The sequence below is a fragment of the Barbus barbus genome, assembly GCF_936440315.1.
Source record: "Barbus barbus genome assembly, chromosome: 25".
Classification (NCBI taxonomy): domain Eukaryota; kingdom Metazoa; phylum Chordata; class Actinopteri; order Cypriniformes; family Cyprinidae; genus Barbus; species Barbus barbus.
In genome coordinates, this window is record NC_136753.1 from 9,337,927 (window position 1) to 9,460,659 (window position 122,733).

Consider the following 122,733-nt stretch of genomic DNA (forward strand, 5'->3'; position numbering starts at 1 on the left):
GTGTGCAAGAGCATGAGCAATGAGTTACTGACCACAGGTCACTTAACGGCCACCACCGGTGTGGCTAATAACAAGGGTTTATGTATTCTAGAGCCCTTTAACAGCTAAATATCAACATTTTCAGGAGTTAATCTTTACTGTTGACCGTGAGATAGCTTGAGCCATTCTCTTGAGTATGACAATACAGTTTCACAGGACTGCTTAATTTTTGACATGCTTATAAAGAAACGATAAAGGAGCAATAAAGAAACATGGAAAAATAAAGTGGAGAAATGCTTGATGGTATTCAAGTAAACAGAAATGAGAAGAAATATGGATCAATATATTGTATATATTGTGTAGTGTTGGGGTTAAAGAGTATATTGTTTAAAAATATGCTGTTTATAAGTTGTTCAAGGAGGGGAAAGAATTTATCTTTCTCTTATATGTGTATCTAAATATTATGGCACAGTCTCTTGCACTTGATTGCTTGAAAAAAGTGATTGTATTTTTGTATTTTCAAATTAAATACATTTCTCACACCAGTATTTTTGTATTTTAATTAAATACATTTGATAAGCTTGTATTTGTAATATGTAACTAAATACTTTTTGATGTAATTGTGCCCATCTCTGCACCCTAGTCACTCAACATTCATGATACTGCAGGCAATGAAGGAATTGTCAGGCAAGGAAATAGCTGGACCTTTTTACTTGACCCATAGACTCTGCTTTGTCTTTGTCTTTCACACCTTCTTTCTCATTTACTTAGGTGAGCGTGATGTTTCTAAAAATATTAACCACTAATTTGTTCAACTGAAAAATGAAATGTTGGAATGAATCCTGTGTTACTGCCAATACAACATGCATAGACGATATAAAGCAAGGTGAAACAGTCGAGCTATTCATAAATTAGAAGAGCCATATCCTTCAAAACAAAATGAAATATTAATGTTCATTTACATTTTTAGTCATCATTCAAAAGATCCTTTGAGAACTTATACAAGGTAATTTCCATTTCCATATCACTTGATCATAGTCATGCTGTCTACCTCTTTGTTGATGTCTTTTGTATCTGAAGTTATCATCTACCACTTAGACAACAGTAAGAAGACTTCATTGTTGACAGCTAGATTAGCAAAGTGACAAACAGAAAAATTAATCTCTAGACTGGACTTTGCAGTCATGCACACAATCATACAAACACAAGCTTCAGCACTTCACCAAATGCACTATGATTAGATTAGCCTGGCATTTTCTCACATTATGCAGAAGAGCCAAAACAGAATAAAGCTCTGGGTTGGCACTGGTTCTGGTGACTGTGCAAGCTCAAGCCTCTGCAGTATCCTGGCAACAGTAATTGGGGCTTTCTGCTATGGAAATTGCTGAAAATCCTGAGGGAGGATGGCCCACCAAGCTAGAACTGCGGCATCATCAAGGTTGATTCCTGGAATAAGGTCACCACAAAGAGAAATCACCTATGATCCAAATAAAATTTAGTTAGCATTTTATATAGAATTATATACCTCAGAGCTCCTAACATCACTATTGCTAAAATACCAAGAAAAAGGTTCCTCAAATCCGGCTCTGGAGGGGTTGGAGCTAAACTCTGCAGGATAGTAGCCCTCCAATGCCATATTTGAGAAACCTTGATCTGAACAATATAAGAAGTCATCAAATGACTAGTGGCCACCTGTGGTCATCTGCAAAGAAAGGTTTTATGAAGTTATATAGTTATTATGTAGTAGTTAGACACATTTCAATTTTGAATGTTGACTACAAGTTTTTAAAACAAAATTTACAAGCTTTTATTTTATTTTATTTATTTATTTGTTCATTTTTAATTCAAGATTTTATGCAAGATTTAGCCCAAATCATTTCTACAAACCAAAAAGAATTCATGATTGGAAGATGTTCATTTTACAACACTAGAAAGCTTCTCAATATTCTTATTACACCTATCACAGATATACCAGATGTTATCTCTTGACACAGAGAAGGCGTTTGACAGAGTGGAGGTACTATTACCAGCAAATGGAAAAAATTTTACTTTCGTGATGATCTTTATTGATCAAATATCTATATGTTGCCAATGCAGTTGTGCCTTTAGTAATTTTCGCTTCGGGGTGACATTGACTTTAAAAGTGTTACTCACTAAGGTGTTCAGTTCCTGTCATCACGAACACCCTGAACCAATTTGCTAAAATCTCTGTTTATATACATATATATATATATATATATATATATGCTTCATTTTTAAAAAGAGAGCTTCTCCCTGTGAATTCTCTGACTGACAACTGCATGTTCCTCTCCTTTGTTCAAAAATTAATGGTAACTATGGGAACCTGGATTTCTCTTGAAAACGACAGTCCTGTATGTATTTGGCTTTGTTTCTTTCTTTGATGTTACATTATCTGGATTGCATTCTGAAAGGTACTCAAGGTAAAATATATGTAGAGGTTTTTAAAATAACATAAAACATAAAATGGTGTGTCAAATTTAAACTTGTGTTGTGAATAAAATGGGGGTAGATAGTCTCAGCCTCAGACGTCACGCTCACGGACGTTGGCTAAACATCTGATGCATATGGCACGCTTATCTGAAAACACTTCAGGAGTTTCGAAGTCGTCGTCGGATTGGTTGAATTATACAGGATTTCCAGGAGACGTGTGTGTCACGTTCTTTAACGTTCTGCCTTAAAACAAAAATGCCGTGGCGCCAAACCCCCTCACGAAAGAAGAAAGTCGTCGTGTTTACAACTGACGACAAGCGCTTGTCAGGATCAACTAAACGCTGAATTTTCAAAAGTATGTGAAAATTTTAAAGTTCGCGTCATAGAATCTTTAAAATATGTCCGAGAGTTTTACACACCAATCTGTTATTGTGGTGACATTTCCACGCCCCTGAACATGATGCGGAACAAAACGTGAAATGTGATTGGTTACTTTACCTATCAGTCATATAGCCTCTTGGGCGGGCCTTGGCCATCCAAAGTGGCCAAAGTTCCCAGACCTTCAGCCATAAGTCTGAAGGTCTGTCTACGCGAGACAAGGGGGTAGACATATATTTAGAAGATTCTTTTCTTTATTGTAGAAATATGTGTATGTACTAGTAACTGTAAAAAAAAAATTTGAGATGTACCTGCACTTTAAAACTTAATAATTCAACACATTTGTATCATAACAGGATTTTTGACCTTAACAAATCCAAACAATGTATGGACTGAAAGCATCTCATGGATTACAATTACATTTACATTAATTCATTTAGCTGACGCTTTTATCCAAAGCGATTTACAATTGCTATATATGTCAGAGGTCGCACGCCTCTGGAGCAACTAGGGGTTAAGTGTCTTGCTCAGGGACACATTGGTGTCTCACAGTGGATTCGAACCCGGGTCTCTCACACCAAAGGCATGTGTCTTATCCACTGCGCCATCACCACCCACTATTGCTGCAAATTGTTTGATAAAGCAAAAAAGTCCACAAGTTATATCTAAAATTGTATTATTTGACTTATTTTGGTAGCTCTTAATTTGAAAAGCCAACTTGAAATTGAAAGGACAAACACAGTACTTGTTAAAAAAATTTTACCAGACACTCTGCACCTTTTCTTAGAAATAATCTTTTTTTATTGTCAGGTTAAATGGATAGTCCACCCAAAAATGAAAATTCTGTCATTAATTATTCACCTCCATGTCGTTTCAAACCTCTAAGACCTTCATTCATCTCCGGAACACAAATTAAGATATTTTTGACGAAATCTGAGAGCTTTCTGACCTTCCATAGATAGAGCTGTAACTGAAATGTTCCCACGCCCAGAAAGGTAATGACATCATTAAAATAGTCCATGTGACATCAGTAGTTCAACCGTAATTTTACGAAGTTATGAGAATACTTTTTGTATAGGCAAAGAAAACAAAAATAACAATTTTATTCAACAATTCTTCCCTTCCGCATCACCGTCTGCTACCATTAATGACAATACCACGATGCATGCATGATTCCACTGACGTAGAGCACGCATGCGCTGCACCTTGTTTACGAGCAGACGCATACTTCATAGAACTTTCATTAATGGTGGCGGATGGTGAAGCAGAGGAGAGGAATTGTTGAATAAAGTAGTTACTTTTGTTTTCTTTGCGCACAAAATGTATTCTTGTAGCTTTGTAAAATTACGGTTGAAGCACTGACATCACATGGACTATTTTAAAAATGTCCTTTGCCATGTCCACTTTCAATACTGAGAACCAGTGCTGGTCTGTGACGCAGGATCTGTGGGATGTCAGCTTCATTATAGAGAACATCTGCTTGCACAAATAGGAGCTTCCGAACACAGACATGTTGCGAGCAACGTGAAGGCATAACTGTGGCATTCAGGGAGTAGAGGTGCATCTTAGCTGCCTCAACTGACTGTGTTTCTGTGTTTCAAAATCAACAAATCTCCTGCTGAATTTTACTTTCACTTTATTCATTTTGTTGGCATGCACTTCAGTCGAGAATGGTATGTTGACTGTACAGTGTGTGGTTTGGCACATCCTCATTCACCTACTCCCAAAAAATACACTGAATTGCCAAAAATACAGTGGTCTGTCGGGTTTTCTCCTGTGTGCCCCGCCTTTTCTCAAACCAAACCAATCAAACCACTTACCTCTCCACACATAGCAGGTACACCATCTGTTGTCAGCACAGGCTTATTCCATTGCAGTTCTGTGTTGTTGGTGCACTTCTACCTTTGTGAGCAGTCCTGTCCAGGGGCCTCATGTATAAAACTCTCCGTAGATTTCATGCTAAAAGAATACATACTCACAAAAGCTAGATTTTGCATACGCATGCTTTTATAAATCTGAAAACTTTTGTGCGTACACAAAATCTAGCTTTTGTGAGTACGTATTCTTTTAGGATGAACTCTATGGAGAGTTTTATAAATGAGGCCCCTGGAAAATGCGCAAAAATCCCTTTATAAATCCCAGTCAGGGTAAGATTGTGCGTATGTGCATCTCCACCCCGTCTCCTCCTAGAAATCACAATATGTGGAGCTTACAACGCCTAGTTTTACGATGCATAACCTCATTTGCATATCATTTCCATGCATATTCCCATCCATGTGATACCATGTTTAACACCGTCAAAGGTACAAGACGTTAAGGAAATATGAGATACGGACTAAATGCCATTTGTGCCACATTAATTTTTATTTCCAAAATCATCCAGAATGTTTTAGAATATATCAAAATATCCATAAAAACAAAACTGTTTAGTTCTCAGATAAATAACCTATTTTAGAATATACTTGACCTCATTCTTTCCACTGACCAAATAATATGTCAATTGTTTTAAACAACTCAAATCAAATGAAAGTTATGTAGTTTTGCTGAAAAGGTGAACATCTTTTAGCTATTTTTAGTGGAAACAGGTAAGCCATTTATTGCAGTGTAAATACAATTGTCTGACTCGCGCGTCACTGACAAAGTATTTTAAAACGGAAACAGGCAAATCTTACCGTCCCCCCAAGTTTTACCCTTAAAATACAGTGGTATTTTTCATAATGTTGTGGAGATGCCTTCACGCGACATCAACACCTCTATGCAGCTGCGGTTGTACAGTAGTTATTATTCAAACCGGACAATGGACCGTTCGACAGTGGTGGACAAAGTACACAGATCAAGTAATTGAGTAAAAGTACAGATACGTATAATAAAATATTACTCCAGTAAAAGTAAGTACTGCTTTTTCAATTTTACTCGAGTGAAAGTACAAAAGTACTCTATTTTTTATGTACTTGAGTAAAAAAGTACTGATAGATAGATTTATTTTGCAATTTTATATAGACTACTTTATTTAATTTTATATTAGCAGATATTTTTATAATCTTACTGCCCAAAATACCTGTGATTTCAAGTCAAGATATATATGTTGTTGTTTATATGGACTACGTTGATGAGAGTAATGTAGTAATATTCACTGTGAAGCTTACACTGCGATATACCTGAAAGAAAACCGATTTGACCATGAAATTTTCACCTGTAAGAAAAAAAGTGTTTTAAAACTTGTTGTTTTGCAGATCGTCAGTTATATATGACATGAGAATTAGGCCTGAAGTTAGGAAGAACATTTTAAGGAAATATATTTTCATAATGATTTCTTTATTCTCAAGCCAAGTCTGTGGTGTAAAAACACCCCTGGCCAAATGCCCCCAGAGGGCATCACTTCATAATTACTGTAGTTACCATGTTCTGAACATCACATCCTTTCTTTTTCCCTCAGATGTAATCTACCTAGGTGGCTGAATAAAAATATTTGGACTTTATATCTAAAAACTCAACTTAGCACCAGCAAGCTTGTTAGCTAGACAGTTGGCATCAGCTAACAATATTTATTTATTTTCAGTATGGTTATGAATAAACATTCATATCTGTCTACTCGGCTAGTTGATCTAAACAATATAAAAATGTATACTGTTGATAAACAATATAGACGTCACATAGGGCTAAATGCATAGCATTTTAATAAAACTGCTATCGTTACAGCAGCGGGGAATATGAACGTGCATGAGTTATTTTATTTAATCTGTGTTATTTTAATGTTTTTGTTTTTTTTTATCTAAATCACAGAGACACTGACATTGATCTGTCTGCATTCAAGCATTTCAGTGGGCTTAAATAGATCCCGGTTCTTTACTTGTGAGATCTGAAGACACTGAAGACTCGCTCTAAATGGATCATTTGAATCAGTGAGTTTTCGACTTGAGAACAGCTGCAATCGGATCATTCCAATTCGTGAATGAATCGTTTGTTGCGATTTGCGAACCGATTTAACAGGTTCATTGAAAAGAATCAGTTTGTTCGTGAATCAGACACCGCTTCTGTGTCTCAACGCACGTGATGTATGTAGTAACGATATGTTTTATGAAATGTAGTGAAGTAAAAAGTACAATCTTATGCTTTGGAATGTAGTGAAGTAAAAGTAAAATGTACTCAAAATAAAACTACTCCAGTAAAGTACAGATACTTGAAAAATTTCCTTAAGTACAGTAACAAAGAAGTTTTACTTCGTTACTGACCACCACTGCCCTTTGACCACCGAATCCAGCAGTGTCCGCCATAATATCGAAGTAAGTGTGCATCATTGATCATTGTTCTCGCTAAAAAAATTCTCATAACATCAGATACACAGTTTAGTTTAAATATATGAATTATTATAGCACTCATCGCTGTCATTAAAACATTGCATGCCACAGGAAAAGTGATTAAGCATATCAACTACAAATATGTCTAAATTCATATACTTTTGGTTTAACTTCTGTGTAATGACTTTATGTAAACTTTTCTCCATTGATGAGAGTGGAATAGGCTATTTAATGTAAATGTGTATATCGAAATAAAAACAGTTTAAAATCATTGTTTACTTCATTACTCCAGGAAAAAGAGTGTGTACGCACAATCAAGAGCATCTGTACGGTGTGCACAAATTTACGCTAAGTTTATTTTTTATAAATCCAGATATGTGCTTGGAAAACAGCAATGTTTATACATGAGGCCCCAGATGTTGTCCTGTAAATTGCTCTTAAATCCAAAAGATCCTCAGTGACAGAAAACTACCTCTCAAGTGAATAATGAGCTGGGCAGTATCCATCCTGTCTGCACTCTCATTTGCATCCAGTGAATATGCAACAAAGTCATAAGCTTTTTATTTTATCTGGATCTGTTGTTTGGAAACCAGCTTATCAACCTGACTATCCAAAGTGTTTTAGGAAATCCAGTCCAGACGGTGGTTCATATACAAAATGGCGCCGCTGTGTTCGGACGCTGTTCAGGCCGCTCCGCTGAAATTTAGCTTTAACTTACTTTTTTACTTACTTTTACTTTCTCTTTTTACACATTCCACGTCGGCACTGATCACCTACAACATAGAAACACTTTTGGACATTGGAAACCGCTACACTAACCTGTTCCAGGACACTTTATCCAGGAATCCTTCATGGCCTCTGGAGATTCTTCGTAACGCGGAGACGAACAATATCCCCCCGAGGCGACAGATCAAGAAACACCGCGGGAAACATGCTGGGATTCGAGATAGACTCCGGAAGAGGGCTCACTGTCCTCCTCTCCAGAGCATTCTGCTCGCAAATGTCCAATCCTTGGAAAATAAGATGGATGATCTTAGAGCCAGGATTAGTTTCCAATGGGACATAAGGGACTGCAACATCCTTTGTTTGTCAGAAACGGGGCTTTCGTCCTTGATCCTGGACACTGCTGTAATGCCGAGTGATAACTTCTTTGTTTTTCGGACGGACAGTACAGCAGAGGCTGGTAAATCCAGGGGTGGAGGAGTGTGTTTCATGATTAACAAGAAATGGTGTTATTCCCAGGAATATCTCCATTCTGTCGCGTTCCTGCTCGCCTCATCTGGAACATCTTTCCATTATTTGCCACCCATTTTATCTGCCCCGGGAGTTTTCATCGATCATAGTTACTGCTGTGGGTCACACTTTATATTAGGTGGCCTTAACTACTATGTATTTACATCAAAAATAAGTACAATGAACTTATTGTGGTCATATTGTATTGCAAAACATTTTAGCTGCTATTAAGGTGGGATACGGGTAAGGTTAGGGACAGGTTTGGTGGTATGGGTAGGTTTAAAGGTGGGTTAAGGTGTAAGGGATGGGTCAACAGTGTAATTATAAATGTAATTACAGAAATTAATTACAGATGTAACTACATATAGGTATTTTTTAAATATAAGTACAATGTAAATACATGTATGTACACAATAAGTACATTGTATCAAATTATTAATTTAAATGTAAGTACGTAGTAGTTTGTCAGAGAACGGCCAGGCTCTCCTCCCAACCAATTGCCACGATCCACTTCACCCGAGTTCTAATCACCCGCACCTGCACCTCATCAGCTACAATCACCACACTCTTAAAAGCACTCTCCTCAATCACAACAGTGTCCGATCTTGTTGTAAACCACAAGGACCGACGCTCTCAAGACTCACGGCTGAGTATACTACCTGACGATACTTACCTGTTGAAACTTACCTCTTGTTCTGTCCCTCTCCATCTTCCTCATCCTCAGATCCTGACGCCAGACGACGGGCACTGTTGTGGTCACCTATCACTGGACACGTATCACGGTACACCGAGCACTCCCTTGCACGCTGGAGGTTCCCGCTACCCACATACCTGTCAAGAAAACATAGACTGAGTTAATCCCTGCTCACGGGTCTCCTGTATCCCATTGACTGTTACTCACCTATCAAGAAGACGAACCCCTCAGTTCTTGGATCCAAAGATTCTCTAATAAACACTTTGGTTGTTCTACTAACCTGCTGTGTCTGACCAGTTCATTACAGAAGATCGGACCAGGACAGCAACATCATGAGTACGGCTGATTCCTTCCAGGAACTCGTCGACACACTCAAGAGGATCCACACTCATTCAGCCTCTCCTCCCGCACCAGCTCCTGCACCCTCTCCAGCCACTTCCGCATCCCGCTCTTCTTCGCCGATCATGTTCGCCAGTCCCATGGCCCGACCAGCGCCGTTCTCAGGTGATCCCGAGGAGTGCAATGGCTTTCTGTTACAGTGCTCTCTAACGATTGATCTACATCCTCAGATGTTCACCTCCGATCAAGCTAAGATTGCATTTGTGATCACCTCACTCCAGGGGCCAGCCCTCAGTTGGGCCAAGTCGATCCTGAGCCAAGCCGGTCCCGCAATACATTCCTATGCCCAATTTCTCGCCCACTTCAAGGAAGTATTTAGCAGTTCACCGGGGGATTCATCGGTAGGCGAACAATTATATAAGTTACGTCAAGGCTCATCGACTATCCATCAACACGCTCTGAAGTTCCGCACCCTGGCAGCCGCGAGCGGTTGGAATGAGCCTGCACTAATTACCGCTTTCCGACAAGGTTTAAACCCCCGGTTGAAGTTACACCTTGCTGCCTATGATGATACTTATGGGCTCGAGAAGTTTATTCAGCTCGCCATCCGCTGCTCTAACCGTATGAAGGCATGTATTTCTGATACTCCCTCAACATCTGCCATTGCTACTCCTCCAACTTCCCAGCCAGAGGCCAGAAACTCACCTGAACCCATGCAGACAGACATGTTTCGCTTGTCCCCTTCTGAACGACAAAGAAGAATCGCAAACAGACTATGTCTGTACTGTGGTGACCCAGACCACCGAATCTCCTCATGCCCACAACGTCCTACTAGACTTGCGGTGAGTGGCATCCAACCTACCTTTCCTAAGATGAACCCTTTAACTTCCAGTGCACATCTGATAATAGACTCCACTCTACTACCAGTTACCATCCTCCTCGACTCCGGCTCTGCAGGGAACTTCATCTCCGGAGATCTCTGTCGAAGGCTCAACCTCCCGACCGCCTCGACAAAGACCACTTACCAGATCCAGTCCATAACCGGTATGCCACTCACTCCCAATCTAGTTGAGAATTGTGTTGGACCGTTGCAGCTTCGCGTAGGGCAACTCCATCAAGAATTCATCCACCTGTTGGTACTGGAAGAGGCAACTGTTGATGTCATCTTGGGTCTGCCCTGGCTGGTGAGACACAATCCAATATTATCTTGGAAGTCTGGCGAGGTGCTAAAGTGGGGTTCTTCCTGTTTCCCTCAATGTTTCCCGTACCTACCTCGACCTACTCGTCGGGAACCCGTTTCACTTCCCCTACAAGCCACCACTATCGAGAGTCCCGTGGATCAACGATCCGTGGATATCCCTTCTGAGTATTCGTCATACAGTGACGTTTTCTGCCCCAAGAGAGCTGCCAGACTTCCACCTCATCGGCCATGGGACTGTGCAATTGATCTGGTTCCGGGTGAGTCTGTACCACGAGGAAAAATCTACCCCCTCTCACTACCTGAACAGAAGGCCATGGAGGAGTACATCGAGGAAGCCCTCCAGCAAGGCTATATCGTACCATCCACGTCCCCTGCTGCTTCCAGCTTTTTCTTTGTGGCAAAGAAGGATGGAGGTCTACGTCCGTGTATCGATTACCGTAAGCTCAACCAGATAACTGTCAAATTTCTTCCTCTTGTCCCAGCAGCCTTGGAACAACTCCGCGGTGCCACCATCTTCACCAAATTGGACCTCCGCAGCGCGTATAACCTCATTCGCATCAGGGAGGGGGATGAATGGAAAACCGCTTTTGTGACCCCTACTGGCCACTACGAATATCGGGTCATGCCCTATGGCCTTGTCAACGCCCCTTCAGTTTTCCAAGGGTTTATGCATGAGGTGCTCCGGGAGTTCCTTCACCGGTTTGTGTTGGTCTACATTGATGACATATTAATCTACTTCCGGAGCCTGGCCGAACATCGCCAACACGTTGCGGAGGTCCTCCAGCAACTACGAAAGTTCCAGTTGTATCTGAAAGCCGAAAAATGCCAATTTCATCAAACAACCGTTCATTTCCTGGGATACATCATCAGTCATGGTGGCATTCGCATGGACAAGGGGAAAGTGGAAGCCATCACCTCTTGGCCCCAACCAACTACAATCAAGGAACTACAGAGATTTTTAGGATTTTCTAACTTTTATCGTCGCTTTATCAGTAACTACAGCACCATAACCAGTCCCCTCACTGACCTCCTGAAGGGAGGAAAAAAGTCTCTCCATTGGGACCATAATGCGACCAAAGCCTTCAACCGCCTTAAGGAAGCCTTTACGACCGCACCACTCCTAGTCCATCCCGAGCCAAATTTACCCTTCACAGTAGAGGTGGATGCCTCTACTACTGGAGTGGGTGCGGTCCTCTCACAGCAGCAGGGGACCCCTCCGAAACTCCATCCATGTGCCTTCTTTTCTAAAAAACTCAGCCCGGCGGAAAGGAATTACGACATCAGGAACCGTGAGTTGCTAGCTATCAAAGTAGCTTTAGAAGAATGGAGACACTGGTTGGAGGGAGCCAACCACCCCTTCCTAGTCTTAACGGATCACAAAAACCTAGAGTACTTACGAGATGCCAAGAGGCTCAATCCTCGTCAAGCGCGTTGGGCGCTGTTCTTCACTAGATTTGATTTCAAAATTTCCTACCGTCCAGGTCCTCGTAACATCAAGGCTGATGCCCTGTCCCGGGTTCACTCACAAGAAGAGGTCTCAGATGAGCCCGAGGGGATCCTCCCTACCAACATTATTTCCAGCCCCATTGTATGGACCTCTCCTCCAGTTGTCTCCGATCCTCCTCCTGCCAATCCGCCGGGCTGTCCCCCTAATCGCCAGTATGTACCCCGGACTCAACGCACTCCTCTCATCCACTCCTCTCATACATCCCTTGGTACAGGCCATCCAGGGGCCAACGCAACTCTCTCGCTGCTAAGCGATCGCTTCTGGTGGCCAAACATGGCAAGGGATGTGAGAAGGTTCGTTCAGGGCTGCCCCGACTGCGCTATATCCAAGAGCTCACACCATCTACCTGCTGGCAAACTGTTACCACTACCCATTCCAAATCGTCCATGGTCACACCTAGGAGTGGACTTCATTACTGACTTACCACTCTCTGATAAGAATACCTGCATTTTAGTCATCATTGATCGCTTCTCCAAATTCTGTAGACTCCTTCCTCTCCCAGGACTACCCACTGCCATACAAACTGCCGAGTTACTCTTCAACCACGTCTTCCGATACTTTGGAATCCCGGAAGACATCGTCTCCGACAGAGGACCACAGTTCATATCACGGGTATGGAAAGCATTCTTCTACCTCCTAGGTGTGACCGTCAGTTTAACCTCGGGATACCATCCTCAATCCAACGGGCAGACTGAACGCAAAATCCAGGAAATAGGGAGATTCCTGAGAACCTTCTGTCACGGTCTCCAGAACTCCTGGAGCCAGTTCCTAGGCTGGGCCGAGTACGCCCAAAACTCCCTTCGACAAGGATCCACTGGTCTCACTCCCTTCCAGTGCGTACTCGGTTACCAGCCTCCCCTTTTCCCATGGTCTGGGGAACCTTCTGACGTACCCTCTGTAGATCACTGGTTCCGGGAGAGCGAGGGAGTCTGGGACTCTGCTCACCACCATCTTCAGCAGGCAGTGTGCAGGCAAAAGATCTCCGCAGATGCTCGTCGCTCGACTCCACCTGATTACCATCCAGGACAAAAGGTTTGGCTCTCCACACGGGACGTCAGGCTGCGCCTGCCTTGCCGCAAGCTTAGTCCCAGATTCGTTGGCCCCTTTACCATTCTGGAACAGGTCAATCCAGTAACCTTCAAACTGCAACTACCCGCACAATACAAGATCCACCCCACATTCCATGTCTCACTCCTCAAACCTTATTTTCCTTCTGTCTCCCCAGAGCCTGGTCCGGTCGAGGAACCCCCTCTCCCTCTCATCATTGACGACGGTGCCATCTATAAGGTCCAGGAGATTTTGGATTCCCGGCGTCGTGGTGGACAACTAGAATATCTAGTCGACTGGGAGGGGTACGGCCCCGAGGAACGCGCATGGGTTCCCAGGGATGATATACTTGACCCGGCTCTGTTAAGTGAATTTCACTCCAACCATCCTGATCGCCCTGCTCCTCGAGGACGAGGTAGACCACCACGACGCCGGGGTCGGCCCTCAGGAGCGGCCCGTGTAGAGGGGGGTTCTGTCAGAGAACGGCCAGGCTCTCCTCCCAACCAATTGCCACGATCCACTTCACCCGAGTTCTAATCACCCGCACCTGCACCTCATCAGCTACAATCACCACACTCTTAAAAGCACTCTCCTCAATCACAACAGTGTCCGATCTTGTTGTAAACCACAAGGACCGACGCTCTCAAGACTCACGGCTGAGTATACTACCTGACGATACTTACCTGTGGAAACTTACCTCTTGTTCTGTCCCTCTCCATCTTCCTCATGCTCAGATCCTGACGCCAGACGACGGACACTGTTGTGGTCACCTATCACTGGACACGTATCACGGTACACCGAGCACTCCCTTGCACGCTGGAGGTTCCCGCTACCCACATACCTGTCAAGAAAACATAGACTGAGTTAATCCCTGCTCACGGGTCTCCTGTATCCCATTGACTGTTACTCACCTATCAAGAAGACGAACCCCTCAGTTCTTGGATCCAAAGATTCTCTAATAAACACTTTGGTTGTTCTACTAACCTGCTGTGTCTGACCAGTTCATTACATAGTTAAGGCCACCTAATATAAAGTGGGACCCTGCTGTGTACATTCCACCACAGGCGGACACCGGCTTGGCTTTGTCTAAGCTTCACGATGTGCTCAGCGGCTACATCAACAAACATCCTGATGCTGCCTTTATCATCGCGGGGGACTTTAACAAAGCCAACCTCAAGCAGGTCATACCGAACTTTCATCAACACGTATCCTGTCCAACTAGAGGACCAAACACACTGGATCACTGCTACACTCAGTTCAAGAATGCCTACAAAGCCCGCTCACTACCGGCTTTTGGCAAATTGGACCATGCCGCCATTTTTCTAACACCGGGATACAAACAAAGGCTCGTTCAGGATCCTCCTGTGCAGACAGTAGTGACGCGCTGGTCCTCCCACTCAGAGGCTATGCTGCAGGCGGCTCTTGATGACGTCGACTGGGACATGTTCGGGGCGAGTTCATCTGACGTCAGCGAGTTCACGGATGTAGCATTAAGCTTTGTAAACACGCTAACCGAGCAAGCTACAGAAACAATAACGATAAGGACATTCTCCAACCAGAAACCGTGGGTGGACAGTACAATCCGTGCTGCGGTTAACACACGCACTGCCGCTTACAATGAGGCTCTTCTGACCAGGAATATGAGCGAGTACAAAGCATCGTGCTATGCTCTCCGACGCACAGTAAGAGCCACTAAACACAGATACAGAGAGATAATTGAGTCTCATTTCCAGCTGAATGACTCTCGACGGATGTGGCAGGGACTGAAGACCATCTGTGCCTTTGGAAACAAATCCTCCGTGGAGGTGAGAGCAGATCCGTTGCTGGCCGACGAGTTAAACATCTTCTATGGCCGCTTCGATTGCAACGGTGGCGGCGCGTCTCTGCCGTCCAGCGCGTCAGGAAGCAGCAGTGAGAGCAGCGATGATCCTGTAATCACCGTGTCGAAGGATGAGGTTCGGAGGGCGCTAAAGAAAGTGAACGTCGGGAAAGCAGCCGGACCTGATGGGATAACCGGCCGTATTCTGAGATCCTGCGCCGATCAGCTCGCTGGTTTGTTTACGTCTATCTTTAATGAGTCCCTTGCTACCTCCGTGGTTCCCACCGCATTTAAAAAATCTGTCATTATCCCTGTGCCAAAGAACAATAAACCCTCTTGCTTGAATGACTATCGCCCAGTTGCCCTCACATCTATAGTCATGAAGGTTTTTGAGAGACTTGTAAAGAGCCACATCTGCTCCTCCATACCTGATACTTTGGACTCTCTTCAGTTTGCCTATCGCCAAAATAGATCCACTGACGATGCCATCTCTCACGTCCTCCACTCTTCCCTCACACACTTGGACAGCAACAATGGGAATTACGTAAGGCTGCTATTCATTGACTATAGCTCAGCTTTCAACACTATAGTCCATATCAAGCTGGCTTCTAAACTCACAGACCTCGGCCTAAACTCCTCACTCTGTGATTGGATTCAAGACTTCCTCACCGGCAGACCTCAAGTGGTGAAAGTTGGCCAGTTCACCTCAAACTCCATCACCCTGAATGTAGGAGCCCCACAGGGCTGTGTCCTGAGTCCCCTACTCTACTCTCTCTACACGCATGACTGCGTGTCCTCTCACAGCTCCACATCTGTTATCAAATTCGCTGATGATACAGTGGTTCTGGGCCTCATCTCCAACAACGATGAGACCGCATACTTGGATGAGGTAGAGAGACTCACATCATGGTGCCAGGACAACTGTCTCTCTCTGAATGTGAGCAAAACTAAAGAGCTGATCATGGACTTTAGGAAGAGACAGCAGCAGCCCTACACTCCTCTTATGATCAGTGGGACCCCTGTGGAGAGGACGAGCAGCTTCAAGTACCTCGGTGTAAACATCTCCGATAACCTGACTTGGACTACACACATCCAAACACAGGTTAAGAAAGCCAGGCAAAGACTGTACCATCTGCGACAGCTGAGGAAATTCAGGGTCTCACCAGCAATCCTGAAAACTTTCTATTCAGTGCATCTCAGTGTGGTATGGAAACAGCTCCAATCAGGACTGCAAAGCACTAAAGAGAGTTGTGTGCTTAGCTGAGCGCATCTCAGGGTCTGCTCTCCCCTCTCTGCAGGACATCTACCTCAAACGCTGCAAAAGTAGAGCTGTTAAAATCATCAAGGACTCTAATCACCCTGGTAACCATCTATTCACTTTGCTTCTGTGATAATAAAATGATAATACATTTAATTTTTTTCTACTTTTCTTTTTCTTAATATTTGTATACTTTATAATTGCACTGTCCTTGGAGCGGACCTGACCTACATTTCACTGCTGGTTATACTCTGTATAATTGTGTATGTGACAAATAAAAATCTTGAATCTTGAATCTTGAATCTTGGATCAGCACCCAGAGATGACCTCTGCAGCCCTGAATGTCAGCGGAGATCAGAACAACTAGATGAGCCCCAGAGAGAGATCCCCAGTGTAGACCTTGTCTCCTAGATGACAATCGGGGACAAGACCTTGGGAACCAGATGAGTCCTCAGCACAATCTACTGGTTCATCTGGCCAGAGGAGAACTGCCCCCCTGACTGAGCCTGGTTTCTCCCAAGGTTTTTTTTTTCTCCATTCTGTCACCGATGGAGTTTTGGTTCCTTGCCGCTGTGGCCTCTGGCTTGCTTAGTTGAGGTTACTTCATTTCCAGCGATATTGTCGACTTGATTGCACAAATACTATTAAAACTGAACTGAGCTTGATGATGACATCACTGAATTCAATGATGAACTCCCTTTAACTGAAAATTGAGTGTTTACTATTGTCCTATTTGATACTGTAAAGCTGCTTTGACACAATCTGTATTGTTAAAAGTGCTATATAAAGGTGACTTGACTTGACTTGAAATGCTGATGTTAGCAAAGACTTCCTTTTTGTCCTGGCACACAACACCACATACCTTTTTAATACAGTTTTTAATAATAAACTCTCCCTCTGGGAAAGGATTCAAGAAAGGATTCTTCATCTGTTCATGTGAGTAAAGGTTTTTTTTTTTTTTTTTTAATGGGATTTCATCCCTGTGTCCAGCTGTTTCAATTCATGTTGCAGCCATCCCTGGACTCACCTATATATGTATATATATATATATATATATATATATATATAATCAAAGTAAGCTGTGAAAATTAATCTGCATTGTTAATTCTTTTTATCTTTTATTTAAAAGAATTCACAAAAATCTAACCTTTCATTGGATAATAAGAATTTAAAATGGGGGAAAATATAATTATGAAATAAATGCTTTTCTCTAATACACATTTGCCACAATTAACGGTACCCTTTTATTCAATACTTTTTGAAAGCTCTATTTGCCAGTTTAACAGCCCTAAATTGTCTCCTATAATACCTGATTAGGTTAGAGAACACCTGACAAGAGATCAGAGACCATTCCTTCATCCAGAATCACTCCAGACCCTTTAGATTCCCAGCTCCATGTTGGTGCTTCTTCTCTTCAGTTTACCCCACTCATTTTCTATAGGGTTCTGGTCAGAGGACTGGAATGGCCATAGCAGAAGCTTGGTTTTGTGCTCATTGAACCATTTTTGTGTTGTTTTTGAGGTTTGTGTTTCGATTATTGTATGGTTGGAAGATCCAAACATGGCCCATTATAAGATTTCTAACAGAGTCAGTCACTTATTGATTTTTTATCTGTTGGTATTTGATAGAATCCATGATGCCATGTGTCTAAACAAGATGTCCAGGACCTCCAGCAGAAATATAGGCCCACGACATCAAAAATACAGCAGTATATTTCATTGTACACATGGGGTACTTTTTATCCCTGTGTTCACCAAACCCATCTTGAGTGTTTGCTGCTAAAAAGCTAATTTTTTAGTTTCATTTGACCATAGAAGCAGTCCCATTTGAAGTTCCAGTCATGTCTGATAACTGAATATGCTGGAGTTAGTTTTTGGATGAGCAAGGATAATTTTTCTTGAAACCCTCCCAAACAACATGTGGTGATGTAGGTGCTATTTGACAATTTTTTTTTTTTTTTTTAAGGTTTTCTGACCCCGAGACTCAACTATTTTCTGCAATTCTCCAGCTGTGGTCCTTGGAGAGTCTTTAGCCACTCAAACTCTCCTTCTCATTGTGCATTAGGACGATATAGACACACGTCCTCTTCTAGGCAGTTTCGTAACATTTTATGTTGATTGGAAATTCTTAATTACTGCCCTGATGGTGGAAATGGGAATTTTCACTGCTCTAAATCTTTTCTTAAAGCCACTTCACTAATTTGTGAAGCTTAATTATCTTTTGCTGCACATCAGAAATAAATTTTTTGGTTTTTCTCATTGTGATGGATGATTAAGGGAATTTGGGCTTTGTTTTCCCTCCTATTTATATTTCTGTGAAAGAGGAAGCCATGGCTGGATAAGTTCATGTTCATAATCACCCCGGAGTGCTCAAAATTGTGAATATGAATGGGAATATACTTCAGAGATATTTTCTAGAGGTGAATTAGAAATTCAGAGAATTTCTAGGGGTGCCAATAATTGTGTCCAACATGTATTTGAGAAAAACATTTATTTCATAATGATAATCCCCCCATTTTAAATTCTAATTATCCAATGAAAGGTTAGATTTTTGTGATTTTTTAAATAAAAGATCAAAAGGATAACAATGCAGATTAATTTTCACAGCCTTCTTTGATCATATTTACCAAGGGTGCTGATATTTTTGGCCATGACTGTACATACACGGAACAAAATTATAAATGCAACACTTTGGTTTTTGCCCCCATTTTTCATGAGCTGAGCTCAAAGATCTAAGACTTTTTAAATATACATAAAAGTCCTATTTCTCTCAAATATTGTTCACAAATCTGTCTAAATCTGTGTTAGTGAGCACTTCTCCTTTGCCGAGATAATGATATGATATGCCGAGATGTGGCATATCAATAAAAGGCAGTTTTATCACACAGCACAATGCCACAGATGTCGCAAGTTTTGAGGGACCGTGCAATTGGCATGCTGACTGCAGGAATGTCCACAGAGCTGTTGTCTGTGAATTGAATGTTCATTTCTCTACCATAAGCCATCTCCAAAGGCATTTCAGAGAATTTGGCAGAACATCCAACCGGCCTCACAACCGCAGACCACGTGTAACCACACCAGCCCAGGACCTCCACATCCAGCATCTTCACCTTCAAGGTTGTCTGAGACCAGCCACCCGGACAGCTGCTGCAACAATCGGTTTGCATAGCATTTCTGCACAAACTGTCAGAAACTGTCTCAGGGAAGCCCATCTGCATGTGACGAAGAGTTTTATTGATCAAAATAAAACTACTTAAAAACTATTTAAAGAGGATACAAAAAGATATTCGGGAGATCTCTCTGCAGAGTTTTCTCGGCCTTATTGTCTAATGATAATAAAGTCTCACTTCTGGCATCAAAACCCCAGGACTTCAAGAGTGATTCTTCATAGAAAAGTCAGAAGCCACCACACATGCTCGTCGTCCTCATCGGGGTCTCGACCTGACTGCAGTTTGTCGTCGTAAACGACTTGAGTGGGCAAATGCTCACATTTGATGGCATCTGGAACTTTGGAGAGGTGTTCTCTTCACGGATGAATCCCGGTTTTCACTGTACAGGGCAGATGACAGACAGAGTGTACAGCGTTGTGTGGGTGAGCGGTTTGCTGATGTCAACGTTGTGAATCGAGTGGCCCATGGTGGCGGTGGGGTTATGGTATGGGCAGGTGTATGTTATGGACAACAGGTGCATTTTATTGATGGCATTTTGAATGCACAGAGATACCGTGACGAGATTTGCCATTCATCCACGACCATCACCTCATGTTGCAGCATGATAATGCACGGCCTCATGTTGCAAGGATCTGTACACAGTTCCTGGAAGCTGAAAACATCCCAGTTCTTGCATGGCCAGCATACTCACTGAACCTGTCACCCATTGAGCATGTTTGGGAAGCTCTGGATCGGCATATACAACAGCATGGTCCAGTTCCTGCCAATATCCAGCAACTTCACACAGCCATTGAAGAGGAGTGGACCAACACAGGGCTCGCAAAATTTCAAAAACCCTGGTAGCCATTCGGGCATGTACCTCTTCAGATTTTGGTAGCCCGAAAATTAATTTAACTAGCCCAAATAAAATAAAGACCATAAATGTCAATCAAAAACATTTTCAATACACAAATATCAACGAATATCAAGGAAAGAGTTTTATTTTACTATTTACAAGGTATCTGCAGAATTCTTAAAAATATATTTAAGGCAATTCGAAAAATTATTTCTTATACCACTTAACTTATTTAAAACTGTCTAAGGCCTTAAAAACTCTTCAATTTAGTTGTATCAAATTTAAGGACCCGTGGGAGCAATGGTCCCTCTAATTTTTTTTCTTGCTGAGCAAAGCTTTTCTATTGGGCAGACATTTCGGGCACCTGAGCAAAAGCATTCTTTATACCAAACCTGTACAGCACGCACACAAAAAAGTGTGTAACTTTTCATTTTAATGTGCTATTTATATTTGATTTGACCCTTGATGTAACTAAATGATGTATATTTTAGGTTACCTGAGATTTTTTTTTTTACTGTACAATACACTGCAGTTCAAAAGTTTGGATCAATAAAGTTTAAAAAAAAAGTTTCTTATGCTCATCAAGGCTGTATCTATTTGATAAAAAATACTGAATATTATTTCACAAAATAATATTGTGAAATATTATTGCAATTTAAAATAAATGTTTTCTATTTTAATATACTTTAAAATTGTATTAATTCCTGTGAAGCAAAGCAGTATTTTCAGTGTCACATGATCCTTTAGAAATCATTCGAATACGCTGATTGTTAATCAATGTTGGAAACAGTTGTACTGTTTATTTTAATACTGTATTTTTGGGACCTGTGATATTTAAAAAAAAAAAAAAAAAAAAAAAACAGTTTTTAGTCAAAATAGACATTTTGTGTTACAATATAAACTATTCAAAAGTTTGGGCTCAGATTTTTTTTCTTTCTTTTTTAAAGATACTTTATAAAATTGATAGTAAAGACTTCTATTGTTAGAAAATATTTCTGTTTTGAATAAATGCTGTTCTTTTAAACTTTTTATTAATCAAAGAAAAAAGTAACACAGGTTGCAAAAAATATTAAGCTGATATATCAACACTGATAATAAATCAGCATATTAGAATGATTTCTGAAGGATCATGGGACACTGAAGACTGGAGTAATGATGCTGAAAATTCAGATTTGATCACAGGAATAAATGCTATTTTAAAGTATAGGTATTATAAAATAGGAAACCAATATTAGAAATTGCAATATATTTCACTATATCACTGTTTTGTTCTGTATTTTTTAAATGAATACAGGCTTGATGAGCAAGAGACTCAAAGTCAAAAACCTGATAAATAATTGACCTTGTTTTTGAGTCTATAATATAGGCCTAACATAATATATTATCATAACAAACTATTTAAACTGATAGAATAGAATAGAATAAAATAGAATAAAATAGAATAGAATAGAATAGAATAGAATAGAATAGAATAGAATAGAATAGAATAGAATAGAATACAATACAATAGAATAGAATAGAAAACATTTTTTAAATATAAAAAAAACGTGAACATGAATTCTTCTATAGCTGTCTAAACATCATTATGAAGTACAGTTTGTACAATACACTTGTGTGACTGTACATGTTTCAGAGTTTTGTTACCGTTCTTTGCCCATCCTGCGCTATTTCCAGCACTTAATCAAGCCACTCTTCTTTAATACATGAGGACCTTTTATTTCACATGTCATTGCGTTTGCGTTGGCTCTCGTGTTGAGCGCACCGCAACCATTGAAGTATTCAGTTTCTACAGCGACTCATTTGGTGCACACATTTGGTGTTCTGTTTCTATGAAACCTGTAAAGCGCATTCACTGGTTCTAACTCTGTCGTGACAGCAGCTCTACAGCGGTTTGCCCAAGCATTGCTATTCTTTCCCTTTTACTGGAGGCATTCAATCAAATGGCTTCCCAACTCCTTTTTGTGTGCGCGAGACACACTATTTCTTCTGTGCAGTCGTGGTGGAAGAAGAGCGCGGTCGCACGCACACTCAGCTTAGAGGGAACATTGCGTGGGAGCCCTGTATTTAAGATCGGGCAGGGGAGTGATACATTTTGGAAGACCGACTGGAAAACACAATAGCCCCGGGACGTCGGGCTAGAGATTTTGCGAGCCCTGCAACATTCCACAGGCCACAATCAACAACCTGATCAACTCTATGCGAAGGAGATGTGTTGCACTGCGTGAGGCAAATGGTGGTCACACCAGATACTGACTGGTTTTCGGATCCCCCCCGGACCCCCCCAATACAGTAAAACTGCACATTTTAGAGTGGCCTTTTATTGTGGCCAGCCTAAGACACACCTGTGCAATAATCATGCTGTCTAATCAGCATCTTGATATGCCACACCTGTAAGGTGGATGGATTATCTCGGCAAAGCAGAAGTGCTCACTAACACAGATTTGTGAACAATATTTGAGAGAAATAGGCCTTTTGTGTACATAGAAAAAGTCTTAGATCTTTGAGTTCAGCTCATGAAAAATGGGGGCAAAAACAAAAGTGTTGCGTTTATAATTTTGTTCAGTGTATATATATATATATATATATATATATATATATATATATATATATATATATATATATATCCCTGGACTCACCTATATACTGTTTCACATTAAGCATCTCATGGGTTCCTATTAATGTTACCATTTGATGAAATTGGCAGACACTTTTAGCCAGGCTATATATTTCAGCAGTACACATTCCCTAGGAATTAAACCCATTACCTGCTAGCCATGCTCTCAGTGACCTACGGGAATGCCTTTTGCATTGGCATGACTAATGAGCACACACTAACCCATGTCCATGGTTTCCTATTAATGTTACCATTTGATGAAATTGGCAGACACTTTTAGCCAGGCTATATATTTCAGCAGAACACATTCCCTAGGAATTAAACCCATTACCTGCTAGCCATGCTCTCAGTGACCTACGGGAATGCCTTTTGCATTGACATGACTAATGAGCACACACTAACCCATGTCCTGGGTTAACATGAAATCATTCATCTAAATCACCTATGTATACACTAGTGTATGAAAGCAATTATAACTTATGTTTTAGCTGAAGTTATGTTAATAATCTAGTCAAATTTCTAGCACAGACCTTTTAATCTTCTTATATATCAGAATGTCATTAGTTGTAAACATTCACTGCACTGCCAAAATAAGAGAAATAAAGTTTCTTTGTGAACTAATGTTACCCTAATTTCTTTGTTATAGCTATCAGTGCTGCAAAATAGCCCTCTTAGCCAGACACAGCTGTCCTGCAAGTTTGCTCCTAAACAGATCTCTTTGTTTTAAAGAGAAGCTAGCTAAGGTCAAATGTGACCTCTTGAAACACACGTGGCAAGATCTGAATTAAAGGTTATAAGGTTCCTTGTTCAAGCATCAGGGTGTTGATGGGGTTGTCCAGTGACCTCAGCGGTGACACACTTCTGTCCAAATACTTGTCTCATGTATATGAGAGGAGAGACTTAAGGATATTAGGAGCAAAGGTCAACAGCTTCAACAGTTAAGAGCTACAAAGGTCATTAGTTCTGTACTTCCCAATACTGTTCTTGTCAGTATGTGACTTTTAGACATTGCAAAGAACCTGATTACTTTCTCAAAACCTTCATTATCTTTACTTCAGTGCTAAACTTCGAGTGTATCTGAATGGATGATTATTTGCACAATGTAAGGATTCATTAAAAAGTCTGTTAGTTTGATAATATGCATAAGCATTGTTCTCTTTCTCAGTTTTGCTCTTGCTTTGCAGACAGTCCAGTTTCAAAGCCCAAAATATACCATGATGTTACAGAAGATGCAAAAATGAATCTAGTGATTGTTCAAATCCCCTCGTCACTCATGGGGATCGACCCCTCATGAATAACCCCGTGAATTGTTTTTTTTTTTTGCTTTTCATACCAAATTCATTATCCTCACAGTGCCAATATGTGTTTTTATCAAGCTGGACTCAGTGAACCACAAAAATTCCAACGATGGTCCCCATAGGAAACTGAGTGAATTTGAAGGATCTGTCACTAAAATAATTAGATCCTTTTGCACGGTGAGGTGGAGGAAGATCTTGATATCCTTGAGCCTGTTCAAGCCCTGGATGTCAGAGTCCGCTCCAGCTTTAGAATTTTTTTATATTGACCCCTAAACCTGTAACTATGCCTACCATGGACCCCAAGCTTACACAAACGGCTGCCATGGACCACTGAACATGTTTTATCATTGTTCTGTAGGTTGGAGGAGATGGGCAGGGGGATATTGTAGGCTCGGTGCCACAATGAGGGCTTTAACAACATACCAATATTTAGCCAAAAGAATAGTAAACATGAACATACAAATTAATGCCATTATATAGACTTATACAGCAACACACAGAACATCTGGGCAACAATATGTTGCATCAGTAGCTGATGCTTTGGGGAAAACTCTTTCTCCTGAAACACTGAAGCCGTACTGAATGGCATCAATGTCCTGCATTGGCCAATAATGTTCAAGCCCACAAAGACTGTGCTATGTATATCAGCACAGCACTTCATTGCCTCAGAAGCTTTCAGCTGAAAAGAGCAGTGCTATACAGTCTCTGAGCTGAAAGTACAATGGCAAACTATACAATTTCTCATTACCTCCTCTCAGGGAACCAAGAATGCACCGGCGTCCTCGGGTAATCTGATAATTAGATAATCTTAATCTGACTTAATCTTAAAATTTAAACTGAAATTTGCAATGACAATTTAATGTTTACAGCATTAATCAAAGCAGAAGAAAGGCGCATAGGCTATTATGCGAATCAAGTGTTAACAATAATAATTTTCTACATATGAAGGCAAAAGGAATCGATGTGAATTACAACCAGAATTCCAGAAATATTGAGACATTTTTTTAAATTTGAATAAAATGAAAACTAAAAGAATTTCAAATCACATGAGCCAATATTTTATTCACAATAGAACATAAACAGCAAATGTTTAAACTGAGAAATTTTTAAATTTTATGCACAAAATTAGCTCATTTTAAATTTGATGCCTGCTACAGGTCTCAAAATAGTTGGAACAGGGGGCATGTTTACTATGATGTAACATCTGCTCTTCTTTTCAAACAGTTTGAAGACATCTGTGCATCGAGGTTATGAGTTTCTGGAGTTTTGGTGTTGGAATTTTGTCCCATTCTTGCCTGATACAGGTTTCCAGCTGCTGAAGAGTTTGTGGTCGTCTTTGACGTATTTTTTGTTTAATGGTGCGCCAAATGTTCTCTATAGATGAAAGATCTGCACTGCAGACAGGCCAGTTCAGCACCCGGACTCTTCTACTACGAAGTCATGCTGTTGTAATAGCTGCAGTTTGTGGTTTTGCATTGTCCTGCTGAAATACACAAGGCCTTCCCTGAAATAGACATCGTCTGGAGGGGAGATGCTGGCTTTTGAAGTGAATGCTGATAACACGCTGGAAGGTCTCCCTCCCCTTTAGCCCGGAGGACACAGCGTCTGTGATTTCCAACAAGAATGTCAAATTTGGACTCGTCTGACCATAGAACACTTTTCCCCTTTGAAATAGTCCATTTTAAATGAGCCTTGGCCCACAGGACACGACGGCCCTTCTGGACCATGTTCACATATGGCTTCCTTTTTGCATGATAGAGCTTTAGTTGGCATCTGCAGATTGTGTTTAGCGACAGTGGTTTCTGGAAGTATTCCTGGGCCCATTTAGTAATGTCAATGACAGAATCATGCCGATGAATGATGCAGTGTCGTCTGAGGGCCCAAAGACCACGGGCATCCAACAAAGGTCTTGTCCTTTACGTACAGAGATTTCGTCCAGTTTCTCTGAATCTTTTGATGATGTTATGCACTGTAGATCAGGGGTGGGGAACGTCCGGCCTCCGGGCCGTATGCGGCACGCGAGACAGTTTGATCCGGCCCATCAGTCAATTCAAAATCCCCCCTCCTCCCTCAGGAAGAGAGAGAGAGAAAAAAAAGCTACACAGCAATTAATTTTCCTGTGATAGAAAAATGACAGATATATATATAAAAAAATAGAAATATAATATTATAGATAATTTATAATTATATGAAATAGGGTTGCCTGTCTGGGTCACAGTCAGCGTGAACGTGAAACATGCACGTAACGTTCACGGTTGTCGTCGCTGATAAGCATCATGGCGACAGGCAAGAAAAGAAAAGTAGATGCAGAATGTCGTGCTTTTCAAGAAAAATGGACAAACGATTATTTTTTTGTTGAAGTCAAAGGCAAGCCAGTCTGCCTAGTTTGCGGAGATGCGCTTGCAGTGATGAAAAAGGCCAATCTCGAGCGTCATTACAGCTCGAAGCATGCTAAACTGATTGAGTTGCAAGGACAAATGCGCTTGGATAAAGTTAACACTCTTCGGCGGAGTTTGAGTGCCCAACAAGCAGTTTTCACAAGACCGCATTCTGACAGGGAGAACGTTATTCATGCAAGTTTTGTGGTGAGCGAGCTAATAGCAAAGAAACTGAGACCTCATTCAGAAGGAGAGTTCGTGAAAGAGTGTCTTGTTGCCGCTGCGGAGCTGCTTGCACCAGACAAAATAAAACTCTTCCAAAGTGTCAGTTTATCTCGAAGAACTGTCGCAGAACGGATTACTGATATGGCTCAAGACATTGAAACAACACTGAATGACACTGCAAAAAAATTCCAGTTTTTCTCTCTGGCCTGCGATGAAACAACGGACATAACTAATACCGCCCAACTAGCCATCTTTGTGCGTGGAATTACTGCTGAGTTTGAAACGACAGAGGAATTGCTGTCTTTGCAATCCATGCATGGCACTACCAAAGGTGAGGATTTGTTTGAGCAAGTTGTTTTGGCAATGAATAAATTTGAATTACCATTTGAAAAGTTAAGTGGCCTTGCCACAGATGGAGCGCCAGCCATGCTTGGCTCGCAAAAGGGATTAACTGCATTGGTCAAAAAAGAAATGAGTCGTCTCAATCTTGATCCAAGTGATTTAATTGTATGCCACTGTATCATACATCAAGAGAGTCTGTGTGCACATTCCCTGAAGCTCCAGAGTGTAATGACAACTGTTGTTTCCACCATAAATTTCATCAAAAGCAGAGGGCTAAACAGCCGCCAGTTCAAAGAGTTACTGAGTGATCTTGAGTCCGAGTATGGAGATCTGGTTTACCATTGTGAGGTGCGATGGCTGAGTCGTGCAGATATGCTTTCACGGTTTTACAATTTGAGGGAAGAAGTAAAACAATTCATGGAGATTAAGGGAAAACCTGTTGTGGAACTCAGTGAAGACAAGTGGCTGTGTGATTTGGCCTTTATGGTGGACATAACCAAGCACCTGTCAGAGCTGAATGTCAAGCTCCAAGGTCCGAACCAGCTTCTCAGCTCTCTGCTTTCAAACGTGAAATAATTTGAGGCGAAATTAAAGCTGTGGCAATTGCAACTGGAAACGGGTAACACTGTGCATTTTCCTACTCTACAAGAACAAAAGCCTGCTATGACAGCTGAGTATGCTGGTGAGTGTGCAAAACTGCATCAGGCATTTGGCGAGAGGTTTCAGGACATGAAAAGTAAACAAAATGAACTGAACATATTTGCTACGCCATTTAATGTGGAACCATCTGAAGTACCTGACAACCTACAACATGAAATAATTGAGCAGCAAAGCAATGACGAGCTCAAAGCAAAGTACAACAACCTCCCTCTGCTTGAGTTCTATAAACTGTATGTACGTTCTGAGGATTTTCCCATTCTGAGGAGACATGCACTGAAGTTTGCATCTCTGTTTGGGACAACCTACTGCTGTGAGCAGTTCTTTTCAAAACTGACTCTTGCAAAGACTCGATTCCGCTCAAGACTGACTGACCCAAACTTGGAAAACCAGCTGCGAGTAGCATCGTCATCACTGCCATCTAACATCAGACACCTCGCCAAAGAGAAGCAGTTCCAACCATCGCATTAGAGAGGTTAGTGATATATGTTCAAAAATTTAGAATGGCCCTTAAAGGATGTTACAAAAATGTAAATGGCCCTTGATAGAAAAAAGGTTCCCCACCCCTGCTGTAGATGATGAAATTTGCAAAGCTTTTGCAATTTTACGTTGAGGAACGTTGTTTTTAAAGTATTTCACAATTTTTTTATGCACTCTTTCACAGATTGGAGAGCCTCTGGCCATCTTTACTTCTGAGAGACTTTGCCTCTCTAAGACATCCCTTTTATAGCTAATCATGTTACAGACCTGATGTCACTTAATTTAAGGGGAGACACTGCAGGCAGTTTTTTCATGCACCTGTCAAATTTGAGATTTTGGGCTTTTTGGTTTTTCATAAAGTATTTTTTCAGACTAGTGGAAAGAAAACATCCAAAAGACACTGTTAAGTGTTTCTTTTATAGCACTTTATCTATTTGTGTCAATAGATTTAAATTACAATACATATTTTTAAAGGTCATTTTCTCAAAATGAGTTTTCTCTCCTACATTGAGCCATATAGCTCCACTTCAGTAGCACTTACACACACACAATCTTTATTCCTGTCTATATCCTGAAGGTTTTTACAGAGGGATTTGTTCATATATAATTTGCTTGATTATATACAACATTTTATTCCCCCCAAAATTTTGAAAATGTATTGTTTTCTGTCTGTTCTAAGTATTTTCTGGAGTGACAAAATGAGATTCCCAAAATTCCCTCTGTAAAATCTTTTGACTCTAATATGTCAATAAAATGAAATAAGAATTTTGAAACCAACTTCATCCAGTGTTTAGATTTTTGTTCTAGAAATGTATGCAAATTAGTGCATATTTCATTAAATAATGCCTCATTTGCATATTTAAACCTAAAAAGCTTGTAATACAATTTTTTTTTTGCAATTATCAATGTAATCAATCAACTAGGTAAGTAAGGTGATAACTATTAGTTATTTTTTTTACCCTATTCACCTGCAGTGTCTCGCCTTAATTAGTTGCTAGATGTTCTCCCAGCTGAATCTTTTAAAAAATGTATTGATCTTTTTCATCTCTTTGTTGCCCCCATGCCAACTTTTTTTTAGAGCTGAAGCAGGCATCAAATTTGAAATGAGCTCATTTAGTTGATAAAAGTATAAAATATCTCTGTTTAAACATTTGTTCATAGTTCTCTATGTTCTATTGTGAATAAAATATTGGCTCATGTGATTTGAAAGTCTTTTAGTTTTCATTTTAACATAAAAAACGTCCCAAAATTTCCGGAATTCGGGTTGTATTTAATCAAACAATATACATTAGTTTCTAGTTATTTCGAACTATTAAAAAAAGAACCGTACACGGACCCTAAAAAGACGTTCGTTAACATCGAACAGAAATATTAAACCTTTTATATAGACTTAAAATTTATGTTAATTTTATTGATTTTTTTTTTTTTTTTAATTTAGAATAAATCAGAGTAATTACAGTAGACCTAGGCTATTTAATTATCTCATATAGTTTTGTTGCTAGCATTTCGCTTAATCTGAACCTGCGCCGAAAACTACATTTATGCACAGCATCACTCCGGGATCCGCCCAAGAACCACCAGTACCTTTAAATGAAGTGCAGTGCGCCTCCCTTCACCGCGGTTAACATGAGCAGAGCTTCATACTGACAGCAGCTCTCGAGGGTGAACACTTGAATAAGCTGCAGAGCCTCTAATATAACCGGCACATATTGATTTCCTTTTTAATATAAGGGTGACGGTGTTGCTTACACAAATTTTTTGAGGTCTGTGCTCTTCCCCTGAATTCTGCTGATCCCATTTCATCTCAGGGCATTGCCTTTAATTTATAGGCTAGATCTCAGGTGTTATGCACCATTGGATTATTCTACCAAGTGGTGAGAGGATTGATAATTGATATTTTTAAATACCGATACACTTTCTTCCTTCAACCGGACGCTACATCTTCGTTCTCGGACATCTCAAACGAAAGAAAGCGTCGGTTCTACTCATTCAAGGCTGGTGAAATTGGTTCTCTACAGTACAATGCTGCTAAGTTTGTATACTCTGATGACATTTGTATGGGGACTACCCGGCTTTTCTGCCTCGTACGTGCCCTGTGAGCCGTGCGATCAGAAGGCGATGTCCATGTGTCCTCCGGTGCGGATGGGGTGTCAGGTGGTGAAGGAGCCCGGCTGCGGATGCTGCTTGACCTGCGCACTGACCGAGGGGCAGGCGTGTGGAGTCTACACGGGCACTTGTGGACAAGGACTGCGCTGCTTGCCTCGGAATGGGGAGGAAAAGCCGCTGCATGCTCTACTTTACGGCAAAGGAGTTTGCATGAACGAGAAACTATACAAACCACTGCCTAGAGGTAATTTTTATTGACATGCAATAGATCAATTGTATGCAAAAAAAAATATATCTATCTATCTATCTATCTATCTATCTATCTATCTATCTATGCTGTATTATCTAGGTCAGGACATCCATAGCAGAAAGTCTTGTAGGATTTATTTTATCTGGATGAGTTTTTACATTTATTGAATACAGAGTTAGTATTCAAATCAAATTCCTTTTCAAAAATCCCCCACCCACACACCCGCAGATCTATCTCTCTGTCATTCTCTTTATCGCACTCTTTTCCAGGCTTTAGCCTCCCCTGCCTTTCTTTTCAGCTCCATAAAAATCAGCGATTAACTCAGCTGTCAGCACTCTTAACTGTGATTATGCGATCTCATCACATTTACTGAAAACAGCTGCTGCAGCTATTTCACTCTGTATCTTCATCTTGCAAATCGTTAAAAATTTAGATCAGAATGGAAGGCTTGAGAATGGTTTTGACAGAGAACGAACAGGAAGAATGAGGCGGCATTCTGAATATAATAAATAACATTTTAAAAAAAGCTTAAAAAAAGTGTTTACATAAATGAGTTAAGACTGCTCAGATTGGATTCTATGCTAACTCTAAATTCTGTATAAATATGCAATGCTACTTAAAAGTACTATAGTTCTGACCAAAAAGAGTGATTATATTGCTTTGGTTCAATAATAAATCACTTAAACATTTTTATTTATTTCACGTGGCACGAATTGGTAAAACATAGTTGCAATTTTCTAAAAAGTTACAAATGAATAAGATACTGTTGCAATTTACCTAAATTGACTTAACAAATTAAAAAAAAAGAAAAAAAAAAGAAATATAAATACGTGGCCACAATAACTTTTTTCCCCCGCATGTCATTTGTGGGACTCTGTATTAAACATTTTGTGTAAATGCACTCATTTGGTGCCACCTTTGTACTATAACAATGATTTTTTAGTGATAGAAGGCATGTTAACAGTATGTAACTGAAGACATTTAGAAGACAAAGCAGAGCAAAAGAATGAGCACACCACCTCTCCCAGGGCTGCACAGATCTCAGATTAGCATGCATTCCCAGAACAATACCCCCAGATTAGGAGACTTGGAAGTGCACTTGTCACATCTCTAAAATAAAACATAATATCCCTCAAATAAAAGATCCAGTTAACTAATGCTTGGTAGATGATAAAACAAAAGATTAAGAAAGAAGCGGAAGCACAATGTTGATTTATTCAATGATTTCCAAGCTTTGCTGAGGTATTTCTCCGATTTGTCAGTGATGTCATCGCAAATGGCTTGAGATTTGCTCATCCATTGTGACCCTGGCTGCTTAGCTTTTCCACAGAAGACACAGAAGGGACGAGGAAGGGGTCAAGCTCTTGAATCTGATTACTCACTGTACAGCTGGGCAAATGCAGTGACGTGTGTGAGAGAGGAAGAGGGTATAAACTAGACAAATTGAAGATAGCATCTGGCATCTCTGCTTACAATTAAAAGAATAGAGCCGGTGATTGAGTTCAAACTGTTGACTGCTTATTGCCATGCTTGATTTGATTCCATGACAAGTGAAAATGCAACTTCCAAAACTTCCATGATAGGTTTTTGCAGACTGTGTATTCAGAAATACCTGCCTTTTGCGTTTTCCAATTTAGATAACTTTTCTATAGTTTCTATAAGTTCATGGTTATATTGTGAGGGAGGCACGTTAAAGGAACACTCCACTTTTTTTTTAAAATAGGCTCATTTTCCAACTCCTCAAGAGTTAAACAGTTGAGTTTTACCATTTTCTAATCCATTCAGCCGATCTCCAGGTCTGAAGGCAGCACTTTTAGCGTAGCTTAGCATAGATCATTGAATCTGATTAGACCGTTAGCATCTTGCTCAAAAATGATCAAAGAGTTTCAATATTTTTCCTATTTAAAACTAGACACTTCTGTAGTTACATCATGTACTAAGACTGATGGAAAATGAAAAGTTGTGATTTTCTAGGCCGATATGGCTAGGAACTATAACATCGAAACTCTTTGGTCATTTTTGAGCGAGATTAGATCATTGAATCTAATCAGATTCAATGCTCTATGCTAAACTACGCTAAAAGTTCTACTGCCAGACCCTGAGATCAGCTGAATGGATTCGAAAATGGTAAAACTCAACTGTTTTACTCTTGGGGAGTTGGAAAATGAGCCTATTTTCAAAAAAGTGGAGTGTTCCTTTAAATGAAATATGCTTGACAGAGTTATTTTCACTAATAAAGTTTTCATTATAAGACGACATCTCGAGAAAGCAACAGCTAAAAAAAAACACCAGAAATCTGTTGATATGTTGCCTCTTCTCAAGAGTATTGGCTCACTCTCAGTCTTGCTAAGTTTACAAGCAGTATTCCAATAAACTGAGCAGCAACATTTTCAGTGTATATGCTGTAAGACCAGTGCAGGAAGATAAAAGTCTTTCTTGTGGATAGATAATGACAAAGTGACTGTAATCAACTTGAAGCATACCTGTCCATTGTGGCCTTAAATCGATGGTCTTGATTGTTTTGTGATTGACATACAGGCATCTTGACAGTGCAAACAACCCTGGTGTATTTGTTACATGGATATCAGTTATACCATTGCATCTGATTATTGTCCCCTTCTCAGATCGTGAATCACATGAAGACACTCACGTTACAGAGGTAACAGAGGATCTTCTTCCCCAGGCCAAAGTTCCATTATTCCAACGAGACCACATTAACAGCAAGAAGGCTCAGGCCATGAGAAAGGATCAGAAGAGACAGGAGGCTAAACTCAGGATCAGGGGCAATTTTGAATACCCGCTCTTCGGAAAGGACAATCATCAGTCTGACATTGTACGTTTGTTCATCAACATTCATCTGATGTCAGTGAAAAACACCAATGTTTTCATGCTGTTTCTGTTATGTTAATGTTTAAATTAATGCCTAAAACCTATTCCAGACTGTTCTATTAATGGTATATCTGCTAACTGCAGGGTCCATGCCGAAGAAAGCTGGATGGAATTATCCAGAGGATGAAGGACAACTCAAGAATCGTGGCTCTTTCTCTGTACCTGCCTAACTGTGATAAGAAAGGCTTCTTCAAGCGCAAACAGGTTAGTTCTGCACTTCAGCATGTTTATAGATGTCATCTAATGCAAGTTGTCGGAAAGTTTTCTTTCCTATAAACACATGGCTCTTGGCTGAGGGCAGGGTCAAGTTACATTGCTTACTTTGTGATGTCCATTTTTGGTTTTATGTCATAGTGTAAACCCTCCAGGGGGCGCAAGCGAGGCATCTGCTGGTGTGTAAACAAGCATGGAGTTCAGATGGCGGGCACTGACTTTAATGGAGGCAACATCCAATGCAAAGATCTTGAAAGCAACAGCAACAGCAACAACAACGAATGAGACAACTTAAATTTGGTCGCGTAACAATGACATTGTACACTCACTTTCATACCATATTATGTGATTTGCCAATTATTTCTAATCCTAATCTTAAGAAGTCTGACCTTTATTTGTGGAAAATCCATATTACATAAAAAACAGCATCTTTTAAAGCTAAGCAGAGGAAATGCTCAATACATGCAACAGTTATTGAATCCTGCAATTTTTGATCTTCATGTGTCATTAAGGTTGGTGGGATATATCAAGTATCATTTGGGAAATGTACTAGAGTCATGGACTAGTTTCCACTATATCTTATCATAGACATCTTAGAAGGTTTTATGAGCTTAAAGGAGCAGTTCACCCAACATTGAAAATTCTGTCATTATTTACCCACCCTAATGTTGTTTTATACCTATATGACACTCCTTCTTCTTTGGAATGCAAAATAAGATTTTCAGAAGTTTTTCCCTATACAATTTAACTCAGCTGGGTCTAAAACATTGGACCTATTGTGTATAAAAAATACACAATCGAAAAAATAAAATGCATACAATTTTGGAATGGCAAAGTGAGTTGAATGATGGCAGAATTTGCATTTTGGTTGAACTACCCTATATAGTAATATCACTGTTTCATATGACTTTATGTTTTTGTCCATGGCACAGCACTTATTCACTGAATAGTACTTTTATAGTATTCACACACTGTGTTTATAAGTTGTTTTGTACAACCCTTTCCAAAGGTTTCAGCACATTAGTTTATTGTTTTGGCGCATTGTTTTGCCATTCCTGAATGATATAGGGAAATTTATATTCTAATAACCACTGTTTTAGTGCACTGTAAAAACAAACAAACGCCCTATGAAAGAAAGTGAAACACAACCTTTCAATAAGCTTACATATATACACATGCAGTTTATATAAATAACTACTGAATAAGAAAGACTCAACATTTGAATGCACAATGGTGACAAAACAACCAGCCACTTTTCTATTTTTTCAATCTTTAACAGATCAGGGTCCTTGGGTTCTTATGGAAATCTCAGTGCCTTTTTCTACTCAAATATTTGAATACTGATTTACATCAAAGGCATCAAAGGGGCCACAGAGGGAAAACACAAACACTCAAAATGCTGACCTTCAGTTTGCAGGAGTGTAGATTCAAAAAAAGCAAATGTTCTTAAAAAGTAGGCAAATTTAGATTATTTGCATTATGAAAATGCCATAGTAGTACAGTACCAAAGGTACTATTAGGTGATCCCACAGAATTTGGTGCAACCACATTTTCCACCTAATGGTATCAAAAATATGCTCGTCATGCTTATGAGATTATTTGCATTGCATGTGTGACGTATGTGTCAGATCAGAGGCTGACAGCAGTTGAGAATTGTTCACTGTTTGCAGAATTGTAGAAATTGATAGATTGAATTTATTTTAGCCATAATCCTAAAAGTTTCTTGGCTCATTCTGTGAGATTTTAAAAGGACAATATTACTCTTGTTACTCTTGAATGACATGGAAAGGATTCTGAATGATAACACTCCATGTGGTGGAGTTAGGCTCACTCTTATGAGACAAAAATACAAAGCAGAGCAGTGTGACAACTTATTCTTCTTAATTTAATCTTTTATTTAATATGAGCCCAAATCAGGTAATATAGATGATCAAATTCTTTGTATCACATCTAAATACCTGTGTGCAATATTTATTTGCCATGTAATGTATGTACTCTTATTTTTGATATATCTGAAAGATATTCAGATATAACAATAGAAACAGTTTTTATTTGGTCTGTGAACTGTGCTTCATCAGATACAGTTTGAGAAGAGCATACTCACGGGAGTAATTTCAAATATTTAATTGGTGCATCACTAATTACATTTGCAGGATGTTTATATATATATATATATATATATATATATATATTAGATTTTATATATAAATTCTAGTTAATGTGTTTGTTCTGTCTTCATGAATGATTTAAAGACACCTATGACTTTTGTCACTTAAAATAAAAATAAAAATAAATAAAAATTACTTGCAAATAATACCTTGAAATACTTCTTTATTTGTGTACATGTAAAACATTGGGTCCAAAATAGCAAGTGACAATGACACCTAACAGCAAAGTTGAACTGTGTATAAAATTTTCACAAAGTAAATCACAATGTTAAGTTAAAATAGTTAGTGAACGGCTATATTAAATCCATTTAACACATCTTTATTGACTTTTTATGCAGCATTACATAATTTTGTTTTCTCTTCCTTTGTGTGACCACCAGGTGTCAGTAGTTATATGCAATTGGAAAAGAACATCAACTGCATTAGTACAAACTGTAGACCTAGTACTACATGGTTTGAATACTCCTGATGCATTAACAGAAAATTAAGTGAACAACTTTTGTTAGCATATATCAGGGGTTTTAAGCCAAAAGATTTTAAGACTTTATAAGCAGCCCCATATCATTTATTTCTGTAAATCTTTTAAGGTAAGGCACTAGCTCACCGACTTACAATGCAGTGCTTCAGTGTTTGTCAAAAGGAACACCAATAGAATCCAATAGAAACATAGCATAGCACTACTATAGCATTCCTGCACAATATGAGAGGGGGCAACCTATAAAAGAAGTGTGTTGAAACAAATAGCACCAGTAACATCATGAGAGAAATACAACATATGATTAGCACAAGATACATACGAAGCATGTGAAAGTGTTAAAGGTAAGTTTTACAATCCTAGTTATTTTCCTACAGAAAAGTAGTAGTACGAGCCTGCTAATCTCAGTCCACTGGTCATATGTCTTAGCTTGGATTGAATGAATACTATCAGTTCAGTTATATCCGTACTTTAACTGTAACAATACTGTTTCAAACCATCTCAAATCTACAAGCGAAAAAAAAAAAAAAAAAAAAAAAAAACAAGGTATATTGGTAGCTTGTTTAGAGAGTGTAAAATACTGACTCCTTTAGGGGTAAGGGTGTGAGTTTGTAGGCTTGAAGGTCAAGATGGGAAGGGATAGGAAGGTTTAGGACATTGTTAGTTTTGAGGGTCCACAGAGGGATCAATGTCCTCAAGGTACTGGCTGCAGTTGGGATCACCCCTTGTCAGTGTAGCGGTGGGGATGGGTCTTCCTGTGTGTGGATTCACGCACCAGCACTCACCACGACGTCCATTCACTGACATCTTACACTGAAACACACACAATACTCAAATGAGCTTTTAGAACTAAGTTTAGCGTTTAAAGTTTAATTGACATATTTGTGGCCATATGATGGTTACCACAAACACATTTTAAAAAGGCTTTTCTTTTAAAAAGCACCTACAATGAAAGTGAAAAGGGAATACTGAGAATAAGATGTGTGGCATCCTTTTTGTTTACATCAAAGTAAACAATGTGCATACTAATGTGATTTTAGTGTGGAAAAATTGCTTAGTTATTCTGTGTAAAATAATATAAATTTTGAAATTTGACAACCGAATGCATTAACCCTAAAGCCTTAAAATGACTGTTAAAAAAGAAAACAAATTACAGCTCAAGAAATATAGTTTTAATAAAGGTTTTGACAGGATTCTTTAAAAAGAATTGGCACAATTCATTTCCATGATAAGTGGAATAAAATAACCTCGATGTTTCCCTTTTCCCTTATTTTTATGCACTAAATATTGGGCCACAAATTGATTTGAACTTGTATTGAATTTGAACTTGTATAGAATATTCCTTTAAGGCATTTATTTGTTTGTATTCCTGTTAAGTTAAAAGTAAAACATGCCATTAGTGGTGCCAAGATCATGGGTTTGATTCCCAGAATGCATGAGCTGATAAGATGTGTGCCTTGACAAACTGCACTGCAGTTCACTTTGTATAAATGTTTCTGGTAAATGCATACATTTTAATGATTTCTTTGGATAAGCAGGATAAGTTCTGCACATAAAATGCATCAACTTTGGTGCAACATCAGTTAAGGTGGGTCAGAAGCTTTAAGATCCCTCAGACTAAAGCAATAAATAAAGGATCAAGAGAGAGAGAAAGATTAAGAAAATAAGAGATGAGATGTGAGGAAAAGGAGATATGGAGAAATGAGAGGGACAAACTGTCACTGGAGTGAAGTAAGCAGAGCTAGGTTGACAAGATTAAATAAAACAAGCTCCTCCCGATTTGATTGTAGGGTCACTAAATTGCCATGAATGTAAATGTTACATTTCTTTTTTTCTTTCTTTTTGTTTCTAATCTCTGGCTTTGCAAGTTTATGGTAAATGATCCATTAGATAAATTCATTTTAAAGTAGTATAAATATTCCATGTAGTCTCAATTAATAACGTGTTAAAAGCTGCCTGCCTGCACTGTTTTATATAATATTAAAGAATTACCACAGTTCTTATTAAATAGGTTTAGATGGACTATTGGAAGTCACCCTGCGAAACATGTAAACGATCCAAAAAGTATTTAATGTCTACCCAGATATGGCAAATCTACAAAAATGTCTGTTGCTTTGAACTAGTTGCTGCTGAATAGGGAAATAAATACCTGTTTCAGGTTGTACTGCCCCCTCTTGTCACAGTTGGGTATGTGCAGGGAATAAAGGTCCTCCAGGGGGCCCCTGTTATCTGTGAAGGGTATTTTTGTAATCCTTTCCAGCACCTGGTCAAGCTCCTGCTGACACTGGCTCTAAAACATATAAATAAATGTGTTTGAATTTTTCAATGGAGGTCAGATTGGTATGTTCGTATTTAACATTCCTTTCTCAGGTTAAAATCAAATCTAGTCCCAAACGGCTTTTCTTAACCTAAAATTTAATCACATGTGACATGTAAAATGAGCTATTCTCATTCTCTAAATTTGTAATGCACACACAGCATTAAAATCTTACTAATACATTTGTGTCATTCGTGGGTGTATATTTTGGGTAATTGGACCTGAAAATAAATAATTTGGAACAACATGTTTTGTCCAGGTTTGGAACAGCTATGACAGATTCAGACTTTATATATATATATATATCTGTAGGACCAGGCATCCCCAAATCTGGCCCATTCCTGCAGAGTTTAGCTCTAACCCTAATCAAACCCACCCGAGCATGCTAATCAGAGTCTTCAAGATCATTCGAAAATCACAGGTAGGTGAGTTTGATCAGGGTTGGAGCTAAACTCTGCAGCAGATTGGCTCTCCAGGGAAAGATTTGAGGAACCCTGCTGTAGACAAAGATAACTTTATCTCTGCACTTCCAAATGAGCAATTCCACACAAAGATACTCAAACAAATCAGAGAATCATAATAGATTTTATTTATGATTTTCATCACCTACCTGTTTGGCATGCGGCGCTTTAGGGTCCTCAACTTTATTGTACTTCATCTTGGTCTTCAGCTGCTGACGGTGTTGAAGGACAGCACTTTCCTTCCGTGGACTGTCTTTGGCGGGCTTCTTTATGGGAGGAACTTCAGTCAGACCAATGTCCAAAGAGTCCTGTACCTCAACTGATGATAGGACACAGAGATTTTTATGTTCAAATTTGTCAAAAAGTGATCTTAATATTCTTATAACTGATTATTAGAGGTATAACAGGGTATTCATACACATTTCTTTTAGCCTTTATATCAAAAATCCATATTGGTCTACAAAATTATTTCAGCAGCCATGCCACTATTATTCAGTTTTTGCATGATGACACACTCTTGTAGAAGAGCAATTATTTTTCACATCAAGTCTTTTAGAATGTCCCGCTGTTTTTAGTGTTTGAAATAATGTGACAGGTACTGTATATGGATCACTAGGGCCCAAAAGTTGCAGTTTGTTCTCATATCTTTGTTTTTCTTCTTTTGAGAGGTGATCTAAATATTTATGGCTCAAAACGTAAAATTGATAGGTCTGTGTTGCAGTTCTATGAATGATTCATGGTCATTTTTTTCTGTTCGTTGTGACAACAAACTTTCAGCTCAGTGCTATCCACAGCTGGAGCTACTTTTGGCACCAAACTGAACAAAGTGCCACCCAAGTTCTAAGATAAGGGGGCAAAAAAAAAAACACAAAAATTATTATGGCTGCCACAATTAAAGTGGGACCTTTAAATCTGCTCACCCTGCATTGAGGATTTCATTTTTTGTGTTTTTTTGCAGTGTTGAGCATTTTAACCAATCATTGGCCATCGATCTCCAGTGATTATATATTATATATTGTGTATTTTTTACTTTTTTTTTTGCTGCTTTGTACATTGGTCATTGGCTATTTCCTGTTATTTTGTTTCATTACCTGTGTCCTGTCCTGTTACTGTCCTTCTGTTGCACTGTGGAGCTTCTGTCACTACAACAAATTCCTTGTATGTGTAAACATACTTGGCCAATAAAGCTCATTCTGATTCTGATTCTGATTCTGATGAAGAAATCTGCTGCTTGGTTCAGTGTGCATGCTCACTGCAGCCCAACCCGGCAATAATTTCCTTTTTTAATAAATTCATTTTTAAAAATGTACAATTTATATATACTTTATAAGTTATTTAGGCTATTTAAATTATAAAGTATTATGCAATTGTTATGCAGTGATCTATAAATACCTGTAATGTTCCACCTTTACAGTGTAAAGATGACCTTTGTTTGATGCTGACATTTGTTTTATTGCTAGCAGTCTATAGTATTCTAATTGATTGAAGTAAATGGTTACATTTTAGTATTCAACATAGAGACAATATGCTATAATTACAAAAAGGTAATTATAAAAATTCAGCATATGGCAAATGGCCTTGAAAATAAATTCCATGGGGCAACCATGTCCCTGAAAATAAATTGCCTGGCGGCAAATATTGTTGTCGCGTAATTAAAAAGTTTATTTTGGACCCTGGTGTGTTGTTGTTGTTGTTGTTTTAATTCAACTAAACATAACAGGCCTAGCTCAACACTATTACTTCAATAGCACTTATTTGGGTCTCTTTATCATAATGTGCTATATTTTGTTGAAATATTCTGTTAATTTTGTAAATGTGCATGAGGTTTCACATTTCTGAATCATGTATATATCTATATTGAGAATTATACTGACTCCATTCAGATTGCTCTCTGTTCATCGAGTAATTCCATAAAAACAGCCTTAGGTGACTTAGGCTTTAGTCTTTAGAATGTTTTGCAGAATAATTGTGTCTGGACTGTTAAATTATTTAAAATTATGTCAGATAATGAATGTTAGACAAACATATGGTGTGCAATAATTTTTAAATGGTCATTTATTCTTTACACGATAACCTTACTAGAAGTAAGACATTAAAAGTGTTTAAACAGTCAGAGTTTAAAGCTTCTTAGACATCTGGGAGGTGTTTCAGCATTCATGAAAAAGAAATCTGAACTAAGGCACACAATGCACGGTTAAAATTTAGCATACCACAGCAATAAACAGCTAGACTGAACAGCAGGTAATATCAAAACACTCTTAATTTTCCACTTGCCAACACTTCTTAAGAGCTTGCTGCTTAACCTCAATGGTGATCTCTTTGAAGCTAGTATCCCAGCAGGTTCTACAGAAGTGGAATGAAATCAGGTGTACAGCGTGCTAGAGACTGGCTTTCCTGCTTTCCCTGAAAAACTTCAGAGATCGCCTGTTTTGGCATAAACGAGGATAACCCCACCAAGCAAATTGGCACTAGAGTCCTGCACACTATGTCCATTCTTATCTAAACACTGAAGATTAGTGTGCAGAGCTGGTATGTCTGGATGATGTAGCAATATTATAATTTTTAAAATATAAAGTAATACTTCAGGATAAGGTTGGTTAACATTATTTAAAATTAACTGTCAATGAATAATACTTAGTTAACATTTACTAGTGCTAGTTTATGTTAGCTAGTGCAGTAACTGATGATACATTTTGTAAAGTTATAAATACAGTGCCCTCCAAAAGTATTGGAACAGTAAAGACAAAATTGCTCTGTTGGTTGTGGAGTCAAGACATTTACAAATATGATTAAAAGATTAATATGTATGGAGCTTATAATATGACAAAACTATTTGAATTTCAATTGTGTAAATTTGAATTATTGACCAGTATCATTTAACAAAACTGAATATTATGTGGCATTTAACATAGTTCTGAATTAGATTTTTTTAAACTTGAATATTGAACATTTGAAATTTAACACATTTGAATTTTTTAATGGTAGTTATTTAGCAGACATGTATTTTCAAACAGCGGATTTTTGGTTCTGAATTCTTAGACTGCAAATATCCAGTTTTTAAAAATACAGCTTCAAGTTTTCAAGATGAAAAAGAAATTCGGAACATCAAGTTCAATATTTGAAATTCAAAGCGAAGAAATTCAGATCACAGAAAGTAGGTCAGAGGTCATCCACAGGGAAGAGTAGATGATCTCCGAAAAGCTGAACGAAGCATTTACTGTGACCAGGAGGGGATATGTTTGGTTCAATTAGGCTAGTTTTGTCGTGGTCACGACATATTAACTCGTGGGAGCATGGTAATATGTCATGGCCACGAGATCATTTTGTCGAGGTAAGGATGTCATGGCCACACGATGTGAAGTTAGGGGAACATCATCCATTTCTCTTGGCCACGACTTCTTATGTTGAGGGAATCACATATTTTTCTTGTGGCCTTTTTTCTTCTTTTGGCCATTTTTCTTTTCTTTGATGCTTAAACAAACCTACATGACCATAGCAACCTGGGATTATCAGGGATTCAATATTTTATTTTGAATTAAGGAATTATTAATTAATTATTATAGAAATTATTATATTGACCATAGGCTAACTGTAGGCAAGAAAAGCAAGCAATTTGGATGCTAAAAGAAAAGAGGAAGTCAATTAGAGCTATAGCAAAAACAAAGGGCATGGAGAAATCAAGAGTTTGGAAACCACCAGCGACACCAGCAACCAACAACGACCTGATCGGCTGAGAAAACAACAGTAGTTGATGACAGACAAATCATAAAAGCTGTGAAAATGAACCCTAAAAGACGTGTCTGTAAAATCAGCAACAACTTCCAGAAAGCTGGGGTGATGCTCTGACAATCTACTGTCCTCGGGAGACTTTAACACAGAATTACAGATGCTACACAGCAAGATGCAAACCTCTGACCAGCACCAAAAATAGAAAGGCAAGATTAGAGTTTGCAAAAAAGCACAAAGGTGAGGAAGCAGAGTTTTGGAACTGTGTTTATGGACCGATGAGACAAAGATTAACCTTTATCTAAGTGATGGGAAAGCAAAAATGTGGAGAAAAAAGGGAACTGCAAAGATCCCAAGCATACAGCCTCATCTGTAAAGCATGGTGGAGGTGGTGTCATGGCATGGGCATGCATGGCTGCCTCTGGAACAGGCCCTCTCAACTTTACTGATGACTTAATGTATGATGACAGTAGCAGAATGAATTTGGAAAGGTACAAAACCATCTTGCCTACCAATATTCAAGAAAATGCCACCAGATTCATTGGGAAGTGCATCATATTGCATTAGGACAATGACTCAAAGTTCAGTCAAGGAATTTATAAGGGCAAAGAAATGGAAAGTCTTAGATTGCCCAAGTCAATCTCCAGATTTAAATCCGATTGAACATGAATTTCACCAGCTGGAGAGGAGAGTAAAGGCAGAAACTCCACAAAACAAGCAACAATTGGAATTGGCTGCATTAAAGGCTGGGAAAAGTATTTCAAAGAATGAGACCAAGAGTCTGGTGATGTCTATGGGTCACAGACTCGCTCCTGTGATTGTGTGCAAGGGATATGCAACTAAATAATAGATTTTAATCTTTTATATCTGCCTTATGTTCAACTGCCCCAATACTTATGCTCACATTAATGAGTGGGATGAACTCTAAAAGTGCTGTTCTTTCTATTTGGTAAAACATGTATGTGTTGAAACATCTAATAATAAAATGTGACATTCTGTAGTTTTGTCTCATATTCATCTTTTAATCATATTTGCAAATGTCTTGACTCCACAGTCAACAGAGCAATTTTGTCTTCACTTTTCCAATACTTATGGAGGGCACTGTCTGTATATATATAGAATAGATTAGATTAGATTCAACTTTATTGTCATTGCACATGTAAGGTACAGGGCAACGAAATGCAGTTAGCATCTAACCAGAAGTGCAATAAGCAGAGGTACAGGATATACAGTGCCTACAATATGTTACATATGTACAGAATCAGATAAGGCAGTAGTACTATGGACAGTATGATATACAGATGGGTGATATGAACATACTATACAGATGGATTGTGCAGTAAATGTATGTACACTATGAGCAAAAACTATGAATATAATTACAAATGGATATGAATAAGCTATACATTAAGATATATAAACACTAGTGCAATGAACATTGAAAGTGCATAGAAATAAAAATTTCCAGTGCATAGTACTCAGTGTGTAGATTGTTTTTTTGTTTGTTTTTTTAATCGATTTAATGATGGGGAGGGGTGAAGAGTTTGTAGTGGTGTGTGAGGGGAGTATCGTTGGGCAGAGTTTAGTAGGGAAACAGCTGTAGGGAAAAAGCTGTTCCTGAGTCTGCTTGTCCTTGTTCGGAGGCTCCTGAAGCGCCTCCCAGAGGGCAGTAAGTTAAACAAGGTCATATAGTAAAGTAAGCTATACCTAGAAATCATGGACCATAATGTTTGTCTCACTCAGCTTAAATGTTCAAATCTTACTTTGAGGACATACCAAGAACAACTTTAATCAAGCCCAGAATCTATGTTCAAAAGTCTTATCTTCATGTTTTCTGTGTATTTGTATTCAAAAGCTTTCACCCTTTATAAGCTGCAGTGGACTTTTTGGATGCCTCCACAAGTTCCCCAAATACAATCATTCAATGGAAAGTGGAAGGAACTGTTTTAATCTGCAGATGTTTTCCAAGTCCTTCAGGAAATAAATAGTGTGTGGGGGAGGGGTGGGGGTGCATCCATGAAGGATGGCAATTCTTAAAATAAACCACATGGAGGGCCAATCATCACTGTCCAGTAGCAAAGAGAAGAACACAAAATTAAAGTGATTAATTTTTACAACCAGAGTGCTGGTTGTTAAGTTATTTCCATTACTTTTACATCTACCATGAGAATATAAGTGCATGGATGCTCAAAATGCATGCTGGTTTAAATGGGTAAAGAACTTACAGTGCTGGAAGGGATGCCAAGATGTTGGCGTAGCGTCACGCCAACAAACTTAATCACTACCATCTTATCTGGCATCATCCAATGCAAACTCTACACTGGAACTCTGGCATGGTAGTCAGCACTGATGTTACATGGGAACTACACGCTCCTTGTCTTAATAAAAAATTCTCCTTTCCATCTGTTTGGGATCAAACATCTCTGTTCTACTGTCCACTGAAAGAAAGAAAAAAGACAGAGATCTGTTCCACTGGTTCAACATTAATTTAATATCCTATATTCTTTGCAATAATCTTTTTTTTCTCTCTCTCTCCCAGTGGAAGAAGAGCAGATAAATATATTTCAATTGTTTCTAAGTCCTCATCAGTAAACAGATTGGGCAGGTTTATGCACAACAGTTCAAAGATTACTCAATTGACAATTTAAATCTTTATCAGTATTGCTATTGTAAGCTGATGACAAGCCCTGAACCTGTCAGAACCTGTGCCATGCTACAGGAGAACTCGGACATATTTGAAAAATATGTCCTAAAATGATAGTAGAATCATATTCTAAAATGATATATAGTAAAAGATTTGATAATATAATGAGTCTTATCCTGCCACTGAAAAAACAAATATTAATTGAATTTACTAAATTTTTTTAAGATAAGTGGTTGCAATCAATTTATTTTAGCTACATTTAAATAAACTAATTTAGTTGACTAACTTTCAATATATATATATATATTTTAATTAAATGTAGCTAAAATAAATTGTTTGTGACCACTTACCTAAAATCAGTGTGCGTTAACCAACATTATTATAGTTTTTTCTTTTTTTCAAATTAGTTGTCTTTGTATTTATATTATTAGTTTTATTTTTAGTTTTCAGGTAGCTTTGATTTAAGTTTTTGTTTTTAGTTTTAGTAATTATAGTTTAGTAATTAAAGGTCTCTCTGCACACTGAGTCCGTAATTTTCGCATGCGTTGTTTTTTCGCATTCGCAATCTTAAAAATTCGTCACGCACAGAGACCTTCTTCCACACTGAGTCCGATGCCTTTTAATTAATCCGTTGCGAAAAAATTCGCAAAACTATACAAAATGTCTTCAAGCAGTGAGAGGATGATTTTGTTGTCCTCTCTCTTTTTAAAAAAAGAAAAAGGAAATATTGGGTCCATCCAATCCTTAGATTGCGCAGAGAGGAATTATCCAGGATTATCCCGAGAGATTCAAAGTTTATTTCAGGATGTCAGTGCCTCAGTTTGATACTTTGCTAGCGATACTGAATCCACATATTAAAAAGAAGACCACCAATTTCCGTGAACCAATTTATCCTGAAAAGAGACTGTCTGAGGTATGGATACACCAACAGACACACACACACACACACCGAACTGCGGCATCGGAAAGGTGCGCGCCAGGCATAAAAAAAAATAGGCTACAGCAGTTCTTTATATTCTGTATCTTTGTATTCCGCAATTTGTTTGTCATAAAGTGCTCTGTGCTGCAAGACGAAGTGTATTAATTTGTCTGACACTATTTTGGATTTTGGCTTTCGCTTGTACGGTGGCTCTGAATTGTCAAAACACTTTCTCAAAGCATCTCAAAATGCTTTATACGGATGCGAAAAACGCAAAAAATCAAACCCGATCCAAATTTTTTTTTGACGGACGTATTTATTTTTCAACATGCGAAAATTTCGGACTCAGTGTGCAATGGCCTTAACAGAACACTTCCTAAACCTTTATATTTATGCTAACTGTTTAGTACACTTATAGCAAGTAGAAACACTTGAATATTTGTATACTTTACTTAGATTTAGTATACTTTTTGCATAATAACAATAAGAAAATAAATGGTATAAGATTTCCTTTCATATGCTGTGTTGTCATTTTTCCTTTTCAGCGCAATCATGGAATTAATTGAGCGATGAACTTGGGGTCATGAGAAAAATTTAAAGTTTTAAACTTTGGCAAATCTCAACAAATAAAATTTCCGAGCAAATTTCCAAGTTTCTTATATGTTTTTCATCCAAACCTCAGATCTTTGGAAACACAATGTCAGAGTCTGCTGTTTCTCAGTTTGAGAGCTAGTAGCACAGGCTTCATTTTCGATGGTATTCTTCTTTTCCACGTATTTAGTCAGGAATAATTTGTGCCATTTAAGGTAATTGCTTTCAACAATTAGGTTTGTGGGATTTTTTCCTTTAATTTTAACACCACAAATCATACAAATGGTTATGATAATGCATTTGCTTTTTCCATTTTCATAATTAAGCTCAAAATAGTCCCACACATCATCCATGTCTCTGTCTTTATTATCAGTATCAGCTAACTTCACATGCACCAACGCCACATCACCATCTGAAGCTTTTCAATATAGTTCCAATGACTAACATTAGTTAACTACATTAGTTAATGTGAAATAACTATAAAAAATACGGTAACACTTTACTTTATGGTGTACTTGTTACACGTTACATGTACTCACTATTATAATAACAATTAATTATGCATATTAAATGCAAGTAACCCTGAGCCAAAACCTAATCCTAACTCTAATCATATAGTAAGTACATGTAGTTAATTAATATTACTCAGTTCTTAAATGTATAATTACACTATAACAAGGACACCTTAAAATAAAGCGTAACCAACAATAACTAGACCTAAACTAACAATGAACAGCTGCATTCATATGACCTAACATTGACAAATAAGAATCAATAGTGTAACAAATGTAACAGTTCTTAGTTAATACACTATTGTCACAATCACATTAAGTTTAGTTGGTCTTAGTTTAATTTTCATGGACTTTTAGTTTGCTCTTCATTGATTCCTGTTTTCCTTTGTTCCATTTGTCCTCAGTTGCTATGACAATTAATTCAGTCCTCACAACTGTTAGTTATCGCTGTGTATTTCATTTCCTCTTGTGTTTCAGTTCATGGTTCGATATTGTACTACCCAGTCCGATTCTTCTGGTCGTAAAAACTGTGTGGCTGCATTGATTAGAGATCAGGGTTATCTGAGGATCACTGTCAGGAATGTTTGTCGGACTAGCCCACGGCAGGCCTAGTATCTCGTTCGGGGCTCCTGAAGAGGATAAGATGTCAATTACAGCATCAGAGAAAGGGCGTGGTGGGTTACGACCAATCCTGGATCTGCCAGTCCTGAATCGGTCACTTCAAAAGCTTGCGTTCAAGAGTGCATTATTTTGTGCATTCAGCACAAGGAATGGTTTGCATTTATAGACCTGATTGTACTTTCCTGTTTCAATTCTGCCTCGACACCAGCCGTTTCTTCAGTTTGCTTTTTCGGGTTCTTCCCCTTCGGGCTGTCCCTGTCTCCCCGCATCTTCACGAAATTTGTAGAGTGTGCCCTGCCTCCACTATGGGAGTGTCTGACAGGCCATCCAAGTCCTCAACTATCTTGATGACTGGCATACATCCTCGTTTTACATCGTGGTCCGGGGGTTGGGGGGATTTTGTGGTCGGAGGGGGTAGTACTCTGTAGTAAGCATGGTCGGGGAGTTGGCATTTTGGCACCCCTTGGTTGAAATTAAGACAATGCTCCTGGTCACGCTCACATCCATCAAGAGGGTTGGGGACCTGCAGGCATTTTCGGTTACCAAATCGTGCCTTGAGTTTGGGCCACCTGACTCTCACGTTACCCTGAGACCCCAGCCTGATTATGTGCCCAAGTTTTCACTACTCCCTTTTGAGACCAGGTGGTGAACGCAAGTGCTGCCTCTGCAGGAAGCAGATCCAGCCCTTGTGTTGCTGTGTCCCATTTACGTGGAAAGCACCCAGGGCTTTAGATGCTCTTACCAGCTCTTCGTTTGCTTTGGTGGTTAGCAGAAGGGAAAGGCTATCTCCCAAAAGAGGTTGGCCCACTGGCTAGTGGATGTCATCACCTTGGCGTACCAGACACAAGGAGAGCCGTGCCCCCTGGTGGTGAGAGCTCACTCTACTTGAAGGGTTGCCTCCTCCTGGGCATGGATGCATGGCACCTCTTCAGAGGTGCGGGTTGGGCGACACCTAATACCTTTACAAGATTCTATAATCTCCAGGTGGAGCCGGTTTCCTGCCATGTGTTGGGTATGAATACGTAATTTTCTTGAGGACTGGTTCATTGTCTCACTTGCAGCTCAATTCTTCTGGCTAGGATATGTGAGCCGTATTTTCTTCTAGTAGTTGTGACTAACGACATGCAACACAAGTACTGAACCCGGCAACAGACTCCTCTGCTGAGTCTGAATGTCACATGGTGCTGTGGTCAGATTATTCCGCTATCTGATCTGATGGGTAAGTACTTAATGATTTGACAAACAGTAATTAATTTTTGAATTAGACAGTTGTCTGTTAACAACTGTTGCTGTCATTTAGTTTTAGTTTTTTGTTGACTTTGCGATATTTATTTTATTCCAGTTATTTTATTCACATTATTTTATGAAGAATTAAGATTATAGTATTTTAGTTTTCATTTCAGTTGTATTTTTAGGAAAAAAGCCCTGATGTTAACATCACCTCTAAATTAACAAATAACATTGTATTGAGTTCCAGCATACTTTTTCACAAAGAGTGCCTCCAAAATAAATCGCATCTATATTTCACTTAACACTTGCAGAGTAACCATACACATAAGATATCAAGAGCAATGATTAGAGATAATGAGGTTTGCTTTACAGCATGCAGGCAAGACAGTACAAGCTTGACTAAAAGGTGTTAAGTAACGAACAAGGTTCACTGAATAACCATAATTCAGGCCTTGGGGAAACATTGCTGCCCTACATCCTTACCCCTAGACCAACATGTATGAACTATAACTATACGATGAAAACTCCTGAAAAAAAACACCACCTCTGCAAATTCCAAAGTGGACATTAGACCATTGCATGCTCCCACGCCGAGCATGCTCGCCTCAACATTTCTCACATTGTTTGTGTTATCTCCAAGCTGCTGCAGGGAGCTAGAGAGTTTATTCTGGACATAGACACAGTAAGATTCTTGGCATTTGAGTTGCTGAGTCGCCCTAGGGGGGGATGGCAGCCATACCCGCTCTTGCAGAAAACTGGGGGATTAGTTTGCGCTATTTTAGTCCAACGGGTACCGCTTCCCCACAGCCCTGTAGGTATAGCTTATAAGCAGTCCGTTTATTTTTGAGTCCCTCTGCCAGATGCTGAGGGCTTTGTGAGGCCTATTTTTTCGGGTCATTGCAAATGGGAAGGGGGTCACCAGCCATTTCCCTCTTAGTGAAGATGAGACCAATATATGAGGACCTACTTGTTCTGTGCTGTTAGCACACTCAGTACTTTCCATTATGGCCAAAACTTTACACTGGGGGTTTTCCATTACCCATTTTTAAATTTATGCAGTCCCACTATACCACCATTCATGTCATTTTGCAGAACGAGTGCCACATTTTTAGAGGTTGTATCAAGTATTTCAGCTTTGAAAAATTTATTTTAGCCTTGCACTTGAATCCTAATGCAAACTGTGGTAGACAATGTCTAATGGTTTGTGGCTGCTTGCTTTGTCTGCATCAAAATAAGTCTAGTAAGTCCCGTCCGTTATTCCTCCAGCTCAGGCTTCCATTCAACTGTCACCCCACTTGGAGAAAGGCTAGAGAGATGCTTCTCCATGCTGAAGAAGAGCTGCATATTGTTGAGCACCCAGGTACGTTTGTTTGCAAAGACTGCCTCTCTACCAACGGCCAGCCTCTTAGGGCATTTTCAGACCTTTAGATCATTTGCTTCTTTCCGAAACAGGGACTGAAATTGTTACAGTGTTGCTTTTTCTTAATAGTTAGGTTAACTTTAACAAGGCAGCATATAAAGCATAATAAAATATGTTGTCTGCAAGCATGTGAATAAACCAGTCCTCTCATTGATCAGAGTACACCTGTTTATGTTCCTTATAGCGTAATCCGCCATGATATACTGACAAATTACAATGGGAATCAAGGTTTAGCATTCTTGCAATGCACCTGTTTCAGAAAAGAGCAGATGAAAGTGTTTTTGTTGTTGTTGTTTTTAAAGAGCATTAATGTTCATTAATGTGGTTATTTACAGAAGTAGACACTGACACTTTTATATAACACATTTCCCATAATTATGATTCGTTGGTTCATTGGTCAATTGGGTCTGATTTCTTGCTCACCGCAATCAAACCACACCAGAGTTCATTTTAAATTAAGCTTAGACAACCTCGTTCAGGCAATTTCCAATTGATTATTTCAGTGAGAATCCAAGCATGATTGCCATGTTTATGCCTTAACTAACCACCCTTATGGGTGCCAATTGAAAAGCTAGCATTGCAGTTCTTTGGGCCATCTTATTGTTAAGGTTCTCAGTCTGGTGGTTGTGCGGCTGCAATCCCTTCAATTGATTCACTTGGTATTTCAGGTCTCTTGCATCAAATTTGTTTGTCTCAGTCCCCTTACTCCCACTGTCTAGGAGACTGGATGGGCTGCTAGCATTCAATAGAGCCATCCTGAATTGGTCACTAGTCGATGAGTTCCTTTGCCCAGAATTTGTAGTGTTAGGACTCTGGCCTAGTCTGTGGGTTTTCTCCCATTCTCCTATTTGTCTGAGTGCTTCATGTGTTTGCTTTTGATTTCCTTTCTTAGTTGCTGGTCCTTACACCTGTTCATCTGTTTCTCATTTCCTCCCCTATTAATTCTCCCTTTGACTGCTGTCTTGTACAATTTTTGCCTTGCCAGTCAAGCCATATTATTCTTATCTGTACTGTTATCTGTCTGTTTGCCTGTCACCATTCTTTGCTTCACCCTGCACTGTCAAAACCTGAAAATATTAAACAATAAAACCTGACATTTTTTTGTTATATTGTAAATGAACATGTGAATTGTTTTTATTTATTTATTTTTAATTAACTCTCTTTAATAAATAACTTTACTGAAAATAATAGAAAAATGTGAACCAATGAAAAACGGCCAGTACTAATATAAGATTTGCAGTTGTATCTATTTATTCATCAGTAAATAATTTTTGATCGTAAATGAAAACTGCCTTGCTTCAACTGATAATTTTATGTAATCTTATTCAAAGCATGCGAGTATTACTAATACAGCTATTTTATTCATTTATATGTATTACTTTGTGTAGACACTATCTCATGGTAAATTAATCTCTGATATTTTTCCATCGTTCCTCCATTTTGTGGACTCTCCATTTATTTATTTGGGTGGGTTTATAAGTGTATTCAGTTTGACAGACCAGCAAACTCCAGACCAGCAAACTGCAGATAACTTGAGAGCAAGGGCAATTTTTTATTTTTTTTTCCCAATAAAATAAATAGCAATATCAATGGCCATCTTCAACTTATTTTGCAGTGTGGAAGTAATTTATTTTCTTTGAATGTGTGAGACTTCTGATTAATTAGCCACTAAATAACTAGAAGAATATTAAAGTGCAGTAAACAGTGTTTATGTCACTGTTGAGTTGACACAACAGTATGTTTATGACTTGTGCCCACTCTGAAGTTAAAAATAAGATGGATATTGTGTCTGGAGCAATGTTCCCGCTAAGCTTTCCGGCCACGCACTTCTTCCACCTTGGCTGCGCAGAAGAAATAATGTGCCGCACACACGTAAAAATTAGTTGGGAAAGCGATTTGATTGAATTCTAGTAAAAGCGAAAGAATCGCAATGCTAAACTGCTATAGAACTGGTGCCGCTATAGAGTTAGAACTGGTGAATGCGGTTTACAGGTTTAACAGAAACAGAATGATGTGCACCAAATGAGCCGCTGTAGAAACCAAATAGTTGTGGACGAAATCGCTCAACACGAGAACCAATGCAAACAACAATGACATGTGAAATAAACGTCATCATGTATTAAAGAAGAGTGGCTTGATTAAGTGCTGGAAATAGCAGAGGATGGGTTTGTTTTGATATTATATATTATGTTAGGACTATATTACAAACCTAATAAATGATTTACCTTGTTTTATAATGGCGTCTTCTTGTTCATCAAGGCTGTATTTATTTCAAAAATACAGAAAAAAAAAATATATTATTACAATTTCTAATATTGGTTTGCTATTTTAATACTTACCTTATACCTTAAAATATAATTTATTCCTGTGAAGCAAAGCTGAATTTTCAGCATCGTTACAACAGTCTTCAGTATAACATGATCCTGTGATGATGATGATGATTTGTATTCAGTATTTTTTTTTTTTATCAACTAGCCTTGATGAGCATAAGAAACTTCTTAAAAAAACTTGACTGATCCCAAACTTTTGAATGGCAGTGTATACTGTAACAATGTTTTCTCAGGTAACCTAAAATGCGCATCATTTAGTTACAGTATCAAGTCATATATAAATAGCACATTAAAGTTAAAAATTACACACTTTCTTGTGTGTGTGCTGTACAGGGTAAAGAATGTTTTGCTCAGGTGCCCGAAATGTCCACCCAATAGAGAAAAGTTTTGCTCAGCAAGAAAAAAAAAATTAGAGGGAACATTGGTCTGGAGTCTCCATATAAATCTTCCATGAGTTGAGTACTTATATAATTCTGTTGGATTTTGTGGTATCCGACCATCCATGTATCCATCCATCCATTTTCTAATGTGCAGGGTCTTGGGGATGCTGGAGCCTATCACAGGGTTTCGGTTGTATATGATCAAATCAAGGGTGATCTTGTTTATTCTAGTATTTATTGTATTCTTGCCTTGTAAATGTATGGTTTGTTTAAAAAGAAAATCATTATCAACAACAACAACCTTTGCATGCCCTTCTCCTCTAATGGTATAATTTTCAAGTATGTATATGTGTTCTATACTGCCTTTGCTCCTTCAAATATGATAATGAGACGAACACCCCAGTATCAATTATTTCGAAATGTTGTTTTTAACGTTGTCATATTTTCCCTGTCATCTAATAAAGAACCATTAAACTGATAAACCTCTCTCAGTTCCTCTCTCACCTAAATACTGCAATTAGAACAATTAAACAATTAGAAATAGTTCAATTTGAATATTTATTATATGCAATGGAATATTCATTACATCCCCCCCCCCCCCAGACATACGTCTTTTTATATTTAATATTTTCTAAACTGTAGCTATTCAGTAATTATTTATTTTTATTTATGTATATTTTTGTTTGTTTGTTTTTGTAAAAATCAAGAAATGTTTAGTAAAAGGAGAAAAGATGGAGTAGTTGGCCTACAGAGATCCTTAAACAAGTAGGATAAGGACTCCTGAAGTCCTAAAAGGCAAATAGTGCAATGACAGACCAACTGTATGCTCCCAATCATCCCTCAGACTTTTAAGATTTCAAATGCCACCTAATAAAAAAATAGCTGAACAGGTCAAAATGTACTTCAATAGCATTTCAATTGTGTCGCAACAATGTTAAGTGAGGCTGTCTGGTGTTGAAGAGCTACGCTCGTCATTCGCAGGAAGTGTATGTTTTCCTGTCTTTCACCAGAATACGTGCCCTCTGCCACAACAGGATTTGGAGAACACTTGTATAGAGCTTCAAAGGACCAAGATCAAATATTCGCTGTGAATGTTCAAGATTTTAAACAAAAACAATGGAATCCTACGGACCTATTCACACTGGGCACGAATATTTGCCCACAGACAGAGCAAAGTTGTTTGTTTTTATGGAGACCTTTTGGTCATATTTACCAAGACAGTGCTGCTGTACAATCCAGCATGTTAATGACACTAAAGACACCAGCGCAGGACGTGAAGATGCAGTATTTGCACAGTTCATGAACCCCGCAGTTCATGAACACTTTGTACTACAGATATAAATCAGGCCTGTTTTGAAAGTCTACTAATAATGTATGTGCATAAATATAAAGACTCTAGGCAGATATTATAGTATATAATGTATAGTATATTGCTACAACAGGGCTCTTTTTCCAATCTTATTCAAAAAGGGGGGTACAGTTGGGCCTTTGGTCTATTTGCTCTCATTTTCCTCTATAATTTAATCTAAAATGTAATATTTTTTATATTGTGATTGAGTTAGTGAGAAACTGTCACATATTTTGACACAAAAAAACAATACTGTTTATGATGTTTTTGTTTTGTTCAAGATGATTAAATCCATATAGTACCTGTCAAACAGGTGAAAGGATAGTATTTGGGATAAGAAAAAAAATCATGCATACAATACTTCATAGCCTACTTATAATGCTAAAATTACTTAATATATTTAAACATTATAACATTATAAAACTACTATCTAGACACCACCAATAGGCCTTGGTCATGGTAGACGGCATACTGAATTCTACATGGATGAAAAAGAGGCTGTGAAGGATATTACAAACTTGAATAACGGCACTGAACTGTAGGTCCAATACTACTTTTTAACTGAAATGTTTTTAGGAAAGATGTTCAATTAGATAAATATTAAACGAGTTAGACATGCAATCCAATTCAACCAAATTATTTAGCAAATGATTCCAAACTTTGCAATCCAATCCATTCACGCTAATACCGAATAATAAATATATTTAGGAACTTGGCCAGTGTAGTCTAAAAACTTATTTTCTGTTTAGAAGCACTTGGAAATGCTCCATCTGGCTTCATCATCAATATTCATGATCAAAAGTGCTACATTTTTAAAAACCATGGAGCCAAAAACAGACTACTCAACTGAACTGTTATTAGTGTGTACTTTTATTAGATGACCAAGCACCAAAAGTGCTAAGTGCTGGAACCCCTTTAAAAAAAATAAAAAATAAACAAATAATAACAATTATTATTATTATTATTATTGTTGTTATTATTATTATTATCTTCCCTAAAAGTGTTTGAGAGACCATAAATCACAGAGCCCTGATCCCAAATCCCACTAACTATTCAGGTATACATACATCTGTTCAACACTAGGTGGGGCTACAATAATTAAATTTACTGTTTTTTTCGTACTTAGTATGTCTATAGGATCTACAGTATAGGCTCCACACTCATATAACCAAATCGATTCACAGACCTAAGTCTAAACGACAGGACGTTTTGCCCAAGAGCGAGGGGTAAGAACCAGAAAGGTGTAAGTGACATTTCACCAACTTTACAGGAGAGCCGAAACAAAAATTTGATTATAGTTTGAGCTGACTTTGTGAACTGATTTCAATTGTTTTTAATAAAATTGTGTACACTCATGGATAACAGTACTTTTGCCAGTAGAAAGAGTTCATTAATAGCTTTCATTTGATAAAAAGGGCCTATATCTCCATCTCACCCCTCGTTATGTAGTCTAATTAAATTCCACCAATGAGGGTGGTACATCTACTTTTACATGTTTATTTTTATATTTATTTTATAAATATAATAAATATTTTTCGCCTGGATTTCGTTCGATTTTTATTTATTTAGCCTAAAAATTGAACTCAAAACTTAATCCCATAAACAGCCTATGTCATAGCCTATGTATTTCCTTATGTAACTGCATAATAACTGAATATGCAGTAGCCTAAGTGATCAATTATTAAGACAACGTACTTTTTAAAATTACATTTGGCGTAGCCTACCATAACGTTTTTACTGGACCCATGGCTCCCCAATTAAAATTTCCTTAAGGCGCCACTGTTTGTTCTTGTTCAGACCCATCCTCTCTCTCTCTCTCTCTCTCTCTCTCTTTCTCTCTCTCTCACACACACACACACGCACACACACACACACACACAATGATAAATTTACTGCAGGAAAGGGTCAAAGCGCAAAATCCGTCTTGCTATCACTGTTGCATTCCATTTACTCCCCATTCTCCAGAAAATGCTTTCTTTTTATTTTATTTTTCCTTTTTGACCTAATGTTCACTTTCAGTTATAAACATAGACTTCATACTGCCACAACAGGTGCCTAATTAACAGGCTGTCAAAATATTTAGGCTAAAATATATAGAGTAGGCTACAACACGAAAGACTCATATTGAGCTCCAACCAATTAATCAAGTCTTTTATCGATGACTGCTGATAAGCTAAAACTGTAGGCTACTGCACTATCGGCAAAACACGGAATAGAAAACTTTTGTGAAAAGATACTACTTTTTTTCATTAATTTTGTCAAGGCATACAAATTGTGTTTTATTAAATAGGCTATTTGTAGCAATACGGTGTGTTATTAAATTAAATCTAAGGAAACGCCTTCTGTGTCTAGGCTACATAATAATATGTGAATAAAAATAATCAAATACGAAACACTTTTATAAGCCTATTAGTTCCAATAAATCATCTGATGTTTTATCATTGTTATAACAGGAAGAAACAAATGATTTGAAATCGCTTATTTATAGCTCAGTTATAGCTAGTAGCCTCGGATACTGCAACAAATCATGAATTAAACCATGAATTAATGAATTAAAATCATGAATTAAAACTTTAAATCACTTACCGCTGACTTCCCGAGGCTCTGCGCTTCCAGTGGGCTCAGTGTCCACTTTACGTCCACATCTCCCGAGCCCTTGAACCAGCTGCTCCAGGGGCAACTCCGAATCCGGCTTGGGATAACAGCGCAGACCACTGGAGCATCTCGGTGTGTAAACGCCGCACAGCTCGCCCTCTTGCCGGGCACACACTGGACAGCAGCCGCAGCCAGGCTCGCGAACAATCTCCGCGCACGTCTCCGTGAGCATCGTGCAAGCCGCCTGGCGCTCCGCAGTGCAACTCGCACAACGGAACACCATTTCGGTGCGAGCGGCGCCGTGAAAAGTCACCAGTGCCAGCAGCAAGCTGCAACTCCCGTAGAACAGCATCGTGCCCACGATGTAGAAACTCTGTGAATCGGAGCACTAACTTCTGCAGGTAAGAAGGAAAGGTAAGAAGTGTGCGCGGACAGGTGAAGGGCGGCTAACTGGGGCTGCTCAGGGCTCCTATCAGTGTTCGTATGCCGCTGACATCATAGGAGATGACAGGCGGGCTGCAGCTTTGTCAAACAAATCCTCAAAAGGGCTACAGTGCCAGCGCCTTGGGTTTGTGTTTCTATTAGGCCTGGGTCCCGCCTCAATTTCAGAACAGATATTTTAGAATAAATATTTGAATCGAGACGTTTAAATGTGCTATTTCAACAGTCATTTAATAAAAGTGCTTATATAGCAGCTGGAGTCCTATTAGCTCCAAAAGACATTGAGAATTCCTGAGCTAGGCTAAACCAGCAGGGTCTTAATAAATTACATGGCTTAATTAAATGAAATTCTTGAAATACAAGTGGAATTTAAGTTATTAAAGTTATTTATTTGTTTTCAACAGGGGGAGCCTGTCCTCCCACCACAAGGCAGCTGCACAAATTGCACGTAGCTACATAATATGTGCAATACTGATCGTGTTTATTGAATGCATTATGTATGATGCAAATTATTTAATTTTTAAGATAATGATTAGGGAGGCAGTGGTCAGTGAAGTGTTCCTCACTGTCTGTTCCGCCTGGGCTGTGTTATGCAACACTGATATAATGAATGATCAAATAAGCAAACTATTCTGTGTCCTTGTAATCATGGATACAATCTCTCTGCATATATTAAAATTAAATGTCAGTGCTGTGCCTTCATGTACTTAGGACTAGCCTACAAGCTGAATGTTGTTGTAATCTCTCAGTTGCCTATTGATTACAGGGGCCAGGAGTCAAGGTATCATGCTTACCAACCAAACAACCATTAACCCGTCCAGAGCAAAGCCCACTCTCTGTTCCCCTCTGAGACTAATCGTTGTTTATTTAAGGGTACAGAAATAGCTGTTCCATGTGAGACCTATAGCTGCAGCGGTGGTCGAAGAGATATAAATGAGGATTATTTATCTTTGTGGGTGCTCTCTGATTTTATGGCATTTTATGTATTTGTGGTTGGCAGGCTTCCTTTTCACCTTGGAGATATTGACGGAGAAAGGGAACTTTTGAAATGCCAGGTCATGTGGGTGTCGTGATGAAGCAGGAGTGTTTATGCAGAACCTCATGTGTCATTTTTTTGAAAAAGAACCAGCTGTAGACCCACAGGCTTATAACCCATGTCTGTGTACCCAGAGTTTGTACAGCGTCTGGGTTTCTGTAGGATTTTGTGGGATATAAGCCACAGTATCTCCAGTTGGTTAAGTGCAGTTCTCCATCAAGGACATTTCTGAGTAAACAAGTGAGATAAATTACACGAATGCCCCGAGGAACCTCTATACAGCATACTGCACTGTGGAAATTAGTTAAAGAAACTTTTCATATTCCCAAAATACAAGCCATGTAGAATCAGTGATTATTATTATTATTTTAGAGATTTAAGAAGGTTGCACAGTTTTGTAGAAATATTTATGCTTGTAGTCTGCAAAAATTAAGAAGAAAAAATCCTTTAATAGTTTAAAGGTCAGATATAATAGAATGGATAATGTTTGGCTTGGTTTAAATCAGTTACCCAAAGAGAGAGATTAACTGTATGTGCCTAACAGATTTTTGTTTGTAGGTAATAAACTGTAGGTCTATCAATCTAATTAATATTATCCTATGAAGATAATATTTGAATATGTGTGACTGTATATTAAAATGTATATGTTACAATACTTACTATAGAGTGTACTTTGGAATAGTACTGAGGTTTAGTGCTTGATTTCCAAGAAAAGCAGAGTCAATGTGGACATAAGACAGGAGAGAATAAACATATTTGCACATATTACATGTCTACCATAAAAACAGCAGTTACACAATCATGTTGGTAAGGCATGTAGATTTTGCAGTGTTTGCACTTTAAGCTATTGTAAAAATGGACATGTGAAGATAATCAATGAGATTAGAGCTTTGACTGTGATATCCAGCAGTAGGGGCAAACTAACACAGAAAAAAAATTAATAGGCCTAACGTATGCCTACAATGTTTTTTTTTATTAAACTGCGATCGTGTTAAATACGGTTTGCGTTGTATTAAAAACATTTCATAAAAATGTACAAAAGCACCCCCTCTCTCTGTTTTTTTTTTTCACAAATCGCACCCTGTATGTGTGTGTATATATATATATACATGTATATATATTAATAAGCAAATATTCGCAGTTTTAGTCTTAAGGGCTAGCCTAGTTTATTTAACATTCTCAGGCCATTAAACCGCTCACCTTCAAAACACAAGTTCTTTCTGTTTGTTTATAGTGCACGTAAGAGACGCAGGAGGGCGCGCTTAGTTAAATATAAGCTTGTTTGGCGTCTTCGGGCCGCCGTACCTTTAAGAAACAAGATCATGTGACGGCTATCAGGATGTCAACAAATGTAAAAGGGTATTAAACTGAACTAATGCCATGAATCTAAATACCAGTTCAAAACCGGGTACAACGTTATTTGGGGCTACGGGTCACGTATTTCTTGAAGCATAAGGTATGTTTTGGCGCATTCCGTAAGAACAGATATTGAACTGTTGGAGCTTCAGGAAGAGTTAAGTTACCAGTGTTTGATTAAACGGTTAACAAGATTAAAATAACAGTGTAGGTAACTTACATTGAAAATTGACGCATCTGGAGCTTGTCTGGATACCTGAATGGTTTGCGATCATATCTTTTATAGTGGTAAAAATAATTAATATTGCTTTAGCTTACAATTCACAAATAGCACAAATAGGAAGAGATGACACTCGACTTGCAGGTATTTATAGTTGAGGAACAGTGTGAAGAATGTTTGGTTGTGAAATCCCACCCTCTTTTCTGCTACATGTAATTTTACAAGTCTATTTTATTACTCAAATTAATGCCCTGTCTTTATAGCAATGATAAATATATGCTTTATGTAAATTCAGATTAGAATAATTGTTCTTTTTCTTGCAGTAATTTGGAAAATTTCTGTTGATATAATATATTAATAATATGTTTCGCCCTTCTTAGGATGTCATCCACCGGTCAGTCAACAGTTGTACACAGACTTGCCACATTACTGCGAAATAATGGTATAGAATCAGTATTTAAATTTTGTCATTGTTAATTTCTGCAGTTGCACCAGGCCCAGTTCCAGGCAAAAAAAAAGTGTAACATAGACCTTGTCCACAGTCAGATGTTTGCAAGGTTTGGAGTGAATAGGATTCAAATTGAGAATTGAATGCTATTCTCTTTATATTGAAGACAAGCAATGTAATCCATGTTTACAACTGCAAATTTGGACACTGCTATGCAAGATACTGTTTGCATGTTGACAGAGATTGAGTCAATACAATCTGAGAGTGTTTTTGCATTTGTTTGAGGATGCTTACCAGGCTCAAGTGTTGCATTATGTTCTTGTTGGTCTCTGTTTTAGGTGACTCCGTACTGGATGGTTCCAGTACTCTCACTCTGCAAGTGGGATGCTTACAGCACCTGACACAACTCTTTGAACGGCACCTTCTCTCACGAACACATCAGCATGGTTTTCTGGCCCTGCCATCCCACCCAGCAGACACTGCCTCCCTGCTGGAAGTCCAGTTCCTTTTTGACATGCTGCAGAAGACAGTATCACTCAAGGTGCTGAAGGTTCTGATGATGCTTCGATGTGTCTATGACATTATGAACTTATTAGGAGTACAGCTTGATTTTGATAGATGAAAGAAAAATGAATTCCATGTTAATTAGTAGTACTACATTTTTGTACACCTTCCTCAATTCAGATTTCTAACTTCAGCTAGGTGTTTTGACTAATCCTTATTACACTGATCCAATACACTGAGCTGTTGTTGCAATGATCTGATCATATATGTTTGTAAAACAGCTTGTTAATCCACCTGGTGTGAAACTACAATATGTTGTGAAAATCTCCCCTTTCAAGTCCCTCAAACACTTAAAGGTATTTCAAAACAGACTAACCAAATTCATTCAATTATGTTTGTTGCTTTATTTTTCCATATTGTCCTAAATGGTGCTTTTTGTCTGTTTATCTTATTTAGCTCAAACGTATTCCTCCTCATTGTCTGGAGGGTCTTAGAGGTGTGTATTCTCAGCTGGAAGTTTTCACTTGCTCAAAAGGTGTCAGCTCTCTAGAGGTAAATTATGCACCGACAAGCATTGGCACAGTGACTATAAAGTTAACCACGTTTGCATACAGAATGTAATTGTGTGTGTGTGTGTGTGTGTGTGTGTGTGTTTAATAGGAGCTTCTCTCTCTGTGTGGAGGTGATCTCAGCTCAGCTTTACCCTGGTTAGAACTTCATACCCTTAATTTCAGTTACAATTCCATCTCCCGTCTTGACGAGTCGATAGTAAGAATCTCCTGTTTTAAATTTATGATGGAGTAATAGAAATTGGAATCTACGTGTAACAATTTTCTAAATTGTTTTAGAGTCTGCTAAATGTTCTGAAGTGGCTTGACTTGAGCCACAACAAGATCCAAGATTGTGCAGAATTTTTGAAGGTAGGTTGCTTTTGTTCTTGCTTGGTTTTTTGTTGTTGTTGTTTTTTTGACATGACCAGTACTAGCCAGATTTATTTTTATTTTTTTCACATTTCTTTGTCAATTTTCTTCATGATTTTGAGGGAAAATCTTTGGATGTTTGTGAAAAAAATTACATGTTAATATAAATGGTTCTACACGCTTAGTGGTAACTGAATGCATAATCAAATCATATTTAAAAAAAAAAGGGCTAAATTGGACAAAATAACAATAGTGTGAATTTATTTCTTCCTTTTCTATCTACATGAGTGAAGGGATACTACTGCACACCTAATACAAATTCTCATGCATGCTGTCACAATTAGTGGGCGGTGCCCTGTTGCATGGTTCAGGGGCCCCCTAGATTTGTGGTGTTTTAAATGTGAGAACAGAGTGGATTTATTCATGACTTTTCTGTCTCCACCAAGGCTCTTACTGAACTGGAGCATCTGAATTTAGCCTATAATAACCTCCAGAGAGCACCAGTGCTGGGCGTCAGTGCCCAAACCAAACTCACAACCTTGATCCTTAGAAACAATGAACTGGAAACTATCAATGGCAAGTTTACCATTTTCCTTTTTTCAATTTTTCTATCACTCTTATGTGTTGAATTTATTTAAGCTTTTTAGTCGACACACATGGTGGCTTTTTAAAATTTTTGAAAACAATTTGAAAGAAATTACTTGAAACAAAAATGGAAAAATAAAGAATGTTATCTGAGTGTCAACACATCATTTGACAACACAGTCTGTATTGTATATTGTTTAAAATGGTATTTAACATTCTATTCAATGCATTTGTAACACTATTTAGTATTTAACATCTACAATTTGACAGAGCTCTTGATTGCAAATTACTGTATATTTAATGCAGTCATTTGTGTGCGTTTTTGAATAGTTTAACAAACTGTGAATAAACCGTTTTACTTTACTAAAAAAGGTTATTCTAACCTAAATTCATTTTCATAAATGTAGGGGTGGAGCAGTTGTCATCACTTCAGTCTCTTGATCTGGCTTATAACCTTCTTATGGAGCATTCTCAGTTGGCACCTCTGTCCCTCCTTCATAATCTCAATACAGTAAGATAAACGCACCTTGTCCAAGTGATGCTTAATTTAAACTGCTTGTTTCAATTATAGGAAAGTGATTATCCTCAATCTCAGATTTCAGTCTTAGCATTTTTATGATACAACAGCTACAAATTTGGGCTTGATGAGGATCATAATTACACATTTGAATACTACGTTTTCTAGCTCAGCCAACTGGATCTTACAATCACAATATGAATATTTCCTCTAAAGAATGTGAGAGAGACGATTTTCTTTTGTCTTCTCCTTTATACCACATTGACTGTTTTCTGATCTCATTTCAGTTAACTTTGGAAGGAAACCCTTTGTATTTTCAGAAGACACACAGAGTATCGACTATCCACCACCTCTCTCCACGAGCTGCTTACCAAGGAGTGAGTCTTTCTCTGTTTGCGAACAACTATAAACAGTGCACATCCTCAAAGTTATTATTTTAATTGGTCCTCATGTTAAAGCTTTATTATCCAGTATGATCAGTTTATGTGACTTGGCATCCAAAAATCTGAAGCAGTCTCTGAATTGCTACAATGAATGTTTAAATTAGCAACTATAGTATATCTAAATAAACATCATTGATTATATTAATGTTTACCATAGCAACCACAAGGAGGTGCCAGTGCCCCCCTTTTTTCTGATGTCATTCCTAAAACTAATAGTGAGATGTTGTAGACCTTTCTCGCCCTTCTGCAGATGTTTAGAGTTGTAAGCTGACGTTTTCATGTGTGCTTGCGTTTCAGCTCCAGCTGGATGGAAACCCTCTGTCCCAGTCTGATCTGCTGGTGGGTATCAAATGTTACTTCATGCGCCATCTCCGGTCAGGAGGCAAATCTGCTTTTAATCTACAGTAGAATAGTGCGCAACAAAGTGCTTTACTTCCTCTGACCAAATGGAGTTTTTAAATGGCTCAACAATCAAATGACAGTAAATATTTAACCACGTGATAGCTGACTTAAATATGAAAAAATATTAAATGAGTCACGTTTAACAATGAATCAGAAATATTGAGTCATGTGACAACTAATTTAATAGATGGATAGATAGATATTATATTCCTTTTTATTTAATTTTTAATCTTCCAATGTTATGAGAACCTTTTTAAGAAAGTCTGTATTTTATTATAGTAACACTCAAACAGCTCATAAAAACCAAAGGGTGTAGCAGGTGTGAAAGTAGTAGGCATTCTTAAGTTTTCCCGTCGAAAAACAAAACACATTTATGTCTGTTGGTCAGAGTTGCTTTATAATATATTAACATTGCATTCCAGCTGCACATGTTCTGTACTTTTTCCCACATTAACATAGAAAGGGATTTAGAACAGCTTAATGTCCTTTAATAGCAACAAAGACTTGAAAACAGTTTGCAAGGATGGTAGAATTGTTACAAATTGCTTATTTTTTCAGGATTGTTGGCATCAGCAAAATTCAAGATCTCTTCTGTTAAAATGAAGCAGTTCACATGAAATCCATGTGTTCAGTGGCAAAAGACAGCTAAAGATCCTTAATGATTGTTGTGTTTCAGACTGAGAAGCCCTTCTGAAAAGCAAAACAAATTACTCTCAACACCTTGCAAAAAAAAATTAAATACAGTTTGGTGTCCATGGCATCAGCACTCTCATGACTTAGCAAAAATGAAATGTGGGTGCTTTGTGTGAGAAGTCTTAAATTTGCTGTGTCTTGACATATTCAGGTTTTTGGACTATAAATAAATATAAAAAATTAAAACATAAGTAAATAAATAAATACATGCATATATAATTAAACAAAATAGAACAAATAAATTCTATGAATTCTAGAATTCTATGAACAATTTCAAATTTAGTGTGGTGTGTGTGCATCACTGATTTGTTGACTCCTCCCTCTTTTTGTGACAGGCACCAATGTATCTTGCTGCTAGTAAGATACAATCTTGTTTTTCACCTAATAAATATTGAAGTTGTGTTTGAAGTCAGGGTAAAGTATTTCAAATTTAGGATAAAATTTCTTTCTAATTTTTTCATAGTTAGGCAGCTGGTAAGGAAGTGTTGCTTTCTCCATTTCCCCATGGGTACAGTGTGGGCAGATGCAGCTCTCTTTGGGCAGCCAGTGCTGTGTACCTCGTCATTTGTCTTCTTAATTTACAGTCTTTCACTGTACTCAGATATTCTGCAGTTGTGTAATCTCTGTTTAGGGCCAAATAACATTCAAGTTTACTTTGTTTTTCTGTTGTTTCATTCCAATAGGTTAGATAATTTTCTTTTAGTGTTTTTATAATTTGGCTGGGCCGAATTTTGTGGATGGATGTTTCAGTGTCCTGATGCTGGATGTTGTTAGTCATGTTACTTTGTGTTTGCAGCTTCAGGACCATCTGATTCAGGGGACTTTTTTCAGGGTTCTCTTCATGTTTTTTTTTTTTTTTTTTTCTCTCTCTCTCTCTCTCTCTCTCTCTCTCTGTGTCACATCCCCCTTTTTCTTTTTTTCCCAGCATTTAAACACTGATACAGGCCAAAGAAAACATTCACTTAGGTCAATGATGTGTCACTGACTGCATGTGATTAGTGACATTTGACTTTTGACAATTCCTTTTTTTTTTTTTGTTGTTAAAAAAAACTGGCTGAATCATTTTTTGTCTTGCTTTTCAAATGGCCAGCTTAGACCATGGTTTGGGACATGCTCTCTTAACATAGAAAGCATGGGAAAAAACATCAATCTAACATAAATGGATAAGTTAATATAATGAGATTGTCACTTATTTTGACAATCTCACTAGATATTCAATTCATTGTAATAAACTGTAGTGAAAAATAGAGAAAACTAATATTGTAAATAATGTACAAAAAATGCTAGTAAAAAATAACTACTTTTAATTTCCAAAAATATTTAGCTATGTTGGACAAATAGTGTATCTGTTAACTTGATTACAATACATTTTTATTACAAATGCAGGTACATCTAAAAAAATTAGAATATTGTGAAAAAGCTAATTTTTTTCTTGTAACATTTCAAAAAGTGAAACTTTCATATATTTTAGATCCATTACATGTAAAGTAAAACATTTCAAAAGTTTTTTTGTTTTAATTTTGATGATTAGAACTTACAGCTCATGAAAGTCAAAAATCAGTATCTCAACATATTAGAATATTTATATTTGAGTTTTAATTAATTACTATCCCCACAGTATAAATTCTGGGTATCTCTTGTTCTTTGAAACCACAATAATGGGGAAGACTGCTGACTTGGCAGTGATCCAGAAGACGAACACTGATGCCCTCCACAAAGAGGGTAAGTCACAGAGGGTCATTACTGAAAGATGTGGCTGTTCACAGAGTGCTGTATCAAAGCATATTAAATGCGAAGTTGACTGGAAGGAAGAATTTGGGTAGGAAAAGGTGCACAAGCAACAGGGATGACCGCAAGCTTGAGAATATTGTCAAGCAAAGCTGATTCAAACAGAGAGCTTCAAATTCAAAGCTGATTCAAACAGAGAGCTTCACAAGTAGTGGACTGAAGCTGGAGTCAGTACATCAAGAGTCACCACGCTCAGACGTCTTCAGGAAAAGGAAACACTTCTGAAACAGAAACAACGTCAGAAGCGTCTTATCTGGGCTGTGGAGAAAAAGAACTGGACTGTTGCTCAGTGGTCCAAAGTCCTCTTTTCAGATGAAAGTAAATTTTGCATTTAATTTGGAAATCAAGGTCCCAGAGTCTGGAGGAAGAGTGGAGAGGCACAGAATCCATGTTGCTTGAAGTCCAGTGTGAAGTTTCCACAGTCAGTGATGATTTGAGCTGCCATGTCATCTGCTGGTGTTGGTCCACTGTGTTTTCTGAAGTCCACAGTCAACGCAGCCATCTACCAGGAAATTTTAGATCACTTCATGCTTCTTTTTGCTGACAAGCTTTATGGAGATGCTGATTTCATTTAGCAGGACTTGGCACCTGCCCACACTGCCAAAGGTACCAAAAGCTGGTTCAATGACCATGGTGTTACTGTGATTGATTGGCCAGCAAACTCGCCTGACCTGAACCCCATAGAGAATCTATGGGGTATTGTCAAGAGGAAGATGAGAAGACAACAGACCCAACAATGCAGATGACCTGAAGGGCGCTATCAAATCCACCTGGGCTTCCATTACACCTGAGCAGTGCCACAGGCTGATTGCCTCCATGCCACGCCACATTGATGCAGTAATTCATGCAAAAGGAGGCCCAACCAAGTTTTGAGTGCATAGAAATGAACATACTTTTCAGAAGTTCTGATTTTTCTGTTTAAAATATATATATATATATATATATTTTTTATTGATCTTATGTAATATTCAATTTTTCTGAGAATTTTGGGTTTTCATTATCTGTAAGCCATAATCATCAAAATTTCAAGAAATAAAGGCTTGCAATATTTCACTCTGTGTAATTAATCTATGTAAAATATGGGTTTCACTTTCTGAAATGAGTGACAAAAAATATTGACCTTTTTCACGATATTCAATTTTTTTTAGATGTACCTGTAACCCCCAAGAGAGAGATTCATGGTGGAAAGATGTTAATGAACTCGTTTCATTTTCACACAGTAGTGCTTGGTTTTGGCCAAACTCAACCTTTAACCCTGTCACCCAGGTTAAGAAAAAAAATGTATTTCGATTTATTTGAAATAGTCTTTTTATATATATATTTATTGGTAAAAAATAACAGAATTACACAAATATGTTCTGTGGCTCTTGTGACATTCAATTATTTTATTTTTATTTTTTCACAGATCTTACCTAAACCCAGACAGCTGGTTGGTCAGATGTCCCACACTTCTCAACAAATTTCTATGGCACCTGACCAAGGAGGGCAGGAAGTGTCCAGTGGAGGTGGGGACATGACTGACAGTCTGACTGCAAGCATATCGGGAGTGAGCAGAGTTCGAAAAAGGAAACCCAGAGTAAGTACATGATCTGGCCAAAATATTTTGTGGTACAAAGTTGAACTAAATGAACGTGATTGTTGATGATGCGAAGCCACCATAAACATTTTAGTAAGATCTGATTCATTACATGAATTGTGCAAATTTTTGCCATTTGCAGAACAAGGTAAAGGTGAGGAGAGCTAGTATTTCAGAGCCCAGTGACACAGACCATGAGGTCAGAGTGCAGTCTGCTTTACAAGGTGATAAAAATAGGAGTTAAGTGAGCTTGTGTGTTATTAAGCATATGTGTTATGGTTGTCATGTGAAATGTTTGATTCTCTTCAGATATTGTCCTCCCCCATAAGGAGGACATTGAGAGAATGGACAGTTTTCGAGAGCAGTTAGGAGAGGACTGGCTACGCTACCAGCATCACCTTGATGGTACTCCAGTCAACCCAGCTTTCCCAGTAGTGGACAGTGTAACCATTAAAGTGAATACCAACGGACACTGTACTCCCCCATCCCCCCTGCTTAAACCTAACACATCTCCAACCGGTGTGGAATTGCTCCCCCCTCCGCTGCTGTCCTCTGAACTGAAAGAGGAAGAGGACAAAGAAGAGATGGGGAGCACAGACCTGCAGTCTGAGACAGAGTCCACTTTGCAGTGCACAGGCCCCCCAAACATCGAATCTACTCTTGAGATGAGTCTAGGAAACACTCGGGCTACAACTGAGGCCTACTCTGACCCAAAACCACCACCAGAGGAAGATGATGATGATGGTGATAGGGGAGGTCTGTCTGTTCTATCCTAAGGATACATTGATACTGATAACTATACTTTATGTACTAATATTTTAAGCTGCATTTATTTGATATAAAATACAGTAAAACTGTAATATTGTAAAATATTATTTAAATGAGAAATAACAGTGAAAACAATAAATAGACAATAAAATTTTCTATTTTAAAATACAGTTTATTCCTTTGGCAAAGCTGATTTTTCAGCAGCCATTACTCTAGAATTAAGTGTCACATGATCCTTCAGCAATCATTCTAGTATGCTGATTTGGTGCTTAAGTATTATCACTTTTATTATCAATGTTGAAAACAGTTGCTGCTTAATATTTTTGTGGAAACTGTTAATTTTGTCACGATTCTTTGAAAAATAGAACAGCATTTATTTGAAATGGTTATCTTTTGAAACATGTTTAATGCATCCTTGCTGTATAAAAGCTTTTATTAAAAGAAAAAAAAAAAAAATTATCCAAAACCTCTAAACTGTAGTGTATTCAGCCATATTGTCCTCTTACATAATTGTAGTTTTTTCATTTGTTTTTAGACTGTTGTTTAACTACTCAAACTTGCAAGCTAAACGTTTAAAGTAGTGTCTTCAACTCCACACAAAGTAATGCCAGCAGTGGGACAAAAATGTGTTGGACCAAACACTTGGAATTACTTTAGTTTCTGCAAATATTAGTTTGTGTACTGACAGTGCCAAAAATATTGGCTCTGGTACTCTCCTGAAAAATCGATTGATACATCTCTATTTCTTCATGATTTAAAAGATATTATTTTAATTTTCCTATAACCTGTCTAGTTTGTGTCTAAAACGCATTTTCACTTTTGAACTTTGTTTAACAGTGGACCTGTGCAGACCAATGCTGGTGGGGCTGCTCTTAGAGGATGTGGAGAGAGATCGGAAAAGGGCCTCTAAACCTATTTTCCTACGAGTGCGACAGGGTCACATGTTGGAGGTAGACATGCACCAGGGCTGTGTTAAAACACGAGTGGAACTAGATAGTCTGCAGGATGTCATCGTCACTGAGGCCACCTGCACAGTGGAGGTCAAATGACATATTTTCTGTTCATAAGGATCTATATGATGATTGAGCATATTTGTCTCGGTTTCACACTCTCTTTTGACATTTTTTAGAAGGTGGAGATGACTCACCCAGCCCTGGAGCTTCACTTCCGGTACATTAGTCGTGAAAGACGTAAACGTTGTTACATAATGTTGGATGACAAGCCACAGGAAGCATTACAGGTCAGGAAGATCATTCATCATTAGACAATCAGATATGATCAACTAGAGCTTGGGATATAATCTTAAAATGACAACCGATATTACAAATAGGGTGCACTGATCCACAAATCTTTAGTATAAATTCAATTTCTGATATCAAGAATTAGCATTTCAACTAGTGAAAATTTAATTGTTGATATTAAAAATTAATATCCTGCAAAGTAATAATCTGCTTGCAAAGTTATATAATTGAATAAATCTGAAAATTTGATATCAAGAATTTAACTAAATTTTATTTCTGCTTTTTATGTAAATTTTTGATATATCAAACACATTGTTTTGTGTTTTTACTAGTGGAAATGTCCCTGATATCAAGAATGCTAGAGACAAAGAAGGATTTGCCATCAAGTGCGACATTTGTAGTCTAATGACATCAGGGAAAAATTCTAGTTTCTATTTTGTGGCAGAATTATCAATTATGCTTTTGATGTGACTTTAATCATTATCCTCAGACAGTTTGGGGCAATAGAGGCAGTTTGTGCGCTTATGCACAATAGGCCTTTTTCACACTTCCTCATTCGAAGAGCGAAAGTTTCAAATAGTAGCGTATCAAAAAAAGTTGTAAAATAAAAGAATATTTCCAGCCTGTAGATAATTATTCAAAAATAACTACATCTTAATCTCGAGTTGTATGCTGTGTGATTGAGTGCAACTGAATAGCTTTATACTGTATAAAAAAACGGGAGGTTAATCACAATAAATATATTGCGAGAATAAACAAAATAATATCAAATATAGCTGCAAGCAGCAATTAAGGGGCCAAGCACTAGAGAGGCAATATGAGAAGTTAAGCATGGCATGGAGCATCAGACCAAATGCATTTAATGCAACCATAATAAATGCAATTTTACGATGATTGTAATTGAAATGGCTGAAAAATCATAAATACAACTACTAGTAATATAATACTTTTGACCAACAGGTGGCGCTGTAATACAATCATTTTGGTGTGCTCTGTGTGAGGCTCTGTCACTATGTCAAAGCTTTGCAGAGGTACAGCCTCAGAGTCATTTTGGCACCATGACTAAAATTTGTAGCGGCGCTGTACAAAAACAGTTTCGTCTATAGACACGAAATCTATAACTTTTTGTCAGCACAGTTTAAAGATGATTTGACTCAATTTTGGTGAAAATCGGACCAGCGGTTCAAGGAGGAGCTGAGGAGGAGTTCGAAAAAGGTTGAGGAGGAGTTTGAAAAAGTAGTTGTTCAACATAAATCAAAATGGCAGCTTACTATGGCATAATTGGTATGTTGTCAGCATGAACCAAGGAATATTTTGAGATGAGTTTCATTACAATAGGCTAATGCAGTCAAAAGTTATTAGCGTTTTTTGGAAATTCATAATTGATGGTTAATGAATGGTTTATTACACTTGACCAATAGGTGGCGCTGTTCCCAAATTGATTGGGCGTGGTCAGTTTGAGGTGACAGTGGCACATACAAAGTTTGATGTAAATATGTCAAAGCTTTGCAGAGATACAGCCTCAGATGCAGTTTGGCATCTTTCCAGAAAATTAGTTTGGCTTAAATGAAAACGGTTTCGTAAATCACAAAATCCATATTTTTTTGCCAGCATGGTCTGAAAATTATGTAAAAAAAAGAAAAGAGTAAAATTTGGTGAAAATCGGACTGACGGTTCGAGGAGGAGTTGAGGAGGAGTTCGAAAAAGTGGTTTTCAACATAATTTAAAATGGCGGACTGCAAATTCAGCCAATTATGGCATAATTGGTATCAACGTTCTCAGCATGATCCAAGGACTCGATCAGCATCAGTCTCATTACAATAGGCTAATGTAAACAAAAGTTATTAGCATTTTTAGAAATTTCATTATAAACTTTTGACCACAAGGTGGTGCTGTCCCAAAACTTTTTGAGTACCGTCAGGGCATAATGCCGAAGAACCATACCAAGTTTTGTAACATGTCAGTGCGTTCGTAAAATACAGCATTTTACGACAAAATTCAAAATGGCTGACGCCCAAAATGGCCAACATTGGACAATTGGATATCATTCGACTTCCCATGCTGCACCAAATCTAGACCAGTTCTGTAATTTTTGGCCAAACCATTCAGAAGTTATAAGCATTGTTTTAGTATGGTTTCTGTTTTCAAAACTGATGTGAGACAAGTGTGGTGCTAATCAGCAAGAGGAGGTGTCAATAAAAGGTCCGTACACCATATAACACATTATGTCTACACATTGTTGATACACAGCTGATATCAATAAAAATGATAATGATCATAGGTAAATGCAATGATAATCATAAATAAACACATTAAAGAAGAATAATCATAAACCAGTGCATAATATAAGAATGATCATGAGGAAACAGATAAAAGATAATCATGAATGAATAATACACAAATTCGAGCATACACTAAAACTAAACCCCAAAGCCGAGTAATAGAACAATATACAACCTCAGAACCGTGCCATCATCTTCACTCTTTAAAAGACTGGGGAGCCCGTTTCAGTCACAGTAGAAGACCAACACTTGTCCGAGAATGCCGGGCGACGCGCGCTTATCCCACGGCTAAGCTTCCACTGTTTCTGCAAGAAACCCCCTTTTTTTATACTTCAAAATTATGTGTGGTTTAAGAACAACCCTCCAAGTGAGGCAGAAAACAAACTGACCAGGCTTGCTCCCCCTCCCAATTGGGTGCACTTCGTTTTAATTACAGAAAAATATTGAGTTATTATTTAACAATATCTCTGAGGTTTCATAATCAATGTGGCGTCCGAATTCTGCACCTAGTACTGCTCAAGCGACAACAGTTTCCAACCTTATCTTGAAGGTCAATGCGATAGACTCTCTGTACCTTCCCAAGAGACAGTGATGTTATTTTGTACCAATTACAACCTTGAAAGTATCCCCCTTCAATTCCATTCCCACACTGTTCATCCGTTGAGCGCACAAAAACAACCCATCCTTTACAAGCATAAATATGCATTTTTCATCACAGCACCGAAACAATGCAGGTAACCTATAACAATGCTTGTTATAACCCACACCACGTTTGGTCTCAATATGCCAAACCGTTGCGGAGATATAGCCTCAGATCAATTTTTGCATGCTTTTCGTAGATTTCATTCATCCGTTACTTGAGAACGGTCTGACAAATCGACTTGAATTCCATAACGTTTTGCCAGCATAGTCTGAAGATGATCTGAGCCAATTTTGGTGAAAATCAGACAAACCGTCTATTCAGAGGAAAAAATAATTTTCCTTCTTTGCCATAAACATGAGTGAAATTTTGGACAAGTGGTGGCACTAGGGAGTTTGCATTAGAGACTCCAAATTTGCTATGATGACTGTTCAGACTGTGCTCTATCAGTGGGCAAAATTTCACAACTTCCCCACAAGCGGTTCTATGGGCTGCCATAGACTTCCAGAGCGGAAAAAGAATAATAATAATAATAATAGGAAATCTAACGGATACAATAGGTGCCATCATTCAGTGCTTGACCCCTAAAAATAAATGTAAATCAGCCCGATTCCTCTGGGAGTAATTTGAGCAGCATGCTGCTATCTATTGCTGTCATGACTGTAACAGCGGCAGTGCTGATAATCGTGTCGATCAGATAACTTAATGTTAAACATTAAAATGAAGGATAACGCTTGAATGGTTTTGAGACGTGACCTAAAGATAACGATGAGTTAATAATATTGAGAAGCGGTTCTTCTGCTACAGTTAACAACTCTTTCAGTAGTTTAATGGGTACAGGATCTAATAAACATGTTGTTGGTTTAGATGCACTGATAAGTTTATTTAGCTCTTCCTGTCCTATAGTTGTAAAGCACTGCAGTTTTTCTTTGGGTGCGATGAATGAAGCTGAAATACTAGACGCAGTAGAATTTGATATTGTATTATTACTCAAGGACATTGACAGAGTTGTCTATAAGCCACACTTGCTTTGTGCTTTGGGTCATTGTCCTGTTGGAAGGGGAACCTTCTGCCCAGTCAGACTTTCTGAATGCTCTGGACTGGGTTTTCATTAAGGCTATCTCCTATATTTTGGTGCATTGAGCTTTTTCTTCTTCTCTGACGAGTCCCATGATGTTTGGAATTGAGGTTCATCAGACCAGAGAATATTATTTCTCACAGTCTGAGGGTCCTTTAGCTTGGTTTTTGCTCTGATATGCATTATCAGCTGTTAGATCTTTTATTTAAGACACATATGCCTTTCCAAATCATACCCATTCAATTCAATTTGCCACAGATTAACTTCACTCAAAGTGCAGTAACGTCTACAAGCAATATATGAATGCTCCTGAGCTAAATTTCAACTGTACCAGATAAGTGTATGAATACTTATGCAATGGAATCATTTAAGTTTTACATTCGCAAGGCACTATATACTTGTAAAAGTGTGCCATTTGGTGATCAGTATCAACCTCAAAATTCCTGATCGTTGCACCACTAATTACAGGCTAAGTGATTGGCTTTTTCACAACCTACTGTATGCAACCTGAGTCTTTGCAGTGTTTGAAAAGGTTGCACTTACAACAGGTTTTTTTTGTCTATTTTGACACATTCCCACACAATTTGTTGACTTTTTGATCAATTTAAAGCAGTATGATATTAACTTAATTAAAATCAGAATTCTGACTCCACAGGTATTATTGGAGTTTCTCTCAAGAGTCGTGGAGGAAAACAAGCAGCAGGTGGATGAGGAGAGACCAGAGACAGTTTGGCTACAATGTCTAAAGTGTCAGACTGAGTTCTGCCAGTCAGCCACTGAATCTGACAGCAGCCTGAGTCACCTGGATGAGCTAAGGAATGACCGTAAGCATATGGCCCTAACAATCAAAAAGGTCATTATTTTTCTGTCATGAGCAAGGCCCTGGAAGCATAGGCGGACAAACACTCCTGCCAGAACATTCCAGGGACTGGTACAAACACATGCAACTCTCAACACATGGCAATTACAATCGTTCGCTCTAGCATGACTCTGGTTGCCTCCACCTCCTTGCAATTAAATACAGTATTGTAATATGCCATAATAGTACACTGATTGATTAATATTGGTTATTATCATGGCAGCAGTTTTTGGTCCTGATCTTCTTTTTTTTATATATATCACAGCTTTCAGCACAAGATAAAGTTAATCAGAAAAGATGAATCCGGCTTACCATGTGTGGGCGATTGTCTTGTTGGAGCATGAGAAGCCTTGGATAAAATGTGGCACCAAAGAATTTAATGAATACGGAATATTTGCCAAGCACTGGGTGTGAGAGCTTTTTATCATGGGACCTATTTTCAGCAGAACCCACTTAATAGAGTTTTACTTTTTTTGTTTTTTTTTCTCCACTGTAACATCCTGCAGGCCAATTTCTCCTTAATGAATGGGTTGATACACAGTTCATCCTCCTCCTCTGCAGTGCATGCTGCATAGTTTTAAAACGTGCTTTGACACGCAAACCAGAGGTTCTGGGACATTTGTTCAGCTGCTTTCAGTCTATTTGCTTGGAGTCCTGCAGATCATCTGGGCCAAACACATAGTTGGTTCTGCATGGGGCAGAGATCAATGAGGGTGTTTATTTTAAGAGCATTAACGTCCTTAAAATAAATCTGAAGGGAAGAGTATGTTGAACACTCTGTCCTGTAGTGAGTGTTACCTTGAAAGGCATAGGTGAATGTCTTTTGATTTTCTTTTTTGCTGCCGTTTGAACACTTGAATTGTATTAGATGGTCTTGGATGTCTCAGGATAGGAGCATTTATCTTTATATACCTTTTATTTATTTATTTATTTATTTATTTTTTCAGATTGTACTGTCATCTGCTCAGAGTGCAATAGTGATCATGTAGTTCAGTTGGCTGCCCAATCAGCTCCTTCCACCAGTACACCATTTGAACAGAATGATGCCAGATACTTCACCTTTGATGACCGGGACAACACAGTTCAACTCAAGCACAATGAGGTCTGCGTTTATGCTCTTTTTGTCTTGATATTTCTATGATAGTATAATGTTAATGTTCTCTTTTCACTCACTTAACTTGCTTAATTTCTCTAGACGTTGGTCCAAGGACAGTCTTTACTATCCCATGGCAGCCCTCTCCATTCGACTCAGCATTCAGAGGCCTCCACAGAGGGAGCTACAGCTTACTTCCACACAGCCCATAGCTTCCTGTCTAATTGTTTGACTAATCAAAATGAAACATGGGTTGACCATAGAACCTCTCAACTAATCAACTTTAGCACAAGTGATAGACAAGATAGCTCAGAGGGACTTAAGGAGAAAGTGGCTGACAATTCCTGCAACAACGGCTATCAAAAACATCAAGACCAACAGCCACCAATGTGCACAGAAGGCTCCAAAAATGGTAGGTGTCCACTCTCAGGATGAAGATCAGCAGAGTGGTTAGAAAGGGTGACTATGAGAATTTGATTAAAAAAGAAAAAAAAAACTTAACTGAAAAGGATGGATTCAGACTGTGATTGGAAATGGCAAGAAAAGCTCTGGTTATTGGTTCCAGGCCTGTTTTAGGTTTGCCAGTTAAATAATGTAGCCTTGAAAGTTATTGACCAAACAGAGTGCTTTGTAAACATTACCAAAAGAATAGAATTAGGAAGTTTTTTTTTTTTTTTTTTTTTTTACTAGAGAATGAATCCTAATGTTTGGCAGGCCTTCGTGGCCATAAATCATGTGACCTAATTTTAAAGATATTGATATTGCAGATACCTGTATACTGTTGTAATATCAGTTTGTTTTTTTGGCATAGTAGCTTGTACTTTTTTCCATTGAGGGATTTAAACATAAAGATCATTTTCATTTCAGCTCAGTTTGACCTGCTGTCAGAAACAGTGGACCATCGGCTTCAGCTGTTCCTGGATGTGGAAATGTTTGGGGTAGAAGAGGAGCTTCGCTGCTTTTTAAAGGCATGATAACCTGTATACAATGCCCTCGATAAAATTAACCAGAAATATATAGAGACACACTACCTAGACAAAACCAACATGATAGCTCTTTTATTCATAAAATTAAATTTATGATATTTATTGCTACTATTTTTACTGCCCACTTCCACCATATCATATCAAGTTATTTGGCATGCTGCCTAAAAGTCATCATCTTTACTGTTTGGGAAATTAGTTTTTTTTTGTTTGTGTATTGTTAACTTTCGAAACTGCTGAACAGCTCAGTGTAGTTTCATTATTTTACTTCATTCTGCGTGTTTGAGAAGCTGGAATTAGTTGTATTAATCTGTTCTGGGTTTCACTTGATTTCAGATGTCCATTGTGAAGTTTGGGGATGCAGCGGAGTTCCATTCCCTTATGGTTGTGTCGGACCAGTACATCTACATCTTAGAAATAACCTCACGGTCTGAGTAAGCAACTTGAACTTCTTCAGTTAAATGCAGGCTTTGAAAGAGAAGCTTTCAGCTGGCTATGGGCAGTCCAGAAAAAAGAAACACTGAAACTTTCTGTAGTGTTGTGGGTTTTATGTGTCAGCAGGGTAAACTTACTGGTGCAGTATCTCTAGAATCCACCCATTCAGCATACCTATCATGCATTTTTCATATTATATTTAAGCAATATCACATTAATAAGAATGTTATATTTTCTTATGTCAGCAGACTCACCATAAGTCATATATGGTACTTAAATGGTGAATGGGACCTTTATTTCTGTGGTGCTTTACACAATACAGCTTGTGTCAAATCAACTTCACAAAGATAAAAAGGTAAATAACAGAATCAATTACGGAAACTCAGCTATGTAGAGAGTTAAGTTTCTGCTGTAAAGTAGCTCTGAAGGACAATAGTGTCATTATTTAGCTCAAGTCACTTCAGTGTTGGCTTAGTTAAGATCAATAACAGTGTGAAGTTAATCAATCAGATATAAGCAGTTTTACAAAAATTTATTCAGCTTGAGTCAGTTCAGTGTTGATTGAATTTAGTTCAATACCAGCGTTGATGTTACAAGATATGACTCAGCTGTAAAGCATCTCTACAGAAGACGGTAGTGCCATCCTCCAGCATCACAAGCATCATAATAGTCCACAAGTAATCGACATGATTGTCCATCAGTTAACTTCTTTGAAAGCAAGAACCTGTGTATTTGTAATTTTTTCTTCTAAAAAGACATTTTTAACCTCAAATTATTACAACTTTAGTCCTCTGGCAAAAATAGTCCTTTATCCATAACATTGCTTTCTTTAGTGAAGAAGTCGTTTCCTCTGCATCAGGAGAGAAATATGCACAGATCAAGCATAATTTACAAGCAAAAACAGTTCTAAACTAATTTTTGGGTGGATTTTAATGTGAGAGGACAATAGAGGATGGACTTTTTCACTGAAGGATGCTATATTATGAATTTAAGGTGTAGTTCACCCAAAAATTCAAATTCAAATTTTTGGAGGAACTATCCCTTTAAGGTTTAGCATTTTGGCCAGAAGCAACAGTTTAAAGGTAAAAAACCTTGATGAATTTGTTCCTTACAAACACGTAGCTGCCACTCTGACAGCACCTATTCACTGCAAAGGATCCATTAGTGAGCAAGTGATGTAAATTTCTCCAAATCTGTTCTGATGAAGAAACAAACTCATCTACATCTTGGATGGCCTGATGATGAGTAAATTTTCAGCAAATCTATATTTTTGGGTGAATAGTTGTTGACCTACATCAAACTTTAAAGGAAGTTGCGCGTGTCTGATGGAGGACACAAAGTGTCCTAAAAGTTGAACACATTTTGTCTATGAATTTGCACGTACTGCGCCACTCACCCAACTATGACTTCTGAAGCTGCTCAAAATCCTTCCACACCACATGTAGTTAGGGCCCGAGCACCGATGATGTGAGGACCCTATTGGAATTGCTCTGTTTATTATTATTATTCTTCTTCTCCAAAGTGAATCGCATTTTTGAGGGCCTAAATATGCTCCAAAACTCATGAAACTTTGCACACGGGTCAGAAGTGCGTGTGGCAAAAAGAGTGCACCTCGAGCTACGTTTTACGTACATGCACGAAAATCGGTACACACGTGTAACACACCATTACCTACAAAAAAGTCTCTTGGAACAAAATCCAAAACCCAACAGGAAGTATGTTATTTTTAATTTCCTGTATGATTTTTTAGCAGTTTTTGCAATTTCCAGGCCTCGTACTTTGACTAACTCCTCCTACAGTTTTAATCGGATCGTCTTCAAATTTGCTGCGTGTAATCATAAGTAGAGATCGACCGATATATCGTTTTACCGATATTTTTCCCGATATTTAAGCATTTTTCCATAATCGAATATCGGTTTTGTAATATCGGATTCCCTGATAAACACCGCCATCTTGTGGACGTTTTGAGAATTGCGCGCAGGATCGCAATTGCAGCGCATCTGAGGGGAGGGGAGACAGCAACGGCGTGCAGGTACTTGATTTGCTGTAGTTAGTAAACTATTTAATATTACGGGCATTAATGCACAAATTAGATGTATTACATAGAGCCAAGTTGCATAAACTATATATCAGGCATTTAAGAAATATGATAAATAAGATACTCTGTCAAGCCCTGTCCCCATAAAGATATAACTTTGCATGAATTAAATAACACAGCCATGAATTAGTGCATGTTGGAAATAAAAGCGCTGAATTTAATTCTCTCTCTGTGGTCTATTAGTCTCGTGAAGTCGGAGTCATGTTGATAATCCGTCAAGTCCTCTCCCAATAAAGACGTAACTTTGCATGAATTAAATAACACAGCCATGAATTAGCGCATGTTGGAAATAAAAGCGCTGAATTTAATTCTCTCTCTGTGGTCTATTAGTCTCGTGAATTCGGAGTCATGTTGATAATCCGTCAAGTCCTCTCCCAATAAAGACGTAACTTTGCATGAATTAAATAATACAGCCATGAATGATTGCATGTTGGAAATAAAAGCGCTGAATTTAATGCTCTCTCTGTTGCCTATATGCTCATCATTAGTCTCGTGAAGCCGCTTTCATATTGCAGTTCACTCAGTGGTTGATGCTCAAGAAATGCTCAGCACGGCCACTGCATGTAACTTTTAACAAGATTCACTTTTTTGAAGCACCCTAAATTGTATTAACACTTACTATATAACCATTATTTCGTTTATAAACATCTAAATTAATACAACTCTATGGAAATTCTCTGCAATCGATCGCAGTTTGAGTAGCCTATAGTTCTGTGTAAATGCATAGATAAACCGCGCTGTCAGCAGCATAATTTAGAGCATGCCTGCTGAGAAATGCAATAAAATACAATGCTTGTTATATTCCAATATTCCAGAGAATATTATTCCGTGAATTAACATTATCCAGTGAATTATTCTTCACTCTTTATCCTATTAAACAGCTTATAAACCTACTAAAACTGTAGTTAAAAATGAAGTTGATATGACTCCTGTCCTTTATTTTCTCCATTTGAAAACATTAGACTTTCTATGTTCATTTTGCTTACTGCTAATAGTGTTGCTGCTAAAGCTTTTTATAAATAAAATGTTTTTATTGTTGTAATACGAAGATTAAATGTAACATGACAGGGCTCTAGACTGCGACCAAAATGGTAATTTTTTGCGAGTTAAAATTTGACGTGGTCGCATTTGTACGAGTGCCTGGTCTGCGCTACTCCAAAGCGTCTGCTTCATACAGCGCACGCTGCCAGCCGCAGCACATTATAGCAGGAGTCAGATTTCATTGATCACGTGAAGAGAGGTGCTTTCAGCACGAGCGCTTAGTGGGTAGAGCCTGGTTTATACTCGCCGCGTCAGCACGAGCGCGAAGGTGCGCGTCGCGGATGGAGCGCAACGGAAGGTTTTGTTTTCAAACTAAAGTAAAAGGCCGCTTCTTAAACCAGAGAAGGTGAACATGCTGGTGTTCTTGTAGAAAAAACTAGCAAGTCCTGTCAGCGACAGCCAGTTTAGTTTTACTTTTCATTTTGTTTTCGTTTTGAGAAGCTTGTTATCTTTGCTGTTTACTTCACGTTATGCTATGGAGGCTTTCCTTAATTAAAAAAAAAATATATTAATATTTATTTGCTTCCTCAGAATTTGCTAAACATTCTGTAATATACTCGGTATATAAGACAGCATGTGATGTGTCCTGTGCCATGCCTCGTCTTATTCGTTTTTGTTGATAAATGTTATGTGAGATAGTTTGTCATTGTCAACGTACTGTTTTATTGTTGTTGTGCTTTTTAATTAAGAATAACAATGAATCCATCTTTTGTTTTAGTCTTAAAAAGTGAAAGGTGTATAGATATAAGCAAAACAGACAATTATCTTTTCTTGTAAAATGTGACACCAAGATCGCAAATTTGAAAGTGAAAAAAAGGAATTCCTGTTCACAAAATTTAAATCACAAATAATACCGACGAAAAAGAACGAGTTGAATGTTGAACACTTTAGTTACCATATAACTATAAACTATGATAAAAGTTCATCAGCATGCACTGATTAATCAAATGTTGTAGCAAAAACAAAAAACAAATTGCAACCAAATTATGTGCTCGTGCGCAAAAGTGAGGTCAGTGGGAAGAATGAGTCTAGAGCCCTGCATGAAAGACTGCTAATTCTCAAAACATTTTTTGTTAAGATGACTGAAAGGAGGAAAAACCAAAGTGAAGTATGGACTTATTTCACACAGTCGTTTATTTACTTTATAACAGTAAATAAATATCGGTTCTGCATATCGGTTATCGGGCACATAGACATGCAAATAATTGGTATCGGTATCGGTTATAAAAAATCAATATCGGTCGATCACTAATCATAAGGCCTTTGCGATGCTAAATTGCAAAGATCTTGAGTTTTCGACGGCCTGACAAAGTTTGATGTTTCGCCATTAAACAGGAAGTTGCTGTAACTCAGGCAAGCAATGTCCGATCTGCCCCAAACTTCACACGTTTGATAAGAGTTCAGTCCTGAACACACACTCATGTCCATATTCAGTTATAGTTATAGTGCCACCTGCTGACAACAGGAAGTGGCATGTTTAACACTGTGATGGACTGTGAGGTTTATATTAAAAAGTGAGCAAATGTTAAACAGGCTGGGAACATGCTACAAAATTCCTAAAACATTTTAGTAACACTTGGCTAAATGCTAAAGCACTAATGCAGTGAAACAGGAAGTTGATGTAACGCAGACATGCAGTGTCCAATCTGCCCGAAACGTAATATGTTTGATGAGAGTCCTGTCCTGAACACACCTACATGCTCATATTCAGTTGTAGTTATAGCGCCACCTACTGGCAACAGTGTTTAACACTGTGATGCACTATTAGCAACACAGTAAAATATGACATTGTGTGCTAAACATGTTAGAAACTTTCTCAAATATGCTAGCAACACTTACTAAGTGCTAAAGCATGCTATAATACGATGAAACAGGAAGTTGTTGTAACTCATGCATACAATGCCCAATCTGCCCCAAACTTCACACGTTTTATAAGAGTCCTGGCCTGAGCACATCTAAAGGCCAAAATTCAGTTATAATTATAGCGCCACCTGCTGGCAACAGGAAATGACTTGTTTCACACTAACTTAAACATGTAATGTCTGATGTGACCTAAACTTCATAAGTTTGGTAGGAGTCCTGGCTTGAAGACATCTGCATGCCAATATTCAGTTATAATCATAGCGCCTCCTGTTGGCAGCAGCAAATTTGGCACATATAAATGACTTTGACAAATTCCTTCTATATTTACCACATTAAAAGCATATTGCCCGCTGTTCCCTGTTTTCCTATGGTGGTGAGCCCAGGTGCGAGGGCCCTTTCATCGCTGCTCGCAGCTTTAATTTTTCTTTAAATTTCTGTAAATGTACTTGTCCCAAAGTCTTATGATATATACAGATTTCACACTAGGTTAGAAGATATATTGTGTATATAGGTTGTTGTTTTTTTTCCTCAAGTTTTGTTTTGACCGCTTAACATCAAGTCAGTTCGCCTATATTTGCTTAGCACATAATGCAATACACATTTTTTTTTAAAGCAGCTTTACAGGGATAAACAGAAATATAACGCTTTAATAATTGTTCAAAGATCAATTCTGCTGTCAAGCATTCTACAAAACAATAGTGTCATTGTTCAGCTGAGGTCAGCTTAGTGTTGATTAGTTCCATTCAATAAAAGTAGTTCAATTCAGCAATAAAGCAGCCCTGAAAACACTGATGTCATCTAGTTCTGTTGAGTTATAATCATGTCTGTACAGTCAATAATATTGCTGTCTGTACAGTCAACAATTCAATAATATTGCTAAATATTAAATGAATATACTATATGCTACTTACATGATATATAGTACATCGCTCTTGTAATCTGTTAGTTTGCATTGCTGTTTGCACTGCTGTTTTTTTATACCACACATTTCATACTTGCCAACTTGTTCATTCTTGAAGTGAAATTTTACCTCCATGGTAATAGATTCAGTTTTGAAAGCAAATACAGAATGATGTCTGGCGTTCGATACTGCGTGTGCGTTGTCACACCCTCAACATGCCGCTACATGGAGCTTTTTGCCCAGTGTGTTACCGGCTTAACAAATCTAGTTAAAGTTTAACCATAAGGGATTATAGCTTTAAGCCATCTCCACTAAATCTAATTGATTATACACAAATCCTGAATTGAATGTTATTAACAGAAACAATTAAAAAGAGTATCACTTTCCATTTCTCTTAACTTTTTAATATTTTTTTTACATTTTCTTATTGTCTCTCATTTCTGTTGCAGAGGACAACCCTCAGACTGGCTGCAGAAAAGAGAAAGCCATCGATTGTGTGAACTCCGCTATCTGGAGGTGGGTCTGGGCTCTCAGAGTATCCACCTAGAGTTTGGTGAGGGTGCAGCAGCGTACACGCTACTTGTGCGAAACGGTGCCCGCTGCAAAAGGTTCTTCAGCAAGCTTACAGGCAAGACTTCCTTTTACATGCTATGTGAATGCCATGTGGTTTAGAACATTTTTAGAAGGAAATGAGAAATAGCACTTAGTAGACTTGCTAAGAAACTGCATTAAAGGGGTTATATGATGCAATTTCTAGTTTTCCTTTCTCTTTGGAGTGTTACAAGCTGTTCGTGCAAAGATGAGATCCCTAAAGTTGCAAAGACTAAAGTCTCAAACCCAAAAATATATTCTTTATAAAAGTTAAGACTCGTCCACGCCCCGCTAAAACGGCTCATTTAAACACGCCCCCACATGTCTACTTCACTGTGTGGGAAGATTTGCATAACACTGCCAAAATGTATACGCAAAGAAGGAAGGCGTAATGTTTATTCTTGCTGTAGTATTGTTGCTGCTGCCGGCGCCATGTACTGGAGACGCTGTTTGTTTCGTTGTGAAAGCGAAACTACTTTGTTTGGGCTTCCAAAAGAGTACACAACTAGAAGTCAGTGGTTAAGTTGTATTTACAACACTGTTCCAGAACAGTTCAACCCAAATATTAGAGTGTGTGCAGCGCATTTTACAGAGGACTATTTCCTGAACCTGGGAGAGTAGCCTACAATGCTGGCTTTCACAAAGGCTGTTTATATAAAGTGGGGCAATTCCATTTTTCATATTTAAAGAATTTGCCACTGACCATTCAAATGCGAGTTTTGAGCAGTGTAGAGTAGCTTTTGTTGTTTGTCGTTTCTCCAATCACAAATGCAGGCATGATGATGTTTCCGTGGCGCGATGCAGCACGGCGCGTAAAAAGACAGTATAAGTCATTATAATCAGTAATTATGTCCCCACTGGATGCAACAAATACCTTGTTTATAATGGGTTTTATTGTTTTCATCTCATCACGCCGGGACACAGCATCACAAACAATACGGTAAGGGGCGTAACATTTCTGTCACATGCCTAAGGTATTCGGCCAATCACAAGGCACTGGATAGCTGGCCAATCAGAATACACCTCGCTTCTCAGAACGATGAGCTTTGTAAAAATCTACGCATTTCAGAAAGGCGGAGCATAGAGGAGTGGTTTAACACACTCTAAAAAATGCTGGGTTGTTTTTAATATTTTTACCCAGGTGCTGGGTAGTTTTCTGTAGGGGTGGGCGTATCGATCCTAATATCGATAGTATCGATACCAACGTTGGTATTGGTATCGGATCGATACTAGCCTGATAAGATCGATACTTTAGGTTAATTTTTTCTCCTATACACATAATAACATTGCTTAATACATACAACACAGTGTAGACATATCTGGGTGCATATGCTGCTCTTTTCACATCTCTTATGCAAACATTGCTGCTACGCTGTGTTTGGTTGTCATGCCATCACGTAACTCAGCGGCTCCGAGCGCGAGCAGATACAGTGAGAGATGGAACGGAACTCCGAGCTACAAAATAAATGAAAAGGGGAGGAAGGAAATCCTTCACATAGTGCATATTATACCTGTATACCGAATTTGTCCTTTTTATACAGTATCACTGTAAGGTGTGTACTGAGTTTAGCTTGATAAAATTATTTCTTAATGCATTAAGACACTTTAAATTTTCATTATAACGGTTTTCTATGGGAGTAAAATGCTTAACATGTTGTTTAGCATGTTTGCATATACATATTCTGGGCTCAGCTGCTTGCAACATATATTTTATTAACAAGCTGTATACCGAATTTAGTCTTTATTTATTTATTCGGTCTTTAATGAATGGAGGAAGACAGTGATAATTGCACCATATTAAATGTTTTATATTGCAATTAGAGAAAATGAAATTCAGCGTGTTGCATTCATGTTCTGGGTTCATCTGCTTACCTGTACATACATAGTAGGCCTATATATTTTTATAAACTATACCGAATTTGGCCTTTTCATATCATTTCATATACCCTTTTCTTTGGGAGGAAAATACTTAACATGAAACCGTTTATTGCCTCTGCCTGCAAAGTCCTTTTAGAAAGGCAAATAATATCCACGTAGCTTTAAGGTGAATATAATATTAGTCATATCAACATTAGTATTGTTAATTTTTTTTAATTTTTGTTGGTCATTTAAATTTGTTTTTTTAAATGACAAGTATCAGTATCGGTATCGGTGATACTGGCCCTGTATTTACTCGGTATCGGATCGATACCAAAATTTGCAGTATCGCACACCCCTAGTTTTCTGCACTCTAAAAAATGTTGGGTTATTTTTTTTAACCCAAATGCTATGTTCAGCTTGTTGGCCACAGTGGCACGAAACAACCCAGCTGCTGAGTTGGTCAGTGCACAGGCTTTTTGCATCCTCTACAGGAGAGAGCGATTCTCAGCGCTGCAGATTTGGTGCACTTCTTCAGCGAAATAAAGGTTTGTATACATTTTATATAATTTATAAAGTCTTTACTGTGCTGTAAATTATATTTATTTTTGGCAACCACAAGGACAAGATGTCAGTCAGCTAAATGTGTCAGCAGCGGTCATATCGCATAATGGAAACGCCTTTTGCCTTGCATAACATAAACAGATTTTATTTTATATAATACTGAATATAATTTAATTTAATGTTAAAATATGTTCTCTAATCTCAGTACTGTTTGTTTATGGGCAGGTTATGGAGTCAGTTATGGCATCTTTCAGCTATGAGTGAAATGCAAGGCGGTGGTCTGAGGTTCGCAGTTCCCCCTGCGAACAGCAGCCCATCACCTGCTCAGATTTCGACGACACACCGGCACGAGAATTAGCACTATTTCAGTGTGAGAAAGATTGAATACACTTCAATTAAAATGCTTCTTTTAAATGTTAAGTTTTTATTTCAATAATGCTTGTTAAACGAGTTTAAATGTATGTAATATTGTAAATTATGCTGTATTCATCCAAATAAATTAAGTTTGTCCTATTTTCTCTCTATGGGTTTTCTTGCTTATTATTATATGTTAAACTTTTGATTATTACACGGATAAGTAATTCTGTGTGTGATTTTTAATTTCCAGCCTATGTTTAGCCAGCACTAAAGTCATTTTTAAACAATATTTGACTTAAATAAAACAACCCAGCATGTTGGGCACAAACATTTAACCCAACCAGCTGGGCCAAAATAACCCAGTATGTGTTCTTTCCAATATTTACCCAGCGCTGGGTTGCCAAATAACCCAAGTTGGGTTGTTTTTAACCCAGCATTTTTTAGAGTGCAGGTTTGCAGCTCATCGTGATAAAAATTTTTTTTTGTCAAAGTGAACTATATATATTTGCTGCTTGGATGAAATAAAAATAATAGTTCAAATAAGATTTAGAAGGAAGTTTTGAATGAATGAAGGTGGTTTCCCAAAAGAAAATGTGTGCATCCAGGTTGTCATTCATTGTGGTGGTGGTGATGGTGGTAGTTTGTATTAAAGACAAGTCCTATATCCTAAATATATTTGTGGTCAAGAGTCTGCCGGAAACATCATAAGGAAACTTTGATTTACGGTTTATTGCATAAACACAGTCTTATGGATACAAAATGCTGTACACATTTATTACATTTTCTAATTCAAAGTTTAAAAACAACTCTTGAAGTCCATATTACAGATTCACTGTTATCTCTATAGAGGAACTGACAGGGTATGATCTTTCACCGACAATCCACCAGTACACCCAGCTTAGAAATGAGACTTGTTGAAACAGTAACCTTCTGGCACAGCCACTGTGATCTTAGAAGCTGACAGATATCTGATGCTTGCTGGAACTAGTTGCAACCAGACAAAAAGACCACCTTCAGGTGTCCACCTCAGTGTTCTTTTAATGGGTGTTGATTTTCACCACATAATGTGGCAAAACAGAGGATCCTGTGAAAAAAAAAAAAAAAAAAAAAAATGTTACAAAGACCACAATACAGCAGGGGTGAAACGAAACTTTGACCTCATTACAGAAATAGGTCTGCACATTGTCTAACCTGAACAATGAAACTGACACTTTTTTTTCTCACAGCAACCCATTTGATCGTTCAGTTTTGTGGTTATCAGTACACCTGCAGAACCAAAAAGAATAAAGTGTTAATGACTGTGCTCGAAAGGATCTTTATGTGCCTCCGTTCTCCATTAAGACATTGTCCTCCTAGTTTGTTTTGAAACATAGTGACTAATATTTTACTCAAAAATTTTGGTGTCTTTGATTTAGCTTCAAAAGCATCAAATTAGTTCATGACCAATATGTTTACAAGATGGAGGATGAGTTTAATGCTAATATGAGTAGATGAGTACAGTTAGTTACAGTATATTTTTGGGTCCCACTTTATATTAGGTGGCCTTAACTACTATGTACTTCAACAAAAATAAGTACAATGTACTTATTGCGTTAATATTGTATTGCAAAACTTTTGCTGTTATTGACGTGGGATACAGGTAAGGTTAGGGACAGGTTTGGTGGTATGGGTGTGTTTAAGAGTGAGTTTGGGTGTAAGGGATGAGTCAACAGTGCAATTATAAATGTAATTACAGAAATTAGTTGCAGATGTTTTTACATGCAAGTATTTTTAAAAATATGCATTTTAAAAAGTGCATTGTATTAAGTAAAGTCGTGACGTATTGTCAAGTATGGTGACCCATACTCGACATTGGTGCTCTGCGTTTAACCCATCCAAGTGCACACACACAGCAGTGAGTAGTGAACAAATGCGCACACACACCGTGAACACACACCCGGAGCAGTGGGCAGCCATGCTGCGGCGCCCGGGGAGCAATTGGGGGTTCGGTGCCTTGCTCAAGGATACTGGTACATTCACTCCCCCCACCTACAATTCCTGCCGGCCGGGGACTCGAACCCGCAACCTTTCGATTACGAGTCCGACTCTCTAACCATTAGGCCACGACTTCCCCGCATGATTAATTTATTAATTTAAATGTTTACATTTAAATTAATAAATGCTTACATTTATTAATTTAATAATTACATTATTAATTTAAATGTAAGTACATAGTAGTTAAGGCCACCTAATATAAAGTTGTACCTATTTTTGTTGTTATCCATCAATGCCTTTGAATTACATCTTGAAATTTTCTGCATAGCTACTCTTGCCACCAAAAAAACAAAAAAAACAAGTAGTGTTTCTTTTTAGAGGGGCACACTGCACTATGACTGCACTTTGTATTTTTTTTTATGTATTATTTATTTGTTTATTTATTTATTAATGTTCTGGCCCACATAGTCATATAGCAGTAATGCTGTCTGAGTTTTATAGGTCTGAATGACTTTCCGTATTTAAATGTTTATAGTAAAAAAAAAAAAAAAAAAACGATGTGTAAGAATGCTGTTCTTTGTAGTATTTTGTCTTTTAAAACTAGAGTAGCAGAAGCTGCATTGTATTTTATTCATGACTCATTAATGTTGACTTTCTTTAACAAACTTAAAGCTGCAGTCCGTAAGTTTTGCCTCTTTGTCGCCATCTCTGTTGAAGACCTGGTATTGCAGCCATGTCATTATGGCTGCCATTATCTTTATTACGTGGGCTGTACTCTGGCACGGCTTCAGCGCGGATGAATCTAATGTTTTGAGGTGAATGTGTAGCTGTCAGTCACTACATCGGTGTGAATCAAACACCTAGTAATCACAGATTCTAGCCTACGTCTTGGAATATATGACCCAAATCAGAATTTGCACTGTATATTGTCATCTGAACAAGTAAGTAACAAGTCTGCCACGTTTGTTCTGCCCAACTAAGGAAAAAAGCATTACCATAAATCACGCTACCAATGGTGATTAAATCTAATGATCAGTTAGCTCATATATCATCAAACCGTGCAAATTATTATTGTTACACTTTATTCTCAAATTATTAATGTTAACAGCATCAGCATTGTGTGACAATGAGTATAGTGCGTATTAACGTGTAGATTTCAATTTCTGTACAGTCTAATCTAATTGTCATGCCTTTCGAATTTCATATTAAGAAATTCTTTTAACCCCAAAAGCAAACAATGCTCCCTTCGAACTGGTTTTCTTTCAAATACAAATCTTGTGTAATCCCAGGCTATCTGTAATCAGAAGCATGTTTGAAACTGGAATATAATTTAATTTCATTCACACGTTTTTCATAAACACATAATCCTTTCTGGATCACAATCCACCATTAAAATGATACATTTAATTATTCTAGCTGCTGTGAGAAAAGGCTATAAATGAGCCGGCACCTGCAGGATCCTCACATGCGATAGCCTACTAGCCGGAAAAACTTCTTTATGTTTATAGACTCCAATTTCCCACGAAAACCTACCCATACCACTCAAATTAGAAAACATTATTATAAGATAACCGTTGTTAATCTGGCTAATAAGGCGGCGATAGTTTTGAACACTGGCTGTTAATGTACTTGCTCAAATATTGATTTCAGATCATTTTTAACCAAAAAAAAGTTGCTGACTGCAGCTCTAACCAAACATACACTACAAGACTGAAGATCGCTGTCCTGTGCGTGTTCACAGTCACTTGTCTAGATGTGTCAATTGCAAAATCTGAATCTAGCTATGATCCCAGAATACATTTTCTCACAAACTCATGGAATGCACGTGTATGTTCAGTTTTGATAACAAGCCATCAAACAGACATATATCATATTCCCTTTCATTCTGTCATAGTTGACGCTATGGGAACTCCACCCAGGAGTGATAATCTCTGAAGCACGTACAGTATTCACACCAGTTCATTGGCAAATGGAGCTCTACTGTAGCACTTGTGCATCTTGACACGTATAACCAAAACCCAGAACTGTTTTATTTAGATCTTCTATCTATCTACAAGGTTTCTCTGAGAGCCCAACATTTCCTGATCTGTCATTATTCAGTGAAAAACTGAGATGCGGAAGAGATGAACTGAATCAAAATGCTTTTGTTGCAGCTTGTTTTCAGTTTAACTGTACTCTTTATCTCACTTTTTTTCCCCCTTAACGTTTTTTTCATTGGTGTACCCCTGATGCTGTATATTCAGCACTACAGCAAAATTGAGTATTTTACCTTGAATTTTGAATGTGAGTTTGCAATCTATATTGACAATTATTTAATAAAAAGATTATATACCAAAAAATAATGGCAAAAAAACAATAACAAAAACATTTATTGATATTTCTATTGAGACACCCTTTGCAGGCTGAACTCCTGTGAACCAGTTCTTTTCATAAATAGGTCAAGTAGACAAGTCAGCAGTTTGAATCAGTCTGATAAATGCTTCACTGAACTGAATCCATCAGAGAATCTAATAAATCAACATTAGGTTCATTTAATCACTGATTCTTATAAACAATAAGGACTTTACTTTAAGTGATGTCCGTATCAAAATGTGCCAATACCTCCGTTACTGGTTAAAAAACTTCCAGGTATCTACACGCCCAATTTGACTCAGAAGCACTTACAGCTTAGTCTGCATTTTAAAATTGAGCATATCAATTTAGGTCTAAGATTGATCCCATTTACACAGATCCGCACCCACTATATCAAACAATGTGATTCAAGTTGGACAGTGCTGAGACAAGCTTATTAGCCCTGTTATTGTCAAAAAGATTCTCCAGAAAGACAGTCATGTGGGAAAAAAATCCAGAGACAATCAAGTCAAATCACCTTTATTTATATAGCACTTTATACATTTTGTGTCAAAGAAGTTTTACAATGTTAAACAGGAAAAATGTGAGCTCATAAGACAAGAGTGCAATAGTACATTTTACAGTTAAAGTCAGTTCATTGTTGATTCAGTGATGTCATCATCCAGCTCAGTTCAGTTTTCTTCAAATAGTCTCTGTGCAGTCAAGTCAACAATATTGCCAGAAATTGTGTCCCCAACTAAGCAAGACAAACTAGGGCGACAATGGCAAGGAACCGAAACTCCATCAATGACCGAAATGGAGAAAAAGCCTTGGGAGAAATTAGGCTCATTCAGGGTACCAGTTCTCCTCTGGCCAGATGAAACAAGCATAGTGTGTTTAATTCCAGACTGCAACACAAGTCAGATTGAGCAGAGGATTCTTCTGGATGGGTTAGGATAGGATAGGTTCCTGTGGTCTTGTGCTGATGGTCATCTATGTAATGGTGGTCTTTGCTGGGGATGTCTCTAGTGCTTATAGTATGCATCAGGGGTCTTCAACTAAAATGACTTGAGGTCCAGTAATGAACCCTCCCCACCAGCCGAGGTCCGGACAATTCTAAAAAACAATTGATGGTTTTTGCCAGGCCAGGGTGTATGCAAGATATTTAAGCTTAATTTCAAGACTTTTAAAGACCTGCACAAAAATAAAATAAAATAAAATGACTGTAAAAAGCATGATTTGCAGTTCAGATGCAGGTTTTCACAAAAACAATCAAGTATTATATTAATTAATTAACATGTATAAATATTTTACTGCCTTAATTGTTTACATTTTACAACACATTATCTTCTTGTTGATCCACCACTTCACATTTACAACTGCGTGTTTGCTGCTTAAAAACATGGGTTGTTTTCACATTGGTCTTTGACAACAGCAGACGTACAGGCTGATTGAAAATGGAAAATCATTCTCCTCCAGCGGGTGGCGCTTTCGGAATGGCAGTACACCCAAGAGACAGACTCCACAAAGCAGCGCAGCAGCTGAATCTGAAACGTGCAGCGCTCATATTTATTGAATGAATAGCCTTTTTAAGTTTAATCGCAATTCTTGTCTTTCAGTCCCCACATTTAAGACCTCCTGAAATCATAATTAAGGCTTTCTTGTACCATTTAAGACTTTTTAAGGACCTGTCAACTTTCCTAATTTTTGAAAATGCCATCGTTTTTCACTCACTGAAAGTTTCATCTGTCCACACCGCTCTTTGCTCTCATCACTGCACGCACGACTGCACCCAAATGGCTCTAGAGCTGACCTTGATGTGCTTAATATAAATTTGATTTATTAAATTAGCGTTTGGTATTTATTTATTTCATTATGTCAAAAGCCTTCACGAATTTGGACCGGAGTCTGCCACTTGGCAACCCCACTACCACTACCGTAAAGACTACAAAAGCTGCGACGGCTTTTGGGTCCGGACCAGGACCGCGGTCCGCTTGTTAGTGACCTATGGTAGACATGGTCTCCACTGTCATTCAGGGCTGTAGAGGTCATCTCTAGGTGCTGATCCACCATCTGGACTGGATACAGAATGTGATAGTGTGTTATGTGTATGCCAGGTTAAAGATATGGCTCTTTAATCTAGATTTAAACTGACAGAGTGTCTCTCGAACAACGCTAGGTAGGAAAAGAATCTGCCGACCGCAGTTGATTTTGATATTCTAGGTATTATCAAATGGCCATAGTTTTGAGATTGCAGCAGATGTGAAAGACTATGTGATAAGAGGTCACTCAAGTACTGAGGAGCTAAACCATTCAGGGCTTTATGAGTAATTAGCAAGATTTTAAAATGTATACAATGTTTAAATGGGAGCCAGTGCAGTGTTGACAGAACCAGGCTAATATGGTCATACCTCCTGGTTCTAATAAGAACACAAACTGCAGCATTTTGAACCAGCTGGAGATTGTTTATTAAGCACGCAGAGCAACCACCCAATAAAGCATTACAATAATCTAATCTTGAGGTCATGAACGCATTAATTCAATTTTCTGCATTTGACATTGAGAGCATAGGTCATAATTTAGAAATATTTTTAAGATAGAAAAATGCAGTTTTACAAATGCTAGAAACAAATGCTGTCTAACACTTGATGGCTGTGCTGATAATGGAGAATTGACAGCACAGCCATCAAGTGTTAGACAGTGTTCTAGATTATTACATGCAGAGGTTTTTGGTCCAATAATTAACACCTGTATTTTGTTTTTGTTTTGTTTTTTGTTTTTCAGAATTTAGCAGTTGGAAATTGCTAGTCATCCAGTTTTTCATATCAGCTATGCATTTCATTAATTTTGCTGAATGGTACGTTTCGTTGGGCTGTGAAGAAATATAGAGCTAAGTATCATCAGGATAACAGTGAAAGCAAACACTATGTTTCCTGATGATATCGCCCAATGGTGACATGTAAACCGTGAAAAGCAATGGTCCTAGTACTGAGCCTTGTGATACTCCATATTGCACTTGAGAACGATGTGGTAACACTTCATTCACTGCTATGAATTGATGACGGTCAGATAAGTATGATTTGAACCATGCCAATGCATTTCCACTAATGCCAACATAATTTTCTAGTCTTCTAGTCAGAAGAATGTTTTGATCAATAGTGCCAAATGCAGCACTAAGATCCAGTAGCACTAATAGATAGATACGACAACGATCAGATGATAAGAGCGGGTCATTTGTAACTCTGTCTCAGTACTATCGAAATCCTAACTGGAAATCCTCACAGATACCTTTTTTTCCTAAGAAAGAACATAGTTGTGAGGAGACTGCCTTTTCTAATTTCTTTGACAGAAAAGGGAGATTCGATATTGGTCTGTAATTAACTAATTCTCCAGGATCAAGTTTTTTCAGGATTAGCTAATGACAATGATGCATATTCAGAAGATTCAGAAGAGGATCAAGGACTTCTGGAAGCACATCTTTTAGTAACTAAGATAGTATAGGGTCTAACATACGTGTTGTTGGTTTAGATAATGTAACAAATTTATAATTTTCTTCCTGTCCTATAGCAGAGAATGTGTGGAATTGTTCCTCGGGGAATCTATAGTGCACTGTCTGATGCGATACGAAAGCTGATGGCTACATTATACAGCTGTATAAATTCGTAGAAAACTAAAGAATAAATATTCTGTAAATATTACACGCATGCTCACTTACGATTGATGTAACAAACTTAAACCATTCATTTATTATCAGTTACAGAAACAGAGCTATAGACACAATAAATCCACATGAAACACACTCATCTCAGCGTGTTCACCTACATTTTGGTTTGAAACACATGCACCTTTGAATTTTTTTTTTATTCATCTCCACATGAAGAAATAATGACTTAAACATAATATTCTCACTTAACAATTAGCTAAAATAGAATGAAAAAATAGATCCAGATCTGCAGTTACAAAAACGGACACAAGACACAAATTACAAACAGGATGGTTCCACAACCTATACACACACACACACACACAAAAACAAAATCGTATAAAACGTGACGCATGATAATAAAATATTATGTATACAATTTTTTTTTTAATTCAGCTTTACATATAATATATATAATATATTATTATATAATAACTAGTGCTGTCAAACAATTAAGCGCATCCAAAATAAGTGTTTTTTTACATAATGTGTGTGTACTGTGCACACTAAATACACTCATACAGCATATTTAAAAAATATTTACATGTATATATTTATATTCATATAATTTATATTATATATATAAATATATTTAAAATATAAACATATTTTTTTTCTTAAATATATACATGCATGTGTGAGTATTTACGTATATATACATAAGAAATATACACAGTACACACACATTATGTAAACACAAACTTGTTTTGGATGCAATTAATCGCGATTAATCGTTTGACTGCAATAATAATAATAATAACTTAAAACTTTTTGACATTTCTTACTTAACGGTTAGTTAAAATCCAATGAATAATTCACATTTCTCCCGATCTTCAGTTACAGAAACGGAGCTTCTCACAGGAAATTAAGATAAAGCATATTGATTAGCTTCAATAAGAAATATTATGCACACACACTAAGCTATAACTTGGTTCAAATTATTGGTGCATATCTGGCATTTTTCCGTGGATGCTTGGTGCCTATGGTTTGTTGCACCATCAAGTTTTTATAAGCTATTGGTTATGCTGAGGAATTGAGACAAATCAGGAAGATTATTTACAAAGCAGAATTTTGTTGTAGAAGTGATGGTTCTACCATATTTGCAACAAGGAGTTGAGTTTGCAGCTTTAGCTATATGGAGTATATGCAGATAATGATCTGAGATATCATCGCTCTGCTGCAGAATTTCAGTGCCATTGACATCAATTCCATGTGATAGTATTAAATATTAAATAAAAGGATGATTATGGCAATAAGTGGGTCCTGACATGCACCGTCTAACCCCAATAGAGTTTAGAATGTCTATAAATGCTGATCCCAATGCATGTTTTTCATTATCTACATAGATATTAAAATAAGCAACTATTAAGTCATTATCTAAAGTCAGCACTAACTCAGATAGAAAATGAGTAAATTCTTGATAAAGTCTAGATGATGCTCTGGTGGCTTGTATAACAGTAGCCAGTACAAACATCAGTAGGGATTTATCATTACCACTCATTACACTAGATAATGTTATAAAGCACCATTACTTGAAATGCATTATACTTAAAACCTGACCTTTTAGAAATACTGAAAATATAGCTATAAATTATAGCAACACCTCCCCCTTTACCTTTTGATCATGGCTCATGTTTATAACAGTGAATGACTTGAAGTGGAGTGACGTGTAGCCTAGTATGGTCTCCCATACTCAGAATTGGTACTCTGCATTTTCAAGTGCACACACACAGCAGTGAACACACACAAACCGTGAACACGCAGGGAAGCCTTTTTTTTTTTTTTTTTTGAAGGTGGAAGAGAGCCGTGTACAGTCACTCCCTCCACCTTACAATCCCTGCCAGTACCGAGACTCAAACCTGTGATCTTTGGGTTACTAACCCACAGGTGTCAAACTCAGTTCCTGGAGGGTCACAGCCTTGTAGAGTTTAGCTTCAACCCTAATTAAACACACCTGATCCAGCTAATGAAGTCCTTCAGGTTTATTTGAAAACTACATGGTTTGTGTGTTGGAGCAGGGTTGGAACTAAACTCTGCAGGTCTGTGGCCCTCCAGGAACTGAGCTTGACACCCCTGCTCCAACCATTAATGGGGCAGTCGTAATCATGGGGGTAGACTCATTTAACGTAATATAATCGTATGGTTTTAGCCAGGTTTCTGTCAAACATAGCACATCTACGATCTGTGTTCATATCATTTACAAAAATCACTTTTGTAGAAAGGGATCTAATATTCATTAAACCAATCGTTATCAATTGCTCATCTGTATTATATCTGTTTATTATTTGTTGAATATAAATTGTTACCCTTAAATTTGTTTGGACATTTTTTTTTTGATGGGGGAACAGATACAGTTTCTATAGTATGATAGCTACGGTAGGTAAAGGAGTCTCTATGTGCTGAGAATGAACTGCCTTCTGTGACGTGAGGTGACTAGCAGATGGCCGGTCTAGCCAGTCTGCCTGTTTCCTTACAGACTGTTCTGAACTTGAACTGAAAATTTGCGTTGTCACGCAAGCTAATCAGTGAAGAGCTATATCAGAATTTTTTTTATTATTACAGTTTTTATATTTTTATTCACGTGAGTGATGCAAAAAAACATCCCAAGAGTAAACTAGAGCGAGTAACGTGAAGCATATATTCGCTTTGCTTTTGGTGTGCACACACACCATTAGATATCTACTGTAGTCATTGAGTGACGACAGTCTACTATGTATCTCGTCACCACAGTAAGCAGGAACGAGGACCAGAGCATATTCCAGTATCTGACATGGTACTTGCAAGTTTACACACCTCTTAATGTAAATTTTTGTGATCTCTGACTGGCAAAATCGAACATCATTAGTGCCGATCAGTGTTGGGGGTAACGCATTACAAGTACATTTACATTTTACATTTAGTCATTTGGCAGACGCTTTTATCCAAAGCGACTTACAATTGGGGAATACAAAAAGCGATTAATCTTGAAGAGGCAATCAGACAGAGGAAGTGCTCGTAACACCAAGTCTCAGTCATTGTTCAAATAAGTACAAGCTAGTAGGTGGAGAGAAAGATAGAGGGAACGTTTTTTTTTTTTTTTTTTTTTTTTTGAGTTTAGGATGAAGTCAAGTACTGCCGAAAGAGATGAGTTTTCAGTTGTTGCTTGAAGGTTGCCAGGGATCCGGCGTTCCGGATAGGGGTGGGAAGATTATTCCACCAGCCAGGAATGGTGAACGAAAATGTTCTGGAGAGTGATTTTGAGCCTCTCTGTGATGGTACCACAAGGCGTCGCTCACTAGCAGATCTCAAACTTCTGGAGGGGATGTAGGTTCGTAATAGTGAGTGCAAGTAGGAGGGTGCAGAGCCTGTGGTAGTTCTGTACGCAAGCATCAGTGACTTGAACTGGATGCGAGCTGCCACTGGTAGCCAGTGCAAGGAGATGAAGAGAGGTGTAACTTGCGCTCTTTTGGGCTCGTTGAAGATCAGTCGTGCCGTTGCATTCTGAATCATTTGTAGAGGTTTGATTGTGTTTGATGGCAGACCAGCCAGAAGAGCATTGCAGTAGTCCAGTCTAGAAACAACAAGGGCCTGGACAAGAAGTTGCGCAGCATGCTCTGTCAGAAAGGGCCTGATCTTTCTGATGTTGTGTAGTGCAAACCTGCAGGAACGAGCAGTCTTTGCAATGTGCTCTTTGAAGGTCAGCTGGTCATCAAAGATTACACCAAGATTTCTGACCGAAGTTGATGGGGTAATCATTGATGAGCCGAACTGAATCGTGAAGTCATGCCGTAGAGTCGGAGTGGCAGGGAAGACCAGAAGTTCCGTCTTTGCCAGGTTGAGCTGTAGGTGATGTTCTTTCATCCACGCCGAGATGCCCGCCAGGCAGCCTGAGATCCGTGCAGCTACCGTTGGGTCATCTGGTTGAAAAGAGAGATAGAGCTGTGTGTCATCGGCATAGCAGTGATAGGAGAAGCCATGTGCATGTATGATGGGACCCAGCGATGTAGTATATGTGGAGAAGAGGAGGGGGGTCCAAGAACCGATCCCTGAAGAACTCCAGTGACCAGTTGATGTGGTTTGGATACCTCCCCTCCCCAGGTCACCCTGAAGGATCTACCGGTGAGATAGGATTCAAACCAGCAAAGTGGAATCCCAGTGATGAGAGTGTAGACAGGAGAATCTGATGATTGACAGTGTCAAAAGCAGCAGAGAGATCCAGCAGAATGAGGACTGACAATTTGGAATCAGCCTTTGCAGTTCGCAGGGCTTCAGTGACTGAGAGTAGCGCAGTCTCTGTTGAATGGCCACTCCTGAAACCTGACTGTTTAGCATCCAGTTTGTTGTACTGTGAAAGAAACCGCGAGAGCTGGTTGAAGACAACTCGTTCGAGTGTTTTCCCTATGAATGGAAGGAGAGGGACAGGTCTGTAGTTATCTAAAAGAGAAGCATTTTAATATAGGTTTTTTGATCAGTGGGGTTACCCGAGCCTGCTTGAATGCTGTGGGGAAGATGCCTGTGAGGAGAGATGTGTTGATAATGTGTGTGAGTGCCGGTAAGAGTGTGGGAGAGATTGTTTGGAGAAGGTCTGAGGGGATCGGGTCGAGAGGACGTTGTAGGATGGCTGGAGAGGAGAAGTTTGGATACTTCTGCCTCGGTGAGGGGACAGAAGGAGAAGGTTGTTGGTTGCTGATTGTTCTAGTTTTGTCTGTGAAAAAAGAGGCAAAGTCATCAGCGGTTATCAAAGAGGTGGGAGGTGGAGGAGGGGGACAGAGGAGAGAATTAAATGTTCTGAAGAGATTACGCATGTCTGGAGCGCTGGTGATCTTGTTGTGGAAATGTGAGGATTTGGCAGTGTGGACTTCAGTAGAGAAAGATGAAAGCAAAGACTGATATCTACTCAGGTCCGACGGATCTGACGGAAGTAACGCGAGTTACGTAATAATATTACTTTTTTCAAGTAACTAGTAAAGTAACGCATTACTGTTTAAGTTTTTCAAAAAAGTAACGCCAGTTACTTTTTGGCAGCGGCTATTTGCACTAAGTGCAAATAGCGATGTATTCTATTTACACCAAGTGAAAATAGCAATATTTTTTAACGATATGCTATTTACACTAAGTGCAAATAGCTATAGATTCTATTTACACTGTTAAAATAGCAAGATTTTCTGCTATTTATACTACTTATTGCAAATAGTGGCAATTATCTGCACCTCAGTATTGTAGTACATTATAAAACAGTACGCAATAATAACGTACTGAGTGTAAATTATAATTTTAATTCAAATTTATTAAATGGATGCCACCTTATTGGGACAATAAAGCCCTCCCTACACCTACCCTAACCCTACCCGATACTTTTTCAACTTTTTGATTATTTCCTTCATTTTTATTGAAAATAAATGCCTTTCTGATGCGATATGAAATTTGAAAAGGGAGAAAAAAATGTTTGGCAAAAGGTGGGCTCGAACTCGGGTCGATCGCGTCAAAAAGCATACGCCTTACCATCTACGGCACTGAAATTAACTTCTTTTTTTATTGTTGACTAACCCAATCACACGTTAGTGGGCGGAGTTAGTGTAAATAGCCTTTGCCAACAAGATGGGCTATTTGCACTTAGTGTAAATAGACACTCCGTTACTTTTTCCCCATTTATTGACTGACAGTGCGCTGTGTGAGCATGCTGTTACTGTAGTTCTAGACTAAATGTGAATGTGCATGAATTCATCCCACTCGCAAAAAACAGATTTAGTATTCATCAAAATGAATTAAAACAGTGAAATGCAAACTCAGAATATGACGCAAACTGCAATAATTAAATATGTTAAACAACACAAATGTATCTAATCTCATTTTATTAACCAATGTCTTTGCTGCTGACCTTTGATGATCCAGTTCAACCATACTAATAAGCAAAAATGACTTTAGATAAACTAACAATTGTACTTCATTGTTTTTTTTATTGCCGAAGAGTGTTAAACCTTCTTATCCTGAGTTTTACTTTACAGACGTGAATTTACTTTTCCTTCACAAGATACAGGGCTTTTACATTTGAATTAATGTAATTTCTTGTATTTAAAAACAATCAAGCCCTGCTCCTATTTAAAAAGTAACGCAAAAGTAACGTAACGCATTACTTTCCATAAAAAGTAGCTAAGTAACGTAATTAGTTACTTTTTTAGGGAGTAACGCAATATTGTAATGCATTACTTTTAAAAGTAACTTTCCCCAACACTGGTGCCGATGTGAATAACAATCTTACTGAATTTACGTTTAGCATTAGCCAACATTGTCAAATTTGCCAAGATGCTAGGTGCTCCTGGTAAACACTGGACATTGGTAGCTGGTGTTTCTATTTTCACATTCCATACAATAGAATCGCCAATAACTAGGGCACATTCATCAGGTTTCTCAGTGAGTGCATCACTGAGTAGGGAGTTTGCCGCTGAGTTTGTTGACTATTCTGCCTCACAATCACCTAATCACCCTGCTGCGGGGGCTCTGCAACCAAAACCAAATTATGTATGGAACTCGCAAAGCTAGTCGCATCCAAAGCCGTATCTAATGCCCTCGCATTCTTCCTATCCTCAATTAAAGTTTGGACAACCTTTGTACACAATAATTTAAAATTGATTTTATGTGGAATAGCTACAGTGGTCTGTTACTGGTTTCTTTAGTTTAGATTAAACAAGTGTTACCTGAAGGAGGACTTTTATGATGTTTAAGATGAGAAAAAACTTCCACCTGGTTTACTGGGCAATTTACATTCCAGGATTTAAACCTATTGGCTGACATTCCTGCCCTCTCTCTATAACCTGGGGCATCATACAGTTATTAGGCAGTCTTTCCCAGCAACCTTTGAATTCCTATTTCTATGAGTAAAGGCCATTGCACGCTGAGTCCGAATTTTTCGTCCAAAATTTTTGCACGTTGAAAAATAAATACGACCTCACGTTTTGTCAATCACGTTTGCACACTGCCTCCGAAATTTTCGTCCGTCAAAAAAAAATTCGGATCGGGTTCGATTATTTTTTTGCGTTTTTCGCATCCGTATAAAGCATTTTGAGATGCTTTGAGAAGGTGAATTTTGACAATTCAGAGCCACCGTACAAGCGAAAGCCAAAATCCAAAATAGTGTCAGACAAATTAATACACTTCGTCTTGCAGCACAGAGCACTTTATGACAAACAAATTACGGAATACAAAGATACAGAATATAAAGAACTGCTGTAGCCTATTTTTTTTATGCCTGGCGCGCACCTTTCCGATGCAGCAGTTCGGTGTGTGTGTGTGTGTGTGTGTGTATCCATACCTCAGACAGCCTCTGTTCAGGATCAATTGGTTCACGGAAATTGGTGGTCTTCTTTTTAATATGTGGATTCAGTATCGCTAGCAAAGGATCAAACTGAGGCACTGACATCCTGAAATAAACTTTGAATTTCTCGGGATAATCCCGCAGCTCTTTGATAAGGAGGTGGAACTCTCCTTCCTCTCTGCGCAATCTAAGGATTGGATGGACCCAATATTTCCTTTTTTTAAAAAGAGAGAGGACAACAAAATCATCCTCACTGCTTGAAGACATTTTGTATAGTTTTGCGAATTTTTTCGCAACGGATTAATTAAAACGCATCGGACTCAGTGTGGAAGAAGGTCTCTGTGCGTGACAAATTTTTAAGATTGCGAATGCGAAAAAACGCATGCGAAAATTTCGGACTCAGTGTGCAGAGAGACCTTAACACTGTAACACACCGTTAGTTTGTAAAATCCACTGTAGAGGACCCAACAATGTAAAATGTATCAGTTTACACAATTTATTAGTTTGTACATCTGTTTAGTAATAAAAGCTATAAACAAAAACAAAAAGAGATTCAAAGAAAAATACACAACATAGGGACTACATTAGAAGTCATAAGACCTAGCATAAGAAACTAAATAATCAGTTTCTGTAATTAATCTAGACTACTCGCACCTAATATTTAAATTTGTAATCATAAGCATTTTCACATTAAATCAGGAAAGTAATGTGGAAACAATTTCAGTCTTTTTTTTTAAGGTCAAAAAGTTGATGCTTAGTCCTATGATTTCTGCTTGCAGCTTTATTTGACCTTTATTTGGTTTGCTGAAACACTCTCTTTTGTTTTTAATCTTTCTTTAATGGTTTAAATGTTTAATTAAATTAAAGTTAAACTAATTAAAGTTTAACACAGTCAATAATGTTAAAAAAGCAATTACGTGGACAGAATTGTGTACATAATGTAAAAAGCTCTTTTTAGAGCTTTTAGATTTAGAGTTTGTGAAGAAATTGTGCAGATATTCTTCCTCACTACAGCACTATGTTTTCATGCAGAAATTGCAAGGGAATTGGCCCCAAAGTCTGAAAGCAAGCTGAAGGGAATCTCCACCACCCGGCTCAACCCACAGCACCACCTCTGGTACGCAAATAAGAAGGCTTTTTTTTTCCTCTCCAACTCTCTCAGTCTTTATCTCTGCTTCAGGCTTTTCATTTTTCTGCCTCCCTATCCTACCCAAAACGTAATGCGTAAAATGTGTGAGAATAGAAATAAAGAATACTCTCATTTGCACAGTTAAAAAAAGACAGTTTTGTTAGTGATCCCAAGTTACACATATTATCCCACAAGTAATTTCTTCACATAATTTAAATCTGTCTGTTCTATAGGCATCTAGTCTGTGAGGACTCCCTGCCATGTGAAGAAGATGACAGCCATCCACCTTTCCGGTACCTTTTAGCATTCCTTCACCAAGGTGAGTGTCTATGTTCTCCAGGATGAAGATAAGCAAGAAATTATATGGTGACTACAGCATGTGATGACTTGCCTGTGATGGGAAAGAGCTACAAATGGTTAGAGTACCAGAACATGTAGTGGTAGACTGATTTATATGTGATACATTACAAAATTAGACATTATTAGACTAAATAAAGCTTAAGATGGGTGTGATGTTCACCTCCAGGGTATTTATGGTCTGGTTTATAGGCCAGTGAATGTCCCATTCACCTCAGTTTAAGCTTTAATGTGACTCACACATGAAAGTTACAGTTCTTTAATGATTCATACACACTTTCATCAGCTAACTGTGGGAAATAGTGCTGCCCATGTTAACACGAGGACACAAAGGTGTATGTATCAGCGCTTGCTTTTGTTAGTATCCTGCTGTTATCCTTGGAACCAAACTTTGATGACTTGACGCAAGGAGGGAGAGTCACAGAAAACAGATTTATCTTATTCTTCTTGAGAGAATCATCCAACTGTGAGCGCCTGGATCAGCTTTCAAGAGTCCCAGTACCTTGCTGGCAGGCTGACTCTCCCCAGAACACCCACCCCCATTGAAAGGGCTCACAGCAGGCTAGACTTGTGGCGTGATAAGCATTCAGCTGGTGAGACCAAACCCAGCCAATCTTGCAATGATCTTAAAAAAACAAGAACATCCTGAAACATCACTCATGCCCTTTTCTCCCACTCACAAACTGTTTCATATAGTCGTTTGTGCTTTCAGTTGTGTGCGCCTGCCAAAAAGCTCATTAACCCTAACATACACAGAAGATTTTGATGAATAAACACAAAGAACATTTAATATCACAAACAGACATTTTGTTCTCTTTCCTGCAAGATGTTCTTTTTTTATCTCTGTGGGTGGTCAGTGAGCGGAGCTGTGCTATGATTTGTGCCTGTACTGTTGTTGGTGAAATGCATCTGATGCGTTTGTATTTTCCATAAAAGAATGGCGTCTCGCTGTGTCTTGGCAATTGCAGCAACAATATATGCATGCTGTTAAAAGCAAGTATATAAAAATGTACGGTTTAAAACTCTTTCCTTGCCATACCCTTACAGTAAGATTATAATAATTATTTATAATTTAAGTAAATATTTATATATTTATAAAAATTTCAGTTGTGCGATTTGTTTTTTTTTATTAATTTTAATTGATTTTTCAATTAATTTACCTTTGCTTGAATACATTATATCCGTGAGAGAAGGATGTCTGACTATTACAGTGCACATTCGCTGCCATGTTCAACATTATTAATGCAACAGATCATTAAAAAGAAGCATCTAAAGAATTGTCTCTAGAACAAACTTCATAGGTTAGTGCGGGAACTCGAATGTACTTAAGTAACATGGAAAAAAAAATGGTTCTTGCACATCAAGCAAGCACTTTGAGCCTCCATTTACCATATTTAATATGCTCTATGTATATGGGTAGTTGACGTATCGATGTGTCCTATGGTGTGACGGAAAAATGTAAAAAAAATAAATAAATAAATAACTTCTAACATTGAAGATAAACCTCTCTCATGCTATTTGTAACTCTAAGAATGAAGCTACATTTTTCTCATGTTATTTGTATGTAAAGTTATTTTTTTTATTTTTTTTTTTTTCTGCATTTTTGCTGTCACACCGTAGGACACAGTCCAGTTTTTATTTGTAAACTACCCATATGAGTTGATCCGTTAAATCAGATTATCATATTCGCTCTGATAAATGCCTATTGAGCTGAGCTGAAGCTCAACTGGCTTCAGCTCAGTAACTGTATTCTGTATTTCTACATGAGTTACTTTTTATGCTAAACGTTTTACACCTCAACTGCTAAAGGGCCAAATCTTCCATTCTCAAGGTTTTTGTAAGGACAAAATTATTTTACATGGTCTTTATTTTTTCTTACAGTTGATGGCTCTTTGGCTTCTGTGAGTGTACTAGCCACCAAAGAAATGCTTTTTCTCCTTGATGAAGACCACCAATGGAGCAAGAGCCAACCTGAGGGCCAAATGAGCAGTGGGCAGGTGACCGTTCAGGAAACTCAGCCAATCAGTTGTGTCAGTTCCATTCATCTGTTTTCATCAGATCCATGCCAGGTGGACCTAAAACTTTATGATGAGGTGTGTGGGTACATCTTCACATGTTCTCTACTAAACCATAGAGAAACCAAGCCCAATTGTCTGGATGTAACGTATGGCTACTATATGGGTAGAATAAATGGCGGTTTTGCTGTTTGTTTTTGACAGATGGCCAAGAAAGAAAAGACATGGTCTTTACATACTGAAGATGAAGAGCTGGTACAAGACCTGGTCAACTGGATCACAAATCAGTGGGAAACCATGTTTGGGGTCAAACTGACTACTATCAAGCAGTAACCACTAGCCACAGTGTTAAAGAAAAGCGCCTACCTTACATCATGAAGATTCCTGCCTAAACCTTCTTTTAATCTGTATTACTGTCTTTGTGTAAATATGGACTGTTTGTCTTCATCTAAGCCCCAAATTCCATTATTATCTTCTCTTGGTTGTGCTCATGTCTCCTCTATATACTAATTGTGCCGTAACAAAGCGGTGTATAGTGCCTTTTTGGCTTTGTCACCAACCAACACCAACACACCTTATAATACATATCTATGCATGCACAAACAGTTTATTTGTAAATAGGTTTCTGTGGATGGTATGAATGTGGAAGTGAAGGTGTATTTTTATCTCAGGGTGAAAAGCCTTTCAGTGTGTTCTCAGAAAGGTTCATAATTGGGTTATGCAGATCACCGGAGAATAAGAGGTTTACTTGAGTGTTGGTGGTGTTAATGCAATGTTAGTTAAGACACACTACTGAACTAAAATACCCTCTCACTCTTTGAAACTTTGTTGAAGATATATATGAACTGTATACACGTGACTCTCCGTAATGAACTTGGACTTGAAGTGTTTTGTGTTTATTTGTTTTATAAGAAAACAAGCATAAATCTAGCTCATAAATGTGATGTGTAACCATAGTTGTTTTCCCCCCAATATTCTATTCCAGCACTTGTACAGAGAGCATAAAAAGGGAGCTAGTGATTACACGTCAAAACTTAATGGTCACAGGCAAAAGAAATCTCAAACAGCTGTGAAGAGAAAATTTAGTACAACCATGTGCAGTTTTGTGCCAAGTCGTTGGTGTCACTCTGATGTTCTGCACTTTTATTTCTTTAAATAATTGAAATGGCTTGAAAAATAGTGAAATGGATGTGTTTTACAAGTACATGTTGTTAAAGTTAAAAGCATATTGCCATTCAATGTAAAATGTATTTAATGAGTATTTATTCATCTTTGTACTGGTCTCCAGTAGGGAAATCATAACTTTTATTTTTGTAAACACAATAAACTCTTTAAATATTACACAGCTTTTCATTATGTCCAATACATGGCAGAAGGAGAGATAGATCTGAGAATGATTGTTGCACATAAGTGAGTTGGTTATTAATATTTTTTTTTTTTTTTTTTTTGTCAGTTTCCAATTATTTCACCACGAAAACAAGCCAGTCGTTTTCTGCTGCATTTCTGTGCAGCTGTTTGTCCTTCTCCAAACTTTACTTCAGTATGAGCTCACTTTTTCTAAGATGATGTATTAAAAGTCTTAGGCTGAGTATTGTGTGCTATGACACATATACTAGTAATCCTTTTTTCAATGTTTACATTTGTTTAAAAAAAAAGTCATCCACTGTTAAAGTCATCAAGTCTGTTATGATGAATTTTTTTCTTTCTTTCCGTCTCTTTCTTTCTTTATTAATTATTATTTTATTATATAAGTTAACGTTATATGTGTATATATATATATATATATATATATATATATATATATATATTGTACTTATTTATTTATTTATTTGCATAGCTGTTCCAGTACTGTTATTGTTGATGCTTTTACGTGGATCTAAGATTTTTTTTCCTCTCTCACTTTCTCTTTCTGTGTGTTCTAGCAGTGTTGCAGCAATTATTCTTGTGATCTTTTCCTATGCTTGGTGACTGTGAAGTATTAAATCAGTTTACGCAGCGTATTTTATGACAAAAAAAGACTCCACATTAGAAATCTTCACATTATTAACTTGTTATATTGAATACAATCAAATTAGTCATCTTCAACATTATTATGGGCTGTATCAGATATATGCTAAATAAGTATATGTATATTAAAACACACACACAACTGGACAGCTGCTGCAACATCCCGTAAACTTTGCAGAGACATGTTAAACCTATAGTTCACATCTGAATGTTAAGCAATATTTTGTGTTTGTGAGCAAGAAGGAATGCCTCCTCTGAAATATTTAAGTGAAATGAAAGAGGAAAAATCTTTAATGCCTGTTAACTTCCAATTCAATTCCTGAAGTTTAAATTAATTTGAAGTGAGGAAGCAAACAAGACACATAATTACAATTTGAATCAAAGGAAGTAGAATTAAAAGTGTACTTTGTAATGTTCATCAATACAAAAATAATGTTCATCAATGCAAACTTTTTTAGGTTATATACAGAAAAAAAACTAAGGCAAAAAGTACTGAGACAGACATCTGCAGATATGCCACCTATTAAAATGTATATTTAGTTTATTTCATTATGGGCTATTTAATAAATTAACTTTGATTTTATAAGGGGAATATTTACTTATTTACATTTGTTGATTTTTATAGCGAGAGTTCGACTTTTGAGACGTGGCCAATTCACTTCATGTTTTTTTTTTTTTTTTTTTTTTTTTACATTCTTAAATATTAGCCTACATATTGACATTCCTGATAACTCACATATTTTATAGTCAATATTGACGGTGGATACTGAATGGTGGTTTTTTTTTTTTTTTTTTGGTCGGGAAACGACTGAGCTCAGGTTTCAGGTTTAAAGGCCTTGCGTGTGGGTGTAGAGGAGGTGAAAACGCTGCTTAGGATGGATGCTCACGTGGTGTGGCTTCCAAACAGTGTATGGTTTAACGTGGAAAAAAAGAGGTTGGAAGAAAATTGAAAAACAAGTGACACGCTAGTCAAACATATAAGTAGCCTATTGTCAACAGCTGAGCACAGCAGCAGTAATCACCTGTTAGACGAAGGTATGTGAATGTTTTTGTTGTTTCTTACCTGTTTAAGGTGTACTGGTACTGTGCATTTACCAGAGCAACATGTGACTTTTGAGAATTCAGATTTCTTATCGTTGTCGTTAATACAAAGTTGTCGCGTATAAAACTTAAAAGAAAGTTTAATCAGCTCAGTATGCCAAATAAACTTTATTATATCGATTAATAAATCAAATTTAACTAAAAACCTGTCGAGGTAATTATGCTTTGCCATGCACAAAAAGATCAAATGTATTATTATACAATCGTATTTACACTTAATTATTAGCAATATAATTTTAGCATTTTTAATCTTTTTGTCTAGGAATATTGCATGTTGTTTTTGTTTTTTTTTTGTTTTTTGCATATGTGTTATTTATGTTGTTGTATTTTCCACTTTGGCATGTGTGTTTGTACCCTAAAGGTCTTGTTGAAAAACACCTCAGTCATCTTTTATAAGTTTGAATAGTCAGACACCAATCAACGATCGTTCCCCTCAGCTTTAACTTTAGGGATGTTATGGTGTTTTCTTTCTGAAATTTGCATTGTGTGTCATATCTTATTTATTTTGTGGGATGATGAGGGACAGTCAATTCAGAGAGTACTGTGGCAAAGTATGCACTGTTGTGTTTCTACAAGCAGTTGCCTTCTGTGGGCTATCTGTACCACAAGCCTAGAAAGAACTTGTCACCATAGATGTTATTTGATATTAAATAAAATGCTGTAATCACTGTATTGTGCTAACACCTCACTATACAATAAACACTTAGTAGCTTTACTGTTTCAATAGTGGAGATGGAAAGTGAATTGTCTGAGTACACCCATGACTTTTCACAACTCCTCCTCCTAGCTTTCTCTGGACCACAGAACCTCAGTCTTGGTTCATGTCAGGTAGTGACCTGCTATGACTTGTCCTTCTATTTGAAGCTCCAGCTCACAGGTGAGGTTGCTAATGTTGGCATGCAGCTACTCAGTACATTTCCATAAAGACGTAACACACATGAATAGTCATTTTCTCATGTTTGTGTCATTGTCCTAATAATAATATATGAAAAGTGTTTTAAAAATCTTAACCCGTGGTTCACTTTTAATGCAGCAGAACTCAATTTTTTTCTTGTATATTAAGCCTTAAGGGTTAGAAGTAATTTGGTCTATTCCTCTGTTGGCACATAAATAGGTGTACTACACTAAAGATTTTTTATAAAAGTGCTCTCACTTGCACAAATCCTACATTAAGAATGTATATCTTCAACTGTAACTCCAAAATTCGTGGAAACGGTTAATTGAATGGGGAGCTGCAATAATTGAATACTATACTGTAACCGTCTTTACCACTTACTATGGATTTTTTTTTTTCTTTTTTTTACTTGTATGGTGTCCTTCAAGAAATAAATAAATACAATAATTAAAAATAGGGTGATGCATTTCATTTAAATAATGACAAGTAATTTAAGTAAATTACCTTGGGTAAAAAATATACATTTTTGAAAAACTGTTTCCAGCATCCAGGAAGACAAATCCCAAATACAAATTTAAAACCTTTTGGATTGTTAAATCTTTTCTTGAAAATGATTTAAAAGTTTATGAATGCAAGTGCTTTTCTAACTTGGCATGTTGTATACTTTAGTTTTTTGTTGTTGTTTTTTGCATTGTCAAGAGTAGAAGTTTTGTATCAGATGTTTTTACTTTTCTGTCGTATTGGGCACTTATACTGTATGTCATTAACCCTTAGGCTGAACATGATGTCCATTAAGAGGTTCACCATTGTATGCAGATAAACCGAAGCTATAGCTCGGTAAATGGGTTGTGGCTAGAAGGGAAACCGCTCAGAACGGAAACAAACAATGAAATTTGTCTATACATGTCTACACCTACCCTAAACCTACCCATTACAATAATTAGAAAATGGTAATTATTGTTGTAGAGTATGACAAAAATTACACTGTATTGATCTGCGCATGCCCAGTACCGCCATATGTATCCCTTCTAGCCTTAACCTTGTAACGGAGGTTTGTGTGTGTATTGGAACACTTGACACCTGCTGGAGCTCCAACGTTCATCACAGAACAGAATGAAGCACTTGTCAAATAATAATATAAAGTGCTACATCATTAAACAAATGTAATTAATGACATGCGTTGGTTCCTGCATTGATTCTCAAAGGGAGAACACTTGAAACCTTTTAATTGTGAAGTTGTGTGTCCCATATTCAATGCCTCTATTTTTTTTCTTCTACAGATTAGATCTCTTGTGTTGGTGGCAACATGAGTTGGAGCTTCTTGACACGCTTGCTCGATGAGATCTCCAACCATTCCACATTTGTGGGAAAGATCTGGCTTACACTCCTCATTATCTTCCGAATTGTTCTGACAGTGGTAGGCGGTGAGACCATCTATCAAGATGAACAGAGCAAGTTTGTATGCAATACTGCACAACCCGGTTGTGAAAATGTATGCTATGATGCATTTGCCCCTCTATCACATGTCCGATTCTGGGTTTTTCAAATCATTTTGATCACCACACCATCCATTATGTACCTGGGCTTTGCCATGCACAAAATCACTCGAATGGCTGATGATGAATACCAACCACGCAAACGCAAACTGCTGTCTATGGTTCATCGAGGTGTGAGCCGTGACTATGACGAGGCTTACGAAATGGATGATGAAGCTCCCATGATTTTGGAGGAGATTGAGCCCTCTGAAAAGGATAGTAAAGCGGTAGCTGCAGCCAAGTCTGCCCCTGCATCCGATGCGAAGTCTGCGAAGCATGACGGTCGTCGTCGCATCAAGAGAGATGGTCTCATGAAGGTGTATGTTCTACAGTTGATCTCTCGCGTTGCCTTTGAGATAGCCTTCCTTTTTGGCCAGTATGTTTTGTATGGTTTTGAAGTTGTGCCATCCTACATTTGCACCCGAAGCCCATGCCCACACACCGTGGACTGCTTTGTCTCGCGTCCCACTGAAAAGACCATCTTCCTGGTCATCATGTATGTTGTCAGTATACTCTGCCTGGCGCTGACTGTGCTGGAAATCCTTCACCTGGGAATTGGTGGTGTGAGGGACAGTCTTCGTAGTCGATCGGCTCAGAGGCTCCCCATACACAGGTCATCCACATCCACTATCTGTCACCGCCTTGCCAGTGCACCCCCAGGTTATCACGCTGTCCTGAAAAAGGACTCCACTGGCAAGCTTAAGGCTGAGTTCCTGGGAGACTCGGGCCGGGAGTCATTGGGTGATGCCAACACTGGTCTACAGAGACACCTAAAAATGAGACATCTGGACCAGGCCTACCACCATGAGGATGTAGGAACTTCACACAGCAGTGGTCCAGACTCTAACCGAATTGCTGTTGAGCAAAACCGACTCAACCTAGCTCAGGAGGGCTATGTCAGCTCCAAGGAAGAAGGTTTGTTTTGGGCTACACTTCTTTCACATCACGTTTGTATAAGTACGATTTGAAATTAACACCCACCAAACACGGGTGGAAATCAACCATCGCAGGTAACTATTAATTCATCATGGAAAAATGTGGTCACATTTACCATTGCTCTGCAAAATTTTGTGGGTGAAATCCAGTCATTTCAATTGGAACTTTATGCCTGGCAAAAAAGTTTCTCACTTTGTATATCATCATTATCAGAGCCTCTGGAATTAGGCAAAACAATGCACTACGGTACACTTGGGAAGAGACCAGAGACTCATTTTTCAGCGTGCTCTTACTCACTAGGCATTCAATAAATGCTGCATATCCAAGAAATTTTTTGTGTGTCCTTATGCAGACACCAAAAGCACCCTCTGGCATCTTTATTGCAACACTGCTGGTAAACTCATAGCTTTCAGTAAGGAACATTTGCCGTAAATATACTGCTGCAAAGTTCATAGAAATTGTATCATTGTGAAATCATATGGTTGCATACATGATATATTGCCGCATAATTTCATCATTATGATGAATCCCATCACCTTGGGAGTAAGAATGACTTTTGTGCGGAAATGGCTAATAACCTTGTAAACTGACTGTCTATCTGCTAGTTTTCAGCATGTTTGCTATTAAACTTGCACTTTGAAGTGAGCTATATTTGGAGTTTACAACTAAATAAATTTTGTTTTATAAGAGATGTCACAGAAAATGTTAATGCTGGTAGGATTCGGTATAATAAATAATAGCTAGTCATAGTAATAATACAAATATAACTTTATGATAAATATATTTAAATCTATGCTTTGATAAACCGGTTTATTTCTGATATTTTTATGGATAGAATTTGAAAAGTTTAGTAGCCAAATTGACTGGTGAATAAGTTATATTCAAACTATATTTAATTATTTATATCATAAGATATAAATCATTAATTCCAGTCAGATCTGAAGTGCATCGTTGTACAGTAAATTACCATGTTTTAATGTGATTTTTCTGCACTTTTTTTGTTATTTGATGATTGATGTTGTTTGATATTTAATATATATTTTCCTTTTCTGTTTTTATAGAAGGTCATGCTTGAAGAGACTTACAGCTTTCAAACTCCAGGCTGAGATGTACATTTTGGTGGGCAGTCGTTGACAAGATTTCCTGTTCATCTGGCATTGAATGGATCAATTCAAGGCTGAGATCCAAATAATGGAGAGCAGTTATTGACAAGATTTTGTGTGCTCCTCTAAATGCATATCAGAAGAAGTATTACTTACAGTATTAAAACCATAGCTGCCAAATTTAAAGACTAGAGAAATACCAGCTCTTATAATCCACATTACTGTACCTTTCTCTACCAAGCAATTATATTTGCTCATAGTGTATTTTAACAACAGCATGAGAACAGAGACCCATTCCCTGTGTTGGTGAATATATTTATAAATGCTGTTCATTACCATCAGTTTTATCAAATCAGTATTAATTGAAGCCTTTAGCCAAAATTCACAGATCATCCTGTTCAGATTATTACAATGAAATGTGTGTGTCTTCGTCTGAAAAACAGAAGTGTTTGTGTTTTATATTATGTCACTTTTTGATTGGAGTACAGTCCTTTGGGGTCTTAATATTTTTGGAACATTGTCCTGTATGTAAATATCGTAGGTTAAGAGAAGACGTTTTTCAAACAGTAGCAAGGGCTCAATAAATGTTGTCTGTTTGTCTTGTTGATATGCATTTTGAGGATTTTGTATTTAGAAATTTTGAATAAAATTATTGCAGTACACATGCATCTGACCAAATTATAAACATGCTTGAATTGTTTATTAAAAGATGTCATGCTTTGTATTCCTGTTAAACATCCTATGCAACATGCTATTGCATTCCTTTGAATGTGACATCTGTGGTTTACATGGGATTTATGGGAACCTGGAATTCAGATTTTGCAATGCCATTATGTAGATGCACACTATTTGTGTCTTCGGTAAAGTATACATTATTGGTGTCCCAAGTAATATTTAACACAAAGTTCTACATCTTGGCAAAGGAATAGTACTTTGACAAATATGTTTGAAATGTAGACTCATATGTGATGAAGACTATTATTGTTTGATAAATGATTTTTTATAACCTCATTTGTTAGTCACTTTGCATACAACCATCTGCTAAATGAATAAATGTATTTAAATGACTCCCTTTATGCCAGTGGCCTAGAAATACCTGTTAATGCCTGTATTTAATGGATACCTTCTTATAGTGGCTACCATGTTGATATTAGACATAAAAATCCAAATCCACGATTGTATCGGTGGCCTACAACATTGTTTGATGCCTCTTTAAAAAATAAATGTGTTCTTTGTTTCCTACCTTCAGCATTTGACCCTGTAGCACCCAACACTGCTCTAGGTGTATGTTCACTACTGTGTGTACACTTGGATGGGTTAAATGCAGAGCACAAATTCTGAGTATGGGTCACCATACTTGGCCACACACCACTTCCCTTTCCCTTATATATTATAATAAGAATGTTACAGTCTTATAAGGGTGTGATAGTACAACTGCTAAAAACCTGACTTTGGAAGCCAAAAGTCCTGCGTTTAAGTCATAATACAGATTTCCTTTTCACTATGCCTTTGTGCAAACCCAACATGCAGTTTTGGGCTAATAATTTAGTTTGTAGCTTGTTTTAAAGTATCTGCCAAATAATCAACAGCATTTAACACATTATGCTTTAATGTATTCCTCTGAACATAATTTTGAGAGTAATTATCAATTAGTAACACATTTGAATGATGGCCTAGATTAAAAACAAAAAGTGTTTAAATAGTGTTTTGATGTAGGGAAGATTACATATACTTTTTTTTCTGCAGTATCTCATTTAGCTACCTGGGTGAACAATTGTTATTAGGGTAAAAGTGGATAAATATTATATAATAATGACACGTCTATTTTTCAAAAATGTGTTCTTTATTGTCATAGATATCTTGGTAATGTGCAATTTAAGTATTTTAAAATTATTTTTCAAAGAGCTTAGTGTACAAGGTTAAGATGTTTTTTCTCTGTAAATGGCTGTTTAATTTAGTACAAATTGTCTTATTTGCATAAAGAAATAAACTGCAAAAAGTTCTCATTCGATGCTGTTTATGTTTGATAAACTTTACTGAGTAGCGTTTTACAGAAAACTGGTGTTTGTGTATTAACAAAATTGTAATGTTACTGAAGTTAAGCATTTGATAAAGTTACATTTACAATCAGAGAATATATCTTTCACATAGTTTTAATGCACACATTATTTGCTTTGATCATTTATCTAAAATAGCTGATTTGTGTTTTTAAAAAAAAGCGTGCTCGCACTCTACAGATAATCTTAAAACAAAGCTACGGCAGTGTTAGATGCAGTTGCACTCTTCTGGTATGATGTTGGGCAGGGTCTCGTACTTGAATGAGTATCCCCCATCTGAGGTGGTGGTGAAACGGAGAGACTTCATGCTCTCTGGAACAGGAGCACAGCACTGGTTGATGCCAAGTAGGGTAGTAGTGCGCTCAGCACTGGAGCAGTTGCCATGGCAGTAGTAGAAGGTGAAGGCTTTAGGATGAACAATCCAGTTGTCCCAGCCAAGGTCCTCGAAGGAGATTTCTATCTGTTCTCTTTTGCAATCTGTGTCATCAGAAGCAGGTCTCCTGAGCTTTTCAATAGCAGCTGGTGACCAAGGAATTTTGGGCGCCCTCCGTGAGCGGTCGGGGCCGCTTGAACGGGTATGGAGGTGCAAAAAGGGTGTTTTATCTTCTGAATCATAGCAACTGCAGGAGGGGCAACGGACCTGCAGCATGAAAGGGCCTATAGCCATGGCAACGTGGAGATGGAGATCTAACTTATAGGTCGTCCAGCCATCAGTGCAGCGTTTGACTGGACTCACAGATGCTTGGAGCAGCTCATGGTAAGGGGTGAGGATAAAAAGAGGCGCTGAAATGTTGCTAGAAGCAATGGTCTCTCCAGCATAGAACCAGAAGTGGGCAGAAGTGATGATGGAGTCCTGGCTGTCCAGAGAGGGCTGAAAGTAGTAAGTAAAGTGACCAGATGCAGCCTCAGAGGAGTTATCAGGCATGTCTTTGCATGTAGACTCTGAAAGTTAATAAGAAAGGTCAGAATGTACATCAATTGAAACTGTTCATTTGTTAAAATAGCCTCTTTGTTTAAAAAAAAATTATAATTATTTAGTGATTTCAGCCTTAGGTGGGTCAATGACAAGTGTCCATGATAAATAAATAAATATTTTAAAACATAAGATGTGGTAAGTTCTTAGAAGTGTACTTTTTCAATTCATGTTGGTGTCATATGGTTTTGAAAAACTTTATACAATTTTCAACAGTAATGACTCTAAAAATGCCATGTGGCTTCACTATATTTCCCTCCCACATTTAAAACTTGAGTATACACATATTGACATTAATTCATAAATATCATTAGGTTTTTGGAAAGTCACACCATGTGACATTTTACATTCTAACCTTGCCCTGACACAAAAATGTCAAAATATCCAACATTTTAACACAGTTTTTTTTCTACATGTTCCTTAATGTTGTTTGCACCACTCATATTAATAAGCAAAGCTGTTTTCCCCCTTTTCTGTGTTGCTTCACACATGACTTCGATTTTACTTACAAATGTTTTTCAAATATTTATAAGTAGCAAAGTTGAAAGAAATAACAATAATAAATAATTAAGCCAAACTACTACCATCCCTCCACCCAAATCAAATCACAGAGTTAATTGAGAAAAAAAAGCATGCTTTTAGAATATGTATATTAAAGCTATTGTATATATGAATTCCTCTTCAAAAATATTATGACTAAATTAATATATAATCATACAAGGAGCCGAGAATCTTACCAAATATCATGATGTTAGACATTATTGTTTTCATATAGCTAATGAACATGAAACAACCTCACCTGAGCTTGGGAACAGAATGACTTGTGAGGACTCCTGATGGTGTCTTCTTTCCACTTTTGTCTCCCTAGTCATTCGCGAAGCTACATGATGCACAACTTTGTTCACCGCTTGCTGTGTTGGCAGCTGAAGCACTGGCAGAGGAGGCTCATCCATCCCCAAACTGTCAAGGATCCGTCTTTTCAGCCAGCCATGCACCATGTCACGCGGTAATTCGTCTCCTTGGCAGGCTTGGACTAGTGGAGGTGACAACAAAGCCCACAACATCAGGGCACAAGCAAATGAAGGCAAAGAGCTGGTTGAGGGAAACATCCTCAAAATTCAGGTTAAAATTAGACACTGAAAATTGCAGGCTCAAAAACAAAAGTGACATGCATAGGTTTTCAAAGATAAATACAGCAAGTTCTCAAATAAATCTCTAAGCACTTTTTGATTTGCTGTTTAGTGAGAGAGCTGGAATCAAACACTCTCACAGATCTGTCTGGTAGAAAGAGTGTGTGACTATTTTTTGTTACACTCCAACAAATGGCAACCATTGTTTGGGTTCATGCTATCACAGTGTGGACAGGACAAAACAGCTTTTCAGATTACAATCCTTCGAGACGGTTTCTTTCCCCATTCCCTTGTCCTTGAAGGGAATTGACACAGTATAACAGAAGGATTTTTAAAATGGATTTTTGGTCAGAAAGTAGATTTACACAAAAGCTGATCATGCTTTTATTCTTCCAGCCTGCTTGAAGTGTTTAACTTATCTTAAATTCAGAAGACCATAATATTTATTATGTGAATGTGATGTTATTGCACTTTGCCTTATAAGTCAAAGGTGACCTCTGATCTGAATTAGGTTTAAAAACATCCTATGACTCTGTTTACACCTGGTCTTAAAGGGATAGTTGACTCAAAAAATGAAAATTCTGCCATCATTTACTCACCTCCATGTTGTTCTATGATCCATTATTTAATTTGTTTGTATGACTTACTTATTACTGTGAAACATAAATAAATAAAAAATTAAAATTCTTTTTTCACACAGTGGAGGTCAGAAGACCAAAATGTTTTATCAGCATTATTTTGTGGGCCACAGAAAAAAAAAAATCATTCAGGTTTAGAACAACATGTGCATGAACAATAATTACAGAGTTTTCTGGTTTGGGTGAACCATGCCTTAAAGAAATTCACAAGTACTCAAGTGTACGTCTTCCAAAACATTTTGTGATCTAATCACTTATGTAAATCACATCCGGAGGCAGCCAGAGACACATTTTTCCCCATCACATTCATAGTATAAATGTTCAATTTTCCTTCTGCATTCCGGAAAGCAGAATGACGCTGCTTACCTGCCAATCAATAAAACAAGGTTTTTAGATTTTAACTATATAATTGTGTGGCTATTTAGTGGCTCTGTATTGGCTGTAATGATGATATATTTTTGATCATTTTATTGTTGCTCGTATTAAAGGTCTTTATATAAGATTTTTCTGACAGTTTTTATAGTATGACACCTGCTTTCCCACAGTATGAAATGTAAGCTTGAAAAGAACAAACAAGATAATACATTATCAAATGTTTGACCTTGGTTGTGCAAATGTCTCTGTCTTGTACTTTGCTAGCGTCTTGGCACGGCTATTCTTAAATAAAAGATCAGTTCAGCCACTTGCCACCTCACATACACCACCAGAATGTAGAAACTCTCTAAAAAAAGATGGTTCTTTAAAGGTTCTTTACATGCAGTAATGTTTTATTTAGAACCATAGCATTCTGAAGAACACTTTTATGCCGAAACGGTTCTTTGCGTTAGAGTTTAGGGTTCTTTATTCCCGCTCTTTGATTTTCAAGTCTGTAACTGTCAAAGCACCTCATAACTGATTTTCTGAATTCAGTGATCCAATTGCATAGACTGTCAACACACTCTCAACAGGTAAATGATTTCATTCTTAAATTTAAATACAAATTTAACTTAATTGTAACTGGTTTCCAATCAAATATGTTCATATCTTTTTTTAGTTTTTGATCACATATACAACCCGAATTAAGGAAATGTTGGGACGTTTTTTAAATTTAAATAAAATTAAAACTAAAAGAATTCAAATCACATGAGCCAATTTTATTTTATTTTTTCACAATAGAACATAGATAACATAAATGTTTAAACTGAGAAATTTAACAATTTTATGCACAAAATGAGCTCATTTCAAATTTGATACCTGCTACAGGTCTCACAATAGTTGAGACAGGGGCATGTTTACCATGGTGTAGCATCTCCTCTTCTTTTCAAAACAGTTTGAAGACGTCTGGGCATCGAGGTTATGAGTTTCTGGAGTTTTGGTGTTGGAATTTGGTCCCATTCTTGCCTGATATAGGTTTCCAGCTGGTCATCGTTAACGTATTTTTCATTTAATGATGCGCCAAATGTTCTCTATAGGTGAAAGAGCTGGATTGCAGGCAGGCCAATTCAGCACCTGGACTCTTCTACTACGAAGCCATGATGTTGTAATAGCTGCAGTATGTGGTTTTGCATTGTCCTGCTGAAATACACAAGGCCTTCCCTGAAATAGACGTTGTCTGGAGGGGAGCATATGTTGCTCTAAAACCTTAGACACCTTTCAGTATTCATAGTGCCTTCCAAAACATGCAAGCTGCCCATACCGTATGCACTTATGCACCCCCATACCATCAGAGATCCTGGCTTTTGAACTGAATGCTGATGACTCACTGGAAGGTCTCCCTCCTCTTTAGCCCGGAGGACACAGCATCCGTGATTTCCAACAAGAATGTTAAATTTGGACTCATCTGACCATAGAACACTTTTCCACTTTGAAACAGTCTATTTTAAATGAGCCTTGGCCCACAGGACACGACGGTGCTTCTGGACCATGTTCACATATGGCTTCCTTTATGCATGATAGAGCTTTAGTTGGCATCTGCAGATGGCACGGCGGATTGTGGCCAAAAAGAAGTTCGAAAAGACTGAGTGACGGTATTCTGTTTTCGAACATTCCAACACCCCCACACTGCTGGAGGCGGGGTGTAGATTAATGTAAACGTATTGTGAAGCTGTATCTAGGTCTTTTAAACTGGATAAATTACACATTTTTAAATTTTATGTGGTGTCATGATTTGATAAAACAAAGGTTTGTTATTGTATGTTCTTTTGGCATTTCATTTATTGTTTACCTTTTAAATTATCTTATTGAAAGAACAACAACAGCAGCAGTAGCAATATGGTGTTACATTTATTCGAAACATTTGTATCTTTACTCGTTCCTTTCATTCTTTTCATGGCTTTGGAAAACTTGCATCTGATGTTTCTCTACGTCGCTTTTTGCATAACTCCGGGTTGTCGACACCAGGCTTCGTTGCAATTTCTTTCTAGAAATTAATTCCTTTCGCTGAATCTTTAAAGTCTCTCTGCGAGCGATTGTACTGATATAGGCCTATTTGTGGCAGGTCAGCTATTCGACACAGTGTATTTATGTTGCTAGTGACTTGGAGATGTTGTTGCCCTGACCTTTGTTGAATGTGAAACGAACCGGGAAAAAAAATTGCGCATCAAAGAAGGTGGAGCTCCAGAACACACCCACCGATTGCGTAATCGCCACGGACCAATGGTAGCTCAAAGGTGTTCAGGGGCCAAAATGAACTCCCCCAGAAAGTTTGCTTTGGCGACCTGTATCGAACTGCCAAAAGGAACTTCGTTTCGGCCTGATTTTGTTCGAAATGACATCATATCAGTTCGTTCTTCAATTTCATTTGAAGTATATTGGGGCCTTTAGACATCCCTTTTATAGCGAATCATGTTACAGACCTGATGTCAATTAACTTAATTAGTTGCTAGATGTCCTCCCAGCCCCATGCCAACTTTTTTGAGACCTGTAACAGGCATCAAATGAGCTCATTTAGTGGATAAAAGTGTAAAATTTCTCCATTTAAATATTTGTTATGTTCTCTATGTTCTATTGTGAATAAAATATTGGCTCATGTGATTTGAAAGTCTTTTAGTTTTCATTTTATTCAAATTTAAAAAACATCCCAACATTTCTGTAATTCGGGTTGTAAGTGTGTGTAGCTCTGTTAAGCTGTGGACAAATTACCACTTAATCACACCAAAATGGACTTAAAGGCATCATAGAGGATTGTGATTGTTTCACTGAAACTTGCTCTATTTTTGTCCTTATTTTGTTTTAATTCTTTATGTACTGTGTTTATTCATGTTCAATGTCAATTTGTCATTTAGCTAATAAGTGTTGTTAAGAGCACTGACAATTTTGGACGTCAATAAAAACATAATTCACACAACACGCTGCTGTTGTTGTTATTGTTGTTGTTGTTTTAATGTAAAACCCTAACTGAGGCTGCACTCTATGCCTCTTATTTTCTGGAGCTCAGTCATCCAACTACACAGACTGTCAACACACTCTCAACAGGTAAATCATTTCTTTCTTAAAATGTCTAGAAATTATAACTTTCAAATGCTAATGGATTTTTCTGTTTTTTCTTTTCTCTTCTATTTCTCTTTATTTTATTTATTGTCTCTTATATTAATATAATATTAATTATATTAATATACTAATATTAATGAAAAAATAACATTAAAAGGTTATTTGTAACACCATTAAGGTTCTATATAGCTTTTTTAAAGCATGGTTCTATATGGAACCCTATTAAAAAGGTTCTATTTAGCACTAGAAAGGGTTCTGCTATTGTTACAAGCCGAAGAACCCTTTTCTGGTACTGTTCAGAACCATTTTTCTTAAGAGTGAATATCAAATCTTGTGTTTGATATCAAATATAGGATATATATAATGGTTTCTCTGAGCTAATATTAGCTGAGTCACCATTTTAAATGTCGACAGTCTTTTTTTTAGTCTTTGGCAAACACTTTGACACCTAGTTTTGTTAGTCACATGTGTCTGGTTTAGATTTAGACCATTGTACTTTTTAATAGTCAAAATAGCAGAATATGCATCATAAGAATAACAGGATACACGTAGAAGATGTCTAAGCTTTCCACACTGTTCCAGTAGGTGGGGTAAATCTACAAGGAGTGCAGTTGGCAAATGGCTTAGCATTATTATATATTATTTTTCAGGAAGAGATCAGTTTTGCAGTCTGCATAATGTATGAAATGTCATATAGTAGCCTTTATTCGTATGATTTGAACTTTATGTGAAACTCAACAGAAGAAAAACTGATATTTTTGTCTGGTGTAGAAGCACATTTGGATTATTTTTCCAACACAACAAGGCCCATGTTCCATTATACTACACTGTTTTGTAATCATATAGCCCTTGCTATCTTTAACCAATGAATCAGTCAGCATTCATTCAATGTCTTCACACACACAAAAACAATGGTGTTGGTTGGTTACAAAGTCTCTGGTTTGTTTCAGAGCAGTGGGGAGGAGTGTCATATTTGTATCACAGAGTGTAGAAGTGTATACTTGTCTGTACTATTCCTTTAAGACCAAGGGGTTAGGATTTGGCTGGTTAGTGTCAACAGTTAGTCCCTGCTGGCAGATGCTGTAACTGCACCATCATGCATGCAAAAGTATT

The 122,733-nt window shown here is 37.8% G+C and overlaps 6 protein-coding genes across 9 annotated transcripts; 4 read left to right on the top strand and 2 right to left on the bottom strand.

Annotated features, from left to right (window-relative positions):
- Positions 1–26,396: 26,396 nt before the first annotated feature.
- On the top strand, positions 26,397–27,641 carry LOC306844784 (general transcription factor II-I repeat domain-containing protein 2-like; the record flags this gene model as incomplete). The annotated part of the gene is made up of 1 exon (XM_079377161.1): positions 26,397–27,641. One exon carries the CDS (start codon positions 26,397–26,399, stop codon positions 27,639–27,641), a length of 1,245 nt encoding a protein of 414 aa, XP_079233287.1.
- A 2,175-nt stretch (positions 27,642–29,816) lies between these two features.
- Positions 29,817–35,089, top strand: igfbp5a (insulin-like growth factor binding protein 5a). Its single transcript, XM_079376805.1, has 4 exons — positions 29,817–30,552; positions 33,183–33,391; positions 33,532–33,651; positions 33,802–35,089. The coding sequence occupies exons 1-4, from the start codon at positions 30,225–30,227 to the stop codon at positions 33,943–33,945; spliced, it is 801 nt and encodes a 266-aa protein (XP_079232931.1). The 5' UTR covers positions 29,817–30,224; the 3' UTR covers positions 33,946–35,089.
- An 883-nt stretch (positions 35,090–35,972) lies between these two features.
- LOC306845065 (insulin-like growth factor-binding protein 2-A) lies at positions 35,973–72,917 on the bottom strand. 3 transcript variants are annotated; one of them, XM_079377622.1, is made up of 7 exons: positions 72,793–72,917; positions 61,193–61,415; positions 59,535–59,571; positions 57,389–57,792; positions 39,231–39,400; positions 38,453–38,593; positions 35,973–37,116 (listed from the first exon to the last, which is right to left on the bottom strand). In XM_079377622.1, the coding sequence occupies exons 4-7, from the start codon at positions 57,747–57,749 to the stop codon at positions 36,964–36,966; spliced, it is 825 nt and encodes a 274-aa protein (XP_079233748.1). In that variant the 5' UTR covers positions 57,750–57,792; positions 59,535–59,571; positions 61,193–61,415; positions 72,793–72,917; the 3' UTR covers positions 35,973–36,963. The 3 variants fall into 3 exon arrangements, with proteins under 3 accessions (XP_079233748.1, XP_079233747.1, XP_079233746.1); XM_079377621.1 differs by lacking the exons at positions 61,193–61,415; positions 72,793–72,917 and adding an exon at positions 60,075–60,119; XM_079377620.1 differs by lacking the exons at positions 61,193–61,415; positions 72,793–72,917 and adding an exon at positions 60,075–60,115 and having other exon boundaries at positions 57,389–59,102.
- LOC306845063 (serine/threonine-protein kinase 11-interacting protein-like) lies at positions 60,162–107,119 on the top strand. 2 transcript variants are annotated; one of them, XM_079377616.1, is made up of 26 exons: positions 60,162–60,330; positions 60,831–60,892; positions 61,237–61,439; positions 61,684–61,758; positions 61,859–61,954; positions 62,063–62,170; positions 62,251–62,322; positions 62,769–62,898; positions 63,315–63,418; positions 63,712–63,801; positions 64,165–64,206; positions 68,156–68,326; positions 68,469–68,550; positions 68,636–69,082; positions 69,932–70,134; positions 70,224–70,334; positions 74,991–75,159; positions 76,142–76,296; positions 76,390–76,699; positions 77,155–77,255; positions 77,607–77,704; positions 84,058–84,236; positions 103,309–103,393; positions 103,639–103,724; positions 105,644–105,855; positions 105,982–107,119. In XM_079377616.1, exons 2-26 carry the CDS (start codon positions 60,832–60,834, stop codon positions 106,108–106,110), a joined length of 3,519 nt encoding a protein of 1,172 aa, XP_079233742.1. In that variant the 5' UTR covers positions 60,162–60,330; position 60,831; the 3' UTR covers positions 106,111–107,119. The 2 variants fall into 2 exon arrangements, with proteins under 2 accessions (XP_079233742.1, XP_079233743.1); XM_079377617.1 differs by lacking the exons at positions 103,309–103,393; positions 103,639–103,724; positions 105,644–105,855; positions 105,982–107,119 and adding exons at positions 86,476–86,604; positions 86,846–87,132 and having other exon boundaries at positions 60,165–60,330.
- Positions 107,120–108,634: 1,515 nt separating this feature from the next.
- On the top strand, positions 108,635–115,363 carry LOC306844963 (gap junction gamma-1 protein-like). Its single transcript, XM_079377429.1, has 3 exons — positions 108,635–108,819; positions 111,061–112,230; positions 113,313–115,363. The coding sequence occupies exons 2-3, from the start codon at positions 111,087–111,089 to the stop codon at positions 113,324–113,326; spliced, it is 1,158 nt and encodes a 385-aa protein (XP_079233555.1). The 5' UTR covers positions 108,635–108,819; positions 111,061–111,086; the 3' UTR covers positions 113,327–115,363.
- On the bottom strand, positions 114,038–117,744 carry inha (inhibin subunit alpha). Its single transcript, XM_079377430.1, has 2 exons — positions 117,184–117,744; positions 114,038–116,353 (listed from the first exon to the last, which is right to left on the bottom strand). Exons 1-2 carry the CDS (start codon positions 117,491–117,493, stop codon positions 115,620–115,622), a joined length of 1,044 nt encoding a protein of 347 aa, XP_079233556.1. The 5' UTR covers positions 117,494–117,744; the 3' UTR covers positions 114,038–115,619.
- Positions 117,745–122,733: the final 4,989 nt, after the last annotated feature.

Excerpts from the sequence above, each read along its gene's own strand:
- LOC306844963 (XM_079377429.1), top strand. The coding sequence starts at position 111,087 with ATGAGTTGGAGCTTCTTGACACGCTTGCTCGATGAGATCTCCAACCAT.
- inha (XM_079377430.1), bottom strand. The coding sequence starts at position 117,493 with ATGTTTCCCTCAACCAGCTCTTTGCCTTCATTTGCTTGTGCCCTGATG. Across the intron at positions 116,354-117,183 it reads CATTCTGTTCCCAAGCTCAG|AGTCTACATGCAAAGACATG; the intron begins GTGAGGTTGTTT and ends ATTAACTTTCAG.
- igfbp5a (XM_079376805.1), top strand. The coding sequence starts at position 30,225 with ATGCTGCTAAGTTTGTATACTCTGATGACATTTGTATGGGGACTACCC. Across the intron at positions 30,553-33,182 it reads ATACAAACCACTGCCTAGAG|ATCGTGAATCACATGAAGAC; the intron begins GTAATTTTTATT and ends TCCCCTTCTCAG. Across the intron at positions 33,652-33,801 it reads GCTTCTTCAAGCGCAAACAG|TGTAAACCCTCCAGGGGGCG; the intron begins GTTAGTTCTGCA and ends TTTATGTCATAG.
- LOC306845065 (XM_079377622.1), bottom strand. The coding sequence starts at position 57,749 with ATGCTGTTCTACGGGAGTTGCAGCTTGCTGCTGGCACTGGTGACTTTT. Across the intron at positions 38,594-39,230 it reads AAGCGCCGCATGCCAAACAG|AGCCAGTGTCAGCAGGAGCT; the intron begins GTAGGTGATGAA and ends TATATGTTTTAG. Across the intron at positions 37,117-38,452 it reads GGCAGTACAACCTGAAACAG|TGTAAGATGTCAGTGAATGG; the intron begins GTATTTATTTCC and ends TGTGTGTTTCAG.
- LOC306845063 (XM_079377616.1), top strand. The coding sequence starts at position 60,832 with ATGTCATCCACCGGTCAGTCAACAGTTGTACACAGACTTGCCACATTA. Across the intron at positions 62,323-62,768 it reads ATTGTGCAGAATTTTTGAAG|GCTCTTACTGAACTGGAGCA; the intron begins GTAGGTTGCTTT and ends GTCTCCACCAAG. Across the intron at positions 105,856-105,981 it reads ACCTAAAACTTTATGATGAG|ATGGCCAAGAAAGAAAAGAC; the intron begins GTGTGTGGGTAC and ends TGTTTTTGACAG.